Source organism: Eleutherodactylus coqui, chromosome 10 (assembly GCF_035609145.1).
Source record: "Eleutherodactylus coqui strain aEleCoq1 chromosome 10, aEleCoq1.hap1, whole genome shotgun sequence".
NCBI classification, from domain to species: domain Eukaryota; kingdom Metazoa; phylum Chordata; class Amphibia; order Anura; family Eleutherodactylidae; genus Eleutherodactylus; species Eleutherodactylus coqui.
In genome coordinates this window covers 29,258,922-29,397,529 of record NC_089846.1, presented here as the reverse complement: position 1 = coordinate 29,397,529, position 138,608 = coordinate 29,258,922, and the positions used below count along the sequence as shown (strand labels likewise).

General features: G+C 47.5%; 3 protein-coding genes across 3 annotated transcripts; 2 read left to right on the top strand and 1 right to left on the bottom strand.

Annotated features, from left to right (window-relative positions):
- The first annotated feature begins 18,575 nt into the window (after nucleotides 1–18,575).
- HSPA5 (heat shock protein family A (Hsp70) member 5) lies at nucleotides 18,576–24,790 on the top strand. Its single transcript, XM_066580752.1, has 9 exons — nucleotides 18,576–18,716; nucleotides 19,713–19,891; nucleotides 21,365–21,596; nucleotides 21,971–22,105; nucleotides 22,213–22,325; nucleotides 22,407–22,797; nucleotides 22,951–23,188; nucleotides 23,567–23,734; nucleotides 23,896–24,790. Exons 2-9 carry the CDS (start codon nucleotides 19,767–19,769, stop codon nucleotides 24,453–24,455), a joined length of 1,962 nt encoding a protein of 653 aa, XP_066436849.1. The 5' UTR covers nucleotides 18,576–18,716; nucleotides 19,713–19,766; the 3' UTR covers nucleotides 24,456–24,790.
- A 40,021-nt stretch (nucleotides 24,791–64,811) lies between these two features.
- LOC136579711 (rab9 effector protein with kelch motifs-like) lies at nucleotides 64,812–67,448 on the bottom strand. Its single transcript, XM_066579776.1, has 4 exons — nucleotides 67,220–67,448; nucleotides 66,976–67,125; nucleotides 66,695–66,844; nucleotides 64,812–65,306 (listed from the first exon to the last, which is right to left on the bottom strand). Exons 1-4 carry the CDS (start codon nucleotides 67,431–67,433, stop codon nucleotides 65,101–65,103), a joined length of 720 nt encoding a protein of 239 aa, XP_066435873.1. The 5' UTR covers nucleotides 67,434–67,448; the 3' UTR covers nucleotides 64,812–65,100.
- Nucleotides 67,449–80,993: 13,545 nt separating this feature from the next.
- On the top strand, nucleotides 80,994–132,324 carry LOC136579710 (patr class I histocompatibility antigen, CH28 alpha chain-like). The gene is made up of 5 exons (XM_066579775.1): nucleotides 80,994–81,110; nucleotides 99,651–99,908; nucleotides 106,601–106,864; nucleotides 129,618–129,893; nucleotides 131,946–132,324. Exons 1-5 carry the CDS (start codon nucleotides 81,047–81,049, stop codon nucleotides 132,089–132,091), a joined length of 1,008 nt encoding a protein of 335 aa, XP_066435872.1. The 5' UTR covers nucleotides 80,994–81,046; the 3' UTR covers nucleotides 132,092–132,324.
- The last annotated feature ends 6,284 nt before the right edge of the window (nucleotides 132,325–138,608 follow it).

The following is a 138,608-nucleotide window of genomic DNA, read 5'->3' as shown; positions in this document are numbered from 1 at the left end:
TGGAGGCTCTAGTACCCTTTTGTACCGCCTCTAGCTTGGTTACAAGATGTAAAACGGGTGGGCATGGAGACTCTAGTTTCCTGTTGTACCCCCTTTAGCTTGGATACAAGATGTGATACAGGTGGGCATGAAGGCTCTAGTACCCTGTTGTACCGCCTCTAACTTGGATACAAAGATGTGATACAGGTGGGAATGGAAGCTGAAGTACTTTGTTGTACCACCTCTAGCTTGGATATAAGATGTGATACGGGCGAGCATGGAGGCTGTAGTACCCTGTTGTACTGTCTCTGGTTTGGATACAAGATGTTATGGAGGGGGGGCATGGAGACTCTAGTATCCTGTTGTACCACCTCTAGTTTCTATACACAATGTTATACAGACAGGCATGGTGCCTCTAGTACCCTGCTGGGCCACCTCTAGTTTAGATACAACATATGATACGGGCGGGCATGGAGGCAGACATGTTCTGTATGGTATTCAAAGACATATTGGTTCGCATTTGCTGTAACTGAGCCTCTAGGTCATACAAACTCATAGGCTGTCAAAGTTGACATCCCAGATGGTCCCATACATGGTTTTTATAGGCAATAAATCTGGTGACCGGGCAACCACAGAAGCAGAGTAATGTTGTGGGGGCTTCCTGTGACCCCCTTGTGTGTGCGGCCGAGCATTATCCTGCTGGAAGCCGCCATGAGAGGAACACATGTGGCTGCAGGATGTCCTGAACATATTGCTGAGCTGCCATTGTCCCTCGTACCACTACTGGGGGTTTCCGATTGTTATATGCAATGCCTCCCCCAAAAATCATACCAGCAGGGGGCAGTGTGCTACTCCACAGCAAAGGCAGGATTGAGGTGCTCACCTCTAGGTCTCCAGACACAAACACCCATTCACAATACCGCTGCAAATTGAGGCGACGGTGGGTGTCAAAGGCAGTACGCATAACGATGATGGGCACCATGAGACCAAATGTCCTTCAGCCAAGCACTTGGAAATAAGTCCATTAGACACAGGAGCCTATAATGATGGTGCCATCTGTCTCTGGATAGAGGACAACAAAATAGTTGGGGCTGCTTGTGCTTGTTGGATAATCAGATGATCCTCTCTACTGGTGGTCTGTTGAGGGCGTCCTGAGGCCGGTCGCCTTGTGTGCGTGCCCTCATGCATCCACTGGTCCTTACACCTCCTAACATCCTGGTCAGAATAACCCAGGTGGTAGGCAATTTATTAATACAACCATTCAGCTTCTTGCACTTCAATATTACACCCCCTCTAAAACGCTATTAACTAGGCAAAATTTCTTCAGTCGCATCATATAGGCGTCTAGTCGTCAACAAGCTCTACACAGGCGAAAAAAGTAGTCCACTACACACAAGTAGCCTCCGAGAGCCTTTTTATAGGCCAGGCGGGAACCACTTTTTGGGCCTCAGGTGGCAAGACCGTTCATCAAATCATGCCGTAACTCTAATCATTTGCATATCTGCCTGAGGGCTCTTTCACACGAGCGTATATCGACCCCTGTTTTCATGGCCGACGAATATACGCTACGATCTGATGCATTGGATTCCAGTGCATCAGATCGAATGGCAGTATTCCCGCGGCGTAAAAGACGGCCAGACGGCCAATATAGTGCTGGGCGCTTTCACGCCGGGCCGAAGAGATAGTCATGGACAATGGGCATAACAGCTGCAATGTGATTTTGGGAAACATGTTCCACAACAGTTTTGAAAGGAATAGTCTATCCCTCCCATACCTCTTTAGCAATATCTAAGAGACCTTGGGGAGGTCTTCCGTACAGTAATTCAAAGGCTGAAAACTCCAAGGATGACTGTGGCAAACAACAGGTATGGTATTGGGTAATCCGAATCTTTTCCATTCCTGTTGATCACCTTTTCTAGCATTCATTTTAAAGTTTTATTAAACTGGGTGGTAAACAGATGCGCATAGATGCTCTATTTAAAATAGCCGGTAGAGTACTTTTATGATTCTTGACATGGAAGAGTTTCCCTGGTCGGTGAGTATCTCTTTGGGAATACGATACTCGACTAAAAACCGGGATAAATTCGTTTGCAATCACCTTAGAAGAGGTATAACGCAAAGGAATAGCCTCTGGGTAGAGAGTAGCGTAATCTACTACCACCAATATCTGTTGGTGCTTCCAGAAAGACCTCACCAACAGGCCGACTAGATTCATGCCTATGCGTTCAAAGGGTACCTCAATAATCGGCATAGGTACCAGGGGACCATGATAATGAGGCCTTGGCCCTGAAATTTGACATTCAGGGTATGACTCACTGTATTTCTTGACATCCCCATGTACGCCTGGCCAAAAGAATCTCTGTAATATCCTTTTGGAGGTTCTCTGGATACCCAAATGGGCAACTTTTGCACTGTATCATCCCCTTTTTTATCCACCTGGTACAGTAAATAATTTTTCAACATTATCAGATATGGGAAAGTCAGATTTTTATTAGGTTCTACAGGCACACCATTGATTACCTTTATATTTTACGTTGCCCTAGAAAGGGTAGGGTTCTTCAGTTACTCTGACTGGAAATTGTCCTGGTAAAGACAAAGGCTGAACGCCTTGACCATCAGTTCACATAAATATCTCTTGGAAGAATTGGCCTAAGCTGCTGTACAGACCACTTGTGTGAACATAGTCATGTGTTTTTCCATACTGATCAAGTCACGTTGCATAGACTCCAGCAGGATCAAACAGCTTGCCGCCATATGGCCGAAGTCACGAAAACAGTAATACCTTATCATACTCTGATTTGGCATAACCGTATGTCTTTGAGGCCTTACTGAGCATCCAACCTCATGATCATCATCACTTATCAACCTTCCCGGCAACTCTGTACCCTGGCACAGTCTTACTGTAGACTCCCAAGTTCCTGGTCTTGCGTGGGTCGGAGGGAAGCTGCAGGATGTGACCCAAAAGGCCCTCAGCCACTGAATACCGTTCCAGAAGATCCTCTAGTTGAGCAGCCGTTTTGGGGTCTCCATGACTGACCCATTTTTTCAGCGCCTGCTATAGTGCTCTCGAGTACTGATCGAACACAACACTTTGCACAAATTCTTGCACTGTCATAGTTTCTGGTTGTAGGCATTTTTTTCATCAGATGGATGAGGTCGTACATTTGTGACTGTGGTGGTCTGTCTATCTGGTAGGTGCATTAGTGAACCTACTGAGCACTAACGGCTACAGTTATCCCCAATCGAGCCATGACTTCAGCTTTCAGGGTACCATGGTTCTGTGCTTGTGCGCCTGGGCCCGTGCCATCTGAACAGGCGCACAAACGTTAGATTTGTGCTCCCGTTCACACGTTTTTACAACGCCGCCAGCCGCACGTAAAAATGCCTATGGCCATATGAAAGGCCCCTAATGGTTCTTTTATACCGGCTTAAGTCCTAGTCCAATGTAAGGAGCGCAGATCGGCAAGCATGTCACCTAGCGCTCGTTTCATTTCCTTTGACATGGGCTGAAAATTAGCTTATGGAGATAAATGATCAATCGTTGGTCCCCTGAGGCCGGCTGTACCTCTTCCTGTTCACTAGGGGAGCTGTACCGCTGATGAGCGAGTATTTTTATGCTCACATAAATGAGCCGATCAATAGATGAACAAGGATTTTGCTGTTTACAGGCTCGATTGTTGGTCCCTTTACAAGGCTCGATTGTCAGGTGAACACGCGTTTGGAGGAACACTGGGGCCCGATAATTGGCATGTGTAAAAGGACTATTACACATCTGATCTTACAGGAAGACGTAACACACTTTGCAAACATTTCCAGTTCCTGTTTTATCGTTTTCTTCTCCTTTTTTTCTTATTTGATATTGACGATGGATTTCTTATTGTTTAATAGAGATGAGCGAGCATACTCGATAAGGCAAACTACTCGATCGAGTAGTGCTTTATTCGAGTACCTGCCCGCTCGTCCCTAAAGACGAGGAGGGATGAACGGAGGGGAGATCTCTCTCTCCCTCTCTCCCCCCCGCTCCCCCCTGCTCACCGCCGCAACTCACCTCTCACCCGTGCCGGCAGCCGAATCTTTAGAGCCGAGCGGGCAGGTACTCGAATAAGGCACTACTTGCTCGAGTAGTTTGCCTTATTGAGTATGCTCGCTCATCTCTATTGTTTAACCCATTTTTTATTTCTCATCCTGTATACGGTAATTGTTTATCAGTTAGTGTCCAGTAAAATTAACATAAAGGGACAATGTGGCAGTTAATGTAATACATGGACGACCTGGGTGCAACAGAGTGAAAGCTATGGCTTATTAGTGACTCTACAGTCTTGTTTATTGAGGGGGGATCCTAAGTGATGAACCTCCTCTATGATGTCCATGTGCCCTAAGAGGGCATATTGAAAGGGTTTGTCAAAATAAGCCCTTTAATCCTGTCTGACGTCTAAAGACATTCTGATTGAAGGGTGTACAGCTCCGATGTCCAGCAGGGTATTCTTTCTGTATATTACTGGCCCCTCTGTTGTCGGGGGTCTCTCCAGCATGTCATATACCGCAGTACTGGCTCTAGGCAGCAGATGGCACCATTGCATAATGGCAGAAAGAGAAAGCCCCCTAGGAAACCCTGAATCTAAAAATAGATTGCAAAGGGTTAAAGGTGTATTCCCATCTAAGTTCCTGACCCCATCCTGCCTCACGTTGTTGCTGCCTGCTGCATACAGGCTCCAAAAAGTGACTGGGTTTTACTGACCAAGCTGAGCGCTCTGTGCTGTGCTGTTTCTATAACTCCCATAGAAATGACATAGGGAGTTACAGTGTGGCACAGTAAGCTGTTCTGTTTGTGTAACTTGTGGGATGCAGAAACAGCATTGCTTGTTGTGGTACTTTGTTTACCTAACTCCCACATTTAACCTCTGTGGAAGTTATGGAAATGGCACAGGGTGCTCAGCTGTTCCCATGAAACCCGGCTAACTCTCGGAGGCTATTGCAGATGAGGTGAGGCAGAACTGGGTCAGGAACCTTTGTTCTAGAGATAGGTGCTGGTTCCACAGGTGGGACCTGAATTAATCAGTCATTTATGACGTATCCTGTGGATATGCTATAAATATCTGAGATTGGAATATCTTTGAGTACACACAGATAACACACCATAGTAATATACTTAGGGTCCCTATTAGACAAGCTGATTCTCGTTTTGAACCCATTCACAGACGAATGCCCTAAAATTTAATTTTTATTGATATCAAATTAAAACTAAAGGTTATAGACTAACAAGTAAAACAGACAAAGCACAATATATACCGTATTTTTCGGTGTAGAAGACGACTGGACGTATAAGACGACATTCCAACTTTTCCAGTTAAAATATAGAGTTTGGGATATACAGTGGTGCCTTGACATATGAGTTTAATCTGTTCTGAGACGGAGCTCGTAAGGCAAAAAACTCGTATGTCAAAGCACTTTTCCCCATTGAAATGCAGGGAAACGCCGTTAATGCGTTCCAATGCATTTCAGTGGGGAAACTAACTATCTGCTTTCTGGATGATGCCATTGAATGGCTGTGATTGGTTAACCCAGCACCGGCTTTCATTGGCTGATGCCGCGCTGAGTCAGCCAATCAGAGCATTAGCTTTCAAGCCCTGCATCCAAAAAGCAGTGCTCTGTCGGCGTGGAGGAGGGAGCGACAGCCTGCAGCAGCGCCGCAGATCATCGCAGAACGCCGCGGGAGGTAAGTATTGATATATTTTTTTCTACACGTAGTTAGTCCAGCGTATAAGACGACCCCCAACTTTTAGGAAGATTTTCCTGGGTTAAAAAAATCATCTTATATGCCGGAAAATGTATCACGGTTGGAGAACCTGTCCCCCACAACCTTCCCTATGGAGGGATCCCTAGATGGGAGTATATAGCTCCTCTTTTTATGTCCTTTTAGGACGTTATCCATCTGAGTGTGATTCTGTCTCCTTTATTGGACTTGGCATGTTTTAAGGTGGGTGATTCTGAACCTTAATCACCAGTCCAAAGGGCAGTCTTTTGATATGAACGATATGATCTTGTAGCAATTGAATCCATCTTTATCAAGACAATTAGGTTCCTCATGAGTTGTAGGTCCAACAAAACCACCCGGGATTAATTCCAGAACTTCTATCTATCTCTATATAGTGTATCAATTGTGTTTTATCATAGTAACTACGCAGTTTCCCTGAAAATAAGACCCATCTTGAAAATAAGCCCTACCCTGAGTTTGGGGGATTTTTGTGGAGGCTTGAAATATAAGCCCTAGCTGTATTACATAAAAAAGTATCATTGGAATCCGCTGCGGCTAAGTCGGCAGAAGCTGCTGCTGCGGCGCGGATTTGCCGGCCGCAGCATGTCGATTTATTTATTTTTTTTCCTCTGCGGCCACGCTCTCCTCTATGGGAGCGCCGGCTGCAGCGGAAGAGCGAGCGGCCGGGCTGCTTCAAAGCCGCCGTGGGTTTTGCAGCGGCGGTTTTCCCGGCGGAAATCTCGGGGTTTTTCGCTGCGGCCAAACCGCGAGATTTCCACCGAGAATCCGCCCTGTGAGAACCCAGCCTTATTGGTTATATTCCTCTATGCAAAAAGTCCTTAAAAAGCCTTCATCTCAAGGCCACCTTCACACGGGCAGATTTGCGTGTGAAATATGCAGAAAGTATAACCCCGTTGATTTCAATGGGTTCGTTCACCTGTGTGTATTCTTCCTGCGTATGTCGGTTGGGAAAAAAATACAGCATGCTCTATTTTCTTGTCACATTTGCACACCCAAGGTCCCTGTAGAAGTCAACCGGGATGTGCATTGCATGCAAAATACGCTAGGGAATGCGCAAATGCATGCAAAATGCACTAGGAGGTGCGTGAAACGCTGCGTGATTTTGCAAGGTAAAGAACACTTCTGGAACTCATTAGACTAATTAGCCCTTTCAATCGGGGCATATTTTTTTGCCATGCACAAATGAGCGTGCCTTGTAGGTGCTAAAAGTATATTAAAATACGCCTATGCACATGGAAAAAAAGCATTGTTCGTTATGCAAATACGCAACGCACAGGCGCGCAAATGCCCAAACGATCATCGGACGAGGGCCTAAAGCTCATCACAATCCTGTCTTTCCGATGAGCATTGCACAGATCACAGCCCATAGCCTGCCGGGTGTATTTTACCTCCACGTGCCTCCGGTTTTATCGCTATGGAATCTTCATGCAACATTCTTTTCTTGCAGGGTTTAGTAGAATATGGTCCCACATGGAAGCACCATATGGCGGCAGAGTGTCTGTGTGGATTCTGTGTGCGGGGTCCAGGCATGCATTAATGAGGAAGCATATATCCCCTGACCTTATATAACGTAACGTCATCATTCTTCCTTCTTGTGTGACACATCGCATTGACGTTCTTCCAAGAAGGCTTTGCTGTAATAGCCGGCAGTGATTTTGCTGCCTGATGTACAAGCGCCACCTGCTGGATGCCCTTTTACCGCCGCTGCCGAAAATAATGGCAAGCTATTTTTCACACTAGTATCACAATTTTGTTTTAAACCGATCAAAATTGGAAAACATGATAGATGCCGTCCTTCCTTCTGTTTCCCCATGGACTACATTGGCCATTTAATGTAACATCATGTTTCTGTTTTTTTTTCTTTTTTGTACCGGGCAGATGAACAAAGCAAGCTACACTATTCCACACACATATTTGTTTTCTGACAGTCTAGATGCTATCTGATGCCAACTGACAGAAAAATCCAATTTAAAGGGGTTGTCCCTTTACTGGACAATATTCCTTTAATAGAACTGTCAGCAGTAAAATATTAAATAGAGCTATACTTGCCCCTCCGCCGCCAACGGAATTCAGCACTGCAGTCCCGCTGACCAGAAGTCAGGTGACTGCTGCAGCCAATCAGAGGCTGCAGCATCACCGCTCTTTGTCCTGGCATTGGAGCTCACATCCTGAGCACCATGCCTCTGATTGGCTGCAGCTGTTACCTGACTCCCTGTGACGGCCACCGTCACCACAAATGGCGGGACCACAGCATGACTGCAGTGTTGGATCTCGGCCATGGCAAATGGGTAAGTTTAGCTCTAGTTTATTAATTTATTATAGACTGCTTAATTAAAGGGATGTTGTCCAGTAACCGGACAAACCCTTAAAATGGTCTCTTCAGGATGTACAATAATTGTATTATGTGCTTTAAACTGTAAAATCAAAAGCCTTTGGTATCATTCTTAACCCTTTCCAATCCACTGTCTGACCTCTGAAGACATTATGATTTAAGGCTATACAGCTCCGATGTTGGAAGACGTCCATCGGGGGTTCTCTTACTGTATATTGCCAGCCCCTCTGCTGTCGGAGCCTGTCCAACGTGTCACCTCATGCAGGACTGGCTTTAGCCAGCATATAGCGCCGTTGTATAATGGCCAGGATACAAATTGGATTGGAAAGGGTTAATAATACGTTGATAGTGCTAACACATCACATGACTATGTTGACCACCGGGTGATCACATGACAGGATGCTGAGCAGAACAGCGCATAACCTGGCAATAAGTAATAATTAGGCCGGTCTCACATGAATGGGTTTAAATTGCAGGTTCTATGATCGCCATCTGCGCGTATGATATGCGGTAATGCGCGGGCATTAAAAGGTATCGACTTTTTCGAAATGTATCGACAGTTTCACTGATGCCTGCGGGTAAGAATTGCAGATTCTGTGTGTGAAAGAAAAATCGCAGCATTCTGTATTTTACTGCGGATTCCGTGCTTATGAGCTCTATTGATCTCTGTAGATGCCTTCGATCTGCGGTGCATACGTAATCACATTGCGTTTGGATGCGAATTCGTACGCAGGTTGCTAGGAAACCAGATAACAAATGGCATAAAGAAAGCAGGAATTTGTGGGCAGCCAATGCAGGATATAGTCTGGGGAGCAGCACACCATCCAGACTGCGGTCTGCAACCTTTATGCACGCCATCTAGACTGCCGTCTGCAACCTTTATGCACGCCATCCAGACTGCCGTCTGCAACCTTTATTCTTCTGGGCTCTTCCTCCACAAGAATAAGTGTTTGTTTTTTTTAAAGTGCTTTATACTACTTCCAAAATAAGTAGTATAAGGCCTCATGCCCACAGCCGTGACGAACTCCGCTGGCGGAATATCGCAGCGGAGTCCATCACGGCGCCCCTCAAAGACCCCATACTCACCTCTCCGGATCTACTGTGTGTGTCCCGCCAGGCTAGCCGGCATGCATGCGCAGTACAGCACATGATGCGCCAGCAGTGCGGGATGACGTGTCCGGCGGTGAGCGGGGACGCGTAATCACGCGGTACTCCTGCTGTGCTAGAGCGGAAGTATAGTGTGACGGCTGGCTGCCATTGACTACAATGGAAGCCGGCTACGCGTATTTCCGCAGCAATTAGAGCTTGCCATGGCTTCTTTCACGCTGTGGAATTCCGCGGTGGAATTCCGCAGCATGAACATTGAGCTATTAGGTTCAATAGAACCTAATAGCTGTGGCATTATGCCGCAGATTTCTGCCGCGTAAACTGCGGCAGAAATCCGGCCGTTGGCATTAGCCCTAAATCAGCTGGGTCTAGAGAGCAGTATCCCATCTGAAGGCTCTCAGAACAGCTATCACCACAAGAGAATGTCGCCAGAGCGATAGAAGGTTGTTTTCAGCGGGTTGGTCAACCTTCTGACGTAATTCCCTTCTTGCGTTCGCTCTTCCGTGCGGAAGATACGCTGTACATCCATGTGGAAAACCGTACACATACGTGACCATATGCAAATCGCTTCGGCGGTCATTTACAGGACTCCTGCTGCGGATATACGCTCGTGGAATCCGACCCGTTCGTGAGAGCCCAGCCTTAGGCTTACTAGTTTTTTTGGTAGTTTACCATTTCAGGCCCTATCAGGCGTTACCCGCTGCCTGCATTTACCTGCTATGAATGGTCTGCACTCTGTTATACCATAGCTATGCTTCAGGTATCACACCTGTATACAGCAGGCACAGCTGATCTCTCCGGAAAGACGTGTGCATGAAGCCAAACGCATGCGAAATGTTATTGATGCGCAAAGTTAATTATGTGTATTTGATAACGTGTTGAGTCATGAAGAATAATTTAACGCCCTTTTGCACAGGCCAGTGATCTGCTTAACGAATATTCATCCGATCGTTGGTTCCTGACCATGGGCTCATCAGTATGCCAGCCATCCGCCAAGATGGCTGGCATACCAAAAGTAATCGCTTATTTTTCGGCTGATCTGATATTTTATATGGGCATCAAAATCCTCGTTTGCCGCAGCACAAATATGGAAACAAAAAGCTGCATGAAGATTGCAAGTAGTAAATGACTTTTCGTGCGGCCATCGGTTTGGGCAGTAATTGTCCTGTTTGAGGTCCTTTCAAACGAATGACGATTGACTTGTCATATCATTACTAGGCACTCATATATGCAAATGGTCTGCATGAGCGGAATGAGAATGATCCCATTGAAATCAATGGGTTCTATTTTATACGTATTGTGCGTACAATATGTGAAGCCGCCCTCATAGCGCATGGCTGACGGATGCGTTGCTACTGTATCCATCACAGGGATCCATTTAGTGCATATGTCATAAGCATTGCAATAGCAATTCATGACCTATCCATTAAACAGATACCTATGAGCTACAAATACATTGATATTGATGGCCGGCCCTTAGGATAGGCTAGAAATGATTTTTCCCAGGACAACTGTTGCTCCTATGCTTTCACACAGGGGTGATAGTTATTTAATGAATGACGGCGAAGCGTGCTATAGATCGTTTCAGGCAGCCGCCTCCATTCACAGTAAACAGGTAATTGTTCATAAAGGGGCGATTGCCTGATTACACAGGCCAATCGTCATTTGATTTGTATGCCTGCCTAAACTGAAAGAGGAAGATAAGAGAACAAATTACTGTCCGTCGTGCAGCTGCTGGCAGCGTTTATGCTGAACCATTACACTAGGAACACAATTTTTGGTGACTGAGATATTAGAACTTTGAGGTTTTTCTCCATTGGGTCTGCTTATCAAGATATGACATATGTCCATATAAATGTATACACATATCTATATATATAAAGACGAAAGCCCTCACTGACTCACTCACTGACAGACTCACTGACTGACTGACTCACTGACTAATTCCCACTAATTCTCCAACTTCCCAAATTTTACGTACGGAATCTAATTCTCTCACTTCCCGATGTCATAGAAAATTTGAAATTTGGCACAAGCATTGATTATGTCATATATAGGAAAAGTTAATGGGTCCCAACTCGATTATTCAATTCTAGCGCAAAAGAATTAGTGTCCAAATTTTAAGTACGGAATCTAAATCTCTCACTTACCGATGTCATAGAAACTTGAAATTTGACACAAGCATTGATTATGTCATAAAGAGGAAAAGTAAAGGGGTCCCAACTCGATTATTCAATTCTAAGCGCAAAAGAATTAGCGTCCAAATTTTACGTACGTAATCTAATTCTCTCACTTCCTGATGTCATTTTATATAAAGGAAACGCCGCATGGTTACCTCCACGTGGTGTTTCCAGGGTAACGCAAAGAACCATGCAAAATGGTGAACATATTTTTTTCCTCAGTATCTCTAAAGTAACCACGACTTCATAAGATTTTCCGTGTGAACACCAGATAAACAGCAGTACCAAATTAAATCGGGCGAAGCCGGGTATATCAGCTAGTTGTATCATACATGTAATGACCGCCAATCAGAAGCTGAAGGTACAAACTTAAATCCCAAGAAGCCTAGAACATGAATACAACAAAAGTTTCTTCATTGAGATGTCAGTGAAACTACATTTCTGTGATTTCCCGCGATGAGATGTTTCTGGACATTCGCGCTGGATGTTTCACCAGTAGTCCGCCATCATGTGCCGATCCCATCGTCCGCAGTCCTGTTCTTCCACGGTACTTATTTCCTGGTGAAATCCTTCACCCCGTTCATCACTTACATCACTAAGATGATCTGGAAATCCATCCAAAATAACTGCAGGTCCTGCAATCTGATGCTCATGTTACAGAAGAAGATAGAGAACTCCTCAGAACTACACTGTGAAAGAGCATTCCCTACACATGGGTCCACGGCTTCTGTCTTCCATGCATCAACTACAAACTTTTATACACTATAAAATAGCTTAAGGCCCATTTGCACGCAAATATAATCTTTCAAATGATTGAAAGTTTTAGCAATCTTTTTGCATAAAGTGTTAATGGCCAGTAATGTCCATTAACACTTTATCATCTTCATTTGCCTGTAAAAGGGCATCCAGAAGCTCTTTGCCGAGCTCAGCATGTGATTAATCACATGCCTAGCTGTGCAAGCAGCTGCATAGTTCTCCTTGTGGCTCATGGCAGATTACAATGTTATCTGCCGACTCCCGCGGAGATAACAGCATGTGGTCTATTAAAAAACACTTTATCTTTCAGTGTCTAAATGATGGATTTTAAGTTCACCTTAAAATCATCAAATTAAAAGTGCATGATGGCAGCCTTTATATGTAATAATTATTGCTCAAATTTGTTCATTTGAACGCATTTTGAGCGATAATCGTTGCGTGTAATTGGGCCTTTAATCATCCACTATGCCCTAAGCTTGAATATTTGCAAAGAACAAAGGTTTGTTGCCGTGAAGTTATCACACATCCAAATTGGCCGCATTTAAAATGCAATAAAGTCTGGTCAAACAAGACCTTGCTTCAGACAATGGTGATGTTATCACAGGATTACCCAGGCTCAACAGGTCTTTTACAGAGAGGTTCATAGTCCATACAATGATGCACTCACGGAAAATCAAATTATACAATCATTATAGTTTATATTCATGCTTAGTAAAGGCCCATTTACCTGTAACGATTATCACTCAAAATTTGTTCAAATGACCAGAAACAAGCAATAATGTTACATGTAAACGCATCGTGCACTTTTCGTCTCAGCGATGTTTTTAAGGTGAACTTAAAATCCATCTTTTAGATGCAGAAAGATAAAGTATCTCTCAATAGACTGCATGCTGTGTTCTCAGCAGGAGTTTGGAGATTACATTGTATTCTAATGACAGCCCCTAGGAGAACAATTCAGCTGCTCGCACAGCTGGGCGTGTGATTAATCACATGCTGGGCTCTGCAAACAGCACTTGGAGGCCCATTTACATGCAAATGAAGATGATAAAGTGTTAATGGATATTAGTGTCCATTAACACTTTATGCCAAAAAAAAAGATCACTTAAACTTTCAATCATTTGAAAGATTTGTGTGTAAATGGGCCTTAAGACACAAGATGGCAGGCTGCAAATGGCCACTTTTATACATTTTTACCAGAGTTATGCAATTTGAATGGCAATTGACATTTACATATTGTTGGGCTAGGCAAATTGCGAGGGCAAATTCCGGTTGGGATATCGGAAGCCAGATGGATCTCATTGGAGTCAGTGGGGTCCGTCCGGTTCTGTTTGGGTTCGGTGGTAACAGCATTTTTGTTGTTTAGCTCTAAGGATGGGGCCAGACAACAGAAGTAGGCCAGAACTTCGGGTGCCGTTGTGATTGGGACCTTAACCCTTTCCATTTAGTATCCTGGTTTTCCTAGGGGGCTTACTCTTTATCTACCATTATACAACAGCGCTATATGCTGGCTAAAGCCAGTACTGCATGAGGTGACACGTTGGATAGGCTCCAACAGCAGAGAGGCTGGCAATATACAGTAAGAGAACCCCGACGGACATCTTCCAACATCGAAGCTGTACAGTCTTAAATCATAATGTCTTAAAGGGGTTGTCCCGCGAAAGCAAGTGGGTCTATACACTTCTGTATGGCCATATTAATGCACTTTGTAATGTACATTGTGCATTAATTATGAGCCATACAGAAGTTATAAGAAATTTTTCACTTACCTGCTCCGTTGCTAGCGTCCTCGTTTCCATGGAGCCATCTAATTTTCAGCGTCTAAGCTCCAAATTAGACGTGCTTGCGCAGTCCGGGTCTTCTTCTTTTCTCAATGGGGCCGCTCGTGCCGGAGATCAGCTCCGTGTAGCTCCGCCCCGTCACGTGCCAATTCCAGCCAATCAGGAGGCTGGAATCGGCAATGGACCGCACAGAAGCCCTGCGGTCCACCGAGGGAGAAGATCCCGGCGGCTATCTTCAACCGGTAAGTAAGAAGTCACCGGAGCGCGGGGATTCAGGTAAGTGCTGTGCGGTTTTGTTTTTTTTTAAGTCCCTGCATCGGGTTTGTCTCGCGCCGAACGGGGGGGGGGGGTTTGAAAAAAAAAAAAACCCGTTTCGGCGCGGGACAACCCCTTTAAGACGTCAGACAGTGGATTGGAAAGGGTTAAATGTCTTTCATGGGGAAAGACCTTTATGGAGCTGTGATGCATAATCCTTTGAGTAGATTTAGATAAATGTGGTTTTGTCCCCTTATGCAGCCTTGATAATTACAGCCGCTTAATAGGACAAAACGAAACCACTGATTTTAATAGGATTTATTGGTTTTGTTTTCACTATCTGGAGTCTTGCCCGTTAATTGTACAGGCAAGAAGAGATAGTGAACACTACGTGTGGGAAAGATCGGGTAGAACCTTTTTTCCCATGTTTTCTTAAACTCCTCTGCTTTGGCGCGGAGTTTGAAAAGCCGGCAAGGGGAAAGGGATTCCCCTAGTGTAGTTGCAACTACTCTTCGTGCCGTCGAGTGTAGTTGTGCCCACGCTTGTCTGAATAAGCCCTTCATTGTTTATATAGGTACAAGCACTAGTCTGTATGAGCTGCTGTGCCTTGTGGTTCATCTCATTGCATTCACATGAGACTAATAAAACATTGATGACTTAGGCTAAGTAGAAACCTAGAATCATAGACTGGTACAGTTGGAAGGGACCTCCAGGGTCATCGGGTCCAATCCCTTGCTCAGTGCAGGATTCACTAAATCATCCCAAACAGATATTTGTCCAGCCTCTGTTTGAACATTTCCATTAAAGGAGAACTCACCACCTCCCTGGCAACCATATCGCACACTAGCGAGTGTGATATGGGGCCGAGAAACTCGTTCCTATGTCACACTTGTAAATGTGCATTTTACCTGCCCTTTTACATGCAAATAAAGCTGATAGAGTGTTAATAGAAATTAGTGTCCGTTAACACTTTATGCAAAACTAGCTGATATACCCGGCTTCGCCTGAGTTAATTTGGTACTGGTGTTTATCTGGTGTTCCCACAGAAAATCTTATGAAGTCAAGGTTACTTTAGAGATACCGAGGAAAAAGATATGTTCACCATTTTGCATAGTTCTTTGCGTTACCCAGGAAATATCATGTGGAGGTAACCATGAAACATTTTCTTTATATAAAATGACATCAGGAAGTGAGAGAATTAGATTACGTACATAAAATTTGGAGGCTAATTCTCTTGCGCTTAGAATTGACTAATCGAATTGGGACCCATTAGCTTTTCCTATTTATGACATAATAATCAATCCTCGTGCCAAATTTCATGTTTCTATGACATCGGGAAGTGAGAGAATTAGTTTACGTACGTAAAATTTGGACGCTAATTCTTTTGCGCTTAGAATTGAATAATCGAGTTGGGACCCAGTAACTTTTCCTATTTTAGACATAATCTATGCTTGTGCCAAATTTCATGTTTCCACGAGATCGGGAAGTTGGAGAATCAGTAGCGAGTCAGTGAGTGAGTGAGTCAGTCAGTGAGGGCTTTCGTCTGTATATATATAGATGATCGCTAAAACTGTTTGAAAGATTGTCTTTGCATGTAAACGGGCCTTTAGGCCCACTTACACTGAATGACTAGTGTTCAGCTTATCGCTGGATTGAGCGAAACTAAATGTTCGATTAGTGTAAACGCTGCCAACGACTGAATGATGAACATAATTCGTTTGCTTACCATTCGTTGTTCGATTTCTGTAGGCATAAAAGGCAAACAGCGATCAGTTTGTGTAAACAGGCAGTCATTCATCTTTGAGCATCTGCCTGTTTACTGTGAATGGAGATGGGCAGCCGGTAGCGATCTCCGACCCGCTCCGCCTCCATTCACTGAACGATTGTCGCTCTTGTGTGAAGGCAGAGGAGAGTTAACCGCCCGATAATCATCCTGTGTAAAAGGACCCTTAGACTTTGTTCTCACTAGTGTCATGGCTTCCATTTATAATTTAAAGGGGTATTCTAGTTATAGGATTTTGTTTTTTTAAGTTTTCACCTATTCACTGAATGGCTGAAAACTGATAGATTGGTGGCAGTCCACGCACTGGGACCCCCACCAATCCTAAGAATAGGAGAGCTGTGCCCCCCCCCCCCCCCCCCCCCCCCCCCCTGTTTCACAGTTGAAGATGCGAGCTCCCATTCCTGTAATTTAGTATATAGAGAATGGAGCCGCAGGTGGAACATGCGCAGCAACGGGTCTGTTCCACACATTGGCACAGACACAACACCGAGCGTTGCTCCATTTATTTCTATGGGGCAGACAAATAACCGAATCCTGTGCTCGACTATTTCTGTCTGCCCCATAGAAATGAAGGAAGGAAAAGTGAACAATTCTCAACGATGATCTGCCTGTCTAAACATTCTGCACGAGCGAGAACGAATTAGCGGTGACGTCGCCCACTCGTGCGATTGTTCAAACGAGAATCGGCTCCTGTAAAAGGGGCATTAGGGATGGTGTAACTGTAATGTGAACAGTCGTTAGCTCAAGGCTATACGCTTGGTTAGTCCATTAGGCCGCTGTGAGACGCGTGTATTTTTCCGTGTTTTGTGGACGTGGCGCTAATGTGATTCTATATATCTATTCAAATGGCTGCATTTTTTACTGTCCTTTTTTTTATAAATGCATCATGACTAGAGATGAGCGAGTATACTCGCTAAAGGCAATCGCTCGAGCGAGCATTGCCCTTAGCGAGTACCTGCCCGCTTGAGACTGAAGGTTCGGGTGCCGGCGCGGGGGAGCGGTGAGTAGCGGCAGTCAGCAGGAGGGAGCGGGTGGGAGAGAGAAATCTCCCCTCCGTTCCTCCCCGCTCTCCCCCGCAGCTCCCTGCCCGCCGCCGGCACCCGAACCTTCAGTCTCGAGCGGGCAGGTACTCGCTAAAGGCAATGCTCGCTCGAGCATTTGCCTTTAGCGAGTATACTCGCTCATCTCTAATCATGACCTGTTTTTTTGCCTCCGTATTGCCACTGTGTTGTATCGGGCAAATACGGATCAGGAGGATCGCAACTTCACATAAGTGATGGCAGCAGGTTATTGTTTACAGAAAAATGCCTTGCATCCGCCAGTATATCGCACAAGCGCGATATTGGACCGCGTATCACCCTCTAATATCGTGCTCGGCCGTGTGTAGGAAACTCAGCCATGTGCAATCCCCGCGCACCTGATTATTCCGTAATGCGGATGACCGCGGTGGCTCGCCGTCTGTCACGCGCAGTACAGTTTTTTCTTAATGCCCTTTAGTAATAACGCAGGTACCCACAGTCCATACACAATGTTAATTGAGTATGGCCTGCGGGTCAGACGGCCTCCATTGACTTCATTGGAGGCCGTACATGTGGCGTCCGCAACAAAATACGGAATGCTGCGATCTTTCCTCCGCTCACGGACTACGCAATTCGTATCAAGAGTGTGAGCGAAAAAACGATTTTACATGCCTTTCAATGTGTGTGATTTGACGCCAATTCCACAATAGGAATCCAGTCGCATGAAGCCGGCCTTACGGACGTATTTCCACGCGCTCGTCAGATTCCGGCCGCTGTCAGAGAAGCGTATTTGACAGCTGTATTCGGTCTGTGTTTGTGGCGGATTGTAATGCAGAACTAACGGAAGTCGGTTAATCTGTTCACACGGACATATTTTTCACGGTCATTTTTTAAAAACGCAGCGCGACCTGTTTTTACCGTTTTTGCCATTATTTTTATTGGGGCAGTACTGATCAGTTTTTGTACAGTAGAAAATAATACATACAGCGACAAAAACGGGTGAAATCCCGACATACGGCCGTGGCGTCATCTGCGATACGGATCCACAGACGTATGGCGATACGCTTGTCTGTCACCGGTCTAATATAGACAGTCTTATGGCGACCATTGTACTGTGTGACAGTTATAGGAAAGTGACATTACTGTTTTCTCATTCCATGTTTAACAGTATTGCTATAAGGCCCCTTCAGAATGAATGAATGAATGAACAGATATGGATAGTTTATTAGTAGGTTTATGTAAATGGGGGTAATTCCCCACACACTCCTGTGACTAGAATGTCTCACACGCCGGCCCCTCACAATTACACCCATATTGCATGCACTAACAGGCCGCAACCTGACGACATTCTGACGAAACTAGTAGGAGGTTGAATCTTCCAGAAACCATACGCAACCGACTGACATCCCAGCCAACCAATCACCGCTGCCCGAGTGCCACTACGAGGTTTTCCATTGGCCGCCTCAGCTAGGTGGAGGCGTGGCTTATGAGTCAGAAGAATCCGAAGGAGATCCAGGGCGGGGAGTTACGCAATCAGAGCGTCTACGAATCCGCTGCCGACAGCTTAGGACGAGCCGTCCAATCAGAGAAGTCCAACGCGTGGCGCTCCCACCAATAGCGGCGCTCCACGACTTTGGCCGGTCGAGAAGGTATAAAAGGACGGCGGCGGCGCGTGGTACGTCAGTCTGACAGCAACCGGCGAAAAGAGCAGAGAGGAAGAATCAGAGACAGTTGGCGGCGGCCTGTGATCGGTATGTGCCCGCTATGGCTGGAGGGGGGTTTGGGGTGGTGGTTATAATTGTGTATACTGCTATGGCAATGTGGATGGTGATGCCCTCTGGTGGCCTTGTTGATGCTGGCGATTGACTTTTTATGGTTTCATTGTGCTGTAGTTGGCACATCATGTTTGTTCTATGCAGGATGGATGCCAATCATTACCCTCTTTGTCTAATGATGGGCATTGATTGGTAGTGGGTGATAGAAGCCATTGACTAGGCTTACTGGTGGCAGCTGTTCTAAGGGGCCCTTATGATGCCAGATGCTATACTAGGTGGGGCCCTTGATGGTGTGCTGGGGCCCTTGATGGTGTGCTGGGGCCCTGGAGTTTGCAATGATGTCTCATTATTACTGATGTCCTTAGGACTATTCTATGGCTGATCAGCAGGATCGTCTCCTGTCACTTCTTAGTTTTGGTATCGATGGACCGTCTTATTCTTGCTCCTCGTCTTGCCTTGTGGTCAGGGGTTTCCTGATGCATTATGGGAGCAGAACGGAATCCCCACTGCCATGATTGGCTGGATTCCATTATCTGTAACGGGGGCTGTCCGTCTTCTATTAAGGTCTTCCTTGGGCAATGTAACGTAGCATGCTTCTTGCAGATGTGCTGAGCTCCTTGGGCGTCCGGTGCTTCTGGCTAGATCTCCTTGGCACGCTGCTTCTGATCTCTGGCCGTAGTCGTCTCTCCATGGACACGATGCTCTCGGTCTCACCCTTCTTTGCAAAGGAAGAATGGTTACCTTGCTGTCTCTCTAGAAGCTTCTCTCCCTCCTTCCTGCCGCCCATGATTCATCAGCGTGCGTCTCCATTGGCTGGGGAGGAGGGCTGCCGGTGGCTCCGCCCTTCTTTATGCCTGCCTACTGCTGTCGGCTCGGCTTCCTTGCTGCATCCATGCAGCGTTTTATAGCATCACTTATAATATCCTGATTATTTGCTTATCATCTTATATATATTTCTTCATTCTTCCACAGGATACTATTGTCGGAGCGGGATCTTTTCTTATCGGGGTGAGAAGACATCGTCTGATGGTCACAATGAAGCTCTTGGCAGTTGTCTTGCTGGTGGTGGCCGGCACTTATGCCGACGATGACGACAGGAGGGAAGAGGTTGGCACCGTAGTCGGGATTGATCTTGGGACGACCTATTCCTGGTAGGTTACTGATTTATGGTGGGAGGTTATTACAGTATGGAAATGGTGAAGCTGTGATTAACGGCGTGACTTGTTGAAGGGTGTGAAGCATGCCTTGCATTGGAAGAGCTCGGTGTATGTTGTACATGCACTTGGCCTCTAAAGCAGAGGTTTAGAACAGACTTTGGCTTTAAAGGGAACCGCGCAGGTTTTTATAATGCAATTCATGGTAAACCTTTTAACAATGAGGTTTTCTTATTGCTATTCGGTTTCGTACTATGTGCCCCGGTACCTCTTAAAATCTGCTTTTGAAGCATGCCTGCGCTGTACGAGTTGATAAGTCTGACGATTCCCCCTTGGCACAGGCACTGGGCACATCCCTGTTCTTGATTGGCATGCAGATTTCACTTCATTGTAATCGGCACAGGCGCCATAGCAAACCTGACCTGCGCCTATTGGCTCTCCTAACTCCAGTGACATACTGCATGCGTCTTGAGCATCGTTACTCCTGAGGTCAGCTGACACTGGGGGTCACTATCTTCAAGACACATGTGCAGTAAGTCACTGGGGTCTCAGCGGGTAAAAGCCGAGGTGTGTGGGTAGGGTTTGCTATGACACGCAGGATCAAGAACAAGGGCGTTCGTGGTGCAGCGCTGAGGGAAAAATCTAACTTGTACAACGCAAGAGCGCTTCAAAAGCAGATTATACAGGTATCTGGGTAGCACAAAACCAAATGGCCATAAGGAAATCTTAAGGGTACAGAAATGCTGCAGACTCTTCGTCCAGGAAGGAAAACGCAGTTCTAGCGGCTGTAAAGTGGAAACATGAAGAATTTACTGTCAAATCTGCATGTGATATCTTCCATCCGTATGAAACTGCCATAAAGCTTCCAGATCGCGTCTCGTGTTTTCATGACTTTATAACTTGGTGTATTGCAGTTACTTGTAGTCCTCTTTCCAGAAATGGTGCCACACTTGTCATTGGGCTGTGTCTGGTACTGCAGCACATCCCAAGACAGAAATGGCCTGTATGGAAATAAGACCATTTAACGGACTGTTGGATCTTTTCCTGAATGTTATATGTGGTATACACTATGCAATCTTAAATGGTCATGTGCCTTCGTCTTGAAAAGATGCGATGACCAGGAATGAGTTAAAATAAAAAAAAGTACTATACTCCTGCCTCTGGTACACACAAGCACTTACTCGCTCCACTGCTGCAGGAAGTCCGATGACCACTGCAGCCAATTAGAGGCTGCAGAGTCACCTTCTGAACGCTTGGCTGAAGCTAAGAGTATGGGACAGAGCAGCAGGAGCCAGTTAGTGGTGCCCCACAGGATCAGAGGCAAGGGGGTATGATGGAGATAATGTATAGTAAAATATCCTTAATTTGAAACCACACAACCCCTTCAATCTATACCACTCAAACAAAGTTACTTCTTATTGTCTGGTCATTGATTTGGTTTTTAACAAGGGTTTTTTTTTTTTCCTCCAGTGTTGGTGTGTTCAAGAATGGCCGTGTAGAGATTATCGCCAATGACCAGGGTAACAGAATCACCCCATCCTATGTGGCCTTCACTCCGGAAAGTGAACGATTGATTGGAGATGCTGCCAAAAATCAGCTGACGTCCAACCCTGAGAACACGGTGTTTGATGCCAAGCGTCTTATCGGTCGCACTTGGAATGACCCTTCAGTTCAGCAGGACATAAAATATCTGCCATTTAAGGCAAGTTTTGGGATCTATGCTACATGGGGTTTCTAACTGTAGATAAAAACTTCTTAGTGCTTCATTTGTATAGTAGCCATGATGGCTCACAATCCTTTAAACAATTTTCATATTAACATCCATGTCCTATTGGATTGATTTGCTGGGACCCTCGTGACTCTTAAACATGTGCCTGTTGATGGAAGTGTTGGCCTTATGGGCATCAATGCTTTCTTATGAAGTCTGTGGTAGATATAGTTCAGTTTAAGTAAGCCCTAGGCGGTTTCTAAATCTTGACTACTCTGACAATCTTTCTTGGCACCGACAGAACTATAACTTGAAGTAGATAAATGATGATTTTCACTTCTTACAAGATTTTGTATTTCATCCACTAGGTTGCAGAAAAGAAAACTAAGCCCTACATTGAAGTAGATGTTGGAGAACAAAGGAAGACCTTTGCCCCAGAGGAAATCTCTGCTATGGTTTTGACCAAAATGAAGGAGACTGCTGAAGCTTATCTTGGCAAGAAGGTGGGTGTAGCACTGACCTAAAGTACGGCTCTACAAGCTGCTCTAACCCCCCCCCCCCCCCCCTTCCTTTGCTTAAACATGGTCCTAACTTGTCTTTTCTGTCCTAGGTTACTCATGCGGTTGTCACTGTACCTGCTTACTTTAATGATGCTCAGCGTCAAGCCACTAAAGATGCTGGAACTATTGCTGGCCTGAACGTGATGAGAATCATCAATGAGCCGTAAGTATCCCTTACTGTTCCTTGGTGGCCTTTATGGTTTTGGCCATGGATTCTGTACTAAACTGGTGTTTTGGTTTTCAGAACTGCAGCTGCCATTGCTTATGGCCTAGACAAGAAGGAAGGAGAGAAGAACATCCTCGTATTCGATCTGGGTGGTGGGACCTTTGACGTGTCCTTGCTTACCATTGATAATGGTGTATTTGAAGTAGTTGCCACAAATGGAGATACCCATCTGGGAGGAGAAGACTTCGACCAGCGTGTCATGGAGCACTTTATCAAACTTTACAAGAAGAAAACTGGCAAAGATGTCCGCAAGGATAACAGGGCAGTGCAGAAGTTGCGTCGTGAAGTGGAGAAGGCTAAGAGAGCTCTATCTTCTCAACATCAGGCCAGAATTGAGATTGAATCTTTCTTTGAGGGAGAAGACTTCTCTGAAACCCTAACCCGTGCCAAGTTTGAGGAGCTGAACATGGTAAGCAACCCAATACTAGTGATCAGAACAGATCTTGAAATCTAAGTATTTACTCTACAACTTTGTAAGCTGAGCTGAATTCCTTGGTTTAAAAATAGTTCAACACTGAAATTGGTGAAGACTATGCTAAACTTCTTCTCTAACTCCTTGTAGGACCTCTTCCGTTCTACAATGAAACCAGTCCAGAAAGTGTTGGAGGATGCTGATCTGAAGAAATCTGACATTGATGAAATTGTGCTGGTAGGAGGATCCACGCGTATTCCCAAAATCCAACAGTTGGTGAAGGAATTCTTCAATGGCAAAGAACCATCCCGTGGCATCAACCCTGATGAGGCTGTGGCTTATGGTGCTGCTGTACAGGCGGGAGTACTTTCTGGAGACCAGGACACTGGTAAGTAAATGTAGGGGATCCTTAGTGGTTTTTTTTCTTCATGAAGAATCGAGGTTAAGACCCTTTTACATAAACATAAGGCATAAATGTTTATGCCACTCAGCCCACCTGAGTATGCTCAAATCATTCATTGGGTCACTTGTGGCATAAAATGATCACTGGCAATGCATCTCCACGTGTAAATGGGAAGATGTGCTGCACATGATGACTAACTCTAACGCTCATTCATCATCCTGCATAACAGCCATCCTTTGCCAGTCTGTGTGCTGATTGACATGGTATTTGGCAACAACACTCGTTGCAATGGGCTGACTCTCTGCTGTGTAGAAGACCCTTTAGTCAGGGTGAACCAATTATTTAAATGTATGTTCTTTACAGGTGACTTGGTCCTGCTTGATGTCTGTCCTCTGACTCTTGGCATTGAAACGGTTGGTGGCGTCATGACTAAACTCATCCCCAGAAATACTGTTGTGCCTACAAAGAAGTCCCAGATCTTCTCTACAGCCTCTGATAACCAGCCTACTGTCACTATCAAGGTCTATGAAGGTAAGGTATTCTGATCTATAGATGGTGGTAGTATATTGTACAGCCATTGAAGTCAACATGGTGGCTTTCTGGATGCTCATGCATATTTGGATACTACTGGATAAGTAGGGTGATGGCACTAATATTCTTGGTTTCAAACAATTTGCTTGCTCTTCTTGTAGGTGAGCGTCCACTGACTAAAGATAACCATCTTCTTGGCACATTCGACCTTACTGGCATTCCTCCAGCTCCTCGTGGTGTTCCTCAGATCGAAGTTACATTTGAAATCGACGTTAATGGTATCTTACGAGTAACAGCAGAAGATAAGGGTACAGGCAACAAAAACAAGATCACAATTACAAATGACCAGAACCGATTAACGCCAGAGGAAATTGAGAGGATGGTTAACGATGCTGAGAAATTTGCCGAAGATGATAAGAAACTCAAGGAGAGGATCGACTCTCGAAATGAGCTTGAGAGCTATGCTTATTCACTGAAAAACCAGATAGGTGATAAGGAGAAGCTTGGTGGCAAGTTATCCTCCGAAGATAAAGAAACCATTGAAAAAGCAGTAGAAGAAAAGATTGAATGGTTGGAAAGTCATCAAGACGCAGACATAGAAGAGTTCAAAGCTAAAAAGAAGGAATTGGAAGAAGTTGTCCAACCAATTGTTGGTAAACTATATGGTGGAGCAGGCGCACCCCCTCCTGAAGGAGAAGAGCCTGAGAAGGATGAGTTATAGGCTCGAGTAAAACGTTGTAAATACTGGACTCAAGAACTATCTGAGAGAATATTTGAACGCAGAAAACTAACGTTCTTGTGGATTCTTCACTTCGCAGTGGAGATAAGCCATTATGGCTGTTTACTGCTTTTCATTAGCAGTTGTTCACGTGGATCATTACTTTTGTTGGGTTTCTTCCCCAGGGGGGTGGGCTCTGGTATTCTCGGAGGGAGGGTACGGTGCAGTTTAAGAGTTGCACAGATGTTTTATTTATTTGAAGAACAGAAAACCTGGTCGTCATTCTATGTAGAACTTTTTTCTACCATCATTGACCACAATAAATGTTTGATAAATAAGTTATGTACCTGACTTTATTTTAACTTTCACTTCCCCAACACACTCGCTACATTAGTTATATCATGAGGAGGAATAACTCAAGGCTCTAGACCAGTGTTTCCCAACAGCCAGCCCTCAGGGCCCGCCCCCACCGGTCATGTTAGGATTTCCTCAGTGTTGCACAGGTGATGGGATTACTGGTGCCTCAGACATGGTCACAGGTGTTCTTACTACAGGATTTCATGAAAGCATAACCTGTTGGGGGTCCTTGAGGACTGGAGTGGGGGAACTCTGCAAGGTAACATTCATCTGATGCTTTCATATTTAAGGGACATGTGTAACAAACTTTGGGGTGCTATTTTGACTACAGCGTCTTAGAGGAAGCACTCTTAGTAGGGGTAGTTTGCTCACTCCCAATAAAGCATATGGGAAGGATTTCCATCTTCCAAAACTACCTAAAACTAAACTCCCAGCATGCCCTTTGCTCAAGTCATAATTTCAGGCTCTCAATAGAAGAACAGATGTGGCAATTATACGCTCAGATTAATTTAAGGAGCAGTAAGGATCAGAATGATTAGTGTAAATGCATGTACCGACTGACCGACAAGTCTTTCACTTCTAGTTTGTTCAGTTTCTGCAAACGACATATTGTTCTGTGTAAACGCTCGCTTGTTAGTTTATAAACTACTGCCTGCTTGCTATGAATGGCGGAGGGCAGCCAGTTCCACCTTCGTTTAGTCAGCAATGCCGGTTTCTGTGCTTTTACGCAAGATTATTGCTGGGACAACCTGTCGGGCAGCTGTTGTTCAACAGACCGTCCCATGCAGAAGCACCCTTACCTGGCACCAGGTTCATGTTGCCTGATCAGTGGGCAGCATGGACCTGGGACAGCTGCTCACATTGCACCCGTGTATGCATACTAAAATGCTGTTTCAGTATAAATATACTTTAGAGTTCGACTTGGGCGCTTTAAATCACCAGGGGGGCACTAAGCGAGCTTCTCCTATTTCACACCATCTAGAGAAGGGGGTGCACATGTGGCCTGCAAGGCTATTTTGGGTGTCCCCCATCATACAAATCTGTGGTCCCTTTAATGCCTCACCCATTGTTTTCAATGTTACTTTAAGAGACATCGCAGGCCGTGCAATGTTTCCCATCGCCATCAATAGGGAACACTTGGAATCTGAGACGCATGAGGATCGTAATTGCATAGAGGCGATGTGAAGCATTTATAAATGGAAAATTCTACGCTTCGGCATGGGGGAGTGCATTTTGACAAATGTCCTATTTTGCTCACCCATGTGAATGTAGTCAAGTCCACTTTCACATCTGCGCAGGAACCTCAGTTTTGGAGGTTCCAGCACAAAAAAAGAAAGTGCTGCATGCAGTGCATTTTGGTCCACAAAGCACTGGACAGCTGAATGGAAACCAAATGGACCCTGTTAGTCAATTGAGTCCATTCAGCACTGTTGCGTCATAAGATGAATCCCATGTGCCAAGGGGCTTCGCTTTTCCTGCATCCCAAACACAGCAGAAAAACCAGAACCCCTGATGTGAAAGCAGTCTAAAAGAGCTAAACATTGAAGTCGCAAACTTTGTGAAAACCAGTCTGTCAGTCCACTTTTGGCCACCACTGTACCTCCTGCTGTGGCCTTCTAAAATCGCAGTTAGGCTGTTTGCACACGGACTGATTTGCTTTGTGGAATCTTGAGCGGGCATCCACCTGGATTACGCAGTAGATCCCACCCACAGCATGCTATGGAAAAGTGATTCTTCCTGCACACAAGCGGAAACTAATTGAGGTTTCTGCTCGCGAAGGAAAAATCGCAACTTTTTTTTTCTCTCCATGGGTAGCCTTCAGTGAGGTCAATGGAAGCTGTATGATCTGCAGCCCTTCTGCAAATGACCTTGTGGAAAGGTCACGGATATCATGTCCTCACCTAGCGATGGTGCAGAAAAAGCAGGAGTTTAAAAAAAATCTGTACTGTGCATGTCCGATGGCAAGCCATGCGGACCGTCCGCAGTACAGCTGAAGAAAAAAAGGCAGGTATGTGCGGATGCCACTGCTTCCAGGGCTGAATTCCGCTGCGGGACTCCGACCGGCTCGTGTGCAGGCTGCCTAAAACTGATCTTGGCAAATGATGTAAACTAGCTACAGCCACAAAACGTGAATGAAGCCTAAAAAATGTGACGCACGCTGTAATCCCACCATAAGCGGAAACTGGTTGGTAAACTCAAGGCATAACTTGCCAGGATCTAAAAAAAAAAACTAGACTAGCTAATCAAGCATTCAGTAGAATCAAACGTATATCGGTACAAGCTTTTTTTTTTTTTTTTTTTTTTTTTTAACACGTGTGTGTATTACTGTTTCCCTGAAAATAAGACAGTGTCTTATAAAAAATTTTTTGTTAAAGGTTTACTTTTTTACATGTATAGCTGCCTGGACACTATTTAAATTGACTTTATTAATTAACTGTTAGCAGGGCTTAATTTTGGAGTAGGGCTTATATTTCAGGCATCCTCAAAAAACCTGAAACATTTTGCATCCTCAAAAATTCTGGAAAATCATGCTATGTCTTATTTTCAGGGAGACAGGGTAGTGATGCCACATAGAACGTCATCACCTTCAAACCCTTACAGGTTAGATAACTTCAGGTTTTGTAAGGCTTGGGCTGCGTTGCTATCTATGGCTGAGCTATGTTTGCCAGCATTGTAACATGGTCATATCGCAACCCACAAGGTGACATGACACTTACCAGAACTATAAACCTGATGCATTTCCAGTAAGTGTTGCAATGAAACCACTTTCATTAGATGGTCAGGACTATGTGTCGGGCAGCCAAAGCCACGTAACTATAGCCTTACTGTAACGGCATGCTTTTTCAAAACTACTACATCTGTGGGGATGCTGCTGATCTTCTAGCCCGCTGTCAGTGCAGGTGGAGTCAGATGTATCCTAGAATTACTCACATTGGTTTCAATGGGGACAAAGGGAGAATAGGTCATCAATAGGAAAACAAACTCAATGATCTGGCTGGCATGAACAATGTATTTGACCAACAATGGCATCCATAAAACATGAAATTGCGTTAATATCAAAAAGAGCCATGCCTGCAGTTACAAGCGCTGGCCACTCCATGAAGGTCGGCATAGAGAATTCCGCTCCGACCTCAGTGTTATTGCGGTGCTGACGGCATGTGCCCGCTCAGCTGATCGGTTGAGGTCCCAAGCGATGGACCCAGCCGATCAGCTATTGATGACCTTTCCTGATGATACATCGGTAGTATTCTCCCCAGAGGGCTTCTAAGTCAGAGACTTGACAGTCATACGTCTACAAGAACAGCACATCGTGTTCCCAGAAAAGGCACCTCTTGCCCATGTGGCCGTAGATTTACTCATTCATAGTGCCCATATAAACCAAAGCCCAGATGGAATCTGAGAAAGTCTACAACTCTTGCACCGTATGAATAAAACGAAGGGGTATATGATGTATTACTAGATACTGGTTATTGATTTGTAAGTTTCCTCTTCCAGCTGTGCCCAAGGATGTGGCTGTAGCTTGTTACTTACTGGTTTCACATCTATGGCAGGAATTCAGCTTTACAGCTATGTTTGGGGGGCAGGAAGAGGTAATTCCTGCGGCCGAACAGTTCCATCTCTGGATGGAACCCGCTGACTATAATAAAGACTGTCTGCTTTATGCCCAGCTCCACTGCTTTTGGATGGAAGAAAAAGTGCTGCATGTGGAGCTTTTACTTCCGGTACTTTTAGCCGGATCTGGACGAAATTGAGTTTCCAACGCAGATGTGAAACTAGTCTTAGTATAACAATAAAGTTTTAACAAGCTGTAGTGCCCCAGCTCCTAGAACACTACAACTCTGAGCATGTCCTGCGGTATATTGGGGCCAATCGTTTAACACAAGTATTGTACTGCAAGTGTCCACTCAAGATGAAACTTTATATTTATTCCACATACTCTCCACTGATGCCAACACACTTCTTACATCGATATTCCAAGTTCTGTAAGCCTTGCAAAAAGAAGGATTTCGGTTGTGCCTCAAACCAGTCATCCGTAGCAGCCATGGCATCAGAAATGGTGTGAAATTTGGTCCCCTTGAGGTGTTTTTTCAGGTTTGGAAATAGATGATAGTCGGAGGGCGCTAGATCTGGTGAATAAGGTGGGTGGTCAACCAGCTGGAAGCCTAGCTCCACTAGTTTTTCTGTGGGCGCTTGTGCAGTGTGAGCGGAGGCGTTGTCTTGCGGGAACAAGATTCCTTTGGACAGCTTGCCGCACCTTTTGGCCTTCAGAGCTGCCTTCAATTGGTCCAAACGTTCAATGTAATACCTTGCATTGATGGTGGAACCATTTTGAACGTAGTCCACTAGCAGCACGGCCTCCTTATCCCAGAACATAGACGCCATCACCTTAGTGGCTGAGTTTTGCACCCTGAACTTCTTTTGGCGAGAAGAACCTCTGTGCCTCCACTCCTTTGACTGCTCCTTGGTTTCAGGGTCATACAAATAAATCCAGGTCTCATCCATAGTGACCAGTCCATCCAGGAAGTTCTCATCAGTCCGGAAACGCTGACAAATGGACCGGGAAGTTTTCACTCACAGGCTTTTCTGATCTGTTGTCAAACATTTGGGGATCCACTTTGCAGATAACTTCTTCATGTTCAGATGTTCATGGATAAAGACACAAACACGTTCACTAGAAATCCCCATGATGTCTGCTATTCCTTTAGCTGAAATTGGCCGATTCTCCAGTATGAAGTTGTGCGAAGCATCGACGATCTCTGGAACAACAACCTCTCCCAGTCATCCAGGACGTTCCTCATCATTGGTGCTGAAGTGGCCAGTTTTAAATTTGGCAACCCAGTTCTTAACCGTAGAATATGAAGGGCATTGATCCCCCAATGTCTGCGACATATCACCATGAATATCCTTCGCGGACTTTCCTTGCAGAAACAAGAATTTTATCACTCCTCTGCTCTCATTTGCTGTAAATATCGCCTTAGACTCCGCCATGTTGTTTTCCCGCGTGCCTAGATCACTGTTGCCATAAGCTACAAACACAAAATTTAGAAAACATATATTAAACACATAAGGCTTTCATGTGATATAACATTCGTTACCATAGAAACAAAAAAAGAACACAAAGACTTATCAGCAGCCCCTCGTACATTCCGATGCCCACATGCAAGTTGGCCTGAGATTCTAGAGCACAGCTCACATCAGACAGCACGCAAGGCACCTGCCTGTTCTCTGTGAACAGTGGGCATTGCATGTCCTATTCTCACCCATGATATGGACCAGAATAGGACATGCTGTAACGGTCCGTGTGACCAGCATCATAGGCTGTAATGGGCCCTTAGTTATATTGAACTCTGTATAATGAAGGGTACTTATGTAGGCCTTTCCTGTAGGGGTAGAATTACTTCTAGATACTACCCTAGTCATGAAAAAAGACTCTCAACTAACTGGCTGCAGCATGAACCTCACTGGGGAAGGGGGGAGTCCGTAATATGTCTGTACATAGTTCAGCCATTTGTTTCTTTATATGAAATTGCAGTTCCATAAATTAAAAATTGAAGGGGTTGTCCAACTTAAAGGGGTTTTTCCAAGGGAATTAGTGGCAGTACAGAAAAAAAAACACATTTCTCACCTCTTGCCGGCATGATGCTCCCCCTGTCTCCCATTTACAAGCCCTCCAGCTATCACCTGAATTGTTTACCAACATAACCACGGCAGCCAAAAGAAGGTCCAACAGTGACGGCACAGAGAATGCCACGTACCTGCCAGGGGCTTCTAATGTAGAAGCCCACGTGAGAGGGCTACAGGACATCACCTGTCAGATGCCACGGCAACCAGGAGCTGCAGGTAGTATATTTATTCCATACAGTTTTTGGCACTTGGCAGGGGCAAGACCCAAAACTAAATAAAATAACTCAGAAAGCCCCTCTAACTCTTTTATGAGGTTTTATGCCCCCCATTGCCAAAACTGTGTTAAAGCAATATACTCGCCGAAGCACCATGGTATCTGCCAGGTAATGTCACTCGGTCTTCTGGCCTGGTGATGTCTCATAAATCTGTCAAGTGGGTTTCTAATGTTTAAACCCCCAGCAGGTTAAAGGGATGGGGTGGGTAAACAATAATAGAGATGAACGAGCATGCTCGGTTAGGGCAATTACTCGAACGAGCATCGCTTTTTTCGAGTAACTGCCTACTGGTCCGAAAAGATTCGGGGGCCGGCGGGGGGGAGCAGGAGGGACGTCTCTTTCCCCCTCGCCCCCAGAATCTTTTCGGACGAGTAGGCAGTTACTCGAAAAAAGCGATGCTCGTTCGAGTAATTGCTCTAACCGAGCATGCGCGCTCATCTCTAGTAAACAACCATGTGACAGCTGCTGTGATGGTGGAGCCACGCAGCAGAAGAAAGGTGAGTTGTTTTTTTTTTAAATATATAATTTGTACCAAAAATGATCTGAAAAATTGAAAATTCCATTTAAGCCCTTTCCAATCCAGTTTTGGACCTCGTCTGACATAAATATTTCCCTGCACAAGTCCAATGTTGGAGGCAGCTCTGCATACGTCTGTTACAGTATACAGAAGAGCCTCTGACATCGGAGCTACACAGGGAAATCCTAATGTCTGCTGAGGGCTGACACTGGATTAGAAATTCATGCTAATATTATGAATATGAAAGTAACTCTGTCTGTCTGTTACCTTTTTCACGGCTAAACCGTTGAAGTGATTTTGGTGAAATTTGGCAGTGGGATGGCTTGCATCTTGAGGAAGGATATAGGCTACATTATATCCCAAAAATGTATAGGGATCTCTAGGAAGCGCGACAAGATAGATTTATTTGGTGATGAGCAGGCGCAGCTCTGAGCCGCAGTGTGGTGGAGGGGAGGCGGGTGCACATCATAAGCCATGCCTACACAAATGGGCAGACACGTGAGGACGGACATCTTTGCCGCAAATATGTGATTATTAAGTCCGGCAGAGGGGAAGGGAGTGCACATCATAAGCTAAGCCTCCCCAAACGGGCAGACTTACTTACCGCTCACATGTGATTATTAAGCTAGCAGGGATACCCCGTGTTGCCCGGGATTAAAACTTGAATGAAAGACAGATTAGCATGAATTAAGATTAGAGATGAGCGAGCATACTCGGTAAGGCGATTTATTGAGAGAGCATCGCCTTTTTCAAGTATCTGCTGGCTCGTCCCTAAAGATTCGGGGGGGCCGTGGGGGTGGAGCGGAGAGGAGCGTGAGAGAGATCTCTCCCTCCCGATCCCCTCCTAACCTCCCGCAACCCCCCCGAATCTTCAGGGACGAGCCAGCAGGTACTCGAAAAAGGCGATGCTCTCTCAAGTAAATCGCCTTACCGAGTATGCTCGCTCATCTCTAATTAAGATTTTAAAGAAAATCTGTGTTGCCCATAGCAACCAATCACAGCGCAGCTTTCATTTTAACTAAGAAATGGTTTCCTTTTGATATTCGTATTTCCTATCCATTTTTTGGTTTTCTTTTAATATGCTGCGCAAATCAGATTTAGTGCAAAGCTCTAGCGCAGCTCAAGCTGCGAAAATTACTACAACCCAAGAATCTGAGGCAAGAAGGCATCAACAAGATGAAAGACAAGCTGCTCTTAAAACAGTAGAGACCCCGGAGCAGGCTAAGGCCCGTCGGCCTTTAGATTATGAGTGTCATGCGTCTCTTAGAGCTACAGAGACATTAGAGCAATCTCAGGTCCAGCAAACCCTAGATGCCGATCGTCACGCGAAGATACAATGAAGCAATGTCAGGTCCACCGAACCCTAGATGCTGAACGTCACGAGTCTCTTAGAGCTACGGAAAACCCTAGAGCAAATTTAGGCACGTCAGATGTCAGATGCTGAGTGTCAGAGGCATTGGAGCAATCTAAGGTCCACGTGGACGAAGTCGCGGGTTACAAGCTAGTTACTAATAAAATCATCATCGCAGATCATTTTTATCTTTATATTAAGTAATTTAAACGAATCCACAACATTCTTTCTCACCCAAAATGAATAAGAACTGGGGAGTGTGCGGGTGCGAGGGAAATTGGAGTGTCATGGCTTAACCGATTTTCACAATTTCATTGACTCATCCAATCTGTAAGGGGTGTGACAGGGGCGTTCCTCCATGGAAGCCCTGTGAAACCCTAGCTTCCAGTGGCGTCAAAATACACCAGTACTGTCACAGTGAATTCCACAGCGGAAACAGCAATAAAATTGACATGATGCAATTGAATTCCGCACCGCATGTCGATTTCCGCAGCTTGTGGATGAGATTTTCAAACTCTCATTCACTTTGCTGCTACTGTTAACGCTACAGAATTTCCGTGTGAAGGTACCGCACATGAATTCTTTGGCAAATTTGCCCCGTCTAGACTCCCCCCTAGTTTGTGAGCAGGAAAGAAGGGATTTTGGATCTTATGCAGCCCACTCTGAGAGCAGGATTTATACTCAGTGGGGTCTGCCGGTGAGGTCCGTGCATGGTCTGAGGGTCTGACAATCTGACTCTTTTCAGACCGCCGTCCGATCATTTATGCCAAGTCTGTGTAATCATTGTACATGGTGCCGTGTGCCAGCGTGGGGGACGGCATGAATTGTATTATGGGTGGATGGTGACATATCTCAATATCTCTGCTAGGAGTGGTGAGAAGAAGCGGGTGCGGTGTCAGCGGGACGGAAAAAGCATAAAATATATTAATATCTATGAAAAAACCTGGAAAAGCTTCTATTTGCCTTCTATAAGGGCATGTTCACATCGGGCGGATTAGCTGTGTAATGTCCGTAGCAGGACCGTAACGGAAAGTCTGCATCAAAACCCGCACCAATGTCGATTTCCGCAGGGATTTTGTGTAGATTTTCTGACACATCTTGTGCGCCAACGTGTGAACTTTTTGGTCTCTGAAAGGGCCATTTACACGGGACAATTATTGGTGAAAATGCATTCAAACGAATGAAATTGAGTGATAATTGTCTCATGTAAATGCAAAAAAATTGTTTACTATTCTTTCACTTCTCATTAATCGCTGACTTTTCAGCACAAAAAACTTCATTTGATCGTGACATTCTCACTAAGTGTAAATGCTTCCCATTTCACATAGAATGATACGTGTACTGTATATTAGATTGTGAGCTATTAGGGTCAGGGAGTGTACTGTATATTAGGTTAAAAAACATATGAAAAAAACAACTGCAGTAGAACGTATGATGACATCACAATTCACATGATTTCACAGGGTACATGACATCATAGAGAGTACATGACATCATAATTGGTGCAGAATGTGAAAGTTCTAAACCAGAACCATCTGGTGTCACTTCAGCAGGACAGCTTGACGAGGACAGATCCAGGTATGTAGCTCTTTACTCAGTGCTGAGGCCTTGTTCACACATCGTGTAGCCGGGGGCGAGTGGTGAAGTTCAGAACTGCACCATTGTATCCCCCAAAAATTTCAGCAAAGACACCTGTATGACGTGTTACTTGCTTTGATTATCAGGACAAAACTGATCGATATTTTAGAAATGATCTTCGACCTGATTTTATAGGGAATGTGCGCATCTGGGCACCATGTATTTTACATCTCCAAAAAAACAAAATACGCCATGTGTGAACACTGACTCACAGCGGTTTACTATAAAGCTATAGTAGACAGAGGCAAGGGGCCGAGGGAGGTCGCCTAAAGCCGGGGCCGGAGGGCCGAGGGAGGTCGCCTAAAGCCGGGGCCGGACGATCGAGGGAGGTTGGCTAAAGCCGGGGCCAGGGGGCCGGGGGAGGTCGCCTAAAGCCGGAGGGGCCGAGGGAGGTAGCCTAAAGCCGGAGGGGCCGGGACACGTGAAGCCGGGCCGGAGCCAGCCAGGACACGTGAAGCCGGGGCTGGAGCCAGCCAGGACGCGTGAAGCCGGAGCCAGCCAGGACGCGTGAAGCCGGAGCCAGCCAGGGCGCGTGAAGCCGGGGCAGGAGCCAGCCAGGACGCGTGAAGCCGGGGCCGGAGCCAGCCAGGACTGGGGCCAGGAAGCGTGAAGCCGGGGCCGGAAGCAGGACGCGTGAAGCCGAGGCCAGGACGCCTGAAGCCGGGGCCGGAGTCAAGACGCCTGAAGCCAGGGCCAGAGCCAGGACGCCTGAAGCCGGGGCTGGAGCCAGGACGCCTGAAGCCGGACCAGAGCCAGGACGCCTGAAGCCGGGGCCGGAGTCAGGATGCGTGAAGCGGGGCAGGAGCCAGGATGCTTGAAGCCGGAGCCAGGACGCCTAAAGCCGGGGCAGGAGCCAGGACGCCTGAAGCCGGGGCCGGAGCCAGGACGCCTGAAGCCGGGGCTAGAGCTAGGACGCGTGAAGCCGGGGCCGGAGCCAGGACGCGTGAAGCCGGAGCCGGAGCCAGGACGCGTGAAGCCGGAGCCAGGACGCGTGAAGCCGGGGCCGGAGCCAGGACGCGTGAAGCCGGGGCCGGGGCCAGGACGTGTTAAGCCGGGGCCAGAGCCAGGACGCGTGAAGCCGGGGCCGGAGCCAGCCAGGACGCTTGAAGCCGGGGCCGGAGCCAGCCAGGACGCGTAAAGCAGGGACAGGAGCCAGCCAGGATGCGTGAAGCTGGGGCCGGAGCCAGCCAGGACGCGTGAAGCCGGGGCAGGAGCCAGCCAGGACGCGTGAAGCCGGGGCCGGAGCCAGCCAGGACACGTGAAGCCGGGGCTGGAGCCAGCCAGGACGCGTGAAGCTGGAGCCAGCCAGGACGCGTGAAGCCAGGACAGGAGCCAGCCAGGACGCGTGAAGCCAGGACAGGAGCCAGCCAGGATGCGTGAAGCCGGGGCAGGAGCCAGCCAGTACGCGTGAAGCCGGGGCCGGAGCCAGCCAGGACGCGTGAAGCCGGAGCCAGCCAGGACCGGGGCCAGGATGCGTGAAGCCGAGGCCGGAACCAGGACGCCTGAAGCCGGGGCCGGAGCCAGGACGCCTGAAGCCGGGGCCGGAGCCAGGATGCCTGAAGCCGGGCCGGAGCCAGGAAGCCTGAAGTCGGGGCCGGAGCCAGGATGCGTGAAGTGGGGCAGGAGCCAGGATGCTTGAAGCCAGAACCAGGACGCCTGAAGCCGGAGCCAGGACGCCTGAAGCTGGGGCTGGAGCTAGGACACGTGAAGCCGGGACAGGAGCCAGCCAGGACGCGTGAAGCCGGGGCCGGAGCCAGCCAGGACCGGAGCCAGCCAGGACCGGAGTCAGGACGCGTGAAGCTGGGGCCGGAGCCAGCCAGGACGCGTGAAGCCGGGGCCGGAGCCAGCCAGGATGCGTGAAGCCGGGGCCGGAGCCAGCCAGGACGCGTGAAGCCGGGGCCGGAGCCAGGACGCCTGAAGCCGGGGCAGGAGCCAGGAAGCCTGAAGCCGGGCCGGAGCCAGGACGCCTGAAGCCGGGGCCATAGCCAGGATGCATGAAGCGGGGCAGAAGCCAGGACACTTGAAGCCGGAGCCAGGACACCTAAAGCCGGGGCCGGAGCCAGGACGCCTGAAGCTGGAGCCAGGACGCCTGAAGCCGGGGCCGGAGCTAAGACGCGTGAAGCCGGAGCTAGGATGTGTGAAGCCGGGGCCAGAGCCAGGACGCGTGAAGCCGGGGGCGGAGCCAGGACGCGTGAAGCCGGGGCCGGAGCCAGGACGCGTGAAGCCGGGGCCGGAGCCAGGACGCGTGAAGTCGGGGCCGGAGCCAGCCAGGACACGTAAAGCAGGGACAGGAGCCAGCCAGGACGCGTGAAGCCGGGGCCGGAGCCAGCCAGGATGCATGAAGCCGGAGCCAGCCAGGACGCGTGCCAGGATGTGTGAAGCGGGGTAGGAGCCAGGATGCTTGAAGCCGGAGCCAGGACGCCTAAAGCCGTGGCCGGAGCCAGGAAGCTTGAAGCCGGAGCCAGCACGCCTAAAGCCGGGGCTGGAGCCAGCCAGGACCGGAGCCAGGACGCGTGAAGCCGGGGCCGGAGCCAGCCAGGATGCGTGAAGCCGGGGCAGGAGCCAGCCAGGACGCGTGAAGCTGGGGCCGGAGCCAGCCAGGATCGGGACCAGGACGCGTGAAGCCGGGGCCGGAACCAGGACGCATGAAGCCGAGGCCAGGACGCCTAAAGCCAGGGCTGGAGCCAGGACGCCTGAAGCTGGGGCCAGAGCCAGGACGCCTGAAGCCGGGGCCGGAGCCAGGAAGCCTGAAGCCGGGCTGGAGCCAGGACGCCTGAAGTCGGGGCTGGAGCCAGGATGTGTGAAGCGGGGCAGGAGCCGGGACGCTTGAAGCCGGAGCCAGGACGCCTAAAGCCGGGGCCGGAGCCAGGACGCCTGAAGCCGGAGCCAGGACGCCTGAAGCCGGAGCCAGGACGCCTGAAGCCGGGGCCGAAGCTAGGACGCGTGAAGCCAGGACAGGAGCCAGCCAGGAGGCGTGAAGCCGGGGCCGGAGCCAGCCAGGATGCTTGAAGCCGGGGCTGGAGCCAGCCAGGACGCGTGAAGCCGAGGCCGGGACGCCTGAAGCCGGGGCCGGAGCCAGGACGCCTGAAGCCGGGGCTGGAGCCAGGAAGCCTGAAGCCGGGCCAGAGCCAGGACGCCTGAAGCCGGGGCCGGAGCCAGGATGTGTGAAGCGGGGTAGGAGCCAGGACGCTTGAAGCCGGAGCCAGGACGCCTAAAGCCGGGGCCGGAGCCAGGATGCCTGAAGCCGGAGCCAGGACGCCTGAAGCCGGAGCCAGGACGCCTGAAGCTGGAGCCAGGACGCCTGAAGCCGGGGCCGAAGCTAGGACACGTGAAGCCGGGACAGGAGCCAGCCAGGAGGCATGAAGCCGGGGCCGGAGCCAGCCAGGACGCTTGAAGCCGGGGCCGGAGCCAGCCAGGACGCGTGAAGCCGGGGCAGGAGCCAGCCAGGATGCATGAAGCTGGGGCCGGAGCCAGCCAGGACCAGGGCCAGGACGCGTGAAGCCGGGGCAGGAACCAGGACGCGTGAAGCCGAGGCCCGGACGCCTGAAGCCGGGGCCGGAGCCAGGACGCCAGAAGTCGGGGCTGGAGCCAGGAAGCCTGAAGCCGGGCCAGAGCCAGGACGCCTGAAGCCGGGGCCGGAGCCAGGATGTGTGAAGCGGGGTAGGAGCCAGGACGCTTGAAGCCGGAGCCAGGACGCCTAAAGCCGGGGCCGGAGCCAGGACGCCTGAAGCCGGAGCCAGGACGTCTGAAGCCGGGGCCGGAGCTAGGGCGCGTGAAGCCGGAGCCAGGATGTGTGAAGCCAGGGCCGGAGCCAGGACGCGTGAAGCCGGGGCCGAAGCCAGGACTCGTGAAGCCGGGGCCAGAACCAGGACACGTAAAGCCGGGGTTGGAGCCAGGACGCGTGAAGCCGCGGCCGGAGCCAGGACGCCTGAAGCCGGGGTCGGAGCGAGATCGCCTGATGCCGGGGTCGGAGCGAGGTTGCCTGAAGCCGGGGCCGGAGCGAGGTCGCCTGAAGCCGGGGCTGGAGCGAGGTCGCCTGAAGCCGGGGCCGGAGCGAGGTCTCCTGAAGCCGGGGTCGGAGCGAGGTCGCCTGAAGCCGGAGCGAGGTCGCCTGTAGGGAGGTTGTCTAAATCATATATACAGCAATATGCAGCAGGACAGATTAGATCCAGGGTGATAGCCGATCGCCACATATGGGGTCAGGAAGGAATTTTTTGCCTGAGATAGAACTCTCTGGGGGTTTTTCGCCTTCCTCTGGATCTTTGGGTCCAGCGGCTCTCATCTTAGGACATTGATGGACTGCAGCAAGTTCTGTGGTCTCCACCAGTCCTAACCTGAGAGTCACTGTGATCACTGTGTAATTTATTAAAGGGCCGGTAATATTTCATTACAATGTTGCTTATTGCTCTTCTAATAAAAGAAAATTATATTCATCAACATCGTGGTGTTTGTCTTTTATCTGACTTTTTCCTTGCACAGCGGCCATGATGGAAGTGATCGCTGCAGCCTAATCTTCCAGAAGTAGTCTTATCTTACGTATAATATCATCTCCCAAAGACACATAAAGCATAGGAGACAGACTAAAGAGGTGTCATTTACAGGGGCGCAAAAAGTAGTCATGGTGACCCAATATAACATGGAAGGGAGCGCCACTCAGCAAGGACCGCTATTAGCAAGTAATGGCCACATTTACTAAGGACGCTTTTACACGGACCGATTATGGCTCAGTGTAAACACGGCCAACGAATGAACAATATATGGTAATTCATTCGCTTATTCATTGTTCATTTTATACAAGCATAAAAATCATCGTTTGCTTCGTCGCTAGACGTTCGGTTTAGGCCTTATTTACACGAGCTACAAAAACCGCATGTATGTGAAGCTGATGGTTTCCAATGGGTTCATTCACATGAGAGATTTTTTGTAGCCTGAATGAACCCATTGGAAACCATCAGCTTCACATACATGTGTTTTTTGTAGCGCTACAAAGTCGTGCGGTTTTGCAGCCCGTGTGATTAAGGCCTTAAACAGCGCTTGTTCCATTGTTCTCATTCACTGATGCAGCGAACTGAATGACTGAACTATTCTGCCTAAAAAAAATAAATAAAATTTATCTGACGGCCCAGCGAACGAGCAAAATGTAAAAACACCCGAAGACGGGGATATTTTATGCTATTCTACAGCAAGAGGGTAGCTGGGGCGATTTGCGTACCTTTCTGCCGTATTTGGACGTCTGTTTCTGTATTTTTTGGAGGGTTACACCCATAATTGTAAATCCTCATAAGTAATTAGCGTTCATATTACGGACGAGGTGCACAATGCCGGATGTTGTATATATCTGGCATATAATGTGTCTGTCTCATCCAATACCATGTGTGTCAGCGACTATGGCAGGGTGCAGTCTATCTCTGTCCAGCTGTAGTAAGAGGCCCGGAGCAGCGCTCAGCCTCATCCATGTCACCAGTCACACAGCTCTTTGGATGCTCCTCTCTCCAGCTGTAGTAAAAGGGCTGTAGCAGCGCTCAAACTCATCCATGTCACCAGTCACACAGCTCTCTGGATGCTCCTCTCACCAGCTGTAGTAAGAGGTGCCGGAGCAGCGCTCAGCCTCATCCATGTCACCTGTCGCACCAATCTTTGGATGCTCTTCTCACCAGCTTGTTACGTTCCTGCTAGTCATATGAACAGTGACCTACATGAATGCAATCTCTAGCCAGCTGAACGAGGAGCGGAAAAGGAATATATGAACTAACACCGTACACACCAAAACATAAACCGAAAGTGCAAATGGCGACAACAGCCAGCAAAATATTTAGCAAATGTACTAATACACAAGCAGATGGTAATAGGAAGAAGTACGAGCTATTGGTTTGTATTTTGGCCAAAACATGTAAGCTCACAAGCCCACGTCAAGGGTCCTTGTTGTTAGAGTAAGGACTCCCAAGACAAGGCAACTAAACCACAGCAAGGGAACCCTGCCTATAAACGGGGCAATCGTCCCACTAGGGACAGCTCCACACTGGAACCTAGGGAAACCTGGCTCACCCTAGATGGTAACAGGCAGGAACACCACACAAGGACGTAACACACAAAAAATGTCTGCAGACATACAGACGCAGGTGAATTTAAACATAGGACATCGTTCACATAATGCGGCTGCACACCTGCAGATGGACAGACAAGACAAGGCCCTAGCGTCTACCTACCAACGGATAGAGGGGAATGAACCGGACATGTTTTGGGCATACGCCCAACGAAGAGTCAGAACAAACAAACAAACATGGAACAGGCGTCCAACCACCAATGAACAGGTGGATCAGAGAGGACGATGTTTAGACAAGGGACATTAGACAAAAACCAAACAAAACCGCATGCATGCAGACCAGAAACCAGATAGACCAAACAAGACAGAAACACTACCATGCATCATAACACTCAGGATTAGTTAGGAGATGTAAAGGTATATTGACCAGCAGCCTCCAGTATTTATGTGCACAGACCCATGGTGATTGGCTGGATCAATCCACACACACAGCAAACCAAATCATCCACACCTACATAGTACTATAGGGCGCTAGGGGTGTGACAGGGTCGTTCCTTCATGGAAGCCCTGTCAAACCCCTAGCTTCCGGTGGCGTCAAAATACACCAGTACTGTTACAGTGAATTCCACAGCGGAAACAGCAATAAAATTGACATGATGCAATTGAATTCTGCACTGCATGTCGATTTCCGCAGCTTGTGGATGAGATTTTCAAATTCTCATTCACTTTGCTGCTACTGTTAACGCTGCGGAATTTCCGTGTGAAGGGTCCATACATAAATTCTTATGCAAATCTGCCCCGTCTCGACTGCCCCTTAGTTTGTGAGCAGGGAAGAAGGGATTTTGGATCTTATGCAGCCCACTCTGAGAGCAGCATTTATACTCAGTGGGGTCTGCCGGTGAGGTCCGTGCATGGTCTGATGGTCTGACAATCTGACTCTTTTCAGACCGCCGTCCGATGATTTATGCCAAGTCTGTGTAATCATTGTACATGGTGTCGTGTGCCAGCGTGGAGGACGGCATGAATTGTATTTAGGGTGAATGGTGACATATCTCAATATCTCTGCTAGGAGTGGTGAGAAGAAGCGGGTGCGGTGTCAGCGGGACGGAAAAAGTATAAAATACATTTATATCTATGAAAAAACCTGGAAAAGCTTCTATTTGCCTTCTATTAGGGCATGTCCACATCGGGCAGATGAGCTGTGGAATGTCCGTTACAGAACCGTAACTGAAAGTCTGCATCAAAACCCGCACCAATGTCAATTTCCGCAGGGATTTTGTGTAGATTTTCTGACACATCTTGTGTGCCAACGTGAGACCATTTTGGTCTCTGAAAGGGCCATTTACGCGGGACAATTATTGGTCAAAATTCGTTCAAACAAATGAAATTGAGTGATAATTGTCTCGTGTAAATGCAAAAAAATTGCTTACTATTCTTTCACTTCTCATTAATCGCTGACTTTTCAGCACAAAAAACTTTGTTTGATCGTGAGATTCTCACTAAGTGTAAATGCTTCCCATTTCACATAGAATGATACGTGTACTGTATATTAGATTGTGAGCTATTAGGATCAGGGAGTGTACTGTATATTAGGTTAAAAAACTTATGAAAAAAAAACTGCAGAAGAACGTATGATGACATCACAATTCACATGATTTCACAGGGTACATGACATCATAGAGAGTACATGACATCATAATTGGTGCAGAATGTGAAAGTTCTAAACCAGAACCATCTGGTGTCACTTCAGCAGGACAGCCTGACGAGGACAGATCCAGGTATGTGTATGTAGCTCCTCACTCAGTGCTGAGACCTTGTTCACACATCGTGTAGCCACGGCCGAGTGGTGAAGTTCAGAACTGCACCATTGTATCCCCCAAAATGTCAGCACAGACACCTGTATGACGTGTTACTTGCTTTGATTATCAGGACAAAACTGATAGATATTTTAAAGAAATGATCTTCGACCTGATTTTATGGGAAATGTGCGCATCTGGGCACCATGTATTTTACATCTCCAAAAAGAACAAAATACGCCATGTGTGAACACGGACTCACAGGGGTTTACTATGAAGCTAAAATACACAGAGGCAAGGGGCCGAGGGAGGTCGCCTAAATCCGTTGCTGGAGGGCCAAGGGAGGTCACCTGAAGCCGGGGCCAGGGGGCCGAGGGAGGTCGCCTGAAGCCGGATCGCCTGAGGTCAGAGGGGCCGAGGGAGGTCGCCTAAAGCCGGAGGGGCCGAGGGAGGTCGCCTGAAGCCGCAGGGGCCGAGGGAGGTCGCCTGAAGCTGGAGGGGCCGAGCGAGGTCGCCTGAGGTCAGAGGGGCCGAGGGAGGTCGCCTGAAGCCAGAGGGGCCGAGGGAGGTCGCCTGAAGCCGTAGGGGCCGAGGGAAGCCGGCTGAAGCCGTAGGGGCCGAGATAGGTCGCCTTAAGCCGGAGGGCCGAGGGAGGTCGCCTTAAGCCGGAGGGCCGAGGGAGGTCGCCTGAAGCCGGAGGGACAGAGAGAGGTCGACCGGAAGCCGGAGGGACCGAGAGAGGTCGACCGGAATCCGGAGGGGCCGATGGAGGTCACCTGAAGCCAGAGGGGCCGAGGGAGAGCGCCTGAGGTCAGAGTGGCCGAGGGAGGTCGCCTGAACTCGGAGGGGCCGAGGGAGGTCGCCTGAAGCCGTAGGGGCCGAGGGAGGTCGCCTGAAGCTGTAGGGGCCGAGGGAAGCCGTCTGAAGCCGTAGGGGCCGAGGGAGGTCGCCTTAAGCCGGAGGGCCAAGGGAGGTCGCCTTAAGCTGGAGGGCCGAGGGAGGTCGCCTGAAGCCGGAGGGGCCGAGGGAGGTCGCCTGAAGCTGGAGGGGGCGAGCGAGGTCGCCTGAGGTCAGAGGGGCCGAGGGAGGTCGCCTGAAGCCGGAGGGGCCGAGGGAGGTCACCTGAAGCCGTAGGGGCCGAGGGAAGCCGGCTGAAGCCGTAGGGGCCGAGATAGGTCGCCTTAAGCCGGAGGGCCGAGGGAGGTCGCCTTAAGCCGGAGGGCCGAGGGAGGTCGCCTTAAGCCGGAGGGCCGAGGAAGGTCGCCTGAAGCCGGAGGGGCCGAGGGAGGTCGCCTGAAGCTGGAGGGGCCGAGGGAGGTTGCCTGAAGCCAGGGTCGGAGCGAGGTCGCCTGAAGCCGGAGCGAGGTCGCCCGAAGCCGGAACCAGGACGCGTGAAGCCGGGGCCGGAGCCAGGATGCGTGAAGCCGACACGGAGCCAGGACGCATGAAGCTGGAGCCGGAGCCAGGACACGTGAAGTCGGAGCCAGGACGCGTGAAGGCGGGGCCGGAGCCAGGACACAAGTCATCGGGGCCGGAGCCAGGACGCGTGAAGCCGGGGTCGGAGCCAGGACGCGTGAAGCCGGGCCGCAGCGAGGTCGCCTGAAGCCGGAGCAAGGCCGCCCAAAGCCGGAGCCCGGACGCGTGAAGCCGGGGCCGGAGCCAGGATGCGTGAAGCCGGGGCAGGAGCCAGGACGCGTGAAGCCAGGGCCGGAGCCAGGACGCATGAAGCCGGGGCCGGAGCCAGGATGCATAAAGCCGGGGCCGGAGCCAGGACGCGCGAACCCGGGGCCAGGACGCGTGAAGTCGGAGCCAGGACATGTGAAGCCGGGGCCGGAGCCAGGACACCCGAAGCCGGGGCCGGAGCCAGGACGCCCGAAGTCGGGGCCGCAGCCAGGACGCCCGAAGCCGGAGCCAGGACACCCAAAGCCGGAGCCAGGATGCCCGAAGCCAGAGCCAGGATGCCCGAAGCCAGAGACAGGACGCACAAAGCCGGGGCTGGAGCCAGGATGCCCGAAGTCGGGGCCAGAGCCAGGACGCCCAAAGCCGGGGCCGCAGCCAGGACGCGTGAAGCCGGGGCCGCAGTGAGGTCGCCTGAAGCCGGAGCGAGGTCGCCCGAAGCCGGAACCAGGACGCGTGAAGCCGGGGCCGGAGCCAGGATGCGTGAAGCCGACACGGAGCCAGGACGCATGAAGCTGGAGCCGGAGCCAGGACACGTGAAGTCGGAGCCAGGACACGTGAAGTCGGGGCCGGAGCCAGGACGCGTGAAGCCAGGGCCGGAGCCAGGACGCGTGAAGCCGGGGCCGCAGCGAGGTCGCCTGAAGCCGGAGCGAGGCCGCCCAAAGCCGGAGCCAGGACGCGTGAAGCCGGGGCCGGAGCCAGGACGTGTGAAGCCGGGACAGGAGCCAGGACGCTTGAAGCTAGGGCCGGAGCCAGGACGCGTGAAGACGGGGCCGGAGCCAGGACGCATGAAGCCGGGGCCGGAGCCAGGACATGCGAAGCCGGGGCCAGGACGCATGAAGTCGGAGCCAGGACGTGTGAAGCCGGGGCTGGAGCCAGGACGTGTGAAGCCGGGGCTGGAGCCAGGACACACAAAGCCGGAGCCAGGACACCCGAAGCCGGGGCCGGAGCCAGGACGCCCGAAGCCGGGCCAGAGCAAGGACGCCCGAAGCCGGGGCCAGAGCCAGGACGCCCGAAGCCGGAGCCAGGACACCCGAAGCCGGAGCCAGGACGCCCGAAGCCACAGCCAGGATGCCCGAAGCCGGAGCCAGGACGCCCGAAGCCGGGGCCAGAGCCACGACGCCCGAAGCCGGGGCCGCAGCCAGGACGCGTGGAGCCGGGGCCAGGACGCGTGAAGTCGGAGCCAGGACGTGTGAAGCCAGGACCGGAGCCAGGACGCGTGAAGCCAGGGCCGGAGCCAGGACGCGTGAAGCCGGGGCCGGAGCCAGGACGCATGAAGCCGGGGCCGGAGCCAGGACGCGCGAAGCCGGGGCCAGGACGCGCGAAGCCGGGGCCAGGACGCGCGAAGCCGGGGCCAGGACGCGTGAAGTCGGAGCCGGGACGTGTGAAGCCGGGGCCGGAGCCAGGACGCCCGAAGCCGGGCCGGAGCCAGGACGCCTGAAGCCGGGGCTGCAGCCAGGACGCCCGAAGCCGGGGCTGGAGCCAGGACGCCCGAAGCCGGAGCCAAGATGCTCGAAGCCAGAGCCAGGATGCCCGAAGCCGGAGCCAGGACGCCCGATGCCGGGGCCGGTGCCAGGATGCCCGAAGCCGGGGCCAGAGCCAGGACGCCCGAAGCCGGGGCCGCAGCCAGGACGCGTGAAGCCGGGGCCGCAGCGAGGTCGCATGAAGCCGGAGCGAGGTCGCGTGAAGCCGGGGCCAGAGCGAGGTCGCCCGAAGCCGGGGCCGCAGCCAGGACGCGTGAAGCCGGAGCGAGGTCGCATGAAGCCGGGGCCAGAGCGAGGTCGCCTGAAGCCGGGGCCGGAGCGAGGTTACCAACAATCATATATACAGCAATATGCAGCAGGACAGATTAGATCCAGGGTCATAGCCGATCGCCACATATGGGGTCAGGAAGGAATTTTTTGCCCCCCCTGAGGTAGAACTCTCTGGGGTTTTTTTTGCCTTCCTCTGGATCTTTGGGTCCAGCGGCTCTCATCTTAGGACATTGATGGACTAGTCAGAAGGACTGCAGCAAGTTCTGTGGTCTCCACTAGTCCTAACCTGAGAGTCACTGGGATCATTGTGTAATTTATTAAAGGGTCGGTAATATTTCATTACAATGTTGCTTATTGCTCTTCTAATAAAAGAAAATTCTATTCACTTTGTCTTTTATCTGAGTTTTTTCTTGCCATGATGGGAGTGATCGCTGCAGCCCAATATTCCAGAAGTAGTCTTATCTTACATATAATATAGTGTATCATCTCCCAAAGACACGGAGACAGCTGCTGCAGGGCAGCAACTATAGAGGCTCCATATAGAGAGCCGAGAACCTATAACTCCACCTACAGCGAGGTCATCTTGGCAGCTCCTACCTCCAGTTACAAGTGTTATGGGGTTCAGTCTCTGATGGGGGCGCTAACATTGTCTGTGTCCTTGCGCCTACACAACAGACTACCTGAAAAAGGCTAAAGACTGACAAGAAGAGCAACTGAGTACAGAAGACACAGGGGGTCTCGTATAAAAAATAGGAGACAGACTAAAGAGGTGTCATTTACAGGGGTGCAAAAAGTAGTCATGGTGACGCAATATAACATGGAAGGGAGCGCCACTCAGCGAGGACCGGTATTACCAAGTAATGGCCACATTTACTAAGGACGCTTTTACACGGACCGATTATGGCTCAGTGTAAACACGGCCAACGAATGAACAATATATGGTAATTCATTCACTTATTCATTGTTCATTTTATACAAGCATAAAAATCATCGTTTGCTTCGTCGCTAGACGTTCGGTTTAGGCCTTATTTACACGAGCTACAAAAACCGCATGTATGTGAAGCTGATGGTTTCCAATGGGTTCATTCACATGAGAGATGTTTTGTAGCCTGAATGAACCCATTGGAAACCATCAGCTTCACATACATGTGTTTTTTGTAGCGCTACAAAGTCGTGCGGTTTTGTAGCCCGTGTGATTAAGGCCTTAAACAGCGCTTGTTCCATTGTTCTCATTCACTGATGCAGCGAACTGAATGACTGAACTATTCTGCCTAAAAAAAATAAATAAAATTTATCTGACGGCCGAGCGAACGAGCAAAATGTAAAAACACCCGAAGACGGGGATATTTTATGCTATTCTACAGCAAGAGGGTAGCTGGGGCGATTTGCGTACGTTTCTGCCGTATTTGGACGTCTGTTTCTGTATTTTTTGGAGGGTTACACCCATAATTATAAATCCTCATAAGTAATTAGCGTTCATATTACGGACGAGGTGCACAATGCCGGATGTTATATGTATCTGGCATATAATGTGTCTGTCTCATCCAATACCATGTGTGTCAGCGACTATGGCAGGGTGCAGTCTATCTCTGTCCAGCTGTAGTAAGAGGGCCGGAGCAGCGCTCAAACTCATCCATGTCACCAGTCACACAGCTCTTTGGATGCTCCTCTCTCCAGCTGTAGTAAGAGGGCCGGAGCAGCGCTCAAACTCATCCATGTCACCAGTCACACAGCTCTCTGGATGCTCCTCTCTCCAGCTGTAGTAAGAGGGCCGGAGCAGCGCTCAAACTCATCCATGTCACCAGTCACACAGCTCTCTGGATGCTCCTCTCTCCAGCTGTAGTAAAAGGGCCGGAGCAGCGCTCAGCCTCATCCATGTCACCAGTCACACAGCTCTCTGGATGCTCCTCTCACCAGCTGTAGTAAGAGGTGCCAGAGCAGCACTCAGCCTCATCCATGTCACCTGTCGCACCAATCTTTGGATGCTCTTCTCACCAGCTTGTTACGTTCCTGCAAGTCATATGAACAGTGACCTACATGAACGCAATCTCTAGCCAGCTGAACGAGGAGCGGAAAAGGAATATATGAACTAACACCGTACACACCAAAACATAAACCGAAAGTGCAAATGGCGACAACAGCCGGCAAAATATTTAGCAAATGTACTAATACACAAGCAGATGGTAATAGGAAGAAGTACGAGCTATTGGTTTGTATTTTGGCCAAAACATGTAAGCTCACAAGCCCACGTCAAGGGTCCTTGTTGTTAGAGTAAGGACTCCCAAGACAAGGCAACTAAACCACAGCAAGGGAACCCTGCCTATAAACGGGGCAATCGTCCCACTAGGGACGGCTCCACACTGGAACCTAGGGAAACCTGGCTCACCCTAGATGGTAACAGGCAGGAACACCACACAAGGACGTAACACACAAAAAATGTCTGCAGACATACAGACGCAGGTGAATTTAAACATAGGACATCGTTCACATAATGCGGCTGCACACCTGCAGATGGACAGACAAGACAAGGCCCTAGCGTCTACCTACCAACGGATAGAGGGGAATGAACCGGACATGTTTTGGGCATACGCCCAACGAAGAGTCAGAACAAACAAACAAACATGGAACAGGCGTCCAACCAGCAATAAACAGGTGGATCAGACAGGACGATGTTTAGACAAGGGACATTAGACAAAAACCGAACAAACCGCATGCATGCAGACCAGAAACCAGATAGACCAAACAAGACAGAAACACTACCATGCATCATAACACTCAGGATTAGTTAGGAGATGTAAAGGTATATTGACCAGCAGCCCCCAGTATTTATGTGCACAGACCCATGGTGATTGGTTGGATCAATCCACACACACAGCAAACCAAATCATCCACACCTACATAGTACTATAGGGCGCTAGGGGTGTGACAGGGTCGTTCCTTCATCGAAGCCCTGTCAAACCCCTAGCTTCCGGTGGCGTCAAAATACACCAGTACTGTTACAGTGAATTCCACAGCGGAAACAGCAATAAAATTGACAGGCTGCAATTGAATTCCGCACCGCATGTTGATTTCCGCAGCTTGTGGATGAGATTTTCAAATTCTCATTCACTTTGCTGCTACTGTTAACACTGCGGAATTTCCGTGTGAAGGGTGCATACATAAATTCTTATGCAAATCTGCCCCGTCTAGACTGCCCCTTAGTTTGTGAGCAGGGAAGAAGGGATTTTGGATCTTATGCAGCCCACTCTGAGAGCAGCATTTATACTCAGTGGGGTCTGCCGGTGAGGTCCGTGCATGGTCTGATGGTCTGCCAATCTGACTCTTTTCAGACCGCCGTCCGATGATTTATGCCAAGTCTGTGTAATCATTGTACATGGTGTCGTGTGCCAGCGTGGGGGACGGCATGAATTGTATTTAGGGTGAATGGTGACATATCTCAATATCTCTGCTAGGAGTGGTGAGAAGAAGCGGGTGCGGTGTCAGCGGGACGGAAAAAGTATAAAATACATTTATATCTATGAAAAAACTTGGAAAAGCTTCTATTTGCCTTCTATTAGGGCATGTCCACATCGGGCAGATTAGCTGTGGAATGTCCGTTACAGAACCGTAACTGAAAGTCTGCATCAAAACCCGCACCAATGTCAATTTCCGCAGGGATTTTGTGTAGATTTTCTGACACATCTTGTGTGCCAACGTGTGACCTTTTTGGTCTCTGAAAGGGCCATTTACACGGGACAATTATTGGTCAAAATTCGTTCAAACGAATAAAATTTTACTATTCTTTCACTTCTCATTAATCGCTGACTTTTCCGCACAAAAAACTTTGTTTGATCGTGAGATTCTCACTAAGTGTAAATGCTTCCCATTTCACATAGAATGATACGTGTACTGTATATTAGATTGTGAGCTATTATCGTCAGGGAGTGTACTGTATATTAGGTTAAAAAACTTATGAAAAAAAACTGCAGTAGAGCGTATGATGACATCACAATTCACATGATTTCACAGGGTATATGACATCATAGAGAGTACATGACATCATAATTGGTGCAGAATGTGAAAATTCTAAACCAGAACCATCTGGTGTCACTTCAGCAGGACAGCTTGACGAGGACAGATCCAGGTATGTAGCTCCTCACTCAGTGCTAAGGCCTTGTTCACACATCGTGTAGCCGGGGGCGAGTGGTGAAGTTCAGCACTGCACCATTGTATCCCCAAAAAATTTCAGCAAAGACACCTGTATGACGTGTTACTTGCTTTGATTATCAGGACAAAACTGATAGATATTTTAGAAATGATCTTCGACCTGATTTTATGGGGAATGTGTGCATCTGGGCACCATGTATTTTACCTCTCCAAAAAGAACAAAATACGCCATGTGTGAACACAGACTCACAGGGGTTTACTATGAAGCTAAAAAAGACAGAGGCAAAAGGCCGAGGGAGGTTGCCTAAAGCCGGAGGGGCCGAGGGAGGTCGCCTAAAGCCGGAGGGGCCGAGGGAGGTCGCCTGAAGCCGGAGGGCCCGAGGGAGGTCGCCTGAAGCCGGAGGGCCCGAGGGAGGTCGCCTGAAGCCGGAGGGGCCGAGGGAGGTCGCCTGAAGCCGGAGGGGCCGAGGGAGGTCGCCTGAAGCCGGAGGGGCCGAGGGAGGTCGCCAGAAGCCGGAGGGGCCGAGGGAGGTCGCCTGAAACCGGAGGGGCCGAGGGAGGTCGCCTGAAGCCGGAGGGGACGGGGGAAGTCGCCTGAAGCCGGAGGGGCCGAAGGAGGTCGCTTGAAGCCGGAGGGGCCGAGGGAGGTAGCCTTAAGCCAGAGGGCCGAGGGAGGGCGCCTGAAGTCAGAGGGGCCGAGGGAGGTCGCCTGAAGTCACAGGGGCCGAGGGAGGTCGCCTGAAGTCACAGGGGCCGAGGGAGGTCGCCTGAAGCGGGGCCGGAGCGAGGTTGCCTAAAGCCGGAGCCAGGATGCGTGAAGCCGGGGCCGGAGCCAGGACGCGTGAAGCCGGTGCCGGAGCCAGGACGCGTGGAGCCGGGGCCGGAGCCAGGACGCGTGAAGCCAGGGCCGGAGCCAGGACGCGTGAAGCCGGGGCCATGACGCGTGAAGCCAGGGCCGGAGCCAGGATGCGTGAAGCCGGGTCTGGAGCCAGGACGCGTGAAGCCAGGGCCGGAGCCAGGAAGCGTGAAGCCGGAGCCAGGACGCGTGAAGCCGGAGCCAATATGCGTGAAGCCAAAGCTGGAGCCAGGACGCCTAAAGCCGGAGCCAGAGCCAGGACGCCTGAAGCCGGAGCCAGGACGCGTAAAGCTGGGGCCAGAGCCAGGATGCGTGAAGCCGGAGCCAGGATGCGTGAAGTCAGGGCCGGAGTCAGGACGCGTAAAGCCGGGGCCAGAGACAGGATGCGTGAAGCCGGGCCGGAGCCAGGACGCCCGAAGCCGAAGCCAGAGTCAGGACGCGCGAAGCCGGAGCCAGAATGCGTGAAGCCGGGGCCAGAGCCAGGACGCGTGAAGTCAGGGCCGGAGTCAGGACGCGTGAAGCCGGAGCCAGAGCCAGGACCCCTGAAGCCGGAGCCAGGACGAGTAAAGCTGGGGCCAGAGCCAGGATGCGCGAAGCCGGAGCCAGGACGCGTGAAGTCAGGGTCGAAGTCAGGACGCGTAAAGCCGGGGCCGGAGACAGGATGCGTGAAGCCGGGCCGGAGCCAGGACGCCCGAAGCCGGAGCCAGGACACCCGAAGCCAGAGCCAGGATGCCCGAAGCCAGAGCCAGGATGCCCGAAGCCGGAGCCAGGACGCACGAAGCCGGGGCCGGAGCCAGGATGCCTGAAGCCGGGGCCAGAGCCAGGACGCCCGAAGCCGGGGCCGCAGCCAGGACGAGTGAAGCCGGGGCCGCAGCGAGGTCGCCTGAAGCCGGAGCGAGGTCGCCCGAAGCCGGAACCAGGACGCGTGAAGCCGGGGCCGGAGTCAGGATGCGTGAAGCCGACACGGAGCCAGGACGCATGAAGCTGGAGCCGGAGCCAGGACACGTGAAGTCGGAGACAGGACGTGTGAAGGCGGGGCCGGAGCCAGGACGTGTGAAGTCGGGGCGGAAGCCAGGACGCGTGAAGCCGGGGTCGGAGCCAGGATGCGTGAAGCCGGGGCAGCAGCGAGGTCATCTGAAGCCGGAGCGAGGCCGCCCAAAGCCGGAGCCAGGACGCGTGAAGCCGGGGCCGGAGCCAGGACGTGTGAAGCCGGGGCAGGAGCCAGGATGCGTGAAGCCGGGGCCGGAGCCAGGACGCGTGAAGCCGGGGCCGGAGCCAGGACGCATGAAGCCAGGGCCGGAGCCAGGACACGCGAAGCCGGGGCCAGGACGCGTGAAGTCGGAGCCAGGACGTGTGAGGCCGGGGCTGGAGCCAGGACGTGTGAAGCCGGGGCTGGAGCCAGGACGCCCGAAGCCGGGGCCGGAGCCAGGACACGTGAAGTCGGAGCCAGGACGCGTGAAGGCGGGCCGGAGCCAGGACACAAGGAGTCGGGGCCGGAGCCAGGACGCGTGAAGCCGGGGCTGGAGCCAGGACACGTGAAGCCGGTGCCGTAGCGAGGTTGCCTGTAGCCGGAGCGAGGCCGCCCAAAGCCGGAGCCAGGGTGTGCGAAGCCGGGGCCGGAGCCAGGAAGCGTGAAGCCGGGGCAGGAGCCAGGACGCATGAAGCTGGGGCCGGAGCCAGGACGTGCGAAGTCAGGGCCAGGACGCGTGAAGTCGGAGCCAGGACGTGTGAAGCCGGGGCTGCAGCCAGGACGCCCGAAGCCAGGGCCAGAGCCAGGACGCCGGAAGCCGGAGCCAGGATGCCCGAAGCCAGAGCCAGGATGCCCGAAGCCGGAGCCAGGACGCCCGATGCCGGGGCCGGTGCCAGGATGCCCGAAGCCGGGGCCAGAGCCAGGACGCCCCAAGCCGGGGCCGCAGCCAGGACGCGTGAAGCCAGGGCCGCAGCGAGGTCGCGTGAAGCCGGAGCGAGGTCGCGTGAAGCCGGGGCCAGAGCGAGGTTGCCCGAAGCCGGGGCCGCAGCCAGGACGCGTGAAGCCGGAGCGAGGTCGCATGAAGCCGGGGCCAGAGCAAGGTCGCCTGAAGCCGGGGCCGGAGCGAGGTTACTAACAATCATATATACAGCAATATGCAGCAGGACAGATTAGATCCAGGGTGATAGCCGATCGCCACATATGGGGTCAGGAAGGAATTTTTTGCCCCCCCTGAGGTAGAACTCTCCGGGGGTTTTTTGCCTTCCTCTGGATCTTTAGTTCCGGAGGCTCTCATCTTAGGACATTGATGGACTAGTCAGAAGGACCACAGCAAGTTCCGTGGTCTCCACTAGTCCTAACCTGAGAGTCACTGTGAGCATTGTGTAATTTATTAAAGGGTCGGTAATATTTCATTACAATGTTGCTTATTGCTCTTCTAATAAAGCAGAATTCTATTAACCTATATCTTGGTGTTTGTCTTTTATCTGAGTTTTTCCTTGCACAGTGGCCATGATGGAAGTGATAGTTGTAGTCCAATATTCCAGAAGTAGTCTTATCTTACATATAATATAGTGTATCATCTCCCAAAGACACGGAGACAGCTGCTGCAGGGCAGCAACTATAGGGGCTCCATATAGAGAGCGGAGAACATATAACTCCACCTACAGCGAGGTCATCATGTCAGCTGCTCCCTCCAGTTACAAGTGTTATGGGGTTCAGTCTCTGATGGGGGCGCTAACATTGTCTGTGTCCTCGCGTCTACACAACAGACTACCTGAAAAAGGCTAAAGACTGACAAGAAGAGCAACTGAATACAGAAGACACAGGGGGTCTCGTATAAAAAATAGGAGACAGACTAAAGAGGTGTCATTCACAGGGGTGCAAAAAGTAGTCATGGTGACCCAATATAACATGGAAGGGAGCGCCACTCAGCAAGGTCCGGTATTAGCAAGTAATGGACACATTTACTAAGGATGCTTTACACAGAACGATTAAGGCTCAGTGTAAACACGCCCAACGAATTAACAATATATGGTAATTCATTCACTTATTCATTGTTCATTTTATACAAGCATAAAAATCATTGTTTGCTTCGTCGCTAGACGTTCGGTTTAGGCCTTATTTACACGAGCTAGAAAAACACATGTATGTGAAGCTGATGGTTTCCAATGGGTTCATTCACATGAGAGACGTTTTGTAGCCTGAATGAGCCCATTGGAAACCATCAGCATCACATACATGTGTTTTTTGTAGCGCTACAAAGTCGTGCGGTTTTATAGCCCGTGTGAATAAGACCTTAAACAGCGGTTGTTCCATTGTTCTCATTCACTGATGCAGCGAACTGAATGACTGAACTATTCTACCTAAAAAAAATAACTAAAATTTATCTTTGTGTTTAAACTGACGGCCGAGCGAACGAGCAAAATGTAAAAACACCCGAAGACGAGGATATTTTATGCTATTGTACAGCAAGAGGGTAGCTGGGGCAATTTCTGTTCGTCTCTTAATAAATATGCCGTATTTGGTCATCTGTTTCTGGATTTTTCGGAGGGTTACACCCTTAATTGTAAATCCTCAAAAGTAATTAGCGTTCATATCACGAGGCGAGGTGCACAATGCCGGATGTTGTATATATCTGGCATATAATGTGTCTGTCTCATCCAATACCATGTGTGTCAGCGACTATGGCAGAGTGCAGTCATTCTCTGTCCAGCTGTAGTAAGAGGCGTCCGGAGCAACGCTCAGCCTCATCCATGTCACCAGTCACACAGCTCTTTGGATGCTCCTCTCTCCAGCTGTAGTAAGAGGGCCGAAGCAGCGCTCAGCCTCATCCATGTCACCAGTAAAACAGTTCTGTGGATGCTCCTCTCATGAGCTTGTTACGTTCCTGCAAGTCGTATGAACAGCAACCTACATGAAAGCAATCTCTAGCCGGCTGAACGACGAGTGGAAAGGGAATATATGAACCAACACCGTACATACCAAAACATAAACCGGAAGTCCAAACGGCAACAACAGCCGTCAAAATACTTAGCAAACATACTAATACACAAGCAGATGGTAATAGCAAGAAATACGAGGTATTGGTTTGTATTTTGGCCAAAACATGTAAGCTCACAAGCCCACGTCAAGGGTCCTCGTTGTTAGAGTAAGGACTCCCAAGACAAGGCAACTAAACCACAGCATGGGAACCCTGCCTACAAACGGGGCAATCATCCCAATAAGGACGGCTCCACACTGGAACCTAGGGAAACCTGGCTCTGCCTAGATGGTAACAGCCAGGAAGACCACACAAGAACGTAACACAAAAAATGTCTGCAGACATACAGATGCAGGTGAATTCAAACATAGGACATCGTTCACATAATGCGCCTGCACACCTGCAGACGGACAGACAAGACAAGGCCCTAGCGTCCACGTACCAACGGAGAGAGGGGAATGAACTGGACATTTTTTGGGTGTACGCCCACCAACAGACAGGCAGGACAAACAAACATGGAACAGGCGTCCAACCACTAATGAATGGGTGGATCAGACAGGACGATGTTTAGACAAGGGACATCAGACAAAAACCGAACAAAACCGCATGCATGCAGATCAGAAACCAGAGTCCCATGTTAATTGGCTGGAGCAATACACACACACAGCAAACCGAATCATCCACACCTACATAGTACTATAGGTCCCAGGAGCACAATGTGACACAGCTGCTATGTGTCACCAGAGTCCCTGCGATTCTTTCTGTAGTGGTTACATCTTCTACCAATGCTGTGTTACATCCTGTATTATACTTTATAGCTGCACTCACTATTCTGCTGGTGTAGTCACTGTGGGTACTGGTGTATCTTGACGCCATTGGAAGCTGGTGATTTGACAGGCCTTTCATGGAGGAACGCCCCTGTCATGCCACTACCTCCCGATTGGTGCAAGAATTGAAGGTCCTAGCAGCCTGTGTATTCCAGCCAATGCACGCCACTAGGAGCATGTGCCCTGGAGCTAGTAAGCCCCCTTCCATTGCTTCGCATGCTAACAGCGGCCCCGACTTCCCTGCCGGCAGCCCAGAAGGCAGCCCCACGCTCTGTGTTTCAGCACAGAGGGGGTCAGCAGCAGGGACATGACAGTGCAGTGAAGCTCCTTCCCCGCCGGCGCTGCAGCACGGAGGCCAGAGCGCCATGGGACACCAATTCATAGCCGGCGGCCGCAGGACGAGGAGAGCAGGGAGCACATACAGCATGAAGGGGGGCAGTGGCTCACTGCCGGCGCCGGCAGCCACAGAGTGCCGGCGGAGGACAGCAGGGAGGCCACAAAACACACAGTGACAGCCGGCGATGGCAGAGTACCGCAGGAGTACGACAGCAGGGAGTCCATACGCAACACGGGGGGACAGTCACTCACTGCCGCAGGGAGGCCACAGCAGTGGGGAACAGTGAGTGACAGCACGCACAGCCAAATTACACTGAGGCCGTGTGCTGCGTGAGACTCGTCTTGTTTTTATTTGGTGAGAACATGGAGTGAAAAACCCCTCTAGTGTGTTGGAGGTCCGAGGCCGGCTTCACACGGGCGAGATTCTCGTGTGAGATTTGTGCTTTGCGAAACATACAGATATGAATGCTGCGATGTGTGAAAAAACTGCATTATATACTGTCATTGGGCATGCCCTCGCAGCGCCCATTCTTTTTAATAGGGCTGACAGCAGCATCGCACCTTGTGTTAGGTGCACACAAGTGCGATGCGAGGTCTCCCATTTGAAAAGAATGGAAGACAACTCTGCGATCCTCCGCCTTGGGTGTCAGCCTCGCTGAAGGATCCATACTTCCCCGAAGTGATGCGAGGTGGATTTGATGCAAGAAACGTCTCGAATCCACGGGGAAATTGCATGTTGACGAGCGCAAGTCGAAAATGGCTAATTCTATCTTTATCACCTTGGCATTCTATATGTCAGTTTTTTACTTCACTTAGTGACGGCGCGGAAAAAGCATGAGTTTATCTGTACAGATGAAGAAAAAGAAAGGTATGTGCGGATGCCACTGCTGCCAGGGCCAAATTCTGCTGTGGGACTCCGACCGGCTCGTGTGCAGGCTGCCTAAAACTGACCTTGGTAAATGATGAAAACTAGCTACAGAACGTGAATGAAGCCTAAAAATGTGACATATGCTGTAATAAATCCCACCATAAACGGAAGCTGGTTGTTAAATTCAAGGCATAACTTGCCAGAAACTATACTAGACTAGCTAATCAAGCAGTCAGTAGAATCAAATGTGTATCTGTACAAACTTTTACCTTGGTGTGTATATATAGTTAGTGATGCCACATAGAATATCATCAACTTCAAACCCTTTCAGGCAGGGGCGTAACTATAGAGGGTGCAGGGGATGCGGTTGCACCCGGGCCCAGGAGCCTTAGGGGGCCCATAAGGCCTCTCTTCTCCATATAGGGAGCCCAGTACTATGAATAAAGCATTATAGTTGGGGGCCCTGTTGCATTGGGCCCAGAAGCTTCAAGTCATGTCTCTGTGCAGCATGGTTTAGGTATGGGTACGAGTACAGATACAGATAGAGGGGGGGCCCAGCCCACCTTTTGCATCAGGGCCCTTGAGCCTTTACTTATGCCCCTTATAGGTTGGATAAATTCGGGTTTTGTAAGGCTTGGGCTGCGTTGCTATCTATGGCTGTGCTATGTTTGCCAGCATTGCAACCCACAAGGTGACATGACCGTTACCAGAACTATAAACCTGATGCACTACCAGTAAGTGTTGCAATGAAACCACTTTCACTAGATGGTCAGGACTATGTGTCGGGCAGCCAAAGCCACGTCGTAACTATAGCCTTACTGTAACGGCATTAGAGATGAGCGAACCTACTCGGACACGCCCCTTTTTCGCCCGAGCACCACGATTTTCGAGTACTTCCGTACTCAAGCGAAAAAATTCTGGGGGCGCCGTGGGTAAGTGGGGGGTTGCAGCGGGGAGTGGGGGGGGAGAGGGAGAGAGAGAGAGCTCCCCCCTGTTCCCCGCTGCTACCCCCCATGCCGCCACGCCTCCCCCCGCCCCCCAGCGCCCTTCCGAATCTTTTCACCCGAGTACTGAAGTACTCGAAAATCGCAGTGCTCGATCGAGTAAATACTCGAAATGAGTAGATTCGCTCATCTCTAAACGGCATGCTTTTTCAAAACTGCACTACCTAAAGGGGTTTTCCTCAAGATAGTTTATCAACAGCTGATCTGTGGGGATGCTGCTGATCTCCTAGCCCGCTGTCAGTGCAGAAGGAGCCAGACGTATCATAGAATTACTCACATTGGTTTCAATGGGAACCAAGCCTTTCTCTTAATCATCATTGTCAGAGCCAGAAGTAGATCTAGCCCTGCTGTGCTGACAGCAGACCAGAGGATCCCCACTGATCAACTATTGATAACCCTTCCAGAGAATAGGTCATCAATAGGAAAACCCATTTAAATTATCTGGCTGGCATGAACAATGTATTTGTGGTAACAAATCCATAAAGCAACATGTTTTGACCAACAATGGCATCCATAAAACATGAAATTGCGTTGATTTCAAAGAGAGCCGTGCCTGCAGTTACAAGCGCTGGCCACTACACAGAGGTCGGCATGGTGACTTCCGCTCCGACCTCAGTGTTATTGCGGCGCTGACATCATGCACCCGCTCAGCTGATCGGTTGAGGTCCCAAGCGATGGACCCAGCCAATCAACTATTGATGACCTTTCCTGATGATACATCGGTAGTATTCTCCCCAGAGAACTTTTAAGTCAGAGACTGACAGTCACATGTCTACAAGAACCTCACATCGTGTTCCCAGAAAATGCACCTCTTGCCCATGTGGCTGTAGGAGATTTACCTATTCATAGTGCCCATATAAACCAAAGCCCAGACTGAATCTGAGAAAGTCTACAACTCTTGCAACAACTACACCGTATGAATAAAAGGAAGGCAGCAGAAAGGTGAGTTGTTTGGGGGTTTTTTTTGAATGATTTTAATACTGAAAATTCTCCTTTAACCCTTTCCAATCCAGTGTTGGACCTCGTCTGACATAAATATTTCCCTGCACAAGTCCAATGTTGGAGGAGTCTGTTACAGTATACAGTATACATCGGCGCTACACAGGGAAATCCTAATGTCTGTTGAGGGCTGACACTGGATTGGAAATTCATACTAATATTATAAATATGAAAGTAACTCTGTCTGTCTGTTACCTTTTTCACAGCTAAACCCTTGGAGCGATTTTGGTGAAATTTGACAGGGAGATGGCTTGCATCTTGAGGAGGGATATAGCCTACATTATATCCCCAAAATATATAGAGTTATTTAAGAAGCGTGACAAGACAGATTTATTTGGTGATGTGCAGGTGCAGCTCCATCGCCGCGCTGTGGCGGAGGGGAGGAGGGTGCACATCATAAGCAATGCCTACACAAATGGGCAGACGTAGTTACCGCTTATATGCGATTATTAAGCTAGCAGGGATACCCCGTGTTGCCCGGGATTAAAACTTGAACGAAAGACACATTAGCATGGAATAAGATTTTAAAGAAAATCTGTGTTGCCCATAGCAACCAATCACAGTGCAGCGTTCATTTTACCTCAGCAGTATTAGCAATACCAACCAATCACAGCGCAGCTTTTATTTTACCTCAGCAGTGTAAGAAATGGTTTCCTTTTGATTTTCCTATTTCCTATCCATTTTTTGGTTTTCTTTTAATATGCTGCGCAAATCAGATCTAGCGGAGCTCAAGCTGCGAAAATTACTAGAACCCAAGAATCTGAGGCAAGAAGGCATCAACAAGATGAAAGACAAGCTGCTCTTAGAGCAGTAGAGACCCCAGAGCAGGCTAAGGCCCGTCGGCCTTTAGATTATGAGTGTCTAGAGTTGAGCGAACATACTCTGCCGAGCTTGATGCTCGATCGAGTATTAGCGTACTCAATGGTGCTCGTTACGAGAGAGAGAGAGAGAGAGAGAGAACCAAGAAAAAAAAAACTCGGGACCCGGCGTCCCACATACAAAAATGCTCGAGTCTCCCATTGTAGTCAATGGGGTTCGTTACTCAAGTAGAGCTCCTGAATTTTATGAAAAGCTCGACTCGAATAACGCGAACCCGAGCATTTGGGTGCTCGCTCATCTCTATGAGTGTCATGTGTCTCTTGGAGCTGCAGAGAAATTAGAGCAATCTGAGGTCCGCCGAACCCTAGATGCTGACCGTCACGCGTCTCTCAGAGCTGGAGATACATTGGAGCAATCTCAGGTCCACCGAACGCTAGATGCCGACCATCACGCTTCTCTCAGAGCTAAAGATACATTGGAGCAATCTCAGGTCTGACGAACCCTACATGCCGACCGTCATGCGTCTCTCAGAGCTAAAGATACATTGGAGCAATGTCAGGTCCACCTAACCCTAGATGCCGACAGTCATGTGTCTCTCAGAGCTAGAGATACATTGGAGCAATCCCAGGTCTGACGAACCCTACATGCCGACCGTCAAGCATCTCTCAGAGCTAGAGATCTATTTGAGCAGTCTCAGGTCCCCCGAACCCTAGATGCCGACCGTCATGTGTCTCTGTTAGAGCTACTGAAACCCTAGAGCAAATTTGGGCATGTCAGATTTTAGACACTGAGCGTCGGAGACATTGGAGCAATCTGAGGCCAACGTGGACAAAGTCACGGGTTACAAGCTAGTGGCTAATAAAATCATCGTGCCAGATCATTTTTATCTTTATACTAGCTTACCTGTCGCGCGTTGCTGCGAAGACAGACAGACATACATTCGTTTTTATATATCTAGATAACAACCAATCACAGCGCAGTTTTTTTAGGTTACCTCAGTGGTATAATATATAACCAATCACAGCGCAGCTTTGATGTTACCTCAGCTTTATAATATATAACACCCAATCACAGCGCAGCTTATATGTTACCTCAGCAGTATAAAATATAACAACCAATCACAGTGCAGCTTTCATGTTACCTCAGCGGTATAATATATAACAACCAATCACAGCAGAGCTTTCATGTTACGTCAGCAGTAAGAGAAATAACAACCAATCACAGCGCAACGTTTATTCTGCCTCAGCAATATAAAAAATAGCAACGAATCACAGTGCAGCATTGATTTTACCTCAGCGGTATAATATATAGCAACCAATCACAGCGCAGCTTTCATTTTACCTCGGCATTCTCAATATCCAGCAATTGTCTTGCGAAACGTTCAGCGGATGCATTATTTTGTAGTTGAACACGCATCCCGTTACTCGTAATGCCTTTTGCTTTTGTGCTTGAGATGGAAATCAAACGATCTTTGTCTGGGGGGGCATAACTGTCGACGATGCTCGCACGCACCCCACCTATCGTAGGATAGTTGTACTATGCCAGTAATCTTCCCAGGAGTGTACTCAACAACTTCCCATTAACTTTTCATATTTATAACATAATCAATGCTCGTGCCAAATTTCACGTTTCTATGACACCGGAAAGTGAGAATTACATTCCGTACGTAAAATTTGGACGCTAATTCTTTTGCTCATAGAATTGAATAATCGAGTTGGGACCCATTAGCTTTTCCTATTTATGACATAATCAATGCTCGTGCCAAATTTCACGTTTCTATGACACTGGAAAGTGAGAAAATTACATTCCGTACGTAAAATTTGGACGCTCATTCTTTTGTGCATAGAATTGAATAATCGAGTTGGGACCCATTAGCTTTTCCTACTTATGACATAATCAATGCTTGTGCCAAGTTTCACGTTTCTATTAGCGTAAAATTTGGACGCTAATTCTTTGGCGCTTAGAATTGAATAATCGAGTTGGGACCCATTAACTTTTCCTATTTATAACATAATCAATGCTCGTGTCAAATTTCAAGTTTGTATTACATTGGGAAGCGAGAGAATTCGATTCTGTACGTAAAACTTGGACGCTAATTCTTTTGCGCATAGAATTGAATAATCGAGTTGGGACCGATTAGCTTTTCCTATTTATGACATATTCAATGCTCGTGCCAAATTTCGAGTTTCTATGACATTGGGAAGCGAGAAAATTAGATTCCGTACGTAAAATTTGGACGCTAATTCTTTTGCGCATAGAATTGAATAATCGAGTTGGGACCCATTAGCGTTTCCTATTTATGACATATTCAATGCCCGTGCCAAATTTCAAGTTTCTATGTGAGAAAATTACATTCCGTACGTAAATTTGGACGCTAATTCTTTGGCGCATAGAATTGAATAATCGAGTTGGGACCCATTAGCTTTTCCTATTTATGACATAATCAATGTTCGTGCCAAATTTTACGTTTCTATGACACCGGAAAGTGAGAAAATTACATTCCGTACGTAAAATTTGGACGCTAATTCTTTTGCACAGAGAATTGAATAATCGAGTTGGGACCTATTAACTTTTCCTATTTATGACATAATCAATGCTCGTGCCAAATTTCAAGTTTCTATGACATTGGGAAGCGAGAAAATTAGATTCCGTACGTAAAATTTGGACACTAATTCTTTGGCGCTTACAATTGAATAATCGAGTTGGGACCCATTAGCTTTTCCTATTTATGACATAATCAATGCTCGTGCCAAATTTCATGTTTCTACAACATCGGGAAGTGAGAGAATTAGTGGCAATGATGGAAATCGAACGATCTAAGTGGGGGGTCGTAACTGTCGATGACGCACGCATGCGCGCCATTTATCATAGCATAAATGTACTATGCCTATAATCTTCCCAGGAGTGTACTCAACAACTTCCCAAAGTTTCATGGCGATCGGATGAATGGTGTAGTAGCGCATAAAGGACAAACAAACAGACACGCAGACATACATTCAATTTTATATATATAGATTGAGTAATTCAAAGGAATCCACAACATTCTTTCTCACTCAAAATGAATAAGAACTGGGGAGTGTGCGGGTGGGAGGGAAATTGGGGTGTCAAGGCTTAACCGATTTTCATTGACTCATCCAATCTGTAAGCTGGTTGGTGTCATTAAAAAGGGGGTGTCCTTCCAAAACAAGTTATCCCCTAACCACAACAGAGGATTACTTGCTGACCGCTGGGACTCTGACTGATCTTAAGAATTGGGATTCAGAGATGCAAGGTGTTCGGTACACCGGTAGCTCAGTCAGGTGGTGCGCACGTGGCAAGTTTATCAGAAATAAAAGAGAATTCCACATCACTTTACTTGGTGACCTAAATTATTATGAAATCTTTAATTGTTCTTCCACATATATATATAGCCAGACTCAGTATTAATTAGTAGGAAAGTGAAACTGACATATATTGAACATTTTCATTAAAGACATCAGTTTGAGAACCAAGTGCTGACTAGTAAATGCAATTATTTTTCCCATTGCAACTTTTGCTTGTGATGGCTGGACACTTTAAAAGAATGACAGGAGGACCTTAACATTTTTGCATTATGGTGCTGAAGAAGAATGCTTTGGATCCCATGGACAGCGAGAATCACTAGCAAGGAAGTACTAGATCATGTCTAGCTGAAAATTTCCCTAGAGACCCCTTGATAGGTATACTATGCTCCCAAGGCCCACAGGGCCTCATATCCACGTTGTGCTCCTAATTATTAGGAAATTATAGTACCAGTGTTTCTGGTGGCGCAATGCGCCACACAGCTTTGCTACATGGTACATGCACACACACAGCTCTGCTACATAGTACATGCATTATGATCCCCACACATCACACACACAGCAGCTTGATTACCACACGAGACAAACCCAGCTTGGCTCCTCCCACAGCAGTAACATCAGCACAGGTCCTTCAGCCCACCGGATCTCTGTGGTGCAGGTAGGTCAGTGTGTTCTGTCAGGACTGCTGAGTTGTATCTGACATAATAGCAGTTTATTTGTATTCCCTTTTCAAGAGCCCTAACTGTGTTGCTCTTCTGTCGGTCAGTCTCTGTGTTTTATAAATGTTGTAGGATCTTCAATGACATCACCAGGGGGCGGAGCAATGTCATCACCAGGGGTGGAGCATAAGAATCTCACACACACACACACACACACACACACATATATACATACTCACAGACAAGTGGTCGTTAGTAGTTTGATACGGTTGTATATTGCACACCAGTGCTACCTTACTCCATTGAGGCTGCAGAGAATGGGCAGAATACCATAATCTAAGTGCATTAGATGCCCACACGACTCTGCTTATTTTTGGCACATGATTTGGGAGTGTCCAGTTATTCGAGGCTTCTGGGGAGAGGTCACGGAACTTCTCTCTGAGGTTTTGGAAATCCCTGAAATAGGCCTCTTCGGGATACTCAAGGAGGAGATTTGGCAGCATAATCTTAGAATATTCTTGAGATAGGTACTTTTCTTAGCTAGAAAAGTAATAGCATTGTGTTGGATGGATCATATGAACCCCTCAGTGTCAATGTGGTGGAAATTGGTTAATTCCGTTATACTATATAGTTTATAAAAGGTGCAGATGCCTAGGAAAATTTGCGCTTACTCTCATCCTCCATTTTAATGATTCAGAGACGCCCTCATTAACAAGCTCATCTCAGGGGTTTGAACCCGAGGCCCACTAACAATAGGTCTAAACGCCTTCTCTTTCCCTCTATGTAAAGACTTACGCTATTGTGGTGAGTTACTCTCTTTGTAATGTGTTCCCACTTGTATGTTAATCTGCCATGCCTTTTGATGTGCTACAATGCTACAAAAGATGTTGTAATTTATTTACTTTTCATTAAAACGAGTTAAAAAAAAAACGAAAACGTCCCAAGACGCGAAGATTTCAAAACAAAAGCTATCTTATTTTGGACACATCATTCGAGCGAATGGACTGGAGAAGAATGTTTTGTTGGGTTCATGAAGAAGAGGTCATCAAAGAACTCGCTGGTTAGACACAATCATGGCAGACAGTGGCATGAATATTTGATAGTTAGAAGAAGCTGTACTTGATAGATGAAAATGGTTAGTTGATCCGTATTCGATAACTGAATGGTTAATCATCATCAATGAACATTTTAGTCACACTAGACCTCTCCATATGATATATCTCTTCTTTTGCCGGACAGATGGACTGAGCTTGATTCTTTCTGTCCACGCTCCTACTATTTAGTACTGAATCTGGATGTATATACTTAAATTAATAGAAGATTTCATCATTTGCATCACCAAGGAGAGAGCTGTGGATTTCTCTAGGATCTCCGAGAATGGGAGTCTTGAATATGTAACAATGAAGACATCAGTGGTCGTACAGCCCCCTCCGGCGATAGTCAAGTCCCACCGCTCAGTGACTTTATGGTTTGAGATCTTCTAGTATGACGGATTTATTTTCTTTGTAAGACTAGCTGGAGCTCAGTATAACACAAAAGTACTTACAAATCATAAAACATAAGACATTTATTGTAGAGGGACACTTCCCGAATTGTGGCCAACAATGCCATTTTGTGTAGTCCCCAATCGGGAATGCTTGTCTGGTGGCTGCTCACATGTAGCTTCCACGTTAGAGAGAAGAGGAATGACATACAGCTCAGGCGCTAGGACAGGCAAGTAGTAAACGCACACTGTGCAGCCATTTTGAACCTCTGCTGTAGACCTTTATTGGGACAGTCTACAATATTCAGTGAAAGTTAGAATCCGATTTTTGAAGAATTGCTTCGGCTTCTACTCTTGTAGTGCAGTTACATAGCAGTCATTGAACAGTTCTCCAGCAGTATCCATGCCGCCAAAAATGAGGCAGATTGGCACAGACTTGTGGTCCTCAGCAGAAGCGTCTGCCCTTATTTTCCAAGGAACCAGACACATGGAATGATCTAATCGTGATGGCGGACTCGGGGATTCAAACTTCATCTGTGCCCATAAGTGTTCCTCTATTGGAAAAAAAAAACCTGTAAATGTTCAAGCATTAACCTCCATTTATACATTTTCAAAGACGACCATAAAAAGTAACTGATATGAAATAGCCAGACTATCAGGTATTGCATTGTACTGTATAAGTGATCAAACGATCGCAAGTTCAAATCACTTGTGGGGACTAACAGAAAGAAAAATAAGTAATGCTAACTGCACATTGGCGAGCACGATATCAACATGCGGTTTATCCACAAATGCGCGGCGTTTTTCAGGCAAAAACATCTTGCTTATGTGAAAATTTGATCCTCTCTCGTGACTTTCACATGCAATATGCAATCATAAGTCTTTCTCATTGATTTCAATGGGAAAGCTTGCATCGCACTCACATCAATGGGCGAGGAGTTCCAAGGATTGCAAAAAATTAGCTATGATTTTTTTCCTAGCAGCATTGCTGTGAGGGAAAACATCGCTCATGTATATGACTCCATTCAAAAGAAAATCGCATGAGATTTGTGCGTTTGCGAGAGGCATAAATCTCGCATGAATATGAACCCCATTCTTTTGAATGGGGCAATATACATAAGTGATTTTTTTCCTATATCGCGGTGCAGGAAAACAATCGCGTCATGTCCTATCTTTGGGCATTCATTCTTTTGTCCATTGTTTTCAGTGGGGCTGGGAAAAACAATCGCATGGCCTGAAAGCAATGGGAAACACTTGCCGATCCTCCGGAGGAGGAATGCTACTTTCCTGAAGTGATGCAAGGTTTGACACAAAAAGGCTTCACATCCACAGCAAAATCACATGTTCCTGAGTGCGATAACAGGTCAATATAGGGGACACTATTACTAATAGTATCCCCTATATCAGCCCCAGTGGAAATAGTGCCCCCCTGAGACCCATATACTAACCTCCTCCTCAAAGCACCGCTGCGGATGTCAGTGAATGCGTCCAGACGCCTCCTCCCCTCTGCTCTCGCGAAACAAAGGAGGAGAGGTCAGGGGAGGAGGATCCCGAAACACGTGTCGGCTGCTGCTCACCACAGCATGTGCCTGGGATCAGCACTGCTGAGTAAATACTGGCAGGGGAGCTGCGGCACTCCAGGCAGTGTTCACTACTGTGGTGAGCAGCAGCCGACGCGAGTGTCAGCAGAGAGGGCTAGGCATGCCGCCTCTGGTACGCGTGCCATACGTTCGCCACCACTGGCCTAGATAATAGCTGATCAACGGGATTGACAGATGACACACCCTTACCAGTCAACTATTGTTTACCTATCCTGAAGATATAATCCATCAATAGTTTACAACTGAACAACCTGTCTATAACTATTTTTTTCAAGGAATAAAAGAAACAAAACTTTAAAGTTACTCCAATTTGGAGCTTTCATTGGCATTGGCTTGCATACCTGTATCAAATCTGTACATTGTGCTTATTGGCCCAGTTTCAGTCATCCCACCAAAGATATAGATGAAGTTCTTCCAGCAAACTAAAGAATGAGCCGCACAAGGTGGAGGCGGCTCTCCCTTTGTCCTCAGCTGCTCCCATGTCATAGTATCTAAAGAATAGATGCATTTTATACATGGAACTAGAAGAATACAGTTACTAAATCTGACATAAACCCATTTAACATTATTGCCTATCCCATGGCTATTCTATAATAGCATTAATCATACGCAGTCATTTTACCTGTGTCAATGCAGAACATGTCACTAAAAAATGAGCTGCCTGCCATCCCACCATGAATGAATAGCTTGGAGCCTACAGCTGTGATAGTATGTCCATGACGTGGCTTAGGGGGATCACCGGATGTCACAGGCTGCATCCATGTCAAGCTGACTACGAAGAGAACAAAATGTGCAATAAAACATGTATCTTAAGATGAAGTTCATATTTAGATCTCCTTATGTGAAAAGAAAGCAATATGACTTACTTGTATCAAACACATGGAGTTTGTTATCTGCGGCAGGTTCCGCACCTTTCTCTCCTCCTCCAAAAACATAAAATTTGTCCCCAATGGCGGAGGAGGATGTATGAAATGTCCTTGGGGAAGGGCAAGGTCCTTCTACATTTGGGTTCTTCCAAGATAAGCCTTCTGAGAAACAGAGAGGAAAATACTCATGTTCACTGAAACACAGATCATGCATATATTGGTACCATATATTGGTTGCACTTTGGTGCCATAAAACTCTGCTCCATTAGGGCAAACAGAGACGTAACTCCAGCTTACCTGTATCCTCTACTGTGTTTTGGTTACTAATGTATTGCTCCCCCATGCTTTACACTTCATATCTGCTTGTACACATAGTCTGCTGTGTAGAAGCAGAGGCTCATGAGATTGTTAGGCCATAGGAAGATGACTAATTGCAGTAAAGAAAGGACGATAGTACCCTGTTGTACACCTCTAGCTTGGATACAAGATGTAATACAGGCGGACATGGAGGCTCTAGTACCCTGTTGTACTGCCTCTAGCTAGGATACAAGACATGATATGGGTGGGCATGCAGGCTCTAGTACCCTCTTGTATCACCTCCAGCTTGGATACAAGATGTGATACTGGTGGGCATGGAGACATACAGGCTCCGTATGGTATCCTGACATATATAGTTCCACATTTGCTGTTACGGAGCCTCTAGATGATCCAAACTCATTGGTTGTCGAAGTTGGCATCCTAGATGGTCCCATATATTTATCTAGTGACTAGGCATGGAAGTGTGACATTGTTGTGGAGCTCCTGTGACACCCTTGTGTGTGCGGCTGAGAATTATCCTGCTGGAAAATATACAGGAGATGTCTAACTTATACGAGCTATACATATCTAATTATATGCAGGAGATTTGAGGTCTCTGCAGCCCTATCGTTTGGCGTGCCCTGGCATCACATCTCCCATTGATTTCAATGGGGCCAGCGGCAGCATTGTACCACGTGCTAGGTGAATGCAGTGCAATGTGAAGTTTCCCCATTAAAACTACTTCCTTGAAGTGATGCGAGACGTTTTTGATACAAAAATGCCTCTTATCCACTGCAAATTCACATATTGGTAAGCATGATATCGGGCCATGATTCATGGCCCGATATCGCACTCACCCGTGTAAAATTAGTCCAAAGTCATCTTCATACTTCAATGATTTTCAATGGTTCCATTCTCATTTGCGATGTTTTCACTCAAGCCAAATTGCAATAAAAAAATCTGCGATATCGCCCATTGTCTTCAATTGAATGGGTACTGGTAAAGGTGTGGGGGGGGGGGTGAGGGGGAGGGGGCGAGCTAAACGTTTGCATCCGGGCCCCTGAGCCTTTAGTTACGCCCCTGCCCCCATGATCTGTTTTTACCCAGGACTGTGTTGGTAACAAGAGGGCATCCGCTACGTTTAGAAGAAAGCAGGTTTCATCACCAACACAGAAGGGAGTTCTTTACTGTAAGAGCAGTGAGACTGTGGAACTCTCTGCTTGAGGACGTGATGATGGCAAAATCCATTGAGGAGTTTAAAAGGGGACTAGATGTTTTGCTATAGCGCAAGGATATTACAGGACTTAGACATTTGGTGACCAGCAGTGACTATGTTACACTACACTGACTGATCACACTTTACTAATTATACTAACATACTGATCACACTACATGGACTTATCACACTATACTAACTACACTAAGAAACTGATCACACTACACTAATACTGTTTGGTGCACTGTTCAGACACAATCGTCTGCTTCTGTGTCTGGCAGGCGAGGGCATTGTCCTGCTCTCCCTGTTCACTGAACTTACATTTATTCTCTTCCAGCACTCCTAGGATTAAATGCTTCTGGGCCTCCTGCTCAGATAATGCACCTTTTCTAATCACATCCCTATATAGCTGCTCTGGGCCTTTCAATCACTGCTGTAGTGTTGTTGTGCGATTCATGTCCATAACTCCATGTTTATCCGCTGCTCCAGCAGTTTCCCTGCTACCTTGCTTTCTGCTCGTGTTCTGTATCCTTTGTTCGTGTATCCAGCTGTTTGTTATCCTTGTGAGTCTGCTTCTCTGTTTATCCTTGTCAGTCTGTATGCCTCGGTATTGTTCTGACTGATCACACTATACTAATTACACTAATATACTTATCACACTACACTAACATTACACTGACTGATCACTTTATACTAATTACAGTAATATACTGATCACACTACACTAACACTACACTGACTAATCACACTTTAACTACACTAATATACTGATCACACTACACTAACTAATCACACTTTACTAACTACACTAATATACTGATCACATTACTCTAGCCCTACACTGAATGATCATACTATAGTAATTACACTGAGGGCCCTTTCGCTGTCCCCGCGCTGTATAGCCGCAAGTAAAGATCGTGTGAATGGCTTAATTCCACCTACTTGAATTAGCCTGTTCACACGATCAGTGATGCGAGGTTCGTGCTTTCCAGCTCCCATAAGAGTCTATGAAAAGCACGCACCAAAGATAGGACAGGTCCTATCTTTGCGTGCACCAAGGAGCTGGAGACTCGAATAGCACTCGCATGTCCTATCTTTGTGACATGCGAGTATTTAGCATTGTTACAATTCGTGCAAATGAACGCTTCTATAGGAAACGATTGTTTCTTATAGAAGTACTTTCTGTGCGCTCCTATCCAGCGAGGGGACAGTGCTGATGTGAAAGAATCCTAACATGTTGATCACACGACACTAATATGCTGAACACATTACACTAACACTACACAGACTGATTACACTACACTAACGTCACCAATATACTGATCACACTACACTAACACTACACTGACTGCTCACATTGTACTAACTACACCAATATACTGATCCCACTACACTGACTGTTCACATTGTACTAACTACACTAATATACTGATCACAATACACTGGCTGTTCACATTGTACTAACTACACCAATATACTGATCACAATACACTGGCTGCTCACATTGTACTAACTACACCAATATACTGATCCCACTACACTGACTGTTCACATTGTACTAACTACACTAATATACTGATCACACTACACTGACTGTTCACATTGTACTAACTACACTAATATACTGATCACAATACACTGGCTGATCACACTTAACTAACTACACAAATATATTGCTTGCACTACACTGATTGATCACACTACACAAACCCTACACTGACACTACACAGACTGATTACACTACACTAATGTCACCAATATACTGATCACACTACACTGACTGTTCACACTGTACTAACTACACTAATATACTGATCACACTATACTAACACAAAACTGACCGAAAGTGTGTGCTTAAAGGGGTTGTCTCGCGGCAGCAAGTTGGTCTATACACTTCTGTATGGCCATATTAATGCACTTTGTAATGTACATTGTGCATTAAATATTGGCCATACAGAAGTTATACACTTACCTGCTCCGTTACTAGCGTCCCCGTGGCCATGGATCCGTCTAATTTCGCTTTCTTCTGGCGTTTTTAGACGCGCTTGCGCTGTGCGGTCTTCTTCCTGGTGAATGGGGCCGCTCGTGCTGGAGAGCTGGTCATCGTAGCTCCTCCCCGTCACGTGTGCCGATTCCAGACAATCAGGAGGCTGGAATCGGCAATGGACCGCACAGAGCCCACGGTGCACCATGGGAGAAGACCCGCGGTGCATCGTGGGTGAAGATCCCGGCGGCCATCTTGGTGAAGGAAGAAGTAGGAAGAAGGAAGACGTCGCAGAGCGGGGATTCGGGTAAGTAATATATATATATATATATTTTTTTTTTTTAACACATCCCTTGGGGTTGTCCTGCGCCAAACGGGGGGCCTATGGAAAAAAAAAACCCGTTTCGGCGCGAGACAACCCCTTTAACTGCCTTGTTGTTGAAAGTGTTTGTTGATGCAGTGTGCACTACAGTGAGATTGAGGCCATGCCTTTTATTAATTATTGCCAATTTTCTACTGCAGACTGATCGTGCTTCCCGCCGCAACCGTCGGTATTGGGTCCATCCCCTTCTTACGGAAAGGGGGGCCAAGGGGCATTTTGCAAGTCTTTTCCAGGATTTCCGGCTATGTTAATTAATCCAGCGGAAGACTCCATTGTGAAATTCACGCCCAGCGTGCAGGAGTTGTAAAGTCGTTCGTTGTCCTTTTGTGCGTGGGTGTGATTATTCTCGCCCCATCCATGCTTAAATACCACACGCTTAACCATTTCCAACCCTATGTCATGTCTGTCCCGACATCATCCTTTGCTTCCACTGCTCCGATGTCGATACAGACCACGCACTTCCGTACAGGAGTGCATCAGCACCCAATCATCAAACACTTTGGGTGCAGGTGTACTTCTGCACTGATCCTCCTCCAGTACCCCAGAGGAGAAGGCAGAAAAGGTTTTTTACCCTTCCTGCCCACGCCTATACACATAATGAAGTGTTCACGAGCGAAAGTTATAGCTTATATCTTGCTGCTTACAATGAGGAAGCTGTCGGAGTTACCTCTTGCCACCGTGGCCTCTTGAATGGCTTCCTTGTGATCCGGGAGCTTTGGGAGAGGCAGTTTTATAACTGTTCGTTGTCTTTAACATTCTTTCTTCTGCCACCTAGCACGGCCATCAGGTTGACGCTGGTTGACTTCAGAAACCAATTGGCAGAAGAGAGAATGTTGAACTTACTGAACAAGTAAACTGCCTCTATCATCGGTGCGCTGCGCACCTGCACCCTCCGGACCCTTGTTGAGTTTATGAGGGTGTAGGGAACATGTTTGCCTTTTCTCATTCTCTCTCCCCTTCTACTATAATGTTGCAGATGGGGAGAATGGACGAGGAAAAATGTAGAGCTTGTAAAGCAAAAATCCAACCTCCCCCATGGCTACCGCCTGCTGCAATGCAGATCTTATTTCAGTGCCACAAATGCTACCACATTCTCCTATAAATTGCGTGTAGAGTGCAACAAGTGAATACTGTGTATGTTGAAGTGTTGCGGCAATGCAGGTCTTGTGAGTGTACTAACATATCTTTTTCTTCTCTGCTTCTTTTCAGCTTTCTGGCCACAGGAGAGAGCTATGCGTCCCTGCATCTCCAATTTCGTGTTGGTAAATGTACCATCACTGAAATTGTGAAGTGCACATGCAGCGCCATCTGGCAGAAGTTGCAGCCCATCGTGATGCCTTCACCAACCGAGGACACTTGGCAACGTGTCGCAGCAGGCTTTCAAGCTGTTGCCAAATTTCCAAACTGCCTAGGCGCGGTTGATGGCAAACATGTCCGTGTGCTTCAGCCAGCGCACTCAGGCTCCAAGTTTTATAACTACAAAAAATATTTTTCGGTAGTCCTGATGGCGGTGGCTGATGCACATTGCAAATTTGTTTGCATCGATGTCGGCGCCTATGGCAGCACTGGAGATTCTCAGGTGCTGCGAACTTCACAGATTAGGATGCAAATTCTTCGAGATGGCGTAACGCTCCCAGCCCCTCAACCTTTTCCGGGAACCACACATCCAGTCCCCTTTGTGATGGTATCGGATGAGGCTTTCCCTTTAATGCCAAACCTGTTGCGCCCATACCCACAAAGAGGACTGAATGCCCGGAAAAGGATTTTTAATTATAGGCTGAGCCGGGCACGACGAGTGGTTGAGTGTGCCTTCGGGATTATGGTAAGTCAGTGGAGAGTTCTAGGGACTATCCTGATGGTAGACCCTAACACAGTTGATGACCTTGTCAAGGCATGTTGTGTTCTTCACAACTATCTCCGGGAATATCGCCTCCGGGGTAGATGTCGAAGAACTTGAACCTGCCTTTGACACGGTCATCAACTGGGGTGCAGGTCGCCCAGCTGCTACCGCTTTGCAGGTACACGAACACTTCACTGACTATTTCCTTAGTCCCGAAGGCACCGTGCCATGGCAGTTCTCCTGTGTCGGTGGTGTGCAGGCCTAACTGCAGTGTGATCCCCCGGCGACCAACCCCAGAAGGACGCAGAAGACTTGCTTAAAAAACAACATTTCTTTATTTATGCCCCATCAAAGACGCTCCACCACAAGTGCCGGAGTGCTCACAGCAGTTTTAAATATTGTTCAAATAACATTTATATATATAAAAAAAAAAATTTAAAAAACAATGTCTTCCTTTTTTCGCCGAATACAATATGTTAATGTTACATTTAAGTGGTGAAAATCGAAAGCCAATGTGGAGTAGTAATACATGGATTCAGAACACTGCTTGGGTATAGGTGTTTAAACGTATGCTTTGTAAGCGCATAACAAGTTAACGATTTTAACTCCATGAATTGGGAAAGAAATATTTTCAAGCAGTGGTTCCGCATACGAATGCACCACAACCTTGGGAGACATCCGGCACGCACCAGGAGGGCATGAATTCTCCGTCTCTCAGTCGTTTTTTTCAATCAGTTTTTCAGTAAACTGTAGACAGAATGTTTCTGCCTATCAAGTTGTGGAATGCGGTGTTGGTTCTGAAATGTTTAATTCCAAAAAGGAAACCTACAATTCCATAATTTGTGCAAAGAGGAAGCCACTAGTGCCTGTAACAGTAGACATATGGCACGTGATGATAGTTGTTACTTGTGAAGCGCTGCGTTCATGTATGTTGCACGGCAATCCACTACCGAATTAGCTTTCGCCTTACTTGACGGAGAGACCGCAAGCAAAAATACTGATGGGAACAGGCGACATAATGCCCCTGTTCACATCAGTATTTTTTTTTTCATTTTTCATGTTACAAGGCCTCAAAGGTAATTTAAATTTGAGCGAACATGAAGATACACATAAAAATAAAAAATTAAAATAAAAAATGGGACATTGACCACGAGAATTTAGTTACCCCAACCTAGGAGGACAGCCAGCCAGGTAATAAAAAAAGCGACAAGTAAAAACACATTCCTTCGCGTTCAGTGGCACCACAATTAAAGCATTTCACAGTCATGCAACTGACGGGAAGGAATGTGTCAGCCTTGTCTATATAGCAGCAGAGCAGATAGTAGCCGGCAGTGATCGATTTAACAAATTTGTCCCCAATCTTTCCCATGGCCATCCAGTAGAATTTCTGGGACACCCGGCAACTCCATGCAGTGTCCCAGAAGGCTACAGCAGAATGGAACATGCAGTTTCCACTGGTTGCATCTACGACATTGCAGTGATCCCCCTGCAGCAGTCGTGATCACTGCAATGTCGTATATCTCATAAATGACCCTCCTCCAGTACCTGATTGAGAACTGGATGGTGGCGAGTACAAGACAGAGCTAGTGTGTTGTGATGTTAGATGCAAAGGTAGTGGGCAAGCGACTGGTCCCTCTGGGGGTTGTGGTGGTGCCGCTGCTGGCGGTGGTGGTAGCGGTGGTAGGCCAGCTGGTGGTTCCGCCGGTGGGTTGTGGTACCGTTGCCGGTGGTGGTAACGTTGGTGGGCAAGCGACTGGTCCTTCTGGGGGTTGTGATGGTGCCGCTGCTGGCGGTAGTGGTGGTGGGCCAGCTGGTGGTCCTGCCAGTGGGTTGTGGTGCCGCTGCCGATGGTGGTAGCGGTGGTGGGCAAGCTGCTGGTGCTGCTTGGGCTTGTGGTGCCGCCTCTGCCGGCTGGGGTTTTCCCGCCACTAGCGGTGGTTGTGGTGGTGGTGCCGCTGGGGCTTGTGGTGCAGCTGGGGGTTGTGGTGCCGCTAGCGGTTGTGGTGCCGCCGCTGCTGGCAGTGGTTTTCCCGCCACTGGCGGTGGTTGTGCTGGTGGACCGGCTGGTGGTCCGGCTGGGGCTTGTGGTGCCGCTGGGGGTTGTGGTGCCGCCGCTGCTGGCAGTGGTTTTCCCGCCACTGGCGGTGGTTGTGCTTGTGGGCCGGCTGGGGCTTGTGCTGCCGCCGCTGCTGGCGGTGTTTTTCCCACCACTGGCGGTGGTTGTGGTGGTGGGCCAGCTGGGGCTTGTGGTGCCGCTGGGGCTTGTGGTGCCGCCACTGCTGGCGGTGGTTTTTTTTCGCTACTGGCGGTGGTTGTGCTGGTGGGCCGGCTGGGGCTTGTGGTGCCGCCGCTGCTGGCGGTGGTTTTCCCGCCACTGTCGGGGTGGGGATGTTCCCGCCTCTCCCAGGGTATTTCCCACGGGGTCGGTGGTGTCCCTACCGGTGGTGGTGCCCGTGCCGATGGGGATGCTGGTGCTGCTGGGTGTGGTGCTGGTGCCGCTGAGTGTGGTGCTGCCGGAGGAGCTCCTGCTCCCTGCTTCCTCTCTGCACGATGTCCCGGGATGAAATGGCGCCAAGCTCGTAAAATGGCCGCTGTACCACTTCCTGTGAACAAACTTTATTGCCTCTCTTTTCTCATGCGGACAATCAGCTGCAGAACCGCTATAAAAAACCACGATAAAAAAAGCAATCGCGGATTTTATAGCAGTTTTAGCTGCGTTCATGGGGCCTATGGGAAAAAAAGCACTGCGCAAAGGTCGAAAGAATCCGCCCGCGGCCGCTAATCTCGGGATTAGCCAGCCATGTGGACGAGATTTCTCAGAAACCTCATCCACACGGGACGGCTAATCCACTGCGGTAAATCCGGCTGAAACCACGGCTGCGGCCGCCGCAGCTTCAAAAGATGCAGCATGTCTATTTCCTTTTTTTTTTTTTTGTTTCTTTACATCGCGGCTGCGCTCTTCTCTATGGGAGCGCCGGCCGCAACGGAAAAGCATGCGGCCGAGCCACTTCAAAGCCGCCGCGGCTTAAACCGCGGCGGTTCTCCCGGCGGTAATCTCGCGGTTTTTGCTGCGGCCAAACCGTGAGATTTCTGACAGGAATCCGCCCTGTGTGAATGCAGCCTTACTGTTATTAGTGCAACATCCCAAGCACTGTGCTAACAGCAGTGCAATGCTCCTATTGATTTTAATGAGGTTACTCAGAACTGAGCTCGAACGCGGTGTTTCTGATGGCGCGTTCTTCGAGAACTGTCTGTTCCATTTTTGCGTTTTCACTGTTTTTAATGCACCTGCTTACCCATCACAATGATGGGGGGCATTAAAAAGCGCTGTCAAATGTTGTACCATGCGCTCATAAACGCCGCTTGAAATTGCAGTTAAAATGCCAAGAAAAACACATTTAAAAAACTGCATGTGGTATTCAGACCACATACGTTTTTAAGAAACTGTATACACTATTAAAAAGTGCATGAGTTTTTGAAGGGTTTTTAATTGTTTGTAAATTGTGCAATTATATGCAGTACATTAAGGGAGATGTATAACTTATACGAGCAGTATATATATATAATAGAGGGATATGAGATAGATAGATGAGAGATAAATAGATATATGAGAGAGAGATCGAAATATAGATAGATAGATAGATAGATAGATAGATAGGAGATAGATAGATAGATAGATAGATAGATAGTAGAGATGAGCGAGCATTGCCTTTAGCGAGTATCTCCCCGCTCGAGACAGAAGGTTCGGGTGCCGGCGCGGCGGAGTGCTGGATAGCGGCAGTCAGCAGGAGGGAGCAGGGGGGGAGAGAGGGAGAGAGAGATCTCCGTTCCGCCCCGCTCTCCCCGCGGCTCCCTGCCTGCACCCGAACCTTCCGTATCGAGCGGGCAGGTACTCACTAAGGGCAATGCTCGCTGGAGCAATTGCCTTTAGCGAGTATACTCGCTCATCTCTAATAGATAGATATGAAAGAGAAAAATAGGTATGAGATAGATATAAGAGAGAGGTAGACAGATTGATAGATATGTGAGTGAGAAATAGGTAAGACATAGATTACGATTTTCATTTTTTTTGGCAATTGTATCATTTTAAAAACATTTTTTTTTGTACAGTGTACACAGGAATGAAGACTTTCACCCCAAAATGGATCCCCCCATTTGTCCCGTGTTCAGAAACAGCCCTAATGTATTTACAGGACACATGGCAAGGCCTATAATAGAGGGAACACCCGTTGTATTTCAGGGCACAACTGAATAAATTCCCAGCCCCCTTGCTCACTTGTACAGAAAAAAAATTGACTCCCTAAAAATAATCCAACCCCCCCCCCCTCTGCACCCTATTTGGCATTCCCCAAATCTTAGATAAAAGTAATAATGTTAACTGTGTGGTATTTCCGAAGACAGGGGTAATTACGTGGGCATGGTTGGGATGGGCACATGGGGCAATAAAACTGGGTATCCCTCATCCTCTCATGCTTTTTTGGGGGTATTTCTTGACCTCAGCGGCAGGGATGGGGTGTAAAGTGGCGCTCTGTGAAGCTTCATAAGCTTGCTGAGGTGCGGCGGTCTCACACACAAGGCGCTCAGCAAGCCGCCCCTAGAACTGCAGGAAGGTGAGCGTTCCCGGGGCTTCTTGTAAATTACATATTACAGGTAGCGATCTGAATAACGCCAGACTCACGCGGTCGTAGGTGGGATCCGCTTCTTGAGGCCCGCAGCGGATCCCAGCTGTGAGCTGGGCCATGGTGCTGCATACGGCCGCGCAATGTACTGCGCATAACTGCGTACTCACAGACTGTAATGTGCAGTACACCTTTTATAGTTTGTATTTCCCCCGCTGTCGCGTAGCGATGACGTGGGTACCCGCAGCACGTACACAATGTAGTTACATATGGGTTGCAGGTATATCCGTGACCGTTACATATGTTGCATATAGCCGTGATAAAATAGAACCTACTGCGTTCTGTTTTCTGCGAGTGGATTACGTAATTCCAACCCGCTAATGTGAGCAGAATTGTATAATCCAATGTGATTGATCTGCGTATTACCGCGGATCAGATGCATGCGTAATCCGTAATTCCTATCAAGTCATGTGAGACGGGCCTAAGGTAGATCGCTACCCTTTTATCACGTGACCGGGGACTGCTCAATGAGGTCACTGCTCTCGGTGATCATGTCGGGATTCAAATACAGAGGCCTTCGGTAAAAAGTTTCATCTCCTCTCACCAATCGCGTTGGTGAGGGGAGATGAAACTTCAACTTTTCTTTTTACTTTTACGTGATCGCCATTATCCATTGGATAACGGTGAATACGTGACCAGGAACCACTTTATTGCGATCGGCATTGCATTACGTTGTAATGAGAAAAACAAATATCTCACCGGGGACGGGACCTGGATCCAAGGTTTCCATAAAGAAATACCAACAATCTTCAACTAGGATTTTTTTTAGCATACATACCAAATTCAAAATCAATCAACTGATTGATCAATTTTTTGATATGCAAAGTCCAGGGGTATGTCTGGGGACATCCGCTATCCGAAATGTAATTGCATCATTGATTCATCCGGTTACTGTACGTGTGTGAAGAAGCATTTACTTTGCCAACCTGCATATACGAGGGGCTGTTGATAAGTCTTTGGCTTTGTGTTCTTTTTTTGTTTCCATGGTAACGAATGTTACATCACATGAAAGCCTTATGTGTCTAATATTTGTTTTCAAAATGTTGTTTTTATTTTAGCTTATGGCAACAGTGATCTAAGCACGCAGAAAACAAAATGGCGGAGTCTAAGGCGATATTTACAGCAAATGAAAGCAGAGGAGTGATAAAATTCTTGTTTCTGCAAGGAAAGTCCGTGAAGGATATTCATGGTGATATGCCACAGACATTGGGGGATCAATGCCCTTCATATTCTACAGTTAAGAACTGGGTTGCCAAATTTAAAACGGGCCACTTCAGCACCAATGATGAGGAACGTCCTGGACGACTGGGAGAGGTTGTTGTTCCGGAGATCGTCGATGCTGTGCACAACCTCATACTGGAGAATCGGCCAATCTCAGCTGCAGGAATAGCAGACATCATGGGGATTTCTCGTGAACGGGTTTATGTCATCATTCATGAACATTTGAACATGAAGAAGCTATCTGCAAAGTGGGTCCCCAAACGTTAGACAACAGATCAGAAAACCCTGCGAGTGAAAACTTCCCGGTCCATTTGTCAGCGTTTCCGGACTGATAAGAACTTCCTGGATCGACTGGTCACTATGCATGAGACCTGGATTTAGTTGTATGACCCTGAAACCAAGGAGCATTTAAAAGAGTGGAGGCACAGTGGTTCTTCTCGCCCAAAGAAGTTCAGGGTGCAAAAATCAGCCACTAAGGTGATGGTGACTGTGTTCTGGGATAAGGAGGGCGTGCTGCTAGTGGACTACCTTCAAAATGGTTCCACCATCAATGCAAGGAAGTACATTGAACTTTTGGACCAATTGAAGGCAGCTCTGAAGGCCAAAAGGCGCGGCAAGCTGTCCAAAGGAATCTTTTTCCTGCAAGACAATGCCTCTGCTCACAGTACACCAGCTGGTTGACCACCCACCTTATTCACCAGATCCAGCTCCCTCTGACTATCATCTGTTTCCAAACCTGAAGAAACACCTCAAGGGTACCAAATTTCACACCATTTCTGATGCCATGGCTGCTACAGATGACTGGTTTGAGGCACAACCGAAATCCTTCTTTTTTCAAGGCTTACAGAACTTGGAATATCGGTGTAAGAAGTGTGTTGACATCAGTGGAGAGGATGTGGAAGAAATCTAAAGTTTCATCTTCCGATCTCGTTTCTTTCTTGTGTACTGTATCTTCTGTGCATGGAGACGGTCTGCAGGAGGGTGATGTAGAGCCCAACCATTGTAGCCTTGTCCAAAAATACTGGCACCAATGTCCTCTGGCTTGCTGATCTGACAGACGAGGTGGAGGAGTCTCAAGCTAAACTTTTACTTTATGTATCTACAACACTAGTGGTGTGGAGGTGCAGCGTCTGTTCTTCATTATTGCTAACTTGACTTTCATTGCAAGTTTTCTTTACATCAATGAATCTATCCATTTAGTCTTGTCCGACACTCGGTGACTTTATAGGCAAACATTCTCCATGCTTCCCTGTAAGGCACATATTGGTATCCATCATGATGGTGTGGAGCCAGCATGTTCTTTGTCGCCCCTTTCATCTGGTTCCACTGGTTATTCCCAACATTATTGTTTTCTCCAGTGACTTTCTTTATATAGAGAGCATGTAATTAATATTTGCATGTTACCCAACAACCGTCTATTTGGTCTGTGGGAATCGTTGATATTATTTCCTGATTTAACAAGGGACTTTTAGCTGTCAGGCGGAGACACACCTTAGACCTCTGGAATTGCTATATTATGAGTAAGGCAAGTGTCTGCCTTAAAGGAAACCTGTCAGCAGATTGATGCTGCTCTAGACACGGGCAGCAAGACGTACTGACGGCCTCAGAAGCTTCCGATGCAGTTTGATAAAGATTGTTAATCTGAAACAGGAACCAATTCTTTCTCATTCTTCTTTTTACCTTATGGGACTCTTTATAAAAAGATGTAATAAAATGGACATCGGCTACATTGGTGTCCAGTTTATTATCTGAGACTCCTTTCTTTTACTTCATTAGTGAACCCACAAAATGTTCCTCATCAGAGGTCAGGAGATACAACAAGGCTACACCATTAAAAAGAAAACTAAAGGAGTTGGCAAAATGATGCAAACACAGAATATATTCCTAATCCCACATCCGGTATTGTCTGATCTATGGCATCACGGAAGGATCTGAGCAAAACAGTTAATTCTAGATTTCTCCTCACTCCATAGGATTCCTGCGATACTTTCCATCTCCAGCTCTCCTGTTCTGTGTAGCAGATCATTAGTTTGGGGCATTTCCCACATTGCTGCTGTATCTGATCTTGTGGGAGTTATAGGTATTATTCTCACGTTGCCAGCCCAGAACACACCCTGAACTGCTCTATAAGAGGCTGGCAAGTATCAGAGCTGTGCCAACCTCTGCCAGTCCTAGTGGTATTGCAGAAGGCACAAGGACGTCACCAAGATGATGGGATGTGTGGTACTCGCAGTTTTGCTCCTCATGTCTTCTGCTGGTTTTGCCTTCTCAGGTAATGTCTTATGTGTGCGGGTACATTCGTAGTTGGGGAATAGAGCAACTTTACAAATACTTTGCTTTACTTACTTTTACAGACACTCTGGCTGCTGTAAAAAATTGGATTTAGGGCTAAACTGCTATTAGACTCTTTACTCTTAAAGCCTCAGTAAAACATATAAACTTGAAGTGCGCAGAATCTTTGCTGCAGACCTCATTCACCAGAGGAGGTTGTTGCCATTGTATGCCAGGCTACAGATCAAACACTGACTTCTAGGGAAACCACCTGCTAATAGGTAGCACAGTAGAGATAACCTTTCCATCCCCCATTTACATGCTATGGATATAACAGAGCTGCAACAGTCTAGTAGACCATCTTGCACTCAGCACTCCGGCTCCACCGACCCTCAAACTGCAGAGGTGGTTTACTGGAATCACCGCCAATGCTGCTGTGAGAACAGGACTTTATAATCCAGCAAGTTCCTGCTAGACATAAACAGCGTGTTCTAGTTATGTTCCCTAGATTCTTTGACTACATTTCACACTATCTATCTCTAAGCAGAGAGGGCTGCGGTACTTGACGTCTCCTCCTCTGCCCTATATGGAAATGAATGGAGTCCGCATCCACAAAGTGAATGATGCTGCAATTTTTACATTTGATGCTACTAGCTTGAGTTTTCATATTGATCTGCACGTCCTAAGAGATTTATACTGTAAGTGGATCATTTGAGGTATATGTTAACTCCTTAAAAGGTTTGTTGGGTTGCCATCCCGTGTATGGGTGAAAAAAACCCTTTTAAGGCCACCTTCACACAGGCAAGAAAATTGTACAAGATTTGTGCATTGCAAGGCACACAAATCTTGCACGAATATGAACTCCATTCTTTTGAATTGGGTTATACACATGAGCAGTGGTTTCTTGCATCACACCGCGAAACGGAAAAAAAAAAAATAGACATGCTGCGTTCGGCGAATCCGCGCCGCAGCAGCGGCTTCTGCTGGCTTAGCCGCAACGGCTTTGCCGTCGCACGTGGACAAGGTTTCTTAGAAATCTCGTCCACATGGCTGGCTAATCCCGGGATTAGCAGCCGCATGCGGATTTGCCGCGACGAAATTCCTGCGGCAAATCCGCCCCGTGTGAACCCAGCCTAAGGGTGACTACCCACTACAGTTTTTTTTCACTGCGAAATTCGCAGCGTTTTTTTTCTGCAGGGGTCTATGGGACTTGTAATGCTAAAATCGCAAGTGCGCAAAATTGCAATTTTGCGTGAACGCAATTTTAACATTACAAGTCCCATAGACCCCTGCAAAAAGAAAAAAAAAGAAAAATACTGAGAATTTCAGAGTGGAAAAAAAACCACTGTTGTGGGTAGTCACCCTAAGGGGGTAGCTCTGCAAGACTAGTGTCAGTAGTGAAGACAGCACCTCAGGGACAGCAGTGTAGGCCTTCTTCCCCTGCTACGGTAGCGACCGGAGAGGTTGTGGCAGAGGCCAACAGCGGGCCACAAGTATCTGAGACTGCAACACATGTGAGACCGATCCGATGACATATCAGTGTGTGCACACTGTAGGGACTACGACAGACATGTATGGACTGGGGAGTTTCTCCCGAAAGGGATCCTTGTGAGATGGGGACTGTGACGTAATGCTACAGATAACTGTCTTAGTAAATGACAGTGTGTGAGATAGAGCTCTGAAGTGATGTATCATATAGAGTTAAGTGAGTTCACAAGTGACACTATGTATGGAAGGACTGGGGGCATACTAATCCTAAGCATACGCTCGCTTACCATATAATAAAACATATCTTATAATAACCAATACTTACAACTTCTTGCTGAAAACGTGGGTTGGCCACAGCTTTATTAACATTTTTCAAACATATATTATAACCTTTACTTTTAACCTAACTATCTAAGTCTAAATTCCTCACGCTTTCCCATGCCTAAACTGTTGAACTTTTATTACCGTAACGGCCACAGGACGTTCGTAAGCCCCTTGTTACCACGGGCTTGCAAACCCTCCTCTAAGCCGTAGCCCGCATGGGAAGCTCCCGGCCTACAATTCCCCAGCTGTGACAACTTCCGCCTCTTTAGAACACCCTGCATCCTTGCACCCTGCCCCTTACCTGGGCGGGTGGGTGGGCGTCTGCTCTCCTCCTACGTCCTTCTTCCACTCCTCGGTCGTTTGTGGCTTTTCCCGCTCTTCTCCTTACTACTTCCTGTTCTAACTCCTCCCTCCCCACTACCTTTGCTCGCTAATTGACTAAACCCCTCACCCCCCTGCCCCCAGTCCCACGCCGCCTCGTTAATCACTTTGCGGCTTGCAAGACTGGGGGCATACTAATCCTAAGCATACGCTCGCTTACCATATAATAAAACATATCTTATAATAACCAATACTTACAACTTCTTGCTGAAAACGTGGGTTGGCCACAGCTTTATTAACATTTTTCAAACATATATTATAACCTTTACTTTTAACCTAACTATCTAAGTCTAAATTCCTCACGCTTTCCCATGCCTAAACTGTTGAACTTTTATTACCGTAACGGCCACAGGACGTTCGTAAGCCCCTTGTTACCTCGGGCTTGCAAACCCTCCTCTAAGCCGTAGCCCGCATGGGAAGCTCCCGGCACGCGGTATGCGCCGTATTCCTATGGCGCATCCCGCCCCACCACGCCAACCCTAGCCAATGCCATTTCCACACCGTCCTGGAGTCCTGACAAAAACGTGTCCAAACCAACATCATTAAGGTGCACTCCATCATCCCTAAGTGCTCCTCTTTCCTTGTCCTCGAGTTCCCAATGGCGAACTGCCACTCCGCCCAATGATTTAACGAATCTGGACATCCTAAGGTTGATTAATCTTCTTACTCTCTCAATCGCGTCACCGTCTCTGGCACCCCTCCAGCATCTCCTGGCCACGATGTCTGACCATACGAGCACACAATCCTGGAAACAGTCTCGAAAACGCATCATGTCCTGTTTCATGAGTACTAGCAATTCGTTCATTTTTGTTTTTCCTAAGTCGTTCCCCCCGGCGTGAACGACCAGTATAACTCGCCGGGGGGTCCACCTGCTGATTTTAAGCACGAATTGCAGAATCCTGGGCCATTGAAGCCCCCGCACACCCATCCAGTTTACCAGCGCGCCACTCAGACCCAGATTCCGTCCCATAGGTCGAGTGGCCGCTCTTCTCTCCGCCCAATAGATAAACGAATGGCCGATGATCCAAACATGCCATGGGTCAGACGCTGAAACAAGAGAAACATAGCAAATACCCGCAAATTGCAAGAAAAACGCCTACATAACGCTAAGTCTTTCGTACACATCAGTCCTATTCCAAAACCACGTCTACCGTACGATCCGGTCGTATGTACGACTTGTACGCTTGCGATTTCCATCGCCCCAATCGTTTTAAACCGTCCTCCGACATACCATGGGCTTCCGCTGTCGTTGCGGCCCCAATCCTAAAAGAATGCTTCCCGAATTCCCCCGGCTCCAAACCGCACTTCTTTAACGCCGAACGTAAAACCGCCGAAAATTGGAAACGCGTGAGCGGGGAACCAGAGGAATGTACTAAAAACTGCCCGCTCTGTGGGCGCTTTTTTAAGAACTCACTGATGACCTGGACCGGGCACCATTGTGCCCCTAATTGGTTAATGGTGAGCCATTCACCTCTTCCGTATACATCCGTTTTCGACTTCCTTATACCTATCCGTATGGCTGATCCCGTAGCTATCACGTCGGCGGCCCGTAGGCCACCCAACTTGACTTTACTTGCCGGGACCATCTCCCCGATACGTAAGGCCGCGAAAAATGCTAATGAAAAAGCCGTTCTAAACAACAGTGTTTCGTATTCATCCGCACAGACCGACTCCAAAGCTGACAACAGGCTTGTCAAAACTGGAAACGTGATTGGACGGCGCGTATCCGTCTGGACCTTTTCTTTTTTCCACCCGCGAATTATTTGTTGGAACACGAAATCCTTAGTCACATCTATCCTACCGTGTAATTTTAACAAAAACGCCACTCCCGCTAGATGCTTTCTGGCTGCTCCCACCGACAAACGCTTTTTACGCAACTCCGTCAGCATATCCAAGGTTGCTGACTTTGCCTTTTCCCCTCCTACCACTGTTCCACCTGCAAACTTCAACCATGATAACCAGACTGAATTGTAATTTTTCCACGTTGCAGCCGCCACCGATGACTCCACCAGCTTCAACAACTCTCCTCTGCCAGATTCCATAAGGAAGGCGGGCAGCGTACCCCTTCGGCATCCGCCTGCGGGTACCGTTCCCTGAACAGCTCCATCTGTGAACGAGAGAGTGCATCAGCTGCTCTGTTGTCACATCCCGGGACATGCTTCGCACGCAAATACATATTGCCCTGTAAGCATCTAAGCACCACGTGTCTCAACAAAGCCAAAACCGGCGGGGATGCCGACGATTGTTTGTTTATCGTCTGTACGACCGCCGCATTATCCGACCAAAAACACACTCTCCGATCTCGTAACTCTGCTCCCCATAACTCAATTGCTACCACCACCGGGAAAAATTCCAGCAGAGTTACGTTCTTCGTCCACCGTTTTTCTCTCCATGACCTTGGCCAGGACTCCCTGCACCAATGGCTGTTGAAGATCACGCCAAAACCGCCCGAACCCGCCGCATCGGCGAACAAACTGATTTCGGTTCCTTCCACATCTTCCCTAGGGCATACCACCTGCCCGTTGAAAGAATGCAGGAACACCGTCCATAAATGCAAATCCGCCTTTATTCCTGCCGTCACACGTATAAAATGATGTGGTTCGCGAACCCCCACAGTTGCCAATGACAGTCTCCTGGCAAACGGCCGCCCCATGGGAATCCCTTTGCAGGCGAAATTTAAAAGACCCAACAAAACTTGAACCTGCCGCAGCGTCACCTTTTTACACTTAGCCACTTCGTCCACTGTTTGCCGCAACCTGGCCACTTTATCCGCCGGCAACCTGAACACCATATCCACCGAATCAATTTCTATACCTAAAAACGTTAGGCATGTAACTGGGCCCATTGTCTTTTCCTCAGACAATGGGACCCCCGCTAACCGCATTAACCTCTTAAAATTTGTCATTAAGAAACCGCAATCACCCGATGTCTCTGAGCCGACGAACAAAAAATCGTCCAAATAATGGATCACCGATGTGATACCCGTCTCATACTTTAACATCCATTCAAGGAAGGAACTAAATAACTCAAAAAAATAGCATGAGATCGAGCATCCCATCGGTAAGCACATGTCGACGAAAAACTGGTCCTCGATTCTACAACCCAAAAGATGAAAGCACTCCGGGTGAACCGGAAGCAAACGGAACGCTGATTCAATATCAGCTTTAGCCAAATGCGCAAATCTACCCGCCGACCTTACCAACCGAACTGCACAATCGAACGACGTGTAGGCTACCGCTGCTTCTTCTTTTGAGATGCCATCATTGACCGATCCCCCTATTGGGAACGATAAATGATGTATCAGTCGGAACTTCCCGGTTTCCTTCTTAGGTACCAGACCCAAAGGAGACACTCGCAAGTTCTCGAAAGGAGGAATACTGAAAGGGCCGGCCATCCGACCCAACTCCACTTCTTTTTGAACCTTCTCTTTTACCAATTCGATATCGTCCCTTGCCGATTTCAAATTGGAGCATAACATAGTGGCAGGCTGATGCGCGTACGGAATTCTGAAGCCTTCTCGAAATCCTAACCTAAGGATTTCTGCTTCCTGTTTCCTGTGGTACATGTTTAACCACGGATCCAGGTACTGGCTTCTCACCGGAGTTCGCATTTCCGCCGGTGCTACCCACCGCGGGTACCGACCTCTGTTTCTTGAAACAGCGGATCGCCGCATGCTGCCCCCCGCATACCGAGCACTCGTGCCGGAATTTGCAGGTTGCGTAAAATCGACAATGGCCCTCATTGTACAACCAACAGGAGCCATTCGGCCTAGGAGATGCCGCGGGTGGTTGAGATGCCCCTCCCGCGGCTCCCCCGGGAAAGGAAGTCCTAGCTGGACGCTGCGCTAGGATCAGCTGAATCCATACATCAGTGGCCTTAGAGGCCCAACTCGTATGCGTTCCCGACACGCGGCGCCGAAAATCTTCGTCATAGCGCCACCATGCTGCACCTCCGTGCAACCGATACGCGCTATAAATGGTATTTAGATATACCATCATCTCCGTCGCTTTGCGTGGCTGAAACTGACACGTTACATGAACCAAAATCACAAAAGCCTGCAACCAATTACCAAAAGTTTTTGCAATCTTCGGTTTTTTGTCAGCACCTCGCTCTGCCGACCGCTCCTTGTCAACCATTACGTGGTCCGAAGAAAGCAAAGACCATATATCAATATACAAGCCATTTTTAATCTTTTCAACCACATCATCGGGCAGACCCACCCCTAGAGGGGCAACCCCACAAAACAACGAATCAGCATACTGTAAACTATCCGTTGGAACACTTTCTGTGCCCGCTGCTGAGCAAGCACCAATATTACCCGCAGGCGGGCCTGCGCCCCCTGGAGCCACACAGGACACTGAAAGCCCCTTTTCTGAATCAACTTTGCTCAACAGCGACCTCAGAACCGACACTAAATCATCTTTTTCCGCACCCGCTGCGGGATCCGACACACTTTTAAGAACATTGTATAGGGTAGACTCACCGCCTGGACGGACCTCCGGCGTTGCCAAGGGTGATGCCCTCGCTGTACCGCTCCCTTGGTTCCGTCCTAATTCGTACGCGGGCTGCCGACCAATCGATTGCCGAACCCTCCTCGTGTCATCCGACTGGGACGTGCCAGGCTGGTCCGGCCCTGACCGATCCTGCGCAAGCTCTTGCCACCTACTGCGTTCCCGGACCTTCCGATAAAGGGATGACTGCGGGTCCGCTCTCCGTGGCTGCTCCCTTCGCACGCAATACTCTTCCTGATCACTGCTAGGCACTTCGTCGCTTGACTCGCGCGGCCTGCTGCTGGCACTATGCCCTACGCTGGCCTTCTCTAGCTGCGCCTGGAACTCTCTATCCTGCCTCTCCTGTCTGGCTCGCTCTTTCTGCCTCTGCCTAGCGCCTTGGCCCTGCTTCTTAGAGCTCCGGCGTGGGACCTGGCTATGTGTGGGAAGGTAAACTGCGGGGTCTGCTGGAGGGGGAATGTAGTGGGGGTTCACGTAGCACTGTCTGTATTCATTGGTCTGGGCTGGTGGGCGCTGGTACAGGGTAAAGGAGGGTGGGAGTTGTTGTTGGTGGGGGTGGCAGGCCTGAAATGTGTCCATGTACCGGGGAGGGGGGGGGGGGGGTTGGCTAGGCCATGTGGCTAAATGTACCCTCCCCGCTCCCCCCTGAGGGCTATGTGGGGTCCTAAATGGCCTGTTTTCTTCCCTGTATCCTGCTGACCCTGCGCCCTGTGCTGGCACTGCAGGGTAACGTGACCTGCCTCCCCCCTCCCTGCTGCTGCTGGACCCGCTGGTGCTACCCGGGCTGTGTGTCAGGGGGGGGTTGCGTGGGCCCCATCTTTCCGTGCTCCCCCTCTCTCTTACTATCCCCCCACCCCCTCCCCCCCTGCCCACCGGGCTTCTCCTTTTTCGCGCCCTCGGCGCTGCCTGTGCCGCCACGTGCGCTGCACCGCCATCTTGCGGGGACGTGCGGCCGGACCGCGCGCTCCCCTGCTCCTCTCCGCTGCTCACACTCCGCTCACCTCGCACTAGTCCGGTCATCCTGCGCCCGGCTGCGCGATGTTGCCTCAGTTCGGCGCCCGCTGTCGCTCCCGAGCGCCGTCCTCCGAGTTCCGGACCCTCCGCTGGCACAGTCCTCTGAGCCTCCGATGCCGGTCCTCCCGCCGTACCTCTCAGTGCCGGCGACGACTTCCGGTTAGCTCCTCCGTCCCTCCTGGTGCCTGCGCTGCCCTGGCTGGCTCTTCCTCCTCCCCTCTTCGGCGCGGGGCTCGGACTGAGCCTCGCCGGGGGCTGCTTTCGCCGGCGTGGTCTCCCTCGCGGTGCCTCTTGCGGGCTGACTGGCTCCTGTCCCGATCTCCGCTGCGGTCTCCCAGGCGGTGTATCTTGCATGCTGGCTGGCTCCTTTCCAGGTCTCTGCTGCGGTCTTCCTCGTGGTGTCTCTTGCGTGCTGGCTGGCTCCTTTCCAGGTCTCTGCTGCGGTCTTCCTTGCGGCGGTTCTTGCGTGCAGGCTGGCTCCTCTCCCGATCTCCGCTGCTGTCCTTCTTCCCCGGCTGGTTCTCTGGCTCCGGCGATCGTCCTGCAGCTTGCCAGCACCTCTTCAAGCCATCCGGTGCCGTCTTGCATCACTGCCTCCTGGATCATGGCCCGTAAGTCGTCCATTTTCTTTCTTCTTCCTCCGCTGTTACCATCTTCCACCCGACTCTTCAAGCTTGTCTGCTGATGGCTTCTCTCTTGCCCGACTCCTGTCTTCTGCGCTCCCCGACTTGCTTTTTGTTCTTTTGTCTTTTCTGCTTCTATCTTTCTTCTGCTCGTCTGCTCTCCTCCTACGTCCTTCTTCTTCCACTCCTCGGTCGTTTGTGGCTTTTCCCGCTCTTCTCCTTACTACTTCCTGTTCTAACTCCTCCCTCCCCACTACCTTTGCTCGCTAATTGACTAAACCCCTCACCCCCCTGCCCCCAGTCCCACGCCGCCTCGTTAATCACTTTGCGGCTTGCAAAGAAGCTGGATATTATTGGGATGAGGTAGCATAGTATATTAGACTGAAGGGAGACAATGTCCATCTAGTTCAGCCTGTTTCAACCCCCCAATTGTTGATCCAGAGGAAGGCAAAAAACCCCAATGGGGCAGAAGCCAATTAGCTAGAGATGAGCGAGCGTACTCGCTAAGACAAACTACTGGAGCGAGTAGAGCCTTATGCGAGTACCTGCCCACACGTCTCAAAAGATTCGGGTGCCGGCAGGGGAGAGCGGTGAGTTGTAGGGGGGAGAGAGTGAGATCCCCCCCACCCCCCCCCCCCCCACGTTCCTCCTCGCTCTTCCCCGCCGACACCCGAATCTTTTGATACAAGCAGGCAGGTACTCACATAAGGCAATACTCGCTCGAGTAGTTTGCCTTAGCGAGTACGCTCGCTCATATCTACAATTAGCCCATTCGGGGGAAAAATTCCTTCCCGCCTCTATAACAGCAGTCAGAATAATCCCAGGATCAACGTTTGATAGTTCCTCCCTGACTCCAAGACCCGGATCAACAAACCACTGGTCACCTAATGTCTATATCCTGTAATATCGTAGTGCTCTAGAAAGACATCTAATCCCCTCTTAAACTACTCTATGGATTTTGCCATCACCACGTCCTCAGGCAAAGAGTTCCACAGTCTCTCTGCTCTTACAGTAAAGAACCCCCTTTTGTGTTGGTGATGAAACCTGCTTTCTTCTAGATGTAGAGGATGCCCTCTTGTTATTGACAGTCCTGGGTATAAACAGATCATGGGAGAGATCCCTGTATTGTCCCCTAATATATTTATACATAGTTATTTGATAGCCCCTTAACCGTCTTTTTTCCGGGGTAAATAATCCCAATTTTGATAGCCTCTCTGGGTATTCCAGTCCTCTCATTCCCTTTCTTAATTTAGTCGCCCTTCTTTGAACCCCCTCAAGCACTGCAACATCCTTCCTGAGCACCGGTGACCAGAACTGTACACAGTATTCCATGTGGGAATAATGTTCTCGTACCTCACCCCATACCTCTTTTAATGCACCCCAAGACTATCAGCTTTTGCAGCAGCTGACTGGCATTGATTGTTCCAGTTAAAGGGGTTGTCCGGCCATAAAGAATGAATCTCATTACTTCTGTTTGCCCAATACAATGCACTTTGTAATATACATTGCGCATTGTAAATTAGGCAAACAGAAGTTATTCACTAACCTTTAGGGGTGCCCCCCACCCCCACCCGCCCCCCTATGTTGCCTCTCCGGTCGTCCATGGACCCGACAAGTCTTCTCCTCTTCTTGTCGGGCCAGCTCCAGGTGTTCTCTGCACGGGGACGCGCTTCTTCTACTCCGCGCATGCGCAGTACATCTTCTGCCGGCTGCTTCAGGAAGCTCTGGTCTACCTGCAGGGGCCGCGCGGCCGTGGGATCTTCAGCTGACAGGTAAGGGGAGTGGAGGAGGGGGAGTGGAGTGCCGGTCTCTCATGGGGGAGGGGTGCTGCGAGCTGTCAGTAGTCAGCGGTGGGGGGTGCTGCGAGCTGTCAGTAGTCAGGGGTGGGGAGGTGTAGGGGTGACAGACCTGTCAGTCAGCAGTCCCGGGATGGGGGGGGGGGGGAGGGGGAAGGTGGGGGAGCTGCTGGTCGGAGCTGTCAGCCAGTAGTCGGAGGGGGGGGGGGGGGTGCTGCTGGTCGGAGCTGTCAGCTGGTGGCTTAGGGGGGGTGCTGCTGGTTGGAGCTGTCAGCTGGTTGCTTGGGTGGGGGGGGGGCTGCTGGTTGGTGCTTTCAGCTGGTGGCTTGGGGGGGGGGGGATGCTGCTGGTCGGAGCTGTCAGCTGGTGGCATGTGGGGGAGGGGGGCTGCTGGTCGGAGCTGTCAGCTGGTGGCTTGGGTGGGGGGGCTGCTGGTCGGAGCTGTCAGCTGGTGGCTTGGGTGGGGGAGGGGCTGCTGGTCGGAGCTGTCAGCTGGTGGCTTGGGTGGGGTGCTGCTGGTTGGAGCTGTCAGCTGGTGGCTTGGGTGAGGGTGCTGCTGGTCGGAGTTGTCAGCTGGTGGCTTGGGTGGGGGGGTGCTGGTCGGAGCTGTCAGCTGGTGGCTTGGGTGGGGTGCTGCTGGTTGGAGCTGTCAGCTGGTGGCTTGGGTGGGGGTGCTGCTGGTCGGAGCTGTCAGCTGGTGGCTTGGGTGGGGTGGTGCTGCTGGTCGGAGCTGTCAGCTGATGGCTTGCAGTTGGGGGGGGATGCTGCTGGTTGGAGCTCTCAGCTGGTGGCTTGGGTGGGGTGGGCTGCTGGTCGGAGCTGTCAGCTGGTGGCTTGCGGGGAAGGGGGGGCTGCTGGTCGGAGCTGTCAGCTGGTGGCTTGGGTGGGGGGGCTGCATGTCGGAGCTGTCAGCTGGTGGCTTGCGGGGGAGGGGGGGCTGCTGGTCGGAGCTGTCAGCTGGTGGCTTGCGGGGGAGGGGGCGCTGTGTGTGGGCACTGTGAGGGGGGGGGGCATGTGTGTGTGTAGGGCATGCTTGGTGGTACTTTCACTTTCAATAGCAGAGGATCGCGATCCTCTGCTATTGAAAGTCCTGCTAGAGATCACGATCTCCTGCTACTGCTATGACAGCTGTAGCAGGAGATTCCTTCATCTCCTCATCATGTCCCCTAATTACTGGACACTGGGACACAGCAGTAGCAGGAGATCGTACTGCTCTCCCTGCCCTCTCATTGCTTTGAATGGGGCCGGCGGAGAGGGGGGCGGGAGCTCAGTTCCTGCTCCTGGCTCTTCCATCCTCCCCCCCCCTGCACATGAGGACGACGTATATCGGCTCGGCGTGAAAACCGAGCTAATATACGTTCGTGTGAATGCAGCCTGACCGTTGCAGTTAAAGGGGTTGTCTCGCGAAAGCAAGTGGGGTTATACACTTCTGTATGGCCATATTAATGCACCTTGTAATATACATCGTGCATTAAATATGAGCCATACAGAAGTTATTCACTTACCTGCTCTGTTGCTAGCGTCCCCGTCGCCATGGATCCTTCTAATTCTGATGTCTTCTTGCTTTTTTAGACGCGCTTGCGCTGTGCGGTCTTCTTCCTGGTGAATGGGGCCGCTCGTGCCGGAGAGCTGGTCCTCGTAGCTCCGCCCCGTCACGTGTGCCGATTCCAGCCAATCAGGAGGCTGGAATCGGCAATGGACCGCACAGAGCCCGCGGTGCATCGTGGGTGAAGATCCTGGTGGCCATCTTGGTGAAGGAAGAAGAAGGAAGAAGGAAGACGTCGCAGAGCGAGGATTCGGGTAAGTAATAAAAATTTTTTTTTTTAAACACATCCCTTGGGGTTGTCCTGTGCCGAACGGGGGGCCTATGGGGAAAAAAAAACCCCTGTTTCGGCACGAGACAACCCCTTTAATAAAATTCATTGTTAAAAGCACCCAGACTACTGGTTGCAGGGGAGGAGACAGAGCGAAGAATATCAGAGCGGCTCCTCTACGGAGACTGACAGACAGGAGGAAGCGCTGCAGGTGGAAGTACTGGGTGAAGGCTGCCCCTCTATTATCTACTATTCATCAATTAAATACCCAAATCAGTATTAGCTGAATATCCAGAGTCACATGACATGTTTGGTTGGCCATATGACTGGCAGCCATTACTACGGACAGACCAGTCCATGTGGGGCTATATCATTCTACTACGCAAACATGGGCCACTGCACTGATATAAGAACGGTATATGAGCAGAGTTTTAGAAAGTTCTGATTTCCTACTACATAATAGTAGAAGGTGGACATAGTATAGGTGTAATGCGTATGTATATATGATGGTAGTATAGGTGTAATGCGTATGTATATATGATGGTAGTATAGGTGTAATGCGTATGTATATATGATGGTAGTATAGGTGTAATGCGTATGTATATATGATGGTAGTATAGGTGTAATGCGTATGTATATATGATGGTAGTATAGGTGTAATGCGTATGTATATATGATGGTAGTATAGGTGTATTGTGTATGTGTATATGATGGTAGTATAGGTGTAATGTGTATGTGTATATGATGGTAGTATAGGTGTAATGTGTATATGATGGTAGTATAGGTGTAATGTGTATATGATGGTAGTATAGGTGTAATGTGTATGTGTATATGATGGTAGTATAGGTGTAATGTGTATGTGTATATGATGGTAGTATAGGTGTAATGTGTATGTGTATATGATGGTAGTATAGGTGTATTGTGTATGTGTATATGATGGTAGTATAGGTGTATTGTGGATGTGTATATGATGGTAGTATAGGTGTATTGTGGATGTGTATATGATGGTAGTATAGGTGTAATGGGTATGTATATATGATGGTAGTATAGGTGTAATGGGTATGTATATATGATGGTAGTATAGGTGTAATGGGTATGTATATATGATGGTAGTATAGGTGTAATGGGTATGTATATATGATGGTAGTATAGGTGTAATGGGTATGTATATATGATGGTAGTATAGGTGTAATGGGTATGTATATATGATGGTAGTATAGGTGTAATGGGTATGTATATATGATGGTAGTATAGGTGTAATGGGTATGTATATATGATGGTAGTATAGGTGTAATGTGTATGTCTATATGATGGTAGTATAGGTGTAATGTGTATGTCTATATGATGGTAGTATAGGTGTAATGTGTATGTCTATATGATGGTAGTATAGGTGTATTGTGGATGTATATATGATGGTAGTATAGGTGTATTGTGTATGTATATATGATGGTAGTATAGGTGTATTGTGTATGTGTACGTGCCGGTAGTATAGGTCTAATGTGTATGTTGTGACAAGCCGGCGTTCACTCGCCTCTGGATCGCCGTCCACGCAGTCAGAAAGTGATGCACCTTGCACGCAAATATGCTCCAGCAACAGAAGATTTCTTTAAATCTGGCTCTTGCCAGCCTTTATTCATAACATACAGGTAATTATACACAGTCCAGATAAGCATTAGGGTTTACAACCCACAGGGTCCTGTCACTAACCGCTCCTGGGGCGTCTTCCTCCGTCAGACCGGGTGACAGACTCAACTGGTCCACACTGGGCCTCAGGCTCCAAGTCTCTGATGCGGCTCCCTTCACCATCTCTCTGGCTCTCTCAGCCAAGTCTCTCTCTGTATTTCTGGCAGGAACTGGCTCTTTTGTAGCCATTTACTACTACACCCATCAGGTGTTAACCTTTACCTTTCCTCTCTTTAGCTATCAGACTGCCTATCTAGCACCCTCTGCAGGCCAGTCTGATATTGCCCTGCTACAATGTATATGTGCCGCTAGTGTAGGTCTAATGTGTATGTATACGTGCCGCTAGTATAGGTCTAATGTGTATGTATACGTGCCGCTAGTATAGCTCTAATGTCTATGTAGATATGTGTAGGGTACTGGTGTATCTTGTCTCCTCCGGAACTGTGGGTGGAGACCTTGGATTGTCTGGGTGGAGTTATATGGAACGGCAACAGCTTGCAATTGGCTCCCTCGACGAAGACTGAAGGAAGCGCCTGACAGCCGGCATGGGACAGGGACAGAGAGAGCCTTGAGCCATGAAAATGTTGTGCACAAATCACCCACAGTGGCACAGAGATTGAAATAGATCGTGATCAGGCGTATTATTGTATCTTGACGCCACTAGGAAGTACTGATGGAGCCAAGATTGACAGGGTGGTGATGCCCCCTGTACCTGATTGGCTGCACAGTTGCCCACAAAGGAAGGATTTTTTAGAGCAGCATACAGCGGCCTCCGCTGCAGCCACGCAGCCCCAGCTGCAAGGCCCTTCCCCAGCAGTGTGACACAAGCATGCTCCCCCCTCTAATTTTCAAATTGCAGGCAGCAGCAGACCCAAGGTGGCCTCCCTCCCCCCGATGTGATGTTCACCTCGCGGCCGGCAGCAGGGAGGCCACAGCACAGGGGGGAGACACTGCGACATCCACCCGGCCACAGACTAAACACCACAGCAGGGATCCCACTGCGCCACACGACAGCAGCAGGAGCGTCTGCGGCAGTGGAACATGTATAGAACTGTGCACAGAGGACTGGGCATGACGGAGCTGAGTGGCGCCGGGCTGAACGCAGCCGGCGGGTGGGAAGCAACACACTGCCGGTGGCCTGGATTGAGGCCTCATCCTCCGGGCTCATAATCTAAGCCCAAATGGAAAACGAATCCTCACCCTATATGACGCTGTGCGTCTCCCAGACGGCACATGCGCATCAGCACCGCTATATCCATTCCTTAGTTATATGTGTGCATGCGCTAGATTTGGAGCACAAGTCACGATCCAAGTGACGTCGTGCACTGCCAGTCGGCGCATGCCCATTTGAGTGGTGATATAGTTAATACATCACTGTAATTAAATAGTATAATTATATAAAAAAGCCTGATTTGTGAGCATGCGCCGGGTTTACAGCCACGTCGCGTCACGTATGACACTGTATGGTGTCCAGTCTGCTCATGGCGTACAGTGGAACGAACGCTTGTTACATTCCAACCAATATTCAGGATGGCCTGCAGGGTGGTGCCGCCCCGTGACGTACATTTCCTGCGCCGGGTGCATGTGCCGGCATGCTGACAGCAGAAGCGCTTCCAGGTAATTTGATATTGCATCCTATAAAAATACCTTTAATGTTATGTTTTTTATGGTTGATAAAGGCGCCTTATGTGCCAGGAGTTTGGTTAGAATTCCCTCTGACTACTTTTCGGTATACCTCCTTGTAAGCACTTTTGTGATTTTATTTCCCCTAGTATGGGGTAATAAATAATTCCTTTTGGATATATAAGAATTTGGAAGCGAAGAGGATTTTTTTTCTGCTCCAGCAGTTTTTTTTCTTCTATTTTCCCTATTTGGACTTATACCCCTCCACTAGGGATGAGCGAGCGTACTCGGAAAAGCACTACTCGCTCGAGTAATTTGCTTTATCCGAGTATCGCTGTGCTCGTCCCTGAAGATTCGGGTGCCGGCACGGAGCGGGGAGCTGCAGGGGAGAGCGGGGAGGAACGGAGGGGAGATCTTTCTCTCCCGCCCGCTCTGCCCCGCTCCCCGCTGCGACTCACCTGTCAGCCGCAGCGGCACCCGAATCTTCAGGGATGAGCACAGCGATACTCGGATAAAGCAAATTACTCGAGCGAGTAGTGCTTTTCCGAGTACGCTCGCTCATCTCTACCCTCCACCTTTAAGTGTTGGGGTCTCTTCTGCTGCTGCCTGATTCCATATTGTGTGGGACACCAGGAGTAACTTCTATATCTACAGGCAATCCTGGACTGCAGGTTCTGAGTGGGTTCACTCTTAGCTTTAGGAGCACCCGCACAGCGCCAGGTGAGTCAATTATTTATCATCTGCATTTTTTGGGAAATTTCCCATAACAAAAGATCCCCTTTGGCGCTTTCCTATTAGTTTACTTCCAGTATAATAGGGGCGCCATGTGATTACACCAATAGTTGCAGAGAGCAGGCTCACAGAGACTGGGGACTGACAGGATTAGACTTACATTCTCTGACAGAGGCTCCTTTGTGGCGCCTCATCCGTCATTCTAACTAGGATACAGGACCTTTTATAACATCAGTCATGTGATGAAGGTCCTACTCCAAGTACCAGAGGTCTCTCACACCACCAGGATCTCTGAGAAGGTGCCATCCGGCCCGGGGCACAACTGCTAAAAGCTGGTGGAAACCTGGTGCCTCTGTCTGCAGGCTGATACTGGATGGCGGATCTATGTGACTTTCATTACATTGAGCATGGGGTGAGCAATGTGGCTGCTATTGTATTCTAAAATATATATTTATTACATGGGAGGAGGAGCACTGTAGCAGTCATATATGGAAGGAGAATGAACTGATAATGCCAAGTTAGCATTAATCATTTTGTTCCCCATGATGTACATATAACTCATGGAGAGGAGGGGCTTGAGGCTGTATGCTGTATATGTATGACATATGGATGGTGTCAGCAGGAGCCAGTTGTGACTGATAGCCAGCCTCCAGCTGTAACAGTAGGGATCAGTGAGTACAACAATCACCTTTGTTGGTCCCTTACATGCCGCAACCAATGTTGACCTCGGCATGTAAGAGGTTCACAAAGGCAGGACGCTCCCACTGTGACGTCATCTGCCTCCCTCAATGTAATCGTTGGTGCCATCCTGGTCTGCCAACGGCCTGTTATTACTTGATATACGATAATGCACAGCAGTATATTTGGTATTGCCATATCCGTAATGACATGGGCAATAAACTGAACACACTTTTCATCCTTCATGACAAATGTTATTTAAAAAGAGGCAAAATGTTGTAGTTTTTCTTTTTCAATGTGGCTTGGGAAAATCAAAAAATTTTAAGTCTGTGAGTGCAAATTTTTTTTATATATCTATTCCAAGAAAAGGGGCTTTTAGGCCGCCTGCACAAACGCAATCCTATGCAGACGGCCGCGGTTTGGCCACGCAAAATCTTGCGCGGCAAACAAACAGCGGCATGTCTTATTTCCGAGCCCCGCACAGAAACGTCACTCACTTGGCCGCCGGCTCATGAAAGAGTCGGGGCCGCCGGGCGCGGGTGAGTACGCGCTCGTCCCTGCAGGCGCTCGGGTCGGGTCCCGCGGCGAGAATTCTCGCCGCCGGATCCGACCCGCTCGTCTGCAGGTGGCCTTATTGTGGAAAAACCTTGGTGGGGTTTTCCAGGAAAGTATTATTGACGACCTTTCAACAATAGTTGATCCGCCAGGGTCCGTTGCTCGGGACCCCAACCGATCAGCTGTGCGGACGCAAGCTGTCAGCACCACAAATACATGGAAGCCGCCGCGCTGACCTCTGTGTAGTGGCCGGCGCTTGTAACTGCAGGCTGGGCTCTCCTTGAAATAAAAAAAATGTTATAAACGTAATGCAATACATTGTATGCCCACCAAAATGGTGCAAATAAAATCTGCAGCTTGTAATGTGGAGAACAAGCCCTCACATGGCCATATTAATGAAAACTTTTAAAAAAGTTATGGTTTTAGAAAAGCGGAGATAAAAATCTGGAAAAATCGTTGTGTCCTAAGGACCAAAATGTCTTTAAGGGGTTAAAGGGGACTAAACTACTGATGACCTAGCCTCAGGATAGGTCATCAATACTTGATCAGGGGGGATCTGCTACTTGAGATTCTCACCCATCAACTGATTGAAAAGACAGTCCCTGTCCAGAGAATGCCGCTGTCACTTCAGTCCATACCAGGCACAGTGCCTGACTTTTCTTAGTGGCTGCGTTTGGTATTGCAGCTTGTCTCATTAGCTTGAGTTGAAACTAGCAGTGTTCAAGCCAAATAAATGGTGGACAGTAGCTCATGGTGTGTGTAGTGTGCCTGTAGTATGTGTTGTGTATGTGCATAGTGTGTGTTGTGTATGTGAATAGTGTGTGTGCGCCCTGCCCTGTCCGGATGAAGATCCAATATATAGTTATGACATCACTTACCATTACTCGCTGTTCTCCACCTCCAAGCAGTAGGTTCTTATACTCTACACACAGGTTTTTAGATGTCCGACTGCATCATGTCCTTGTGCAGCAGTACCTGACGGTGACGAGGACCCAACAAGAAGCAGCAAGTAAATGGTGCAGTCTGATTCTGATGAACCAAACCCAGATCACCATTTTGTTCACTAGAACTGGGGGCAGGCCGGGGGTCTTTCAGCAGACGGAACGATCCTCTCATGGGGGCACCAAAAAATCATTTTGTGCAGGGTACCATTTATCCTAAAGGCATCGCCGATTAAGGAGTCAGGAGCAAAAGATGTTGGATGAACAATTGTTTAACAGTTGTTGGTGCATGGGCATCTGAAATGTCAGAACCATATATATATGTATATATAAACCTCTGTATAACTACAACCTCTGTATGTCTTCTCTATTCCACAGGCGGCCACTCTCATCGCTTCTACTCAACTCTAACCTACAATTCATCGTTCGGTTTTTCCTTATACAGTTCAACAAGGACAATTGATGACATCACTCTGTTTGGGTTTAACAGTGATGACGGAGTGATAGAGCGTAGAGTTCCCTGGTTTAAGGCTGCTAATAAATCTCTATTGAAAGCTAGTCTTTCAGAACATTTGTTTCATGGAGTAATGCATAATCTTACATTTGCAATCATGCATTATCTGAATGATATGGAAGGTAAGTGGCGCATACTTGGATCTGAAGAAATTATGCAAAATACATTCAAGCAGGTCATCTAGATATACATTTAAAGTCCAGATAGATCATAAGTTAGATGGGGGATGCTGTATAAAATAGTGAATGGTAAAATTGGAATTATAAAGGCTGTAATTGACATAAAATGGGGTCCCAGGCCGGTGGACGCGCCAGCAAAGCAAACAGGGTTGTTCGATCTTTGCAGCGGCTGATGCCTGTCCTAGGAGATGACGGTAAGTGACCAGTGGGCATGCCCGATGCCTTGGGGTCACACTGGACTCTGACCTCTCCTTTGCCCCCCATATCCAATCTCTGGCCCAAACATGCCACATGCACCTCAGAAATATTGCTAAAATACGCCCATTCCTAACCACGGACACGCTAAAGACGCTCGTGGTTGCGCTCATCCACTCCCGGCTTGACTACTGCAACTCGCTACTCATTGGCCTCCTCCGCACTAGACTCGCTCCACTCCAATCCATACTAAATGCAGCAGCTAGACTCATTTTTCTATCCAGTCGTTATTCAGACGCCTCTGCATTATGCCAGTCGCTGCATTGGCTGCCCATCCACTGCGGAACTAAATTTAAACTCCTCTACCTCACCCACAAAGCTCTGCATGGCGCTACGCCACCATACATCGCCTCCCTACTGTCAGTATACCACCCAGCGCGCTCACTCCAATCGGCTAACACCCTCAGACTAAACACCCCTGTAATACGAACCTCTCATGCTCGCCTACAGGACTTCACCAGAGCAGCACCCATCCTCTGAAACGCTCTACCCCAAGGCATCCGGACAATTCCCAATGCACGAAATTTCAGACGTGCCTTAAAAACGCACTTCTTCAGGGAAGCATACCAAATCTCCTGACCTAGTCCCTCGCCCCTCCCTATGGTGCTCCACCCTGTTTACCTTCTGATAAATGATCTGTACATAAAATTTCCTATTGCCTGTGTTCCCCAACCCCTGCACCTCCTGTACCACCCCCAGCCCATTTGTGTCAAACCCAATGTATCTCACATTGTAATTGTTGTATTGTTTGCATTTCTCCAATGCCTGAAAACGCTGCGGAATAAGTTGGCGCTATACAAATAAAGATTATTATTATATTATTGTTATGAAGGGCCTCCAAAGTACAACAGGATTCCATTTTTTTCTGCAGTTGGCGAACTTCTGTCTATTTTCATGTTAGCTGACGCTTATGGAGGTACCGCTGGGCTCCATATCAATCTTTAGCATCGTATTGAGGTAGTAAGGAGCCATAATACATTTTATTGTGAAAAAAAACTCATTATAGGTAGACACAAGATGTAACAGAAATCAGGAATGGTGGAGCGGGAAGATCATTATGTTCTTATTGTGACTAATGCAATGGGTTGGGTGTACACTGAATGGACCCTTTATTAGAGACTCCTATCTAGCAGCACATTGGATCCTTTTTGCATTCAGAATTGCAACAGTTTGCTGTGGTGTAGATTCTATGAGGTGGTGAAATGGTTCTGCAGGAATATCGGCCCCTGCGGACAGGAAGCTTCTTGTAGTTGCCGCAGATTAGATGACAATGCTGACATGTTCTGACCAGCTAACAGGAAGGGGTCAGCAATTCATGCTGCTTGTGCCAAATTCTGACCTTCCATCAGCAACAGAAATGTGGACCCATTTGATCAGGTAATGTTTTACTGCTGCTCAGTGATACAAGTTTTGCGCTCTTTTGCCCGCTGGAGTCTTTGTGTTTCTCTTAGACACAATGGCACTGGAACTGGTCGTCTGCTGGGTACTTAAGGCAACAGGATGTAAGCTTCTGAACGTGCATCATCCTGCAGCGGGAGATGGCTGTTACCATTAGCTGGCCTCCAGGTGCAACAGCGGGGTTACATAACATAGTAACTTAGTTTGTAAGGCCGAATGAAGACAATGTCCATCTAGTCCAGCCTGTTTATCCTTCTGTGTGGGTGATGAAACCTGCTTTCTTCTAGACGTAGAGGATGCCCTCTTGTTACCGTCGCAGTCCTGGATATAAACAGATCATTGGAGAAATCCTTGTATTGTCTCCTCATGTATTTATACATAGTAACATAGTTCGTAAGGCTGAATGAAGACAATGTCCATCTAGTCCAGCCGGTTTATCCTCCTGTGTTGTTGATCCAGAGGAAGGCAAAAAAAATCCCCAAGAGCAGAAGCCAATTAGCCCTTTTGGGGGGAAAAATTTCTTCCCGACTCCCTAATGGCAGTCAGACTGTTCCCTGAATCAACCCCTAATAGTTCCTACCTGCCTGTATACCCAGATTAACAATTAACCTAAGATTTATATCCTGTAATATCCTTCCGCTCCAGAAAGACATCAAGTCCCCTTTTAAACTCCTCTATGGATTTTGCCATCACCACTTCCTCAGGCAGAGAGTTCCACAGTCTAACTGCTCTTACAGTAAAGAACCCCCTTCTGTGTTGGTGATGAAACCTGCTTTCCTCTAAACGTAGCGGATGCCCTCTCATTACCGTCGCAGTACTGGGTATAAACAGATCATGGAAGAGACCCCTGTATTGTCCCCTCATGTACTTATACATAGTTATTTGGTCGCCCCTTAGCCGTCTTTTTTCTAGAGTAAATAATCCCAGTTTTGATAGCCTCTCTGGGTATTCCAGTCCTCTCATTCCATGTATTAGTTTAGTTGCCCTTCTTTGAACCCCCTCAAGCACTGTAATATCTTTCCTAAGCCCCGGTGACCAGAACCGTACGCAGTATTCCATGGGAGGCCTGACAAGTGCCTTATATAGTGGGAGAATAATGTTCTCATCCTTCGCCCCTATACCTCTTTTAATGCACCCCAAGACTTTATTAGCTTTTACAGCAGCTGACTGGCATTGGTTACTCGAGTTTAGTCTACAATCCACTAGTACCCACAGGTCTTTTTCCATATCACTTTTCCCTAGCAGTAACCCATTTAGTGTATATTGGTGACATTACATCCTTTTCTTCTTCCCATGTGCATAACCTTACATTTATCAACATTGAACTTCATTTGCCATTCCCCCCCCAAGCCCCCAGCTTATCCAGGTCTGTTTGTAGCCGTGCATTGTCCTACGTTGCATTGATTATATTGTATAATTTTGTGTCATCTGCAAATAATGATATTTTACTGTGCAGCCCCTCTATCAGGTCGTTAATAACTATATTAAACAGAATGGGGCCTAGTAATAATAATAATAATAATAATAAAGACAGTGACTCCCGTTCTTAACCCCCTAAATGCCGCAATCCATGTAGATTGCGACATGTCAAAGGTTCACAGAGGGAGGGTGCTTCCTCCGTGAGGTCATCGGACCCCCGCAATGTAATTACAGAGGGCTGACAGGTTGCCATGGCAACAGGACGCTAGATACTGGCATTCCGGCTTGCCATTGCTTATGATCGCTATTACCAGCAATATGGCATTGTAGGACAGAAGTCCTGCAATGCCTTGTCATAGTGGTCATAGCTGCTATGGTTCAGGTTCCCTACTAGTCCATAAAGAGTGTAAGAAAATGAAAAAAGTGTAAACAAATAAACATGCAAAAAAAGAAACCAAACCCCTTTTTTACTTATTTTCCTCTATTTGTACGAAAAAAAAGTAAAAATTTAAGAAAATCGCCACATATTTAATATCATAGTGTCCATAGGGACCTGGACTATAATTTGAGCACACTATTTATCTTGCGCAGCAAAAAAGGTTGGAAGAAAATGGAGGCAAAATGCTAATTTTTGTTTGTTTTACTTCCCAAAAAGTGCAATAAAAGTGATCAGAAAGGCTGTATGTAGCCCCAAAATGGTACAAATAAAAATGACAGCTCGTGATGCAAAAAGCAAGCCCTCACAGAGCTCCGGCCATAGAAAAATAAAAAAGTTATGGGACTTTGAATGCCGCAATGTAAAAATAATCATCATTTCCAAAAAAAAATGTTTGCATTGTGCAAAAGTGGAAACATTTTTTAAAAATTATAATATTTTTGGTTTTGTCATAATCCTACTAATTTCAGTGGATCTGCAGGTGAAGCAGTCAGAGTAATTTGACCCCAGAAGGGCCTTCCCGGGTGGTAAGGCCACAGGCGAGGAACCAGACCAAGCACAATCTGAAGTCCTCAACGGCGGAGCAGGTGGATGATAACATGATACATGTTAAAATGGCTGTGAAGGCCGAGGAAGGCTGTAACATATTAGAAGTTACAAGCCATCAAGTTAACCATGCACTGCATGTGAACCTCATTCTGTGAAGACTGTGTGTTGATCGAATGTGCACTGATCTATACAAATACATCCAACTCACACACCGGCATCTTCCAGGAAAATGAAGTCCCGTGATGACGGACGGGGGCAGGACTGTAAAATCTAGATGCCACTAATCACAGACTGGCACATGAGCGGTGTATAAAGATTCAGTCGTTCTATGTCGTTCTATGTCAGGCACTGAGGCAACTAGGCAGTTTGGCAGCTGTATCCACGACTGAGCAGCCCTATTTAAGACCCACTCTGCTCACCCCACATGAGGAGGGGGCTAAAAAAGGTGCCCTAAACATAGTCTGCCTCTCTCTTCCCTGACTGCACTACTGCATCCAGAGGGGTCACCACCTTGCAGTCAAAAAGGAAAAGTGAACTTCAGGAACATTGAACATTCTGACATTATTGGACAACGTAGACAATGAACGTCCTGAGCGCAGAACTGCTATTGTAGCAAGGAAGCTGAGGCACTTTAACATCGATATAGCAGCGCTTCAAGAGATATGGAGACCAGGAGAGGGACAGCTGAAGGAAGAAAAATTAGGCTACGCCTTCTTTTGGACTTATTTTCAGGGAAGTGCTTATATTTCAAGCTCTTCCCTGAAAATCACTGCAGGGGTCGCCTGCAGCTCCTTGCTTTCAAGGGGCCAGCTGCAGCGCCAGTCCCATTGAAAGCAATGTGGCAGCATTGTGGTCCTCTACTATAGCTCTTGACAGCTGTGGCAGGGGATTCCTTAACCCCCGTGAGGTGTTCCCTCATCACTGAACACTGTGACAGTGCTGTCACAGTGTTCAGTGATGAGGGGACTCCCCAGAGGGATTCTTTATGCATGCCGGTAAGGTCAATGCTGCGCATGAGAGACACTGATGTCCTATCTTTTGCAGGTGCGCATATTTTGTGCCTGTAAAAGACAGAGATCTGACCAGTGCACATAGGTGGCACGAAAAAATGCTTGTCTGATTAAGCCCTAATGGTGTAACGTTGGAAAGTGTTGACCATTTCCGCTACCTTGGCAGCCATCTATCCACAAAAGCTAACATCAACACCAAAATATAACACCGTCTGAGCTCTGCAAGTGCGGCATTTTTTAAAATGAAGCAAATTGTGTTTGAGGACCGGGACATTCATAGGGATACCAAGATGCTTGTTTATAAAGCTATTGTTTTACCAACCCTGTTGTATGCCTGCGAAACGTTGACCGTCTACAAACCTCACCCTCAACTTCTGGAATGATTCCATCAGTGTTGCCTTTGAAAAATCCTGCAAATCTCTTGGGAAGACAGGTGGACAAATGTCGGCACTCTGGAAGAGTAAAGACTACCAGCATTGAAGCAATGATCCTTCGCCATCATCTATACTGGACGGGCCACGTTATACGAATGTCTGATTACCGTCTTGTCTCCCAAAGCATTTACTATACTCTCCACTAAAGAACAGAAAACGGAATGTTGTTGGACAGCAAAAGAGATTTAAGGATGGACTTAAAGCTAACCTTAAAAACTGTGGCATAGACATCTACAACTGGGAAACCCTGGCCCTCGAGCGCACAATTTGTGGGTCGGCCATTACCAACAGCACTGTGAATTTCGAAGAGGCACGATGGAGGGCAAAAGGAAGAAACTTATCAAGAGAAAAGCACGTCAAGCCAACCCTTGTCAGGACTGTCTTCCACTTGGAAACCAATGACCCTACTGCGAAAGAACCTGCAGATCAAGAATAGGTCTTTATAGTCATCTAAAAATCCACTGCAAACCCTTATGCGGCCATGGCGACAGAAAAATAAAAATGTTATGGAAATGAAAATCTCCCAAAAATTGCTGCGTCCTCATGGCCAAAACAGCTCTGTTTAAGGGAACCTAAGTTATGGTGGCATTAGGTGAGGTAACAGGGAGCTGGGTAATGTACATCTTATACTCGCCCAGTCCCTGGTTCTCATGGTGGCTGCTGCTGAAGTCCATGCACCGCACACAAATCTTTTCATATTCCCGTACGCACGCTGTCCCATAGACTTTTTCCAACATGACTGATGCAATTCTTAGACTACCCAATGCATACTGAACACTGGTAGTGCATCCATAATCTAAAACATTGCACAGTGCATGACAGCAGTGTGCAATAACTGAATACCGATTTTCAGTGTGCATTGAGTAGTGCCAGGAATGCTGCAGGCATGTTGGAAGAATGAAGAGGGGTTCCAGAAGGAAGCAGATCGGTGGCCAAACCATTAGAATGGAGGGCGACACGTAGTGTGCTCCCAGTTGGTCCCTGGGATCGCAGCATCACTTTAAAGCTATCTATCCAATATGACGGCAGTATAGGAGAGGGGCGATGCTGAGCTTGGGGATATATAGCTTTCTAAAACTTGGCTCACATATATCAATAACTTACAGAGCTTATTTACGTTTTTCATCTTTCAAGGACAACACATACTTCAGAATATAGACGGATGCACGCTCCTTCCTAATGGTACAGTTCATCTCATAATAAATTACCATTATGATGCAAAACCTCTCATGTTTTATGACTGGGACACCAGAAAATATAGAGCAGAATTACCAGAGTTTGAAGACCTGGTGGAAAAGTTATCTGAAAATTTAACTGCATCTGAAGAAGCAAAGGATAAATGTGAACCGCACATCAAAGAACTGCTTGCACTGGGCAAATCCACATTTAATAGAAAAGGTGAGTGTCGTATGTGATGAGGTTTGTACATTATATTCTTTTATAACTTACTAGCGTACCCGTCGCGCGTTGCTGCGAAGACAGACATACATACATACATTCGTTTTTATATATCTAGATGACGGCAGCAGCGACCACTGAGATTTTGTAGGCCGCTGCTTCCCCCTTGCAGGCTGAATAAAATAGCCGTTGTGTGGAACATCCAATTTATCCGGCTGCTGTGGCTTCTTGGGAAGATAGCCTAGTACATGTTTGCCCACTTCCAACTCCAATGGAGACTGACTGTAAATGGCTGGCGTGCTCTAGTATTTATGGTTTCAAGCTGTACGTGTCATTGCATACAGTCTATCTATCTATCTATCTATCTATCTATCTATCTATCTATCTATCTATCTAGGTTATTGCATACAGTCTATCTAGCTATCTATCTATGACATCAGAAAATGAGAGAATTAGATTCCGTACGTAAAATTTGAACGCTAATTCTTTGGCGCTTTGAATTGAATAACCGAGTTGGGACCCATTAACTTTTCCTATTTATGACATAATCAATGCTCGTGCCAAATTTCAAGTTTCTATGACATTGGGAAGCGAGAAAATTAGATTCCGTACATAAAATTTGGACGCTAATTCTTTTGCACATAGAATTGAATAATCGAGTTGGGACCCATTAGCTTTTCCTATTTATGACATAATCAATGCTCGTGCCAAATTTCAAGTTTCTATGACATCGGGAAGCGAGAAAATTAGATTCCGTACGTAAAATTTGGACGCCAATTGTTTTGCGCTTAAAATTGAATAATCAAGTTGGGACCCACTAAATTTTCCTATTTATGACATATTCAATGCTCGTGCCAAATTTCAAGTTTCTATTACATTGCGAAGCGAGAGAATTCGATTCCGTACGTAAAATTTGGACGCTAATTCTTTCGCGCATAGAATTAGTATATGAGGAGGAGGTCGTCTGTGTAATATATTAGTATATGAGGAGGAGGTCGTCTGTTTAATATATTAGTATATGAGCAGGAGGTCTCACAATGCAGCTTTATAGAACATGTTGGGGCATGTTCAAGGGCGTCCGATGTTGATGACATCAGTGATGACATCACAATAGCAGGTGGCTTACTTATTCGATCTACGTGGGGGGGGTCGTAACTTTCGACGACGCTCGCGCGCGCGCCATTTATCGTAGGATAGTTGTACTATGCCTATAATCTTCCCAGGAGTGTACTCAACAACTTCCCAAAGTTTCATGGCGATCGGATGAATGGTGTTGTAGCGCATAAAGGACAAACAGACAGACAGACAGACACGCACGCACACAGACATACATTCATTTTTATATATATAGATTGTACCTGGTGTGCTTCTGGTGCTACAAAGTATTACAGTAACACCTCTATCATGCAGGTGACAGCAATATCGCTGCGGGAAAATCGAAGCGATATCGCACCTGTGTTCTGTGCGATATTGCTGCGTTTTCTTGTGGCAATATCACAATTTTGTGGCAGTACAAAGTCATGTGACACTCTTTTGCTGGGATTTCTAGAGGGGCTTGAAATATAAGCCATATCCTGAAAATAACCCCTAACTGCATTTAAAAAAAAACTAAAGACAATACATTACCTAACAGGCCCTGTCTGCTCCACTGCACTTCTCCTCCGCAGGTTCCCGGAACTTGTTTGTGGTCTTCAGCCGCCGCTTCCTGGTTATGGCTCTGATTGGTTCTCGAGCGCCGTGGCTCAGCAAATCAATGCAGCACCTAATGAACCAATCACATTCAATGCAATGGCTGTGACTGGTTCATTGAATGCTGCATTTATTGGCTGAGCCACGACGCTTGAGAACCAATCAGAGCCAGTGCTTCCAGGAAGCAGGATTTATGAACCCCCTGCCTAGGAAGTGGCGGCTGTAGACTATAAACAAATGTGTCGGCGCTTCAGCAGGAGAAGTGTGGCAGAGTGGACAGCGCCTGTTAGGTAATGTATTGTTTGTTTTTTATTAGAGATGAGCGAGCACCAAAATGCTCGGGTGCTCGTTGCTCGTGTCGAACTTTCCGCAATGCTCGAGGGTTCGTTTCGAGTAACGAACCCCATTGAAGTCAATGGGCGACTCGAGCATTTTTGTATATCGACGATTCTCTCTAAGGTTTTCATTGGTGAAAATGTGCAAAAACCCAAGAAAGTGATGGGAACGACACAGAAACGGATAGGGCAGGCGAGGGGCAATATGCTGGGCCGCATTTCAGGTTCCCAGGTCCCACTATTAAGCCACAATAGCGGCAAGAGTGGCCCCCCCCCCTAACAATTTTTACTTCGGACAAACCCTCATTAGTAAGCCACACCTTATCTAAGCACCACACTACCTCCAACTAAGCACAATCACTGCCTGCGGGACACACCCCTGCCTCTTCTCCTGCGTTAAATGCTGCCCAACCCCCCCCCCCCCCCCGCACGACCCAGTGTCCACAGCGCACACCAAAGTGTCCCTGTGCAGCTTTCAACTGCCCTCATGCCACACGCTGGCCCCATAGCCACACCACCCTCATGTCTATTTATAAGTGAGTCTGCCATGAGGAGGAACCGAAAGGCACACACTGCAGAGGGTTGGCAGGGCCAGGCAGCGACCCTCTTTAAAAGGGGTGGGGCGATAGCCCACAATGCTGTACAGAAGCAATGAGAAATCCAATCCTGTGCCACCTCTGTCAGGAGCTGCAAACGTGGGCATAGCAATGGGGAATCCATGTGCCACACAGTATTCATTCTGTCAAGGTGTCGCATAGCTCAATCGACACTGCAAGGGGAAAGCCGTCTGCGCTCTGCCCCCTACCCAAGTCAGTCAGTGTCTTTGTGCCAGACAGGTCAAACACCGTGATGGGAACTAAGTTTGCACCAACAGCAAAGGTGGGTCCTAGGAAACCCAAGAAATGAACAAAAAATTGATCTGAGCGGCCAAACATGGCAGACTTGCACCGCACCCACGGCATAGGCCTCGGCCCACAGATTCAGCAATCGTAGGCAGGAAGCAGACTTTCACTCCACCCAGGACATAGGCCTCTGCACAAACCCTCAGCAATCGCGGGCCTACAGCGGACTCCAATGCTAGCGTAGCTGTGCACGTCTCATTACTGCTGTATTGCTCCTGTAGTTTGTCCCAATGCAGTTCCCCAGATAGTAGAGCTAACGTCAGATTAAATGCAGGTGGGCTTCGGCCCACACTGCATGCCCCAGTCTGACCGGGGTTTTTTATAAATAGTCACAGGCAGGTACAACTCCGCAATGGGAATTCCGTGTGCACCCACAGCATGGGTGACTCCCTGGAACCCACTGGCGGTACATAAATATATCCCATTGCAGTGCCCTGGACAGCAGAGCTAACATCAGATTAAATGCAGGTGGGCTTCGGACCACACTGCATGCCCCAGTCAGACTGTTTTTTTTTTATAAGTATACACCGGCAGGTACAACTCCCTAATGTGAAGTCCCTGTGGACCGACAGCATGGAAGGGTCCCAGGAAGCCACCGGCGGTACATAAATAAATCCCATTGCAGTGCCCAGCACAGCTGAGGTAACGTCAGATTAAATGCAGGTGGGCTTCGGCCCACACTGCATGCCCCAGTCTGACCGGGGTTTTTAATGCAGAGACACAGGCAGGTACAAATCCCTAATGTGAAGTCCCTGTGGACCCACAGCATGGGTGGCTCCCTGGAACGCACCAGCGGTACATAAATAGATGCCATTGCAGTGCCCTGGACAGCAGAGCTAACGACAGATTAAATGCAGGTGGGCTTCGGCCCACACTGCATGCCCCAGTCAGACTGGGGTTCTTTATAAGTAGACACATGCAGTTACAACTCCGTGTGGTCCCACAGCATGGGTGGGTCCCAGGAAGCCACCGGCGGTACATAAATAAATCCCATTGCAGTGCCCAGCACAGCTGAGGTAACGTCAGATTAAATGCAGGTGGGCTTCGGCCCACACTGCATGCCCCAGTCTGACTGGGGTTTTTAATACAGAGACACAGGCAGGTACAAATCCCTAATGTGAAGTCCCTGTGGACCCACAGCGTGGGTAGTTCCCTGGAACCCACCAGCGGTACATAAATAGATCCCATTGCAGTGCCCTGGACAGCAGAGCTAACGTCAGATTAAATACAGGTGGGCTTCGGCCAAGAATGTTTTCATTGTTGGAGGAGGAGGACAGGGATGTTTTTGAGGCAGTACGTGTCCTGTCCCCGTGTCCGTGGTTATATGCACCTTCCCAGTGACCACGTCGCTGAAAAGTTGTCGCGCCTGGGGAACCTAGTAGCGCGGCCTCGCCACCATCATGTCTTTGGGAAGCCTCCGTTTCCACTACCCTGTAACATTGCATTGTAGCAGTATAGGCAGAGCCGAGAATTAGTAACATTTCAGCGGTAAAAGTATGCACAAACCCCTGTAACTTTTCATTGGCAGCAGTGACGACAGACCCCACTAACATTTCATTTGCAGCAGTATACACAGACCCCAGTAACATTTCAGAAGTATCTGTATAGACAGATCCCAGTAACTGTTCAATAGTATAAGTCTAGACAGACCCCAGTAACATTTCAGTTCCAGCAGTATTGACAGACCCCAGTAACATTTCAGTAGTATCAGTTGTGACATGCCGCAGTCACATTTCAGTTCCAGCAGTGCAGACAGACCCCAGTAACAGTAACGTAGAAGCAGTATGGGCAAAGCAGCAGATAAATATTTCCCTGGCAGCAGTGTAGGGAGACCAAAGTATTTGTAACATTTCAGTAGTAGCAGTATAGTCAGACCCCAGTAACAGTAACGTAGAAGCAGTATGGGCAGAGCCCACTATTAGTTACAGTTCTGTTATAGCAGTATAGACCTGCCCCAGTAACATTTCCGTTGAAGCATTATGGGCAGAGCCCAGTATTAGTAAAATTACAGTAGTAACGGTATACACCAACCAAGGTAACATTTCAGGAGCAGAAGTATCGGCAGACCAAAGTAACATTTCTGTTGCTGAAGTATAGTCAGACCCCTGTAGCATTACTGTGGCAGAAGTATAGGTAGGCAGAACAGAGTTACATTTCTGTAGCAAAAGTGTAGACCAACACCAGACACAGTGGTGTACCATGAGTGCAGGCGAAGCCCATAAAAATTACTTGGATTACATTGTAGGCGAGGGCCTGAAAAATTGGTGTACCAACAGTACAAATGTACCCCAGAAAAATTGCCCATGCCCAACCCAGAGGGCAGGTGAAACCCATTAATCGCTTAGCGTACTGTGGTTTAATTTTTAACTAGGCCTGGAGGCAACCCAGTCAAAAAAAAATTGGTTCAGGTGGAAGTTTCAATGCTTTAATGAGAATTGAAACAGATAAATATTATTTAGAAAAGTTATATGAGCCTTTTGGCCCACAGAAAAATTGCCCATTCGCGGTGATTACGAGAGCTTTCAGGAGGAGGAGCTGGTAGAGGAGGACGAATATCATACACAGATTGACAAAGGTCTTTAGGTAGGGCTGCTATTCGCTGGTGGAGAACAGAAGTCTGGGGAAATCCAGGCTTTGTTCATCTTTATCAGTGTAAGCCTGTCGGCGCTGTCAGTTGACAGGCGGGTTCGCTTATCCGTGATGATTCCCCCAGCTGCACTAAACACCCTCTCTGACAAGACGCTAGCCGCAGGGCAAGCCAACACTTCCAGGGCATACAGCGTGAGTTCGGGCCACGTGTCCAGCTTTGACACCCAGTAGTTGTACGGAGCAGAGGCGTCACGGAGGATGGTGGAACGATCGGCTGCGTGCTCCCTCACCATCTTCTTACAGTGCTCCCTCCGACTCAGCCTGGACTGGGGAGGTGTGAGACAGTCTTGCTGGGGAGCCATAAAGCTGACAAAGGCCTTGGAGAGTGTTCCCCTGCCTGCGCTGAACATGCTGCCTGATCTCAGCGCCTCCCCTTCTACTTGGCCCTCGGAACTGCGCCTTCGGCCACTAGCGCTGTCAGAAGGGAAGTTTACCATCAGTTTGTCCACCAGGTCCCTGTGGTATTGCATCACTCTCAAACCCCTTTCCTCTTCGGGAATGAGAGTGGAAAGGTCATCCTTATAGCGTGGGTCAAGCAGTGTGTACACCCAGTAATCCGTAGTGGCCAGAATGCATCTAACGCGAGGGTCACGAGAAAGGCATGCTAACATAAAGTCAGCCATGTGTGCCAGGGTACCTCGATGCAACATATGGCTGTCCTCACTAGGAAGATCACTTTGAGTATCCTCCTCCTCAGGCCATACACGCTGAATGGATGAGAGGCAAGCAGCATGGGTACCCTCTGCAGTCGACCCAGATGTCTCTTCCTCCTCAGGTTCCTCCCCCTCCTCCCCCTCCTCCTCCTCCTCCACGCGCTGAGATATAGACATGAGGGTGCTCTGACTATCCAGCGACATACTGTCTTCCCCCGCCTCCGTTTCCGCCTGCAAAGCATCAGCCTTTATGCTTTGCAGGGAACTTTTCAACAGGCATAGCAGGGGAATGGTGACGCTAATGATTGCAGCATCGCCGCTCACCATCAGCATGGGCTCCTCAAAGTTTCCAAGCACCTGGCAGATATCTGCCATCCAGGCCCACTTCTCTGTAAAGAATTGAGGAGGCTGACTCCCACTTCGCTGCCCATGTTGGAGTTGGTATTCCACTATAGCTCTACGCTGCTCATACAGCCGGGACAACATGTGAAGCGTAGAGTTCCACCATGTGGGCACGTCGCAAAGCAGTCGGTGCACTGGCAGATTAAACCGATGTTGCAGGGTGCGCAGGGTGGCAGCGTCCGTGTGGGACTTGCGGAAATGTGCGCTCACCCGGCGCATCTTGCCGAGGAGGTCTGACAAGTGTGGGTAGCCTTTCAGAAACCTCTGAACCACCAAATTAAAGACGTGGGCCAGGCATGGCACATGCGTGAGGCTGCCGAGCTGCAGAGCCGCCACCAGATTACGGCCGTTGTCACACACGACCATGCCTGGTTGGAGGCTCAGTGGCGAAAGCCAGCGGTCGGTCTGCTCTGTCAGACCGTGCAACAGTTCGTGGGCCATGTGCCTCTTCTCTCCTAAGCTGAGTAGTTTCAGCACGGCCTGCTGACGCTTGCCCACCGCTGTGCTGCCGCGCGACACTGACTGCTGGCGACGTGCTGCTGCTGACAAGTCTTGATTGCGAGGTAAAGATTGCGTTGGAGGAGGAGGAGGAGGAAGAAGGTTTAGTGGAGGTGGTATACACCGCCACAGATACCAGCACCGATCTGGGGCCTGCAATTCTGGGGGTGGGTAGTACATGAGTGGTCCCAGGCTCTGACTCGGTCCCAGCCTCCACTAAATTCACCCAATGTGCCGTCAGGGAGATATAGTGGCCCTGCCCACCTGTGCTTGTCCACGTGTCCGTTGTTAAGTGGACCTTGCCAGTAACCGAGTTGGTGAGGGCGCGTACAATGTTGCATGAGACGTGGTCGTGCAGGGCTGGGACGGCACACAGTGAAAAATAGTGGCGACTGGGGACAGAGTAATGCGGGGCTGCCGCCGCCATCATGTTTCTGAACGCCTCAGTTTCCACCAGCCTGTAGGGGAGCATCTCCAGGCTGATCAATTTGGCTATGTGGACATTTAAAGCTTGAGCGTGCGGGTGCGTGGCGGCGTATTTGCGCTTTCGCTCCAATGATTCTCTTAGCGACAGCTGGACACTGCGCTGAGAGACATTGCTGGATGGGGCTGAGGACAGCGGATGTGAGGGTGTGGGTCCAGGCCAGGAGACGGTCGTGCCTGTGTCCTGAGAGGGGGGTTGGATCTCAGTGGCAGGTTGGGGCCCAGGGGGAGAGGCAGTGGCGCAAGCTGGAGGCGGTGAACGGTCTTCGTCCCACCTTGTGGGGTGCTTGGCCATCATATGCCTGCGCATGCTGGTGGTGGTGGCTCCCCGGCTGATCTTGGCGCGACATAGGTTGCACACCACTGTTCGTCGGTCGTCCGCCGTCTCAGTGAAAAACTGCCACACCGAAGAGCACCTTGGCCTCTGCACGGTGGCTTGGCGCGAGGGGGTGCTTTGGGAAACAGCTGGTGGATTATTCGCTCTTGCCCTGCCTCTACCCCTGGCCACCCCACTGCCTCTTCCAACCTGTCCTGCGGCTGCAATTGCCTCCCCCTCTGAAGACCTGTCCTCAGTTGGCTTATCACACCAGGTGGGGTCAGTCACCTCATCGTCCAGCGGCCCTTCCTCCGAATCCTCTGTGCGCTCCTCCCTCGGACTTACTGCCCTTACTACTACCTCACTGATAGACAACTGTGTCTCATCGTCATCGTCCTCCTCACCCACTGAAAGCTCTTGAGACAGTTGCCGGAAGTCCCCAGCCTTATCCCCCGGACCCCGGGAACTTTCCAAAGGTTGGGCATCGGTCACGATAAACTCCTCCGGTGGGAGAGGAACCACTGCTGCCCAATCTGGGCAGGGGCCTGAGAACAGTTCCTGGGAGTCTGCCTGCTCCTCAGAATGTGTCATTTTCATGGAGTGAGGAGGCTGGGAGGAAGGAGGAGCAGCAGCCAGAGGATTCAGAGTTGCAGCAGTGGACGGCGTAGAAGACTGGGTGGTCGATAGATTGCTGGATACACTTTCTGCCATCCACGACTGGACCTGCTCACACTGCTCATTTTTTAATAAAGGTCTACGAAGTGGACCCAAAAATTGCGATATGAAGCTGGGGAACGCAGAAACTGTCCTCTCTCCGCGTCCTCGCCCGCGTCCACGTCCTTTGCCCCTACTCCTACCCCTCAGCATGCTGGATTAAGAAACGAGCAGAGACAGAGCAGTGTAAAAATGTTTGTGAATTATTACCACGCAGTTGGTGGCTGCCAGCGGTAATATAACGCTAAATGAAGCCAGAGATAAATTATAAGGAAGGCTGCACTTAGGCCTTGCTGTGAACTATGCAGTTTGGATGGACGTGAAGTCCCACAGGCCACGCAGGCAAATGCACTTGGTCTCCGGTAGCCGTTAAAAAGGAATCATTTTTTAAATCTCCTTATTTTACTATGCAATAAGGCTTTGCAGTGTGTATTGCACTTTCAATCTATGGGCGTCGGGCAGACCGTGAACTTGTGAGACACCACACGTATAACACAGAGTGTTGTAGAAAATGTGTGGTTTCTTGCCGTACACTTAGAGGCAGACTGCAGTGAGGCAATGCAAAGTGCGGACAGAAATATGTTTAAATGAAGGCTGCACGCAGGCTCTGCTGTGCAATCCAGAGGTACTACAACTCCCAGCAACCACGGAGTTAAATGCTCACAGTCGCAGGTTGCCCTAAGAAAAACCATTGGGGTTCTTGTAGACAGGATTCTACACTACCACTTTCCCTGCCTGACCAATACTGCCCCTATACTCAAGTACAGACTGCAGCCTGAGAACGCTACAGCCTGCACGCCCGATATACATTAAAAAAAAAAATGTGCAAAAGTGATCACAGCACCCACTACAGGTACTACAACTCCCAGCAAACACGGAGTTAAATGCACATGGTCACAGGTTGCCCTAAGAAGAACCGTTGGGGTTCTTGTAGACAGGATTCTACACTACCACTGTCCCTGCCTGACCAATACTGCCCCTATACTCAAGTACAGACTGCAGCCTGAGAACGCTACAGCCTGCACGCCCGATATACATAAACAAAAAACTTGTGCAAAACTGCTCACAGCAGCCACAACATTAATGCACTAGGTGAGCTGTGGCCTTAAGAAGAACTGTTGTGGTTCTTGAAGACGCTAACACTGTCCCTATAGCAGCAGAAGCATCAGCAGCACTTTCCCTGATCTCTCTTAGTGTGTGACTGTGGCGAGCCGCGGGCAGGGCAGATTTAATCACTTGATCTCACCAGCCACTCACTGCAGGGGGGTGGGATAGGGCTGGAACGTCACAGAAGGAAGTTGTAATGCCTTCCCTGTGTTTCTATTGGCCAGAAAAGGGCGCAAATTTCTCAGGGATAAGAAAGGGATTGTCTCTAATATATAGTGATTACCTCATTTTCAAATGGGTCAATATCAGTAGGGGGCGTTTTTGCTGGTTATTCATTGTCCCTCCAGCTGACCCTCATTATGTGTATTCATTAAAGACCATACAGATTACAGGCTGTCTCACCCATATAGGTTGGTGCACACAGGGAGGAGGTGAACAATATAAGAGGACAGAGCGAAAACTAAATGTGAGGAAGAGATATGCAAAACCTGCCTCCGATTTACTGCTTCCTCATTGGAGCACCGGGAGAGACAAAGTTCCTTGCCCGAGATTACCATGAAATTTGTCATGCTAATTTGCCCATAAGACCCCCTACACAATCTCTAGCTAGCAATCTCTGCAAGGAGATACAGTGGCACCTCCTGTTAAAGTTACCCCCAAAGATCACCTGACGGCTGGTAAAAAATGTATGGCTTGAGTCTCATAACGAGATCATCGCAGTCCTGCTTGGTTTGAGGAGTGTAGTTGTTAATTAGTTGAAGCTCTTGTCCCTTTATGAGGGCATCCAGGATCAGGCACCTCTATTTCTAACTCAGTAACCCCTTGCCATTCAACCACTGAGGTAAAAAGGATCACCACTCTGCTATACGGCTTAGCTGCAAGAGACCAGCAGGATGGACCGGACCTCCATTCCATCTTTACCTTATGTATGACTGCAAAATTTGGCAACCTGGTCTCTTGCAAAAATAAAATGTTGGCTTGAACGCAGCCAGGAAAATCAAAGGCCTCAAATCTAGCCATACCTAATGTAACGCTGGCGACATTAATTGAGGCCGATGTCAACTGAGCGGGTGCCACCATCATTGGTGATTTGAGTTACAAGTATGCAATGACTGACAGGAGATTTGGGCTTTCTTTAGAAGTAAGTTTCCTGCTTTATTAATACATTGTGCTCACAACATCATGGTTTTAAGATGTTACTGGAGTACGCGTTTCGATCTCTTGATTAGATATTGATCACCTCCTAATCCCTTGGTGCAATACAAGTCTTTAAAAACCTTTATTAATTATCTTATTAGCCTTTATTTAAAGAAAAAACCAAACAGACTAATATAAATATAATCAGTTTTCTTATTCATGCCTTTTGGATATTTAACATGAAAATCCAAAATCCTTCCCTTTTATGGAGAGCCGTATCCTTTGCATCTAGGTCATGATTTTTGATTATTTTTTCAATTCCAAAATATATATATTTTTTTTCCTCGACATAAGCAGCTATGTGTAAGATTCAACACACGAGCACACAAAAAAATGCATAATATGAGAAGTTAATAATGGCTGCCAAAACTGATTTTTGTACATGCGCGTATCGGTGCGACATGCACGTGTGTTCTCAGATGCTGCTGGTAGCTAAATATATAAATGCATATAAGAAAGATATACAATCTATAAGGATCATAATAGCATCTAGTGCGGTAATAGATTTGGGCGCATCTGGTGGGCACAGGTGTGTGTCGAGCATGATATAAAAAGGGGCAGTCAAGGGTCATGTCAATCAAATGTGATTTATTATAAGTGTATAAATGTAATGTATGCGCAAAGTCTTAAAGGGGTTGTCCCGCGCCGAAACGGGTTTGTTTTTTTTTTTGCATAGGCCCCCCGTTCAGCACAGGACAAACCCAAGGGATGTGTTGAAATAAAAAAAAAAAAGCCATGGAGACGGAGAAGCCAGCAACGGAGTGGATAAGTGAATAACTTCTGTATGGCTCATATTTAATGCACGATGTATATTACAAAGTGCATTAATATGGCCATACAGAAGTAATTAACTCCACTTGCTTTCGCAAGACAACCCCTTTAATTAATGTAACTGAAAAGCATTTAGCATGAGGTAGTTAATTTTGAATATGCAAACGTATTTTATTCTTCCCAATTTGTGCCCAGAGATATGTGTGTATATATACTAGATGGTAGTTATAGCAAGGAACAACTGCTACAAAGTTTATTAAAAAGACAGAAAAGAACATACAAGATTAATGCATAAACTACACAGGGATAGATGGGAAAATTTAAGATATGTAGTTTAAACAATGATGAAATAAGATAAAATTCATTACTATGCATATTTGCACATTTAATAATATTTAAATAGTTATAGCCAGATATATTATTATATCTATATATACAATTTTTTTTAGAAAACAGTACAAATTCAGAATCCATAATAAAATAGAACATTAATTGACTGTCCATGATCGGATATAGGAAGCGCTCAGATCGGACAAGTGGCTGACACATAGAAAAGGATAGAAGGGGTTAATACATCAGGTGTAATATAATTAATAAACGTTTTTAAAGGCAAGTATTGCACCATGGGATTAGGAGGTGATCAACATCTAATCAAGAGATCGAAATCCGTACTCCAGTAACATCTTAAAACCATGATGTTGTGAGCACAATGTATTAATAAAGCAGGAAACTTACTTTTAAAGAAAGTCTGAAGCTCCTGTCAGTCATTGCATACTTGTTACTAAGAGGCCGACTGGATCGAGTGGCAGTGGACTCAAAACAAGTTTCCTTCCATATGGAGCTGATCCCATAAAGAATAAGAGGGGAATATTCTGCTGCATATAGAGGTGAGTATTCCTACTGTGATTTGAGTTAAACTGCTTTCTTCTTCCCACCTCCTTTCTGCTCAGGGTCTGAGGATGACCCCTTGCCACATTTTTTTGGGGCACTGAAAGGTCCATGGCAAGGAACTCCTCGATCCCCGTCCTCCTTGCCCCCAGGCTCTGGGCTAGCCTTATCCTTGGAGGTTGCTAAACCCTCAAAAGAGGAAAACTCAGCACCCCCTGTAGGCCTCACCTTTTCCCCAAGAACCTTACCCTCCACCGAAAAAGTGAGAGAGCAGAACATGTTGGAGAGCTCAACAAGAGGAGAGTTTGGTTTGCCCCCCTGCACCTGGCCCAGTGAAGGAGAAGATCTCATATCCCTCATTTTTTTCCCCATAATGCTGCTTACATTTTTTTCTCTTGCCACTTCTTGCCTTCCTCATTCACACTTTCATAGTGTGAAAAATCTAAAGAGGTGGCAGCCTCCTCCCTCTGTATCCTCTTGACCTCCTCACCCACATCGCCATTCCCTGGAGCCTCAGCCATACGGACATCCAAAATAGGGGCAACATTGACCTACCTGCCACATGAGCCTCTGTCTGCTCCCTGCTCCTTCTGCACTTTTCTAAGAGCCTTAGCTTGGCAGCTCCAACATGTTTGTTCTCTCTTTGGCCCTGGGCACTACCGTCACTGCTGGTCCCTTCCCCTGCAGAGCCAACCTCACAGCACTCCACTAGGGCCATAACCGCATTGGTGAAAGAGCGTGGATAGTGGCTGAGTGGGTGTCACCTGATCTCTATCCCAGATGCTGCAAGATGACCTACCTCGCCACACACAACATGCTTGATGATATTGCAGACGGCACTCAAATGTTCCTATGGTAAATGTCCTGCCCGGTTGTCAGCAGTGACCATACGGTCTTACCTCTTTGCTCTTGGAAGGCACCAAGTCCATATCTCTCTGCCTAGAGAGACAACCCCACAACTCTACCCCCTACATTCTATGAGTTCTCTACTCTCCTCAAAGTCTTCAGGAGGCGCTATTGCAAAACTCCATCCTCAGACCCCAAAGACAAGGAGGATGCTACCCCCTCTCTCCAGCGGTGACCCTGCCAGACGTTGCCACTGGAGGAGCGACTGGATCCTAGACCACCCCCCGGCTACCTCCAGAACCTGTACCTGCTTATTCAGCAGATGCTGCTCTAGAAACAGGGGCACAATTGGTTAATGCAAGCAAATCGACACATGCATTATCACCAACTGGACTAAGACCTTGATTATTTTTGTTTTTATTACTGATCCCAGAAGGTGAATTCACCACCACCAGGGCCCTTTCAGTTATGCCAAATGCACCCTCCTGGTCAGCACCAATGTTGCCTGTATTTTTACAGGGTTCCTGGGACCGAGGCTGGAGATCTGCACTACAATCACCAGCATCCCCTACAACATTAGTGTTCTTGGCTGTAGCTCCACCCACTTAAGCCACTCTAGGATTAGTAGTCCCACAGATTCCAGAAGCAGCAGGACCTCTGGGTAGAGTTCTTTTTTTTTTTGTTTTTGTTTTTTTACCTGCTGCATTTTTACTATGCTCAGGATGTGTGAGAGGATCTGCAGACTTGACCACCACCTATTGTGCCCCCTCTGCACCTGACAGGCATTTTAGGGACACATAAAGGATAGCCAAGCCACCACAGGCTGAACCTGGTGACAGATCGCCCCCCTACTGGGAGGCGACCAACAGCACTAGTGCCTCCAGATTGGCCGTGGCCCTTCGTTTTGCCTTTTCCACTGACCAAAATCTCCTTTGCCTTCTAAACTCCTCCATGCTCACTACTGGCACAAGCGAGTATGGAGTTTTGGGTTGCATTAACCCTTTCTTCCCCGGTCCCCTGCACCAGACCCCCCCCCCCCCCCCCCCCCCACAGAGTCCGGGCCTAGGGGCATACCAGTATCAGCACCCTGGTCTGACCTTACAGTCACCAGAGTGCATGCTAACAAAAATGTATCTTGTATGAAGGCTTTTTCTTTTTCCCCACTGCTGTTTCTGCAGGTAATTAATCCCTGAAGCATAGACCTTGCATCCCCTCTGGGGATTCCTGCGCCCGATAAGGGCCCGCTCTCCACTGCTGCTTTCATTAACCCAATCCTCAGCATCTGAGCCCTCTGATGTGGGGGCAGGCCATTTCAAGCTGTCACTGTGGGGTGGCTTGATAGACTGTCTGTCAGATTGCAGTATGATGTAATGCTATAACATTACATCATACTGCAGGAGCGATCAAAGCATCTCTAGTTGTGGGCCCCTAGGGGGCCAAAAAAAGGTAAAGATAAGATTAATTAAGTTTTACTAGTTGAAAAAAAAAGTAATTGAAATTTAAATCACCCCTTTGCCATATCTATAATAAAAAATGTAAATCATAAAAAAAAAAAAAACATATTTGGTATTGCTCCATTCATAAATGTCCAATCTATCAAAGAAACACATTACTTACCCCGCACGGTGAACGTTGTCCAAAAAAAAGAATGCCAGAAATACACTTTTTTTCGTCACCCTGTCTCCAAGAAAAAAATGCAATAAAAAGATCAAAAGTTGTATGTATTCCGAAATGGTTGCAACGTAAACTACAGCATGTCTCGCAAAAATGACCTCTCACACAACAATGTCGATGGAAAAGTAAAAAGGTTATTGCTCGCAAAAAATGACGGCAGAAGATCATTTTAAAAAAATTAAATGTCTTTGAAAAAAAATAAAAGTAGCACAGCAAAATAAAAAACTATATAGGTTTTGGTATTGTAGTATTCATACTAACCCACAGTATAAAGTTAGCAGGTCATTTTTGTTGCAGTTTGTGCGCCGTAGAAAAGACGCACAAAAAATGGCTGAATTTTGTGTTGTTTACCATGTTACTCCATTTAGAATTTTTAAAAAGTTTTTCAGTACATTATATGTTACATTAAACAATACCATTGACAAATAGAGCTCGTCCTGCAAAAAACAAGCCCTCATACAGCGACGTCGAAGGATAAATAAAGGAGTTATGATTTTTTAAAAGGTGGGAGGAAAAAATGAAAATGGGGGGAAAAAGGGTCACATCCTTAAGGGGTTAAAGGGGTTGTCCTGCGCCGAAATCAAAACATTTTTTTTAAACAGACCCCCACTTAGTGCACAGTTAAAAAGCATCCATTTGTTTTTGTTTGGTTTTTTTTAAATTCACTTACCTGGATCCCCGTTCTGCAGCTTTGAAGATTCTTCTTTTCTTCTTTCAAAGATGGCGCTACTGGTCTTCTCCCATGGTGCACCGCGGGTCTTCTCCCATGGTGCACTGTGGATGTTCTTCTCCAGTCTTGCGTTCCACTGCCGATTACAGCCACCTCATTGGCTGATCGGCACCACGTGACGGAGGCGGAGCTATGATGACGCGGAGAGGAGGGAGGAGCCAGGATGCAGCTCGTGAGCCCGGACACATCCAGCGGAGGATTTCACTCTGCGCAAGCGCGACTGTTCATGCGACCAGAGAAGAGGCTTCATCGTCGCCATGTAGACGGGGACGCCAGCACCGGAGGGGGTAAGTGTATAACTTCTGTATGGCCAATATTTAATGCATGATGTATATTACAAAGTGCATTAATATGGCCATACAGAAGTGCATAACCCCACTTGCTGTCGCGGGACAACCCCTTTAAGATCTTTCAGTATCTGATATTTGGATACAGCCTCAGAAGGAGAACACACAATTAAAGGGGTTCTGACATCAAAAAAAAAAAATTGTACTCACCTTGCCTGGCCTGGCCCGATCGCCAGGCATGTCCCCTCCAGCCGGCATCTTCTTCTGTGCCTTTAAAGCAGAGCAGGAGCGGTCAAAAAGACCGCTTCCTGCTCTGGTCCGTCCGTCAGGCACTTCCGAGGTGAACGGACGGACCGCCCACAGCAAGCACGTCACAAACAGTGCTTGCTGTGGGCGACCCGTCTGTCCTGCTGAACTCCAGAGTGCTGCGCGTGCGCAGTGGAAACGCAGCCCGTCCTGACTCCTGTCAGAGGGCACCTCTCCACTGCGCATGCGCGCGATCCCGAAGTTGCGCGGCTCGTGCAGACAGAAGAGGAGGAACAGCGCCTGCCGGGAGATGACCCCCCCGATGTCAACAACAACAGAAGAACAGGTAAGTGTTATCTTTTTATGCTTTAGCAGCCATTAAACCGTGGGTTCCCTGGGTCCATTAGGCAGACCAGGGAACAATGGCTGCTAAAGCATAAAAACATTATTTGTGTCAGAACCCCTTTAACAGAATGGTTACTTTCCCAAACATCATGCCCCTCCCTTCAACCCTTACAACCAATACATCTCTCCAGAATACTAGACAAATTCATTAAAGCATATCCATTAACCCCCCCATTTTTCCCAATTAGACCAAATTATCACTTCTCAGTGTCATACTAGTAGAAGAACTGTGCTACGTAAAAGGAAATTTATTGACACCCAAGACACCACAAAACCAGCATATATCCTCGTGCAAGAAAAGGAACTAAATATTAAATTGTCGGACAGGGACATTAAATGCATTTTGGATTTTCTAAATGTATTCGATTGCAAGTTAACCATTATAAACTTCTGACCAGATGGTATAAATCACCACAATGCCTCTATGCTTAAAAATTAACTGATTCCAATCTATGTTGGCGATGCGGCAGTGAAATAGGTTCTTTAATACATATTTGGTGGCACTGTCCATTCTGGGACCAGATTGAAAAAAACATACGTAACATATCAAATGATACCTTTAGACTCTCCCCAGAATGTGTGATATTATCTAAACCTCTTCAAATTATAGACCCTCAAAGTCTAAACTAGTAACCCACTTAATCTCTGCTGCAAAATCCTTGATCCCTACCATGTGGAAGCAAACAGAAGTGCCTACATATAACCAATGGGTGGCTAAAATAAATGAAATCAGGGGAATTGAGGAACTAACAAATTGGGCTAATAGAACCCATGAAAAATTAGGTATAAACTAATCTAATCTATTATGATCTTTTAGAAGTAATAGAACAATGCTTTCTTGGACTTTGTTAAAGAATCTCTAAGTTTATAGAGGTGCGGTCCTGTGTAAATTATACATATTTATTCATCAAGGTGTACCAAGCAGTAGGATTCCTTCCTAAAAAATCTAATCCTTTCCGTTTTCACCCTTGAACCCTTCCTACTCCCTCCCCCACCCCCACAGCAATCTAGCTTTTTTTTAAATAATATGCAAAAAGTAAGGCTGGGTTAACACGGGGCGGATTTGCCATGGAAATTCCGTCCGGAATTTTGCTGCGGCAAATCTACCTGCGGCTAATCCCAGGATTAGCCAGCCATGTGGACAGGTTTTCTCAGAAATCTCGTCCACGCGAGACGGCCAATCCGTCGCGGCAAAGCCGGCAGAAGCCAGCGTTGTGGCGGGGATTCCCGGGGCTGCAGCATCTCCATTCTTTTTTATTTTCGTTGCGGCTGCGCTCTCCTCTATGAGAGCGCCCTCCGGAATAGAAAAGCTTGTGACCGAGCCGCTCCTAAACCCATGGCTAAGTGCTGCGGGGTTTGAAGCAGCGCTTTCCCAGCGGAAATCCTGCGTTTTTTCGCTGCGGCCTAACTGCGAGATTTCCCCCGGGAATACACCGTGTGGGAACCCAGCCTAATGGATAATGTTTTGAACATGCATTGATCTTTATTATATTTAACTGTAAATTTAATAAAAACAATTTAAAACAAAACAGCAGCTTTTTCCTGAAAGGGCCGCTGGGCTTCTTATCTTCGCTCTCTTTCTCCCTCATAATATTCAGTAGCTTTGGTACCATGGTTGCTTTCTTACTGTAGTAGGCCCGCTCAGCTTCATCATGGAGGTCCTCGCTGCCTCCTCGAACTCTCTCATATTTATGGTAATCCTTGATGCCAGATCAATCACAGACTTGCCCCCTTTGCAAGAACCCCAATTTAGATATGTGTGGGCTTTTACAGAAATACCCACTTTCTTAGCTTGGCTGCATGTCTTTCTAGGGTCTGTGTCCTCAAGGGGCGTCACGGTGACATTGCTGCCACTCCAACCACATCTGTCCCCTTCTTGGGTTCTTTCCTTCTTCCCCTCCATCTGACTGAGGCCGGGGGGAAGAAGTCTGGGACTCCATAGCAGACTGAAGCCTGGTACCTGAAGCCTTTCCTGGGTGCAGCAGGGCAGCTTACCCCTGGGAATGAGCCACACTGGTTTATAGCAGAGCTTACAAAGCACTTCACCGCCTTCAGCAATTCCCAGCAGACTGAGATTCTAGAGTGGTCATCATTGTTACCTGAGTGGCACCCCATAAAAAGTCTTGCTGGGTTGTGATGAAGGTGGCTGCAGCATATAAACCCAAGAATATTACTTACCTGGAGGCCATTGCCCATGAGGAACAGTGTAAGATGCCTCAGGAATGCCACCAGAATCTGCTGTCTAGTTATGCATCATATTTGCAGAGGGTTATAACAGCAAAAGGTGCTCTACTAAGTATTAACCCTTTCCAATCCAATATCCCAGCCATCCACACGCTCCCCAACTCTTACTTATTTTGGGTGGGAAAGTGCATGGATTCCTTGGAATTACTCAAGAAAAACACCTAAAAATGACCAGTCATGTTGCTTTTATTAGCAATTTTTAAAAATTAACTATTTCCAATCTAGTGTTGGTCCTTGTCCAACATGAAAATTTCCCTGCATAGCTCCAATGTCGGATGAGGTCTGCCACATGCTTCTAGCAGTATGCAGGACCGCACATACTGTAATATACGAAAATGGTAAATGAGAAAATCTAAAAAAACGCAATGACCCAGAATATCTCAGCATGCTGCTCATTGGTCGATGTTCAATAATGTAACCTCACATTCTGCACACAATATCCACGTACATGTAGTTTCTATATCACTTGTCATTATCCAATCTGTGCTATCTGAAATAGACTATGCAGTAACCTTGCTAAATATGTTAGCTGGTGCACATCCAGTTCAAGTCTTCAAACACAACCCCATCTAGTTCATTTCTATGGTTTACCATTCATACGCACCACAATACTGGAGACCTGCAGAGTGTACCTGGATGTCGGAGCGCTGGCCTGCATACTGGTAGAATCATGTCGGACCTCACTCGATATCGGAGCTTTGCAGGGAAATTTTCTAACAAGGTCCAACACTGGATTGGAAAGGATTAAAGTTTCTTGTGTAGTGGCCCAGGACACCATCCTGGTCCCCTCCATAAATGTCATACATGTTTTGTCTCTTGTGGATGCACTGTGCAAAGCTGTCATGTCATTTTCTGTATGTATGTTGCATGTATTCTACTGAGTCATGTGGTACAAGTGAGTGTATAAATGTGAGTGTCTGAGAGCAGGACGAAGTTCCATCTTGTCAACCTGAGTATACTAACATAGAGCCGCATGGAAGCACCTTTAGCTTCCATGTAGGTGAAAATGAAGGAAGAAGAGCGACATCCTGCAGTGTCTGGAGAGTGGATGTATAACATAGTAACATAGTATGTTAGGCTGAATGAAGACAATGTCCATCTAGTTCAGCCTGTTTCAACCCCGTTCTTGTTGGTCCAGGGAAAGGCAAATTCTTCCTCACTCCATGATGCAAGCCAGAGTAATCTCTGGATCAACAATTGATATCATCAACCCCACTGGTCTCCTAATGTCTTAATCCTGTAATATCGTAGCATTCTAGAAAGGCATCTAGTCCCCTCTTAAATTCCTCTATGGATTTTGCCATCACCACGTCCTCAGGCAGAGAGTTCCACAGTCTCACTGCTCTTACAGTAAAGAACCGCCATCTGTGTTGTGATGAAACCTGCTTTCTTCTAGACATAGCAGATGCCCTCTTGTTACTGCCGCAGTCCTGGGTATAAACAGATCATGGGAGAGATCCTTGTATTGCCAATAATGTATTTATACATAGTTATTTGATCACCCCTTAACAATCTTTTTTCTAGGGTAAATAATCCCAACTTTGATAGCCTCTCTGGGTATTCTAGTCCCTTTATTGCATGAGTCCCAGCAATAGAGAGAGAGAGCAACTCTCAACTTCCTAAAACACGTACCCATTCACATCACAATACAGGCATTTTCCTGTGCAGCCGTCCGTCAGTTAGGATCACCGCACAGAGGTACCTTATTGGCTAAGCCTCTTCTGAATAAATGTTTTTACCAGAGTTTATGTGGAGTGACCCCTACCCTGTTTCCTCCTCTGGAGTGCTCCCAATCCAGGACCGGTAACATATAGATAACTTGGACTTTTGGGGCGTATTGATCCTATGTATCCTCCCTACCTCTGAGTAACTACTACCACTGAATTGTGCCTGTTATACAAGTTAATTTCAAGTAAAAGTTCTACTGGACCCTAACCGTTCCTAGGGACCTGAGGTATTACACACGTCTCCGTGTTATTTACTCCGCTGCATTGAATAACGGTGGCGTTACGAGTGATATCTACTACAACCCCACTCATCCCCTTTATTGGCACTGTCAGCCAAAGGAATGTCGAAGCCTGGCTTGCAATCTACATTGGCCTTGGTAGCGTCATTCCTACGCGACCAGAGCATGGTAAGTGCCACCGTGACACGTCAGCACTTAACCCTCCCAGCTCTTCACATTAGCCAGGTGCCCAGGGTCGCCCCTCTGGGGTGTTGCACTTGTCATGAGGGGATTGAATAATACTGAGTCAGTAAAAATGGCATTTATGGTGAATTTGGATAAACCACTTTTTAGTTGTGTTGCAGAATTTAAATTGTTCTTGTTTGAATGTTCTTTGAATGTTTGAAAGTTTTTTTAAATTTAACATAAAAACATAAATTGAGGATGAATAATTTTGATTGCAACATTTAATACATAACTTGTAATCTAAGTTTTGCTGTTCCGGCGCTGTTTCAGAGAATTTTAGTGTACAAGATATGTGCAAATACATATGAGTCCGTCCATCTACACTCAAAACACAACGTGACTCAATGCGAAGGCTGCACTTGCTACAAGCTAGTGTTGAGAGGTTGTGCTCCGGTGGACTCCAGTGACAAGTGCGGTAATACGCCAGTGATGCTTCAGGGAACCTACCTCTTCCTCGGGGCCTATTACCACACTTATCACTGGAATCAGTCAGATCTCAGACTTCCCTGAGCACTTGGGGGATTATATATGAAATTGCTTTAATCTCCACAAATTCAAATATATAAAGCATTGAAAATGAAAAAGTTGACCATATGCTGCATTTATTCTGATCTTTCCTACACAAGGATGACAGGACTTTTGTTCCACCTTAGTGACAGGAGATCCTTTGGGTTGTTAACTAGACTGAGGAAAGGTCATCAATATTGAAGTCCCAAAAAACACCTTTAATATAAAAACTTGATTTATACATTAGGTCATTTTCTGATGACACGTTTGCAGCCATCCATACTTAGGAGGTACTAAGCAGCGAGGGGAAATGAGATGGTAGTAACGGTGGCTCTACTGCTCCTCCTGGCAGAGTGGGAAAAATGCTAGGGTCAAACTCTACCAGTGGTAAAAATAATAATGAAATTACTTCTACCAACCCTTCAGCATCCACTTGACTTATTTTCCTCTTCTGTTCTCTCTCTTACTCTTTTCTCAGTTAAGTCTCTTTTTCTCTCTCCTTCCTATTAACTTTCTTTTCAGTTGACTCTCTATCTTCCTCTCTTTTCTGTCTCTCTAGCATAAACTTGGTTTCATACTCACACTTAGTTGTTGTTTCTCACTGCACCGGCTATGGTAGATGTTCACCTTATTCCACCTCGGTCTCTATCGCAGGTTCCTCTGGACTAGACTTTCTAACCCCACTCACTCTCTACCTTTTATACTCTCCCTGCTAACCAATCCTGCGCTAAGGGAAATCTCTCTATACAATCCCAGTAGTAGCTAGAGGTGACTGACAGGTATGAGTGCAGGTTAGGGTATATTCTTCAGTCATGTAGTGTTAGGTAGTAGCAACATCAGACATTAACCCATTATTAACCATTTAAAGTAATAAACACATAATTCCACCCATTATCATACATTTAAAGATATACATTTACACTTGACAAGAGGTAGCTATAACAAATCTGGGGTACTACATATTCCCTTTGAAAATAGAAGCTACTTCGTGCAGTTAACTCTTCTTTCTCATCCTATAGAGCCACCGGTTGTGAAAGTGATACAGATCCCTATAGACAATATTACGTTCAGGGTATCCTGCCAGGCGTATGACCATTACCCTAAGGAGATCTTCATAATGTGGTACATGAACGGACAACAGATGTCGGAGGAGATAATGGAGAGGCTGATTCTGCCAATCCCCGGCTTGACATATCTAACCTCTCTATCTTTCAATGTCACTTCTATGGCTGATGACGTTTATACCTGCAGGGTCAACCACAGTAGTATGCAGCGTGATTTTACCCAGAACTGGAGTAAGTGGACTAGACTGCTGGTATACACCAAAACTAGTGCATAGCCTTGAAGGGTTTGTGTCAAGTCTTAAACTTGCCCACTATTCACAAGACCCAATCATGAGCATGAGGGTCCTGTCTCACACATGTCCAATGGTAGTGCATTTATCTCTATGGGACTTTTGGAGATAGCCGCGTACAGCACTACTGTCACACTCCTCCTCATTGTGATTGGATTGTTAGAAGGATTGGGGAGCTCAGGATCCCCATTCTAGTGATTGTCAGAGATTCCAGCGGTGGAGGCCCTGGTTATCAGATCTGATAAATACATGTGGGCTCAACAATCAGACATTTACCACTAATTTCGTGTAGGTAATAAATGTCAGTTGTGGTACAACACCTTTAACCTACATGTATGGTGGATGTACACAGCATTTGTATGGAGCAGGCTCTGGAGCTGAACCCGCTCCATACACGGCAAGTGTTGCCCGTCAAAATATAGCATACTGCAGTACTGAGGTATAAGTGACCACATGATTGTTAGTTCAAATCCCCCTTGGGGACTAGAAGGATAGTAAAAATAAGTTAGTTTTATTACAAAAAAAAAAAATATATTTATAACAATCCTTTTTGTATTTTTAACATAAATTCAAAACCAAACAAAAAAACAAGGTGACTATTGTAAGAAAACATACACAACCAAATTGCCCTTTTTTGACTACCCTGTCTCCAAGAATTTTTTTTCCTAAAAAGCAATTAAAAAGTCATATGTACCCCAAAATAGAAACTCCAGGTCCCTCTGCAAAAAAAGCTTTCATAGAACCACAGTGACCAAAAAACAAAATGGTTATGGCGGTTAGAAGATGGTAACAATGGTTAATTAAAAAAATATACTGTATACATTTTATGTTTTAAAAGTAGTACAGCAAAAAAACCTAAAGGTTTTTTTCGTTGCTATTTAATGCTTTTTGCTATTTTTAATTTGACCTTTTTTAATGTTCCTGCAGGGGACTTGAACCAGAGAAGCTATGATCGATGTGATAATGCATGCAGTTATAGATGAGCGAGTATACTCGCTAAAGGTAATTGCTCGAGCGAGCATTGCCTTTAGCGAGTATCTCCCCCGCTTGAGACGGAAGGTTCGGGTGCCGGCAGCGGGCACGGAGCTGCGGAACGGAGAGGAGATCTCTCTCTCCCTCTCTCCCTCCCCCCCCCGCTCCATCCTGCTGACAGCCGCTACTCACCGCTCCCCCGCGCCAGCACCCGAACCTTCTGTCTCAAGCGGGGGAGATACTCGCTAAAGGCAATGCTCGCTCGAGCAATTGCCTTTAGCGAGTATACTCGCTCATCTCTAATTGCAGTAGTTCTGTACTGTAATGCATTATTGCTTCCAATAGCTATTTCAGGTCATGGCAGAGCAGTTCAACATTGTCTGGTACCCAGTTGCCATAGCAACCCATCGGCCCTCTGAGTTTAAATAGCAGAGGGCCAATGATGTCCCTCTGTGAACCCTTTACATGTCGCTATCTATAATGATCATGGCATGTAAGGGGTTAACAGCGGGAATTGGTGTTCTTACCAATCCCAGCTGTTGCAGCTGGAGGTTGGCTGTCAGTCACAGTTTGATCCTACTGTGGGATGGTGCAGACTCATTTCTGAGCCGATGCCCTCCACAGGATGTAAGTTTTCCTCCTGTTGCATTAAGTACCATACACCCAAGATGTAAACTTATGTCCTGTGGGATTAAGGGGTTAAAGGGATTTAGTGTTTCTGTGCTTCTAGACAGAAATCTCCCTTGCAGTCGTCACGCCTCTGTGCCCTAGCAGGGCAGATATACAGGCGCTGTTTTTAATGAGATAACCTATACACGTTACTATCCTGTAGTCTCAGTAGGAAATAAGGTTTCCCTTATGCAGAGGCTTACGATGGGGGTTGCAGGAGAGACAAGATCTTTGCCTCTCCTGTACTATGACTACATCTCCTCCCTATCACTTGATGTTATGTCTATACATACAAGCTCTCATTGATGGACAAAGCAAACCCTTTCTAATACTTTGTGTTTTCTCTATGCAGGGATTTCAGGTGATTATGAGAGTCTAAGCAATCCTCCTTCTGATCTACCTATTGGGGCCGTGATCGCTATCTGCCTGGCCGTCATCCTCATCATTGTTTTTATGGTGTTTGGTTCAGTAGCTCTTGCAAGGAGCAAAAGGCAATGACAAAAGGACATAAATAGCCAGTGCAATGAGATTTATGGAGTGAGATGAAGGAATGTCACAAGCCCACCTAACACTAGATACATGAAGCTCAGTATCGGGCAACTTATGTTCGTCAGAAGCTTTTAAAGGGGACATGCCATCAGAAAGTGGCCCAGTATATATCATTATGTTATGTTAAACATATTATTTAAGAGTCTGTGTTTTTTTTCATGCCACCATCTGTATTTTTTTTTTTTTAAATCCTGAAATTCTGCAGTTTTCACTCTGACCAATAAGCCGAATAATAGTCTGACACTTCCTGTTCTGCAGAGGAAACTTCTCAGCCATCATGTCATTATCATCACAGGCAGTATTACACTGAGAGGGGATAACAATATATAGATAACACAGGAGCCACCATTCACAATAGGTGATGTCACTGAACACCTCCTCCCCTCCCTGCACACTGACCATTGGGACTAATAGTCTGACACTTCCTGTTCTGTAGAGGAAAATTCTCAGCCGTCATCTCATTATCATCACAGGCAGGATTACATTGAGAGGAGAAACCTATATTTAGATCACACATAGTAACATAGTATGTTAGGCTGAATGAAGACAATGTCCATCTAGTACAGCCTGTTTTAATCTCGCCCATGTTGATCCAGAGGAAGGCAAAAATAAAAACAGCAAGCCAATTAGCTCTTATGGAAGAAAAATTCCTTACTGACTCTCTAATGGCAGCCAGAGTAATCTCTGGATCAACATTTGAGATTAACAACCCCACTGGTCACCTAATATCTATATCCTGTAATATCGTAGTGCTCTAGAAAAACATCTAGTCCCCTCTTAAACTCCTCTGTGGATTTTGCCTTTACCACGTCCTCAGGCAGAGAGTTCCACAGTCTCACTGCTCTTACAGTAAAGAACCCCCTTCTGTTTTGGTGTTGAAACCTGCTTTCTTCTAGACATAGAGGATGCCCTCTTGTTACTGCCGCAGTCCTGGGTATAAACAGATCATGGGAGAGATCCTTGTATTGTCCCCCTCATGTATTTATACATAGTTATTTGATCACCCCTTAGGCATCTTTTTTCCAGGGTAAATAATCCCAATTTTGATAGCCTCTCTGAATATTCCAGTCCTCCCATTCCACTTTTATTTTGTATATACTCTTTTATTTTTCCATTATGGGGAAAGGGGAAGGAGTTACAATGAAGGTGAGGTGAAGTCTATAAGTAATCACATTGTAAAACAATCAATCTTGTTCTTAACAAGGAACAATAGCAGTTCTGATGAAAATCCAATAGAAAGCATTAGATAAGAAAAGATAAAAATGCAAAGAATAAAACCTAGATGTAGCGCAATCAAATAGAGAAATACAAGTAAATCAATGATTAGGAGGCATCAACGAGTTGTGGTGGTGGACCAGGGTCTCCGCGTGTGAAGGAGAGCCAAACGTTCCAAAGATTTAGCTCTGACCCTCTCGAAGGAACAGATAGTATTGACCTCATTATACCATTCCAAGATAGAGGGAACTGTGCTGTCTCTCCAGTATCTGGGGATTAAAATCTTAGACGCATTTATGAGGAATGGGAAAGCGGACTTGTACTTAATTAGTAAGCCTGGAACATCTATTTAAGAGGTGTTAGGCTAATGATAATTTTAAAAAAAGACCAAGTAACCTTTGGTTTTCTTCCCAGAAGGAGCGCAAAAGGGGGCATGAAAAGCAGATATGGGTATACAAACCGATACCATCTGAGCATCTCCAGCATAGAGGTGAATAGTCTGGGTCTTCTTTATTGAGCAGAGCTCGGGTTTTATACCACCTGGAAATGATTTTGTAATTTAATTCTTGGAACCTAGTGGAATAGGAGGACGATTGTGATCTGCCTATGATATCATTTATCTCATCTGCGGTAAAAGTGGTGTTAAGTTCAGAATCCCATATGGGAATAAAGGAGGGATGTTGTTCATTCTGTATCAAAACTCTATAGATTTTAGAGATTGAATTCATAACAGGTTGAGGATTCCATGATAATTTGTGAAATAGAAGATTCTGATCTGTGTCTATAATATCTGGAGAATACATCACAACTGAATCCCTAATGATGCATAAATCTTCGCTTTTGAGTATAGTATCTTCCAGGTTGTTTAGGAACTGTAAGTCCTGGGGTACAGACATGTCAGTAATGAGACAGAGGCATTGTAATGCAATTAAATGGATGTCACTCATAATTTTCTACTCAAGCATTCTAAATTTGTTAGGAATTAGTGCAAGGAGTGGCGTATAGCTACTGATCTAGGGTACATATTTATGCTTTTTGTTAAATTTATGCCATAAACTCAAGGGTAACTGGGTGAAAGGGTTTTGGATCGCTTTCAATTTAGGTTTGCTATATAAAATGAACCAGAGTGATATTTTCTGATCATTGTTTAGTGAAAAAAGTTCCAGCTCCACCCAAAGCTTAGGACGTGTTTGGCGGGTTAGGTCCACCATGTGGTTCAGGTGTGACACAACCCAGTACAGTTCAAAATCTGGGAGCCCTATGCCAACACACCTTTCGGTTTTGATAAGTGTTGTTTGTTTAACCTTATAACCTTTCCCTGCCAGATAAACTTTGCTACAAGGTTTTTTAGTTTGGCAATAAAGATTTGCGGGACCTCTATCAGAAGAGTTTGGAGTACATATAGTATTTTTGGCAAGCAGACCATTTTAATTAGATTCTTCCTGCCAAACCAGGAAATCGGCAGAGAGCTCCAAGAGATAAGGTCCTTCTCAATTCTCTCCAGTAGAGGCAAAAAGTTTAAATTGTAAAGATCCGTGTGGTTCTGGGATATTTTTGCCCCTAAATATGTAATCTGTTTACTTGAGATTCTGAATGATGAGATTTTTAAGATTTCTGTCCATGAGTCATGCTTAATATTTTTTATTTAATAATTCTGATTTTGAAACATTTAATTTAAAATTGGAGATCTGGCCAAAGTTCCTAAAGTCTTGTAGAAGGTGGGGGATTGCGATTTTGGGATCTGTAAGAAAAAACAACATATTTTCCGCATAGGAGGCCAATTTGTGTTCTCTGGAATCGCACTTCATTCCTGTAATTTTGTTATTTTGTCTAACTTTTTTTCAGTAAGGTCTGCATGGTTAGAAAAAACAGTAAAGGAGACAGGGGGCAGCCTGTCTAGTTCCATTATTAATCTGGACTGTAGGGGAGTGATCAGAGTTAATTTTAATTCTAGCCGAAGGAAGAGAGTACAAGGCCATAATCTTGTCTATGAATTTTTCTGGGAAATCAAATTTTTGAAGGGACTAATCAACTCTATTAAAGGCCTTTTTGGCATCTATGGGCTAGTGGAGATTTATTATGATGGGCTAGATATATCAAGTTAAGTAATTTTGAGGTATTGTCTTTTGCTTCTCTATTCGGTATAAAGCCCACCTGCATTGACCAGACCAAGCAAGATCGCTTTTATTCTATTAGCTAAAATTTTAGTGTATATTTTAAAATCATTATTTATTAATGATATGGGTCTATAACTATTGCACAGGGTAGCATCTTTTCCTTCTTTGGGGATTAATGTTATATGTGCTGTCAGCGCTTCTTTTCTGAAAGGGTTTCCAGCACTGATGGAGTTAAAGTAATAAACTAGTTGTGGAGTGAGGATCTCTTTAAACGTTTTGAAATATAGGGAACCAAAAGCCATCTGGGCCAGGGCTTTTCCCGCTCGGGGCTGACTGAATACTTTCCTCCACTTCCTGAGAGGAGATCGACTGGAGAAGGGAATTTAATTGGCTTATAGGTACACTAGGGAGTTTGTTTGGGTCTAAAATATCACAGATCTTTTGATGTTTAGCTGATAGTGGCTCTGTGGGATTTCGGATATTATATAGATCACAATTAAATGCATGGAAAATGTTGGAAATCTCTGAGGTTTTGTGATGCATTACATCATTCTTGTCTTTTATTTTGGAGATGAATGCTTTTGTGTTCTGAGTTTTAATTTGGTCAAATCACAGAAGATCCCTTAAAACTATAATAGTTTATTACTTTTACTTTAAAAAACACACTTTGGGCTCAAGACACTCATCCACTGATGAGCAAATAAGACAAAGACAAAACAACAATGAACAGAACATACGTGCTGGTATAGGTCACGGTGTTACCACATACAGGAAGTGTGATTTTAGACTCAGTTTGTACGTCTCAGGTATGGCTATGCAGTTTTTGTGCCATAGGAACTTCCCATTAGAGGGACAATATATACATGGGATAGGGCGTTGTCAATCTTCCCTAGTTGTGTCTCCCATATATCTGAGATTTTGTAGTGTAATAGGTTAGAATCACCCCTCAGTATGAGATATTGTCCCAATTTAGTGTTTTCATTCACTGGTTTGGTTGATAGACTTGACCAACCATCTTCTAATATTCATATATAATTAGCCAAAAAATTCTAGACCTTAGTGAGTTGATGTAATCACTGACTAAATCGAGATATTCAGTGATTGATTCAAAATGAATGGTTGTTGTTTTGTCTTTGTCTTATTTGCTCATCAGTGGATGAGTGTCTTGAGCCCAAAGTGTGTTTTTTAAAGTAAAAGTAATAAAATATTATAGTTTTAAGGGATCTTCTGTGATTTGGGCATTTTATAAATTAGTTCCCTCTGCCTCTGTGATTCGAGTTTTAATTTGGGCTGCGAGCTTTTTTCCTGCATTTTTCAGAAAGAGCGTAATGCTTATATTTTGCATAAAAAAGGTACTTTTCAGATTATTGGTTGAGCAGCTCTTTTTACTTAGTGCACAAGTTAAACAAGTGTTTAACAAGTGTATTACAGGTTGCTATAGATTTGATCTATTCAATGAGACAAGTTATTTCTCTCTCCCTTTTCCTTTTTTTTTTTTCTTGCACCAAGTTCAATGAACAAGCCTCTTATTACTGCCTTATGGGCCTTCCAAAGAATCAGGGGAGTGTATGGCTGTGAAGCGTTCTCCTCAAAATAGTGTTGTAAGCCTTTTTGTATATATTCAAGATCCTCTTTGCACTTTAACAGGTTATCGTTTAATAAACAGTTGAACGCGGATCTCCTTTTTGGAGAATGGTCTGAGTATAGTGTAGGGTCATAGAAAGTTTTGGTAATTGATTCTAACAAAGAGTGTGTAATATATAAATAATCAATTCGAGTATTTTTTGTGAACCGGGGAATAAATGAAGTCTTTTAAGTCTGGGTTGAAAACTCTCCATGGGTCTACTAAGTGAAGGTCAGTTAATGATTTCTTAATTTTTTTAATTTGGGAAAAGAGACCGCTGAGGAGCCATTAGATGTATCTAAGTTGGCGTTAAGTGGGACATTAAAGTCCCCGCCCAGGATAAGATCCCCCTCAGAGAATTCCTGAAGTTGTCTGGTGACTATAGGGAAAAAGGCATCTTGGTGGGAGATAGGGGCATATATTTTAGATAAGGTAAATACTCTGTCGCCAATTGAGCCCTTGACAAAAATAAACCTGCCCTCCGGGTCAGCCAAAACATTTGACTTTTGGAAAGGAACTTTTTTACGCAGGACTATAGATACACCTCTATGCCTTTTCAATGGCATAGAGGCATTGAACCATATTGTTTTTGGTAATAGAGGTGTAATACTTCTTGAAGTGGGTTTCTTGAAAAAAAAAATGATATCTACACCATATTTCTCCAGGTAGTGCAAAATTTGGGACCTTTTTGTGGAATGTTGATACCCTTTACACTGAATGCAGCTAGGTATAAACAGAATGTTTTTTTTTAGATATACAGCATCAGCAGAACTGTCAGGAAAATGGAGAACACACAAAAATAAAAAAAACTATAACAACCTTGGTTGGACCACTAACAAAAACACTGGACAAAATCTTAGGAACAGGTTGCTGTCTGGAACTAGATTAACAAGCAGGAATTAGAAAAACTGTGGGGACATGGAAAGGCAAAGGGATTCCTGACTCCCAGCGTAGTCTGTTATCTGTAAAAAATAAAGTTAAATGAAAGCAGAAGCAATAAACATATACCCAATAGGGGTCAAACAGTGAAATCGAAAAAGGGTGGAGTCTGCTGAAGCGCCACCTGGTTAGGAACATGATATAACGTTCAATTATTTTCATTAGGTAACCCTCTTCCGGGGTAATTAAATGAGTTTGAATCATGAGTACGAGACTTCTTGGATTTGCATGGTGTCACTGACGACCAGGACTTGCTGATTGGAAGAAAAGGCAGGGTCAAGAGGCCTTCAGCTGTAGTGAATGTGACTCAGATCCAGCTTTGACAAGGCATGAGGAAGATCTTCAGGGGTTCTGATGATCCATGTTTTATTAGAACAGGATATCGCCAAGCCGAACGGGAACAACCATTTATAAGTGTCAGGATATGGTCCGGGGTAATGGAAGTCCCTGAGAAAACCCACAACCCCTGTCCTTGCCTACTTGCACCCCTGGGCTAACCCCCAGGGCAAAAACTGGGCGGTGGTCCCTACTCTAAACTAGGGAAGCGGGACACAGGAACGACAAACAGACA

What these genes read in the sequence shown, in the direction of transcription:
- LOC136579711 (XM_066579776.1), bottom strand. Translation starts at nt 67,433, where the DNA reads ATGCATGATCTGTGTTTCAGTGAACATGAGTATTTTCCTCTCTGTTTC. An exon ending in ACTCCATGTGTTTGATACAA is followed by an intron (nt 67,126 to 67,219) that starts GTAAGTCATATT and finishes TTCTCTTCGTAG; the next exon opens with TCAGCTTGACATGGATGCAG. An exon ending in AATGTACAGATTTGATACAG is followed by an intron (nt 65,307 to 66,694) that starts GTATGCAAGCCA and finishes TTTTTCCAATAG; the next exon opens with AGGAACACTTATGGGCACAG.
- HSPA5 (XM_066580752.1), top strand. Translation starts at nt 19,767, where the DNA reads ATGGTCACAATGAAGCTCTTGGCAGTTGTCTTGCTGGTGGTGGCCGGC. An exon ending in CTTGGGACGACCTATTCCTG is followed by an intron (nt 19,892 to 21,364) that starts GTAGGTTACTGA and finishes TTTTTCCTCCAG; the next exon opens with TGTTGGTGTGTTCAAGAATG. An exon ending in AAGCTTATCTTGGCAAGAAG is followed by an intron (nt 22,106 to 22,212) that starts GTGGGTGTAGCA and finishes TTTCTGTCCTAG; the next exon opens with GTTACTCATGCGGTTGTCAC.
- LOC136579710 (XM_066579775.1), top strand. Translation starts at nt 81,047, where the DNA reads ATGATGGGATGTGTGGTACTCGCAGTTTTGCTCCTCATGTCTTCTGCT. An exon ending in TGCTGGTTTTGCCTTCTCAG is followed by an intron (nt 81,111 to 99,650) that starts GTAATGTCTTAT and finishes TCTATTCCACAG; the next exon opens with GCGGCCACTCTCATCGCTTC. An exon ending in TGATTTTACCCAGAACTGGA is followed by an intron (nt 129,894 to 131,945) that starts GTAAGTGGACTA and finishes TTCTCTATGCAG; the next exon opens with GGATTTCAGGTGATTATGAG.